The sequence below is a fragment of the Aquarana catesbeiana genome, linkage group LG02 (genome assembly GCF_042186555.1).
Source record: "Aquarana catesbeiana isolate 2022-GZ linkage group LG02, ASM4218655v1, whole genome shotgun sequence".
Classification (NCBI taxonomy): domain Eukaryota; kingdom Metazoa; phylum Chordata; class Amphibia; order Anura; family Ranidae; genus Aquarana; species Aquarana catesbeiana.
This window is the reverse complement of record NC_133325.1, coordinates 741593949-741738127: the sequence shown is the minus strand read 5'-3', so window position 1 is coordinate 741738127 and position 144179 is coordinate 741593949. Positions and strand designations below refer to the sequence as shown.

The following is a 144179-nucleotide window of genomic DNA, read 5'->3' as shown; positions in this document are numbered from 1 at the left end:
GGGCAGAGGGAGATGATGTAATCTCTGCTCGCCAGCCCGCTTCTCTCACCTGCCCTCCTGCTTGCCTCCCTGATCCACCGTGCTCTTTCACCCACCTGCCGCCTGCCTTGCTCTCTCAAGCGGCCCGGCTGCAGAGGCGCTACGGCCTGGTGGTTGGAGACCCCCAATCTAGAGTATATACACTCCTTTGCTTACTCTAGCTCTCGCTTACTTGCAGAACTCTAACTGTGTCACCTTGTTGCAATTTGGTAGCAAAGGTCCAATACAGTCAGGGACTTGCAGCCTCTATACTTGAATATAGGGTGACACAGCTCACACTTTCCCAGAAATTCCTCTCTGTGGTCACTGATCCCAGCACCACCTCTTCAGGCACTGTTAACCTGCCTGGCTGCAGCTGCCCCTTCCACTATTCCTTCTGGCTAGCTACTCTACAGTCCTCCCAGACTAACACTCTCTCCACAGTCCTCCCAGGCTGAACACTCACTAGCCCCCCCGGCTGACTCCTTAGGACGTGCTGATCTGCTCCTGCTGTCCTCTCTCTTGCTCCCATACCTCCAGAAAGGGCTTCCTTCATGTGTTGTGGGGGATCCTTCCAGCACCCGAGCCCCAGGCCCGAAGTCACTCCCCCTCAGACTACACTGAAGGGCCACCGACAGCCTCCTCAGCACCTCTCCATCTTCCACCCAACTGCCCCTTCCTGCATGACTCATACCTATTTATGAGGTGGCCTGCCCCCTGCCAGCCAATCTACTGGTGATTGGCTGGGGCCCTCATAAATATGCCAAGCAGCTCCTCCCTGCCTTCACCCACTACATCTGGAAGCTTCACCAAGGTTCCAGAAAACAGGGGGAGGCACCAGAGATGTTGCTTGCTGAGTCATTCAGTCTCCCTGAGTCACTCAACCCTGACCTAGATTCAACCCATGCCTGCCTCTTGGCCAAACCCATTTACCTACCTACTGTAGCTAACTACAGTATATACAACTGGCTAGAGGGTGCTACACTAAGAATTAGGAACAATAATCCGATTGTTGAAAAAGTGAAATCCAGGAGCACAAAAGCTGCTTTAGAGTTTGAAGTTAAAATGAGATATTATTTACATAGGGGCATATTTATTACATAATGTGGAGCTCAGGCCCATTACCATTGCAGCTGACCTTCTAATGGGCTTCTAGTGGTGTAGATGTGGGGTTGTTTAATAGTCCATTTGCTGTTTTAGTGCTTTCATAAGGTGACCATACTGCAGGATCCTGTTTTAGCTTACTATCGGCTTCCACTTCATAAAACCGTAACGATCGCCCTGCTGAGTTTAATCTTTGGCCCGTGTTCATATTCCGACAAGCTGCACGTTCCTGACACAAGGCTACATTCTGTTTAATCGGAATTAAACTTTGCCTGGTAACTGATCAGTAAATCAGTGAAAAGGTAATAAAGTGATTGAATTCATTTACATAAATTGCCGACTTCCGAATGCAAGGTTTGTAAGCACCAGAGTTACCATGGGAACTTGGACAAGTTTTAGAATAAAATATATACCGAGCCCGGGCAATAAAATGAAATGCTTACTTTCCTAATCTCTTGCGCCACATTTGCTGGCTTATAAAGAACTCCCAAAAAATTTAAGTAAAGAGATCACTGGGAACAGTAGAATTAAACAAATACTTGGCAAGGTAGCGAGAATTAATCTTGAAATAGTGCAGTATATGAAAAGTACATTCACGTTAAAATTCTAAATGTATTCTGTGTACACCGCCTAAATGCTCAGGACCAGTGGTGGCTTGTCCATAGGGGGCACAAGGGTTTTTTTTTTTTTTTTTTAGAAGCACATGATTAGAGCCAGAGGCTCTAATAGGCTTCAGAAAAGGGTGGGTTCGGGGCTCAGTGCCACCCAGTTGGGTGACAATAGCAAATTAATATTCGCTATTGTCTTCCTGATTCTCCTTCTGGCCAATCAGGAAGCGGGTCCTGGGACCTGTCACCTGATTGGCCCAGAGGAGAAGTGATCCTATTGGCCGCCGAGGAGGAGAAGGGAGGAGACGCAGGGGAAGCCACCGTGAAGCACCAGGAGGAAGAGGTGCAGGATGAAGCCGCCGCCCATCGCTGCCCACCACCTAGATGGGGTAAGTGCAGGGCTGGTGATCGACTGACTGGAGGGTTGGCAGCAGGTGGATTGTTTGCCGCCCCCCAAAAAATATACCACTAGCCGCCACTGCTCAGGACTATGGGCACATTCACACTATGTGTTGTGGTATTGTGTTACTGTATGGTAACATTGAACTCAAGGGTGATATAAATGGCACACATTAATGCAGCTCTAAAATGCAATTTCTTTTTTTATTTCAAGCATTTTTAAGTGCCTGAAGTTGACTTGGTAGAGACTTCTTCCAGTTACTGTACTGCAGAGCTCAGATTATGAGACGGAGGGGCAACAGCAAGCCACTTAAAGTGGTTCTAAACCCAAAACCAAGAATGTTTTCTCCTTATCTGTACCCTTCAGCTAACCAAACAGACCCTGTGCCTTAAAGTGGTATTAAACCCAAAACCAAAAATGTAATATATTGTAGCTTACCAACAATGGTGCTCACCCACCTGGTGATCTGGCCATTAACACTCCTCCTGTATTAGAGTGCACCCACTCTGGATTAAAGAGCACAGGGAGCACCTTTGGACAGCAGCATTGTTAATCTGGGGGTGGGGGGGAGTTTAGATGTACTACCAGATTGAAATATTTAAAGCAGTCCTAAAGTCTAAACATTTTTTACCTTAATGCATTCCTTGAATTAAAAGGGTTGTAAACCCTTTTTTTTTTTTTTTTTTTACATAAAAATAACAGACATGCCTATACTTACCTGCTCTGTGCAATCATTTTGCACAGAGCAGCCCCGATCCTCTCTTTCCCTCCTCTTCATCAGGTGCCCCTATGGAAAGCCGCTTTCCATGGGGGCACCCGTGCAGGCTTGCTCCCGTGTCCTGCATGTCACTGGATTTGAGTGACAGCAGCGGGAACCAATGGCTCCTGCTATCAATCTGTCCAATGAGGAGAGACACAGCGGCTGGAGCCGCTGTGCTATTGCACATCGCTGGATCGGACCGGGCTCAGAGTGGGTCTGGGGGGAGCTGCAGCAGAGAAGGTTTCTCATCTTAATGCATAGAATGCATTAAGGTGAATAACCTTGAGGATTTACAACCACTTTAAGGTAAAAATGTTTAGGCATCAGTGTCTCCACTCGCTCCCCCTTTTACTTACCTGAGCCGTTCATTCAATCCAGCACTGTGCACATCTGCAGCTCTTCTCTCCCCTCACTTCCAGGTCTCACGGGCTTTGCTTGGCACCGGGAGCCATTGGCTTAAAGCCAGTGATGAGAGAGCCGGAGGCAGGGCCGAGTCCTGCTGTCTGTGTCAATGGACGCAGCAGCGGGGCTCGGGAGCGAGCATGCACAAGTGCCCCTCCATAGGAAACGGCTTCCCATGGGGGCACTGGACATAGAGGAGGAGCCAGGAGCGCCGGCGGGGGACCCAAAAAGAGGAGGTTCGGGGCCACTCTGTGCATTTCCATTGCACAGAACAGGTAAGTATAACGATGTTTATTATTTAAAAAAAAAAAAAACCTTTACAACCACTTCAGATACACTAACAAATGGAAGCTAAACTCCACCTAATACTTTATAAGCAGTTATAGCAAACAGTTTTTTGTTCCTTTTAGGATAAAGGTTTTACACATTGTAAGCACTTCTGTCAGCAGTAAATGGTTTGTCTCAACCGTCTAACTGCTATCTGCAGGGAAGCTTGGTCTGTTGAAAAACAACAGACCTACTGACCACATCACCAGGTGAAAATAAAGTAAAAAAATAGCCTAAAAAAACAATGCAGCCATCACATCTAAGAATTGGTAATTTGCTAAATAATAAATGTTTGCTTTTGGGTTTAATACCGATGTAATGTGTTGACAAGAAGCAAGCTAATAGAAGGAGAGAGTGGAGTGAGAATTAAGCTCATCAGTCTGCTGCTTGTCCTTCCCTGTCCAATCACAGTCTGGGGGAGGGACAAGACCTGTAACTGTTACTTAAACTGTTACTAAACCCAGTAATATGAAAATAGTTCATATGCCCCCCACAGCGCCCACAGCTTATAAATCTTCTTTTTACAATAAAATACTGCCACTATATACCTATTTGGATGATCTGTATACCACGATACATGATAAACTGCACAGTTTCTCCAGTGCTGAGAGTTCAGGTAGGAGGAGATTTCCACTACAGCCTGTATACACGCCAAACATGTGTGATGTCAATATCATGTGACCTGACTAGCTCTGAGAACAAGTACATGTTCTCTCCAGCATAAAAGACACAACTGAGCATGTGCAGGTTGGCTATAGCCTGTGTGTCAGCTGGCCTTCCCCAGATAGACATTGCAGGGAGGGTAGGATATATGCATGCAGGATAAAACAGCCTTTTTACACAATACAGAGGATTAACCCCTAAAGTTTCACAGTGAGTATAACAAGCATGCTATTCTGCATATACAGACTGATTTTACTGTTGTGGGTTTAGTAACACTTTAACTGAAGCAGAAAAAATGAGGTCTCCTCCCTTGACAGACAGGGCTGTGTGGTACGGCATAACTGTATAAATATCAGGACTGGATGGTCACAAATATGAATCCTTGGCAGGTATCAATAGCACCCATATACATTATGTATTTAATTTTAAAGCCACCTCCAGCAATACGCTTTCCATCATGTGTTTAGTTGTCCATGATTATGACACCTTATTTTAGCAACCCTAAGCATGACAGCTAGACCACTAGCACTAGTAGCATTGCAGTAGTAGGTCAGAAATGACAGCAATGTTTATCTTCATACAAGTTTCCTTTAAAGCCTGACTTTAGCCAAAACGTGAGGAGATTGAGAGCTCAGTGAGGAGCGCTCTAAGAGCTGATTGGATGGAAGGGGCACACTCCCCTCCACACAGAAACAAAGCTGAGGCTGTCAATTAGCTGGAGATCCCTCCCCTGTCACCTTTTATTGTTTTGGTGTCAGAAGTGATTCATACAGTTACTGTAGTAGAGGAATGAAGCAGCAGAAAGAAATGACACTTAGGGGTCAATTCACTAAAGATTACGTGATTCACATAAGTTATCACATGCAGCAAAAAATGTCCAATTCACAAAAGAAAAATTATTCTACAGTATTTAACACAAAATGAAAAATGAGCTAGTAAATATCACAAAAAAAAAAAACATGTGGTAAGCTGTTAAGGTCAATTCACAAATGGAACAGAAAGCAAAAAAAAATATTTATCACAAGGTTTTGCTGGCGGTATCACATGCAATATTTTTCAGATGCAACGTGGGGTCCCCCCCAATAGCTGACAACCAAAGAGTCATCAGCTGTCAGTGGGCTTCCCAGCCCGTTCCTTAACAACCAGCTACCATGCGATAAACTATCATATGAAAATATGCGGTAATATTCGCATTTCATTTTTTCAGCCGTTATTTAACTCTTACGCCGCGTACACACGGTGGACTTTTCGTCTACAAAAGTCCGACAGCCTGTCCGACAGACTTTCGACGGACTTTCGACGGACTTTTGGCGGACTTTTGGCAGACTTGCGGCGGACTTGCGGCAGACTTTCTTACGAACGGACTTGCCTACATACGATCACACAAAAGTCTGACGGATTCGTACGTGATGACGTATACCGGACTAAAATAAGGAAGTTGATAGCCAGTAGCCAATAGCTGCCCTAGCGTGGGTTTTTGTCCGTCGGACTAGCACACAGATGAGCAGATTTCTGGGTCCGGCGTAGTTACGACGTAAAGATTTGAAGCATGTTTCAAATCTAAAGTCCGTCAGATTTGGGGCTGTGAAAGTCCGCTGAAAGTCCGGGGAAGCCCACACACGATCGGATTGTCAGCTCGCTTTAGTTCATCGGCGTCCGTCGGACTTTTGTAGACGAAAAGTCCGACCGTGTGTACGCGGCATTAGTGACTTGCCCCCTTAGTGCTCTTAATAGAGACAAGTACACACTATAAAGGGATAGGTTTTGTTCATATTTCACATCTGAGGTTTACAACCACTGTAACATGTCTAGTAGTGCATCAGGTTTTAACTAATTTTCTTCACCTTCGGCAATTTATTTTTCTATTATTCTTCTGGGTTCAACTACGTGCCAACTGCTCTCTTTTCCTATTTCATCTTACCAAAGAAAATTCAAAAGCCAAAAGGTGTCACTCCTTGATAACCTATTGATGGTAGTAAGTATAAAGTAGTAAGTATAAACCATTTATATTGTCAGTTGTGGCAGACTTTATGAAGAATTATCACAACAATCTATATCCTAGCATCCAAGTAGTTATTAAATTATCATTAAAAAAATGGTGGCAAGTAAAAAAAGCAGCCCTCACTGCAATACTTGTCTCCTTTCCAGTGCTGTCTCCTCCTTTCCACCACTAGAGGTCTTCAGTTTTCTAGGTTGAATGATACCCAACATCATTCAATTCCCGACTCAACTACGCAAATTCGCTCTACGTAGGACTACCCCAATATCAGCTTGCAACTCATCCAAAACACGGCGGCAAGACTGTTAACAGGAAAAAACCCTGGGAATCCATTTCCCCATCCCTAAAGAGCCTACACTGGCTAACCGTGAAGAATCGGATCACATTCAAGACCCTCTGCCTCACCCACAAATGCATACAAGGAAACGCTCCGCTATATCTCCGGGAGAAAATAAAACACTACACGCCGAATCGCAGTCTTCGATCAGCTAACCAAAACCTCCTCATCATTCCCAAATACCGCTACAAAGCAAAGGGAGAACGAAGATTCGCAGTCCAAGGACCTCGACTATGGAATGCTCTTCCAACCAACATCTGCATGGAAGAAAACCACCAGGCCTTCAGGAAAAAACTAAAGACCTTCCTTTTCTAAGAAACTGACAACAGAGAATGCATCTAGCGCCTTGAGGCGATTCAGTTCGCATTTGCAGCGCTTTACAAATCATTCATTCATTTAACCCAGAAGTCTGAGTACATAGTGTGAGTGCAGGGTGTCATGGACCCGTCCCCTAAGGGGTTGTCACTAAGGCGTGTTGCTCTCACAGTGAAATGATAGAGAGACATGGCTCTTTTCACCACTGAGGATAGCCCAACGCCAGAGACGCAAAGAGCACCAAGTGTGTCATGCGGCCGACCTAAACACTCTAGATAAAGGTCATTTATAAAAAGAAGGAATACTGCCATGGGGCCTCCAGGTGGAGAGGGGTAGAATTTGAGTGATGGGAGGGGAGAAGGAAGGGCAGGAAAGGTGAGCCCAGAATTGAAGCTTTAGGCTGGGTTCACACTGGTGCGACACGACAGCCGTCCTACTTTGGATCCGACTTTGCCCTGCGACTTGGGGCCGGCATGGGTCCGACTTTCAATGAACAGGGATCCAACTTGGATTGAGGGGGAACTCCGCGCCAAATTTTAAATAAAAAAACGGCATGGGTTCCCCCTCCAAGAGCATACCAGACCCTTATCCGAGCACGCAGCCCCCCCCTCCTGAACTGTACCAGGCCGCATGCCCTCAACATGGGGGGGTGGGTGCTTTGGGGCAGGGGGGCGCCCTGCGGGCCCCACCACCGCAAAGCACCTTGTCCCCATGTTAAAGAGGACAAGGGCCTCTTCCCGACAACCCTGGCCGACATCCTTTAATAATGGGACCCCCAGATCCCGGCCCGCCACCCTTTGTGAATGAGTATGGGGTACATTGTACCCCTACCCATTCACCTAGGGAAAAAAGTGTCAATGAAAAAACACAGTTTTTCAACATTACCCGATGACCACGCCCCCTTATGACGGCACAGTCCCAGCATGCCCCGGCACTGTGACCTCATAAGGGGGCGGGGTCACCGCCTATATAAGTCCCTTGCGGAGTGCTCAGAGAGCATTCCAGCTGGAGAGAGCGTCGTGTCAACATCGGAAGAAGAGAAGAGGGAAGAAGACAAGAAGGCAGAAGTCCTGGCCACCGCTAGCAAAAGAGCGGCAGAAGATAGTGGAGGAGCTGGAAGAAGATCAGGACACTGGGAGGAGACGCCGGAGAGACCCCCGAAGTCGTAAGAAGACCCCAAAGTCGTAAGAAGACCCCCAAAGTCGGAAGAAGACCCTGAAGTCGGAAGAAGACCCCGGACCTGCCTAATAAAGTACTTTAAAAACCTGTGTACTGTGTTTTTTCATTGACAATTTTTTCCCTAGGTGAATGGGTAGGGGTACAATGTACCCCATATTCATTCACAAAGGGTGGGGGGCTGGGATAAGGGGGCCCCCAGATTCCGATAAGCCCCCCGCCCGCAGACTCCGACAACCAATGGCCAGGGTTGTCGGGGAGAGGCCCTTGTCCTCATCAACATGGGGACAAGGTGCTTTGGGGTGGGGGGTGCCCCCCTGCCCCAAAGCACCCACCCCCCCATGTTGAGGGCATGCGGCTGGGCTGCGTGCTTGGATAAGGGTCTGGTATGGATTGGGGGGACCCCCACGCTGTTTTTTTATTTAAAATTTGGTGCTGAGTTCCCCCTCAAGATCATCTGAGCACATGCCGAAGTCGGATCATGCAAGACGGCAATCCGACTTTGATCCGATGATAGTCAATGGGCTGAAGTAGGATCAAAGTCAGACCAAAGTAGTACAGGGAGCATTTCTAAAGTCGGAACGACTTGTGTCGGACCAGTTAGGATGGCTCCCATAAGTAAACATTGAATTTCACATGTCATGCGACATGAGCTCCCAATGTCGGAGCGTTTGTTGTACCATATGAACCCAGCCTAACTCTTCCCCATTCTATCCCAAAAATATATTTGCTTGGGGTTTTTAGCTCAACTGTTGGGAAAATTCAAAACGACCCTTTCAGTGTCTCTCCCCAAAAAAAACACTGCAAGGATTAAATGTCCCTTTCTGTCACCATTAAAAATATGTTTTACTTATCTTAACTGTTGCAGGACCACCAACATTTTCTCATGGACCTTCAGTGGTCCACAGGCCACTGGTTGGTGACCACTGCTTCAGAGGGCTACCCCAAGATTAAATGAGTCCTGGGCCAAGGGCCTTTCCATAACCTGGAGTGTTGGAGAGAAGAGGAGAGCACCATCTGCCAGGGTTTCAGGGGGTGAGGTAAGTAAATAAGCTATTTAATGTGACCCTAAACCAGCCTTTATCAACCGTTTTAACATGAGAACCCTTGAAATAATTTTCTATAATTCTATATCCACAGTTCACAGTACATTAGTGTGATGGTCATTGGGAAGAGTTTCCCACTTACAGCTAAAAAGATCATTGGTGTAAGTGGTTACTCATTCAAAAGGCAGAAGTTCCTCATTGCTCATGAACCCCTAGAAAACCTCTTGAACCTTAGGAACCAGGTAACCCTGGTTGAGAAGGGCTGCCCTAGACAAAAATTAGCTTTTAACACTTGCAGTGCATGGGGGAGCCCCACTTCAACGGTGGCTTGGAAATTTCTCTGGAGTTAGGCATTGTCTCTAATGCCCTGTACACACGGTTGGACATTGATCGGACATTCCGACAACAAAATCCATGGATTTTTTCCGACGGATGTTGGCTCAAACTTGTCTTGCATACACACGGTCACACAAATCCGATCTTTCTAAACGCGGTGACGTAAAACACGTACGTACGGACTATAAACGGTCAGTAGCCAATTGCTTTCGTCTCTTAATTTATTCTGAGCATGCGTGGCACTTTGTGCGTCGGATTTGTGTACACACGATTGGAATTTCCGACAACGGATTTTGTTGTTGGAAAATTTTATAGCAAGCTCTCAAACTTTGTGTGTCAGAAATTCCGATGGAAAATGTGTGATGGAACCCACACACGGTCGGAATTTCCGACAGACAAGGTCTTATCACACATTTTCCATCGGAAAATCCGACCCTGTGTACAGGGCATTACTCTGTATAAGTTGGAAGATAAAATGTGACCTCTTTCCTCTGCTTCTACAGTATGCACCATCTGTAAATGAAATACATTCTTGGAGGAATATCTGACCACTCAGCATGTTCTCTATCCTCTACAAAGGAGGTTACTACTCTGGCTCGCTTCAGGCACAACTCATTCAGCATATTAAGTGATTAATTAGAACTTTGGAGCTGATTTGCATTTGTTTCTCTTAGAGGACAGATTTGAAAAACCGTCAGGAAATATGCAAGCAGAACCGTTCCACTTTCCTGGGTTAATTTATATGTATTCAGAACGATGGAGGGCGCCGACACTGCCACTGCTGTCATTTATTCCTGTGCGTTAGCTGAGTCAAAAAGATTTCCCTTACATGTATTGTCGTGTGATCGCTCTCATTTGGTTTTGAAGAGACCATCACTGTCATTCAAGGAGATCATTATCTTTTCTCTGTTTTGCCTACAGAAAGCACAGTAAAGTTTAAAAAAAAAAAAACTTTTTTGCAAATGTGCAGCTCTGTATATATTCCTTAGTACCAGGGAAAATAAAAGTATAACTAATGCCGCATACACATGACTGGACTTTTTGGGAAACTAGGTCCGACGTTCTTCCTGCCGGACTTCCTGGGAACTACCGCCGGACTTTCCGGCAGACTAGGTCCGCCGGTCTTCCCGACGGACTTTCGCCAGAGTCACGGCAGACCTTCAGAATGAACGTGACTCAGGTACGACGGGACTAGAAAAAGAAGTCAATCTTGCGGCTCACCGCAGGGCGCCCCCCCTTCCCCAAAGCACCCACCCCCCATGTTGAGGGCATGCGGCCTGGTACGGTTCGGGGGGGGGGTGCTCGCTCGTCCCCACCCCCTTTCCTTACCAGCGGGGCTGCGTGCTCAGATCGGGGTCTGGTATGGATTTTGGGGGGACCCCACGACATTTTTCGGTGTAGGGGGTTCCCCTTAAAATCCATACCAGACCTAAGGGCCTGGTATGCCCCTGCGCTCGCAGCGAGCGCGAGATGCAGTACCCTGCCCTTGCGTTGCATCTGGTCCATCGGACCAGCATACAGACGAACGGGCTTTCCCTCAGGAACTGAAAAAAGAAAGGAGGACGGCGCCCTCTAAGTGCAGCATGTATGTTAAAAATATTTATTACAATAGATAAAAACACTCACATTTGAGTTGCTAAAAACCAGCATATAAAGTAGCCTGATGAAGGAGCACGCATGCTCCGAACGCGAAGCACAGCCCGCCTCACCCCGCTTCCGGAAGTGAAGACGCATGTCAGCACGGCGCTCCACGGAGGATCCATGACCCACATCCTAGCCGCCCGGAGGCTCTGAGGACCCTTGGCACCACCGGAACAGCTACCAGGACCCAGGTCACAGGACTCACATCCCAGGAACCCCCCCACTGGCCCGTGACACCCACATTCCCCGGGAGCACGCGGATGAAACTACTTTATATGCTGGTTTTTATCAACTCAAATGTGAGTGTTTTTATCTATTGTAATAAATATTTTTAACATACATGCTGCACTTAGAGGGCACCGTCCTCATTTCTTTTTTATTGTTCCAGAGCTTCTTCTAGCTTTTATAGACTGGCTGCCTTCCATTTACTCAGCATCATTTCATCCTTACATGGACTAATACCTGAACTTGTTGTGAGACATTAACTACCACCACCAAGTTCCCCCTCTCAGGAACCCCCAACCCACCCCCTTCCCCCCACCTTTTTTGTTTATGTATACCTGGCTATATCCATTGTGTGCCATATTAACCCCGTCAGGAACGGAGTCCGACGGAGTTACGACGTAAAGATTCAAATCTAAAGTACGCCGGATTTCCGACCGAAACGGTCCGTCGGAAGTCCGATGCCAGCCACACACGGTCGGATTGTCCGCCGGATTCGGTCCGTCAGCGTCCGTCGGACCAGTCACCAGGTGGGCACTGTTGATCTGGCTGCAGATCTCCATGATCGGGACTAATGTCCCTCTCATGGCCGCCGGTGATCGGCTTTTTTTTTTCTCCTCCCGCTGTCAGCGCGAGGAGAAAAAATAGCCGATTACCAGCTCTGTTGACGTCACATGATCAGCTGTCATTGGCTAACAGCTGATCACGTGGTAAGGGGTCGGGATGGAAATTAAAAAAAAAATCATGTTTTTTTATAAAAACAGGTAATTTTTCTCCTTCATTGATATGCACTGATGGGGCGGCACTGGTGGGTACTGATAGGGTGCACTGATAGGCACAGTTAAGGTGGCACTGATAGGCACAGATAAGGTGGCACTGGTGGGGACAGATAAAACGGTACTTATGGGCACAGATAAGGCGGCACTGATGGCCACTGATAAGATGGCACTGGTGGGCCCTGATGGGTGGCACTGATGGGTGGCACTGATAGGTACCACTGATAGATGGCACTGATAGGTGGCACTGATGAGCACTGATGGGCAGCACTGATGGGCACTGGTAGGTGACACTGATGGGCACTGATAGGTGGCACTGATGTGCAGCACTGTTGTTCTGGCACTGATAGGTGGCACTGTGGGCACTGATAGGTGGCACTGTGGGCACTGATGGGTGGCGCTAGTGGGCACTGGTAGGCAGTACTGTTGCCTATTACTAGGGGGCACAGGTGGGCACTGGTGATCTGGCTGCAGATCTCCATGATCGGGACTAATGTCCCTCTCATGGCTGCCGGTGATCGGCTTTTTTTTTTCTCCTCACGCTGTCAGCACAAGGAGAAAAAATAGCCGATTACCAGCTCTGTTGACGTCACATGATCAGTTGTCATTGGCTGACAGCTGATCACGTGGTAAGGGGTCGGGATCGACCCCCTACTCCAATCTGTGATCAAGCGAGTCTCATAGACTAGCTGATCACAGAGTGCGCCCTGCAGGGGGTGCGCAGGCCGCTCGGGCACGGGGCGACGTCAATAGACATAGTCCCGGCAAAGCAGATCCGCGCTGTAGCCGTCATTCGGCTATAGCGGGGATCTCAAGTGGTTAAAATTAGAAGAAAAGAGGTTTAACCTTAAACTACGAGGGTAGAGAGGGTTCTTTGCTGTAAGAGCGGAAAGGATGTGGAATTCCCTGACATATAATCACACACATAGGTTGACTTGATGGACTTGTGTCTTTTTTCAACCTCACCTACTATGTAACTATGTAATGGCAAAACTTTTTTTTCAGTTTTGGATAGAGTGGAGATCGATTAGAACCCCTGTCAGTTTTTATTGCTGTCTGTGTCCCCAATAGGGAGATTCTCCTTCTCTATTTGTCTTCCACTGTCTACCATTATCTTCAAAAGTTAAAGTAAAAATAAATCCCAAATTTTGGGTTGTCCCCAGAATAGTAATAGGGGGAAATCTTCCAATGGAGACACTAGTTCTAGTGACCTGGGGGTCCCCAAGAAATTCCCCTATTTTGCAGAGATTTTCTCTCACTTCCTGTTTGGCTATGAGACAGGAAGTGATAGGAAATCTCCCCAATGGGACACTGATAGCGAAAAAAATCTGACATGCGCTATAACCCTCCCTTACTTTATCCAAAATTTAAAAAAAAGTTTTGCTCATAGCTGAAAGCTTAACTTCAGGAATTAGAAAGAAAGAACCTCTGCTGTGCCACCCTCCCACAACACAAGGGTTAAATCTTGATTAGTCTAGGACAGGGGTCTACGAACTATATAAACAAAGGGCTAGTTTATTATCCTTAAGACCCCTTTCACACTAAAGGCGTTTTTCAAGTGCTTTAGCGCTAAAAATAGCGCCTGAAAAATGCCTCATCTGCAGTCCCAGTGTGAAAACCTGAGTGCTTTCACACTGGAGCGGTGCGCTTGCAGGACATTAGAAAAAATCCTGCAAGCAGCATCTTTGGGGCTGTGAAGGAGCGGTGTATACACCGCTCCTCCACTGCCCCTGCCCAATGGAATGCATACACAGGCACTTTTAACCCCTTCTAGGGGGTTAAAAGCAACACGCTCCCGCCCGAATAGCAGTGCCAAAGTGCAGATATAACAGCGGTAAAGCACCACTAAATCTAGCAGCGTTTTACTGCTAACGACCCCCCCGCCCCTGCGCCCCTGTCCTCTTAGAGGAGCCAGACTGTGGCCTGGAGGAGTAGAAAATGTCTTGGCATTGTTAACACTGCCCTATCATTGGTGTCAGTGGTAGGAATAGTTCATCATTGGTGTCAGTGGTAGGAATAGTTCATCATTGGTGTCAGTGAGAGGAATAGTGCCTCATCATTGGTGTCAGTGAGAGGAATAGTACCTTATCATTGGTGTCAGTGAGAGGAATAGTGCCTCATCATTGGTGTCAGTGAGAGGAATAGTGCCTCATCATTGGTGTCAGTGAGAGGAATAGTGCCTCATCATTGGTGTCAGTGGTGTCAGTGAGAGGAATAGTGCACCATCATTGGTGTCAGTGGAGGAATAGTGCCTCATCATTGGTGTCAGTGAGAGGAATAGTGCCTCATCATTGGTGTCAGTGAGAGGAATAGTGCCTCATCATTGGTGTCAGTGAGAGGAATAGTGCCTCATCATTGGTGTCAGTGGGAGGAATAGTGCCCCACCCATCATTGGAGCACAGGTGTGTCAGGAGGAAGGTGTCTCTGGAGCTGCTGCAGGTGATCTGTGTGAAAGGGGAGTGGTGGTGAAATCTATCCCAGCTCTCCTGGTCCCTTTCTGGGGAAGCCATGGAGGTCAGCCGGCCCTCTCCTGCTGGAAGCTCGCAGCCATCTCCTGGGGCGTCGGGTGACATGCCTTCCTCTGTGCAAGCCGTTCTCTCTACCCCTGGTGAGGATGAAGGTTCCAAAGCCATTCGGGAGCGAGTGGTGGCCGGGATAAAGGTCCTAAATAGGGAGAGGGATAAGCTTTACAAGCTATGAGCGGAGCCAAAGCGTCTGTGAAGGCAGCGTGAGGGCTTGCACAGCCAGAAGTGTGGATCCGGAGATCCAATTGGCCAAAGTCCGTGTAGACCATCAGGAGACCATTGTGGCAATGATGGAAGGCAGAGATGGGCCCTTCAAGGAGGAGTTTGGAAGGATGACAAAGATGGAGGTGGAGGAGGAGACCCCCAGTTCTGACCCCCTGCCCCCTCAGCAGCCCCATGCATTCCCAGGACTCAGGAGGCATGCGGAGGGCCATCCAGATAATGGAGTCCCCTATGCGGGGGGATCAGTTAGTATTTAATGAGGAGGACATTGCGGATGATGTGCCTGATAAGGTAAAGCCTGCCAAGTCCCATGTTGTGGATAAGACTATTTTTTTGCCTTTCACTGATGCTGACAATGTGCCTAGTGACAATCGGGCTGCTGATCCTGTGTGCAGCAGTGTTGTGTCTGCTGATGCTGCAATGCAGCAAGAGTTATGCTTAAAAAATGTCATTTCTGTAGAAGAACTACAGGTGTCAGCAAAGCCCATTAACCCTTCTTTAGCTGAGTCCAAAGCTGTTTGCCCCACTGCTGCTGAGGACTCTACAGTGCAGCATCAGGAGACAGCTGGTATTGTAGCAGTAACTGTGACCATTCCTGATGCGAAATTGAATATTTCTGTGACTGATAACAATCACCCCAGTACCATTGTGATGGACAATCGTCCTGCTACCGATTCAGTTCAAACAGTTGATAATGATAATATTAATAATGTACAGACTAATGTGACTTCAGTGTGGGGCCTTGGCCCTGATAAGCCTACGTTTGCTCGGGTGGTACGCTCTGCTCCTGGTAGCTCCGCTCCCGAGCGGGGTTTTCTCCTACAGGCTACCACTTTGAGCACCCCAGGATGTGGTCTTGGGTCTCTGATTTCTGCTGGGGGTCCCAGACGTAATGTAGTTATTTTGAAATGGGAAGGTGGTGCAATCCCTCCAGTACAGCGTGCAGTGGTGGATTTGATTTTGGAGATGGGTTTTGGGGCAAATTACCTGTATGCCTTTATACATGTAGCTGGGACACGGATTATACGGTTAGCTTCACCAGGCCAGAAGGTCTTGACCTGTTCTGGGAGCGATATGAGGCTCGGTGCAGGTCAAGACCTGAATGTGAAGGTCTGGCCCCAGTTGCTGTTTCTCAGAGGTCAACAGTAACAAAAATCCCAATTATCCTCACTAATGAGAGCGTCCCTGCTCGGGATCTAGAGGTTTGGTTAAGGAACTATGGGGAGGTTATGACCAAGCCCAATAAAATCCTTGATGAGCGTAACATCTGGACTGGGGGATGGTCAGTAACAGTCAGGTTGGCCAGGGATGGGAATGTTGTCCGTGACCTGCCCTCCTCAGCTTTTATAGGGAGGGATAGGATGACTATTTTCTATCCTGGTCAGCCGAAGCTGTGTCACCGCTGTGGAGAAAAGGGGCATTTGAGCTCCTCCTGTTCAGCCTTGATATGTCCAGTGTGTCGGGGTCAGGGTCATATGGCCAAGGACTGCACCAAGATGATCAGGTGCAACCTGTGCCTGCGCCTTGGCCACCCCTATAGCAAATGTCCTGAAGCCTGGCACAATATGGCGAAGGAGTTACTAGATGACTTGTCAAGGCTGGACAGGATGGAGGGTGAGTCCCCTGGTGTACCATCCTCCTCTGCGGTGACCGACTCCCCTGGTCCTGTTCAGGATCCCTCTCCAGTTCCTGTGGCCACCCCTCCTGTTTCTGTAAGTATTCCTTCTGTATCTGTCTCTGTGTCCCCCCCCCAGCCTATGTACCCTCTCCTCTTGTGTCAGAACCTTCCAAGTCTGTGCCCTCCGAGTCAGTTCCCCCCCAGGAGTCTACCCCTCCTAAGTCTGACTCAAACGGAGCACCCCCCCACCAGGAGTGGTGACATGTACTAAAAAGGTTGCTTCTTCCTCTGTAAAGAAGTCTTCTGTAAAGACTTCAAAGACAAAAACAAGAGATCAGGGCATCTCTGAAGCTCACCTGCAGTACCTGGAGGAGAGAAGGAAGGTTGGGATGCGGAAGAAGAAGGCGGTGAGGATGGAACGGGCTCCAGTGCCTGTCTCCAACCGTCATGAGTCCTCTAAGTGGGATATTTCCTCATCTGGAGCTTCTTTGGAGGGAAGTTCCGATTCTGAAATGGAGTTTGAGGCGGCCTCAAGAAAGAGAGAGGCTTCTGGTGATGAGCAGCAGAGGGGAGCTAAGAAGCAATCCACCCAATAACCCAAATGGCGGTTCCCCCTCTGTTAAAAGTGGTGACAATAAATGTCGCCAGCATTAAGTCAGTAAGAGCTCGTTCTATGGCCTTCTTTTTGTTCAGCCAATTAGATGCTGAAATTTTATTTTTGCAAGAGACTAGGCTCACCTCCTTGGCAGATATTCATATGGCCAAGAGGGAGTGGAGGTATGCTCCATCTTACTGGTCTCTTGCGGCCGAGCCTTACAGCGGTGTGGCGGTGTTGTTTAAAACCGGCATGGTAACTGTCTGGCGGGTTATTGAGGTGGAGATTGGGAGACGTATGGTCTTAGACGTCCTTGTGGGAGGGCAGGACCTGTGCCTAATTAATGTTTATGGGCCGCACACAAAGTGGGACAGGAAATGCCTTTTTACAAGGATCAAGCCATTTCTTTTTACATCCCGGCAAGTGGTCTTTGGAGGTGACTTTAATACAGTAACTAGGCCCAAGGACAGGAAGGACTTCAAGGACAGGCTGGGATATGATAGTATTTTTTTTTAAATAGTTATGGTTAGGGATGCTGGTCTTGTGGATGTGCACATTAAGCACCTCCCAGATGACACCAGGTTCACCTTTCATCGAGGTAGTAGTCAGAGTAGAATAGATAGGTTTTTTTTAAGGAGACCTCTGCTTTCTTTGTAGCAGCAAGGCTGAGTGGTGGGAGCTGACCAAAAAGAGGATCGCTGGATTCTTCAGGGGCCTAGCCAATAGAAAACAGTTTAAGAAATACATGACCTACAAACGTTTACGGAGGAAGCTGGATATTCTTGTCTCGAGAGGAGGAGATCCTGGGGCAATCTCCGAAGTGAAACTCCTTCTCAGGAAGTGTCAATATGACCGGCATGCCTCTTTGGTTCTAGAGAGGGACTATGGGAAGTACCACTCGCCTGACCCTTACCAGAACTGCAAACAAGGTGTAGCTGTTAAAAGGGTCATTGGCCTTAAGGACAGTACAGGTTCGTTGACAAAGTCCGGGTCAGGGATTCTGGAGGTCGTGAGGTCCTTTTTATGCTGACCTTCTTGGGAGGAAAGAGCTTGACCGTGACAAGATGGAAAGCCACCTGGACCGGATGGCTTGACGGCTGAGTTTTACAAAGCCTTTGTCTATTCTGGCCCCACATTTGGTAGAGGTTTTTAACAGTTGCCTTGCTGAGGGGGTGCTTTCTCCTTCCATGAGGCATTCGGCTGTGATTCTTCTTTCAAAAGGTAAAGATCCTTCGATAATTGAGAAATGGCGCCCCATCAGCCTTCTTAATGTCAATAGAAAGATACTGGCAAAGATCATTTTCTGGCGCCTATCGTCAGTAGCAGAGTCTTTGCTTTCTCTCCATCAGCACTGTTCGGTTCAGGGTAGGTGCACCTTCACAGCGGTTTTAGCTGTCTGGGAGGCCTTGGAGCAGTGCAGGGCTGCAGGCTGGGCTAAGTATTTGCTGACATTGGATCAGGCAAAGGCTTTTGATCGTGTTAACCATGAGTAAGGTTTGAAACAGGAAAATCTGGATGCCGCACACCGGATAAAGTTGAAAAATCTTCTTTATTGTAAAACTTGGATCATCAAAAATACAGGACAATCAGGCAGATAGTACAGACACAGCTGACGCGTTTCGCACTCTAATTCGAGCGCTTACTCATAGCTCCAAGTTTTACAATAAAGAAGATTTTTCAACTTTATCCGGTGTGCGGCATCCAGATTTTCCTGTTTCAAACCTTGCTTCAATTTGCATTTAGCCAGCACCTGGGACTCCCCTCCTCTGAAGGATTTACTAATACACACCTGGAAGCAGGTCTACCTGAGTGGTGATTAATTTTCTCTGTCTTGTCTTAACCATGAGTACCTGTGGTTGCTCCTTAGTAAGTACGGTCTGCCGGGTGGTTTTGTCGATTGGTTAAAAGTCTTGTATAAGGGGGCAGAAAGCTTTCCTCTTGTTAATGGTTGGGTTGGGCAGTCCTTTGAGGTTGGCTCCGGGGTGCACCAGGGTTGTCCCCTGAGTCCCCTGCTCTATGTGTTTGCAATCGACCCCTTCATCAGGAGGCTAGAGAGCAGCATGTTGTGTGGGGTGCCAGCGGGGCTCCCGGGTGAGCCGCCTTTGAGGGTTGTTGCCTATGCGGACGATGTGTCGGTGATTGTCACCGGGGCAGATGAAGCAGAGGAGGTGGTCTCTCTGACATCACGGTATTCTGAAGCATCAGGCTCCAAGATCAATCAGGAAAAGAGTGAAGTTTTCTGGATGGGAAAGGAAGGTGAGGGGTTTGATCTCCCGGACACCTTTCCAGTGCCCCAGGAAAGAATTAAGATTCTAGGCATTGAATTTGACCCGGCGATTATGACCTCAAAAACTGGGAAGGCAGACTGGAAATTGCCAATACTAAGGTGGTCAGCTGGAAGAGATGGAAGTTATCTATGAGGGAAAGGGTTGATCTGATTAAGACTTACCTGATTCCGATCTTCTTGTATGTCAGCTTTGTCTGCATCTTGCCAGTGTCTCTCTATGCTAGGGTCAGTAGTGTGTTCTTCCAGATGTTGTGGGGGAACAGACTGAACCCCATCAAGAGGAATGTCACCTATCTATCCAGGAGGGAGGGTGGCTTAGGTATGGTCAACCCAGTTCTGTTCTTTTCTTTTCTTTTCTTTTCACTGCTTTTTCTCAAGTTTAACATTGGTAATATGCTTGCACTGGAGCCTCCTGGATGGGTAGGCATATTTAGATCTTGGTTTAGGCCTTTTCTACGACTTTGGGAAGAAGGTGGCCAAGTGAAGAATCTTAGGGGTCATCGTGGTCAGCTACCAGCCTGAAGTGCCTGAAGCGCTCCGTGCCTGAAGTTACTAGGGCAGTGGCGATTGTCAGCTGAAGATCTCAGATCGGTTCCGAGGAAAGTCCTTATGGGTCGAGTCTTGAGCGAAGTCTTTCATGACTCACTGGCCTTAAGGGATTGCCTAGGCCCAGTATTTAAAGGAGGGTTAAGACTTATTAATTTGGACAGAGTACCCCCTAAATTTAGGGATCTGGCCTGGTTGTGCTTCCAGGGAGGCTCTATGTTCGGGGCAATTTGAAATACCGCAGTGGGATGGATTGTAGCTGTCCTCGGGAGGAGTGTGCAGGTGAGGAGGAGACTATGGACCATTTTCTGCTTCATTGCTCTTTTAACATAGAGGTGTACAAACAGGTGGGGCGGGCCCTTGGTGTTCCTTTCCTCTCCAGGCTGGGTTATGCTGAGTGGGTGTACGGAGCATTCAATACTGGTGGTGTTTTTTGTTTGGATACACTTTTTTAGCTAGCCTAGTAGTCCGTTATTTCACTTGGAACGCATGGTGTCAGGTCAGTATTCGGCATAAAATCCTTCCTGTTGAGGTGGTGGTGTATGACATTTTGCATGAGGTGGAGAAGATTCGGGTGCTTGAGAGAGACAAGAGAAGTCAGGGGGCTTGGTTGAAGGCGTGGAGGGGATTCAAGCCTCCCTGACTGCCAGGAGTCTCTTTCCCGGGTGTGGCTGTCTGTCTCTTATCACCCTAGATTTTTTTTTTTTTTTGGATTAATTTTTGATAAATGGCTGCGTACATAGGTGATGGGTTGTGCCTCTTAGGCCCTCTCTGCTGCTTTATCTAAATGGTTTTCTAAAAATGTTTTGGTAATGGATTATGTATATATTGTATATATTCTGAACATGGATGTGTATTCCTTGGATTTCTGTTGAAGTTTTGTACTAAGGTTTTGTTTTTTTACTTTTTTATAAAATTGGTTGCTTGATTCTTTTCAATAAAAGATCAATAGTACCTTATCATTGATGTCAATGGGAGGAATAGTGCCCCAAGGGCCAGATAAAGGCAAGGGAAGTTCTGCAATTTGGAGACCACTGGTCTAAGGTGCAGGGATAATGGTTAATATATACCTTTTTTCTGGCTCTGGCAGGCTCCCTCCATCCATCCATCCATCCATCCATTCTAAGGTGCCTCAGGCCACAGTTGCAAGCTTGTCTCCTCATATACAATGTAGGATTAATAGCACTGCACTGTATGTGATGATGCTGACAGACAGACCACAACCCAGAGCTTCAAGTAGAAGAGAACAGCTCTGGAGCCTGCCGGACCAAAAAATAGGGTAACTCATACATCTTATCCCTAAACTAAATGAGTATTTATTCCTTGCAGTGTGGGGGGCCCTATGGCATGGGTAGAGTTTGCCTTATTTCTGGAATTAAAGTGACACTAAACAATATCCTTATTCTCCAAAAAAATACATACACGTCCACTACATGATGGCCCTGTAATCAATTTTTCATGAAATTGTTTCTCTAGCTTCTTTTAATATCTTCCTTGAGCTCCTGAACCTCTCCATTTCCTCTTCACTCCTGTTTGTTTGGAACTAGCAGTGCACATTAGTGGCAGTCAAGGGCTCTGCTCTATACATACTACAAATTCCATAGTCTATAGTCCCTAGTCCATCTCAGGAGCATTTCTACATACAATGGACCAAGAAGAACAAATGTAGCCACCTAACAGGGAGTCAGGTCACAGCAGAAAAAAAAAAGAAAATGGAGATTTGGAGGAGGCTGAGAACAATAGAATGTACTTTTTATGAGTTTAGTGTCACTTAAAGTCCCATGTGCATGCTTGTGGGAGTTACATCATCCCAGAACGGCTAATAAAGATGGCTGAAGGTGCTGAACTGGGAAGAAGACCAGGCAAAAATTTCAGCTATGGTGATGGAGCAACAAAGGAAATGGTGGCTGTCTCAGGGATGGAGGGGTCCCTTGCATATTATGAGTAAAGCCAGGGCCGAAACAAGGGGTGGGCAGGAGGGGCAGCTGCCCTGGACACAGCAGAGCAAGGGGATAGAGAATGGACACAGGGCACTAAACCCATTCTAAAGCATGCAATAACAATGGGGGAAAGGACGCAGTTCCCCGTCCTTGTCCTGGGCAGTAGATGAACCTGTCCTGAGACTGGGTAAAGCCCACCCACCACACCACATTTAGTTCTAGTCAGGGCAAAGGGAAGAAGCATTTACCCAGCTCACCACTCCATGCTCCCCTTCTACTTCAGCAAACTAAGTGTAAAAAAGGAAAATGTATCGCTACTTACCATAATTTTTCTTTCCTGACGCTGATCCATGGCAGCGTGCATGTGATATAGCTCCGCCCCGATATCCATGCACAAGACTTGTTTAAATCTATAAAAGGAAAGCTAGAGCAACCTACCCAATTCTCCGTGAAAAGAACAGGATCAATAAAGAATGGGTTTGTATGCTGCTATGGATTGGCATCAGGAATGGAGAATTTGGTAAGTATTTTATAATTTTTCAGTTTTCCTGATGCCAACATGGCAGCATACATCTAATAAATAACCAGCTAAACAGGAAGGGCTAAAATGTGTACTCAAACTTTATTACAATGGACATGGAAGCCTGGACCATTATTCCGTCGAGGTCCATTGACGTATGAGCCCCTGGATCTTCCCTGTAGCACCTGAGGCAGGTACACTGCGGCAACCAACCTGCTGCTTTGCAGGTGTCTCCATAGACATTTTGTATGCGCTGCCTCAAATGTAAAGAAGTAAAATGGACCTAGCTGAATGAGCATCTCTCATTTCTGGAGGCTCTTGCCTGGCCACACTGTAAGTTTTATGGATGACTTTGATACTCCAAGATCACAAGGTTTTGCTGTAGCATCCTCCGCTAAACTTGTTTGATGGAAACAGAAACAGCCTCCTGGAGGATTTTCACTAGGAAGTGGCTTAAAGGTAGGCATTTTAGACACTTGGTACATCCAGCTTGTGTAGGTTAGGTACTGTCTCCTGTAGGGGATGAAGGGATTGAAAAAGATCATAGCTTGCATACTTCATAAAGGGGCCCTTGCACACCCTTCCATTCGCTCTTGAAGTTTTCCATTCTGGCAAAAGGACCTTTAGTCCTGGAATGCAGAGTGGGCCAAACTAACAGAGAGAACTCATTGGAGCCTTAACCTCCTATGAGGAGGAAGACCAGACTAACCACTGATTGCTCTTGAAATGGTGCTTAGCGTTGGGATGTACATGTAACTTAATCGGGACCAATAGAGAATGTTCAACATTCCAAGGATATGTACTGCTCTATGAAACTTAAACACTGTTATACGGCAATCAAGAGCAGACTGCGAGCACTATCCATCTGCACAGCAAACTAAGGACATTCAGGGTTGAACAGCGGTGAGTCTCTCGGAATAGTCACAACTTCTGGTCAGAGGGAAAAAACTTGTCATCATACATGCACGTACAACCACCCTGCAAAAAACTTAGCTCTGAGGAAGGGGGTCTGTCCCCCGAAACGTATCATCTATCCAATTGGGTTTGGTCCTATGATGTGCACATCATGATCAGTTGAAGCATTTGATTTAAGCTTATTGATTATCAGTCTGAAAGCAACCATTTGTATTAAATGTCAAAATAAATTTGTTTATGGTAATGCACGATGTGTTTGCACCCTCCTGTGTGTTTTTTTGCAGCTTGTTTAAGATATTCCCCAGTCTGTGAAGGGAGGCACTGCGCATTGAAGCACTGCGAAAGTGGAAACCCCTGGATCTAGCGCTGGAGTGTTTTTTTGGAGACTTACAATCATTCTGCCTGAGGACTGGTATTATTGACCAAGGACTGGGATTTATAGCCCTTTTTATTGTCACTGAATGCAGCACTGTCTTAGGGGAACATTGATGACAACAAATGCTACTTCATCCACAAAATCGAGATTCTGGGTCCCAACTGTGCTGTGCTTGCCATTAAGTCCTGTGATCACTGGCCTACAAGCGCCCCCTGCCTCTTGACATGAATCTCCCAGATATCCGTCAATTTGTCGATCGAGGACACCGCCAATGGAAACTGAATCTTCCCTAGGAAGAATATTACTACTGACAAAATTTGTGTGTGTTCTGACTTCAAAGACAGTCATCTGGATCATCCCAATCCGGGCCTGCTTAGCCACCCTAATGAATGACTAGACCCAAGAGACACTCAAAATCTGCTTAGCCTCTTCAAGAAAGACGATTGACCTTCTTCTACCTTTAGTGTAGCCAGGTGTAAGGCAGGGGTAAATCATTTGGATAAAGGTTCCCCCAGAGCTGAGAATAAAGATGGCTGTGATGGGCTCAGGGCCTCTTTGGTTAGGAAAGCTGTGATGCCCTGGACTCATTTTCAGAGCTGTGTCCTTGACGTTGTGCCTGGAGTCCGGTGACATAAGTGGCTGGAGAACTCAGAGACTCACTAACTACTTGCCCATGAAGGGCCATGCCTTGCTGGCTAACAGCGTCTTTTGCCCTTAGAGAGGTCTCGTGGCAATATCCACAGACATGTTAGTCTGGTAATAGGTCCGCACCGCAGGCCCAACACTTCTCACCCTTTTGTCGCTGTTAGCGCTTGGGGGAGGAAGAATGCCAATGCTCACTGGTAACTTTCTGCGCCTCCTGGGCAAGACCTGCAGGGCTGGATGAGCCACTGTCCAACCTGGCTGACATGACATGATGCTCTTAAGCAAGAACGGGCTAGGTTGCACCAGAAGATGTAGACCATGCTCATGGAAAAGCACTCTTTTTCCTCTTACTTGCCACACTTTTGATCCCTACCTGAGCACATGGAGGTCTTGGTTATGTGGCAGAAAGCTCATATTGGAGCAAGGATGTCAGCACTGCGCAGAAAGTAAAACGAAAGAGACTTGGAGAAAGAAACAAACAGATCGTAGCCAAAATAGCCTTACTCCTCCCATTCACCTGCAGCATAAGCAAGGGAAAACAGAAGATGTTTCCAGTGAAAAACTGCCTCGCGCATGCAACAGCCTGCACATGCCCAAACAAAGATGGCCCTCTGCACAGTGCATGCGTGGATGCCATAGCTGACCTTGAGACTGGAAACAGCCACAAAACCTGGACTGGATCATTCGCGCACGCTGGTCACAGGAAAAGCCACAGGTGAGAGGAAAAATTGCAGACAAAAGAAAAAACCAAATCGCTCCCACAAAGGAAAAATTACAAAGCCTAATGAAGGTTGAGGCAAGGGGGGGGGACAAAAAGGCACAGCACAAACCTGTAGGAGAAAAGAAAAGGCAGCACTAACTCCAGCAGCAGGATTCAGATCAGGTGTGCAGCGAAACACATGCAGCATGGACTCAAGCAACCAAACACCTGATTAGGTGCACCACATGAGGTTCTGACCTCTCTAGTTAAAAAAACTCCTCAGCCCCAAAAGACCACCAGAAGGGTCTCCCCACCTTGTTGGTGCATTTAGCAACCTAAGATGTAGGACCCCGCATGGGAGAGGTTGAACCCAGACGGACTCCGACTCAGTCAGCAGGTAGAGACATATGAGGAGGCAACTAGGAGCATGGCTGCTTATCCCTGACTTTGGATGCAAAGTATTTGCATTTGTAAAGACAATTACTACAAAACCAAGTACTGGTCAGACTACGGACGCAGTTCCTGTTGTACGGCTGAGGATCATCTTTTAAGAAGTCTTTTTAATTTGATGACCTGACACTGAATCCGCCATCTCTGGATACCATTATTAAGTCTGAAGTGACCCCTAGACTGAAAATCTGGGGGTCGTCTTGATCCGGTGAGTGGGGATACATGAGGGGGTGTCGCTGTACACCTGAAAATCTCTGAAGCACTTTGCACTTTCTTCACAGTGGATTTGAGCACTTCAGTCACTTTTTATGGACTTTATGTTTGCTATTTTTCCATAATATATATATATTTTTTTTTTATATGATGTTTGTGAACGCTGTATTTATCTATTTACATTTTTCAAGTGTTTAGCACTTTGTGTATAGCAGTTACATTCACTACCATTTTTTATGTTTCCACACCATTAGCACAAGTGTTTATATTTAGAACATATATTTTTCCAGGTAGGGACTTATTGCAACATCACAGTCTTGCAGGTGTAGATCTTTAGGACAAAAAGGAGAATGGGGGAGGTTGCTCTAGCTTTCCTTTTATAAATGTAAACCTGTCCTGTGGGTGGACATAGGGGCAAAGCTATATCACCTGTATGCTGCCACGTTGGCATCAGGAAATCTATTTCGGATAATGTCAAAGCTTTAACAAAGACAATGATGTCTCTCTTCTTCATTTGACGGTTTTTGGGGCTGAAGGAGGTCTAATAATCCGCTCCATGCCCATATGCACAAGTTTTTGATGGTTCTGATGGAGGAACAGAGTGGCAAGGAAACACGGAACCGGTAGATGTTACCTAATGCAGATTAAACAAATAACCAGATAAAAGAGATGAGCTGGCTGGTTTGAAAAAAACAGATTTTGCTGTCAAAGTTGATTTTTACCAAAATTTCGGGGCAATAAAAACGTTTACTTTTGCTCATCCGTACTGGGCAATCCAGCTGCAGGAAGGAGACATTTTTGTTTTATGTCAGTTGGAAACACCAGCTACTGCAGGGAAATCTCTCCAATGGAATCTCTGAGTGATAGAAGCAGCCAGTGGGTGGGTGATTCATCAGTTTTTGGTGGAGATGACCTTGAGAAGGACTGTTACGATTTGGCCGACCAAACAATAGTTATGATTTATCGCCAAGTGTCAAGATATGTCAGTAAGGCTTTCCAGCTGGCAGGATGCCTTTTAAAAGCTGTGGATATCATTTTAATATTGGCCACAGTGATGTACTCAGCATTAAAAATAAAATTTCCCATCATTCACCACCCAGAGAAGAACATCGAAGTCACTAAGAAACTGTATGAGCTACATGGAAGGATCTCTGTATACCAGCAGTTTCTGACACTACTGCGTCATGGGCGCACCAAATTTATTCCAATATTGATCTCTGTACTCTCTCAGAGGGAGAGTTTTTATTCTGCTGAAATATTTTACTTCATATTTTCCTGTTCAGGACTACAATAGTGACATCATGTGGACAGAAAAGGAACAGCCATTGTGTTATTAAAGTAGAACTTAACACAAAAGCTGTTTTTTCTTTTTGATAGCTTTAAGAAGCTTTATAACCCCTGATTTTTTTTTATTTTTTTTATTTTTTGTCATTGGAGAGATTTCCCTTCACTTCCTATCCCACAGCCAAAACAGGAAGTGAGAGGAAATCCCTCCAAAGTGAGGGAATAGTGTTTCAGAACTGCACCATAGAGCAATGGAAGAGGGTGGCATGGTCTGATAAATTCAAAAATGATTTGAGGAACACAACGAGTTTGAGGTGTTGACTTGGACTTCAAATTCTCCAGATCTCAATCCAATCAAGCATTAGTGGGATGTGCTGGAAAAACTAGTCCGATCCATGAAAGCTTCACCTCGCAACTTACAGGACTTAAAGGATTTGCTTGGTGCCAGATATCACAGCATGCCTTCAAAGGTTTAGTGGAGTCCATGTCTCGATGGGTTATGTTTAGAGATGCACCGAAATTTCGGCAGCCAAAACATATTGGCCGAAAATGGTGTTTGACGTTTGCCTTAAGAGAAAAAGTTTGCCGATAATTGTGCCGAAAGTGCATGCGACTTTGCCATGATTTTACCATGATATCACTGTGCTTATGGTGTGTTTACCATGGGTCATTTGACTAAAAAACTGCATCAAAAATGTAACACGGGTGCATTATTGATGCGTTCTTGCTGCGTTTTCAATGCATTTTAATGGAGAGGTGCATTTTTTTATGGGTTTTTTTTTTTTTTTTTAACTGACCAAAAATGCAGCAAGCAAGATTTTTAACACCACAATGGAAGTGCAACTGACCAGTGTGAAGACATACATAGAATTTAAAGGGAATGCGTTTTTCTTGAGCTTTTCTTGCGCTAAATGTGCTGATAATGGCCAACAATGAATTCATATTCATTTAAATTCATGATATTAATTAAAAAGTCGATTCAATTAATCAATTAATATTATTAAAGGAAATTCCAAGTGTATGGGTACTTGTACAGGGTGACACTGTGGGTACACGGGTAGCAGTGTGCCAACGTCCCAAAAAATGGACATACGAAAACTAAAGACTAAAGGAGTGGACTTTCAAGGCACAAAAGTAGACTGTCTAAAAATAATAAGATTGGTTTATTGGGTACAAAATTAATTGAGTGAAGACAGTTATTACATATAAATACATATAAAATTCATAAGGTTGATATTCTATACCCCACATATAACCTTTGACACCGCTTAATATGATACATAAATGTAGTAGTGTATTCGAACGGACCCGTGATAATGTCCAAATGAGGATGTAGAAAAGCAGGCCTGTGGGTCAGGATGTGGATCCGGGCATATATTCTTTTATTTGCTCGACATGTTGCGCGTAAAGGTACGCTTCCTCAGAAGCCTAAAAGGTTCTATTAGATATATATGGAAGATATATATTTTTTATATGCCCATAAACTGTATATTCACTGTTGTTCTTCCATATATATCTAATATAATATGTATTTATATGTAATAACTGTCTTCACTCAATTAATTTTGTACCCAATAAACCAATCTTATTATTTTTAGACAGTCTACTTGTGTGCCTTTAAAGTCCACTCCTTTAGTCTTTAGTTTTTGTATAATCATTCGTTATATCAATTATATATGAAAAAAAAAACTTGAAGAAAAAACAAATTTTCAGTTGCGGCCAAGTGCATCCTGAATTTTTGGTTTTGGCACCAAAATTTCCATCGGTGCACCTCTAGTTATGGTGGATGATCATAATGTTATGGCTAATGGGGGTATATATATACATTAAACAGTGAAAATAATAATCCTAATAAGTGCGCAGAAAATAAGTGTTAGCAGTCTAATGATAATAATATATACTGCCATTTAAAAAAAGATTGGTTCAATTTCCTTCTTTGGAGGCGTAAGGTGAAAGGAATGTGCTCCATGTCTCTACGTATATGAAGTGAAATGGAAGCATAAACTTGCAAGCATTGTGGCAAAGACTATTTCAAATCACTTTTTAATTTAAAGATACATATGGTTAATCAATTCAACCTTCTTAATTTATCACGGTGCAATCAACTAAGTGCTGAGGCAAGAGTTCAAAGATCCTGTGCTGGCAGCACTTGGAGAGTTGGACCTCTGCTCGCTCTCACACACACACACACACACACACACACACACACACACACACACACACTTGTGTGTGAGAGCAGGGGTCTGACTCTTAGTGCTGCCAGCACAGGGTTTTAAAGCAGATTAATTTAAAAAAGGCATATTCATTATTGTGTATGCATGACTATATTACAATAGAAATTAAGAGCTTTCATTGGTTGTAACCCCTTCAGTACCAACCTGTATATACCCCTTCATTGCCAGGCCATTTTTCTAGTTGTCAGTGCTGTGATCATTTGACTGACAACTACTTCATACCCAAATGAATTTTATATAATTTTATTAAACAGATAATTTTTTTTTAAAATAAATACCTTAGGATAGAGCTTTCTTTTGGTGATATTTAATAACCATTGTGTGTGTTTTTTTTTCTTATTTACTGTAAGTTTTTTTTATTTTTTCTTATTTACTATACGAAAAAAAAAATGTTGGTAATGGTGCAATAATTACATTACATGCACAGGTTGTACACAGAGGGAGGAGAGGGTAAAGCGGTTACTGTGCAGGTTGCATACAATGGGGGGTATGTAGATGACAGGAGTAATATAAAGATGTGCAGGATGAGGGAAGTGAAGGGGTTATAAGCAAGAGGAGGTGGGAGGGAAAGAGTGAAAAAGGTTTCCAAAATCTTGAATACTTCCTGCTGCTGATTCACCTTCTTCCCCTTCTCCTCTGTTGTAATATTGAGGGGTGGGCTCTCCATTTGTGATTGTTGTGATTGACAGTCACTACCATCACAAGGTTCAGAGCCACTCGGATTGGCTCTGTGCCTGTGAACCGAGCCCTTTGATGATAGCTTGGTTCACAGCAATTAATGGGAGCATTGGCATTCTGTAGTGCCATTTAAAAAATGGTACTACAGAAAAGGCATCCAGGCATCCACAACTTCACCATGGTTAAAGGGGTTGTAAACCTACATGTATTTTCACCTTAATGCATCCTATGCATTAAGGTGAAAAAACAACTGTAAAACTGGCCCCCCAGTTTTACTTACCTGAGCCCTCGAACTTCACCCACGGGGACGCGCTGTCTCTTTGCCCGGGGTTCTCGGCTTTTGATTGGATAGATTGATAGCAGCGCAGCCATTGGCTCCCACTGCTGTCAATCAAATCCAATGATGCGGGCGCCGGGGGGCAGGGCCGAGTCCTACATTCGGCGTCTATGGACACCGAATTATGGACTCAGGAGCGCGCCCGCAAGGTAATCCCCCAGGGAGAGCACTTCTCCCAGGGGGTTATCTGATGGAGCGAGGAGCCGCGAGAGCCACCGGGGGACCCCAGAAGAGCAGGATCGGGGCCACTCTGTGCAAAACGAGCTGCACAGTGGAGGTATGACATGTTTGTTTTTTTTTAAATGGCCTTTACAATCACTTTAAAATTTATCTTGTACAGAAGTTAAAGGCTAAGTTCACCTTTTTTTTTTTCCCCTAAAAATCCAACTCCCCAATGTACCAAAAAAACATTAATGTACCGCAGTTGCAGAAAAATAAGAGCTTTATTTTTTTAGAACAAGACCTTACCTTAACCCCTGCTGTGTTCATAGAAAACTAAACTTCATGAATTCCTGGTATGTAGTTTTGGGACGTGAGAGCCAGTAAGACTCAGGAAGCGGTTTACCAGCTCATTAGCACACATCCTGCACCCAATAACTAGGTTTTTGCTGCATCCCCAGCATCTCTCCACATGTGCATTTGCCTGGCTGGTAAATGTAAGCTGCCACAGCTGCTATGTTTGCACAGCATCCCCGGGGTTCCTCCAGACAGATGTGTGTGCAAATGAGGCCAGCTCGTAAACTGCTTCCTATGTCTTACTGGCTCTCACATCCCAATCTATATACCAGGAACTGAGGAATTTTTTATGAACACAGCAAGGACTAAGGTAAGGCCTTGTTCTAAAAATCAAAGAAAGCTTTTATTTTTCTGCAACTGAAAAAAAGTGAACTTAGCCTTTAAAACAGCATACTTAAAGCGGAGTTCCACCCAAAAATGGAACTTCCACTTTAAGTGATGGTGATCCCCTGACATGCCATATTTTTTGGGGTGAGCGAATACCCAGTTTTTATGGGCACCCAGCTCCCACTTCCGCCCCGGGCTCCGTGGCGCCGGAAGGAAGTTCACCTCTCCCCCCTCCCTCCCTGCAATCTTCTGGGACACGTCACAGGTTGCAGAAGATTGCCCGATCATTCACAGCACAGCTCGCGCCCAGCTGTGAAGCCACAGCCGGGCGCCCACAGTTAGAACATCGGCACCACGGAGAGGAGGGGGAGGGGAGCATCGCTGGACCGTGGGACAGGTGAGTGTCTGATTATTAAAAGTCGGCAGCTACACTTTTTGTAGCTGCTGACTTTTAAATGGGTGGAACTCTGCTTTTAACAATAACAGCAAATGACAGACAATACTATTGGGCAAAGCATTACAAAGCAATACTATGTGCAGCATCCTCTAGTGTGCTAGGTGTAAGATAGTTTTTTGTTTTTTTTTGCCAGTGTAGGCAAATGTATGCAGGCTTGGCTGGCTGCCAGGCCTACTTGTTTTTGTTTTCTGGGTTGGCAGAAATCCAGGGAGAGCTGGATGACTCACAGGCAGCATCACTGAGACCTCACACTTTTTTTCAGAATGTGCTGGAACTGACTAATCCCCAGTTTGGATTGGCAGGGGGCAGGCCTCCTCAAATACTCAGGATTGTTCAGGTGCAAGCTGGATATTGAGAGTTAGGCTGTCGGTGGCCTTTGAGGGAGCTCCCCCAGTCTGGGGAGGGGGTGACCTTGGGGCCTGGGCTTGGGTGCGAATGGGAACTTCCTACAATCAACGGAAGTGTCCTGGACAGGAGGCATAGGAGCAAGGAGAGGACAGCATTAGAACACTGCCAGGCAAGTCTCCAGGAGGAACAACAAGTTGCAGCCAAGAGGGCTGGTGAGTGACACACAGTCAGGAGGACTGGGAGGCACGCCTGGGAGATTGCAGTCTGGGATGGGTGCAAAGCCAGTGGAGAGGACTGTGGTGGCACGGGCAGTGGAAAGAGACAGCTGCAGCCAGGAGGGGTGGCAGGGCCTGAAGAGGTGGTACTGGGATCAGTACCCACATGGGACAGCTAGCACCAAGACTTCCAATTTTGCTACACCATAGGGGCCCACGGTCCCTGCCTGCAAAGGGCAATTTCTGCTTTGAGCCTGGCTGAGCCAGTGTCAGGCCTGCAATTCAGTGCTAGCTGGTCCTAGGAGTTCTAGTTCTATACCAGAGGTGTATATAGTTCTAAGTCTCTTTTACAGTCAACTGGGCATCCCGTATCTACCCCATCCCCATCCAAGTTACAATCCCCTAAATAAAAAAAAAAGTACAAGGACTGCTTCTTTACTAATGAGTGTCTGAAGATTTGTGTGCCTGACTGTGCAGGGTGAGAGGCAGACCACATCTACCAGCAGCCCCTATGGGGGTACCACTACATATGTAATATGGGGACCTACCTAATCTATCCAATCAATTTGTATTCAATCAGGTAGGCCCTTGTACTACACAGTTGGTAGATTGTATAGATTGTAGGGATGAGCCGAACACCCCCTGTTCGGTTCACACCAGAACTTGCGAACAGGCAAAAAATTTGTTCAAACATGCGAACACCGGTAAAGTCTATGAGACTCGAACATGAATAATCAAAAGTGCTAATTTTAAAGGCTTATATGCAAGTTATTGTCATAAAAAGTGTTTGGGGACCTGGGTCCTGCCCCAGGGGACAAGGATCAACGCAAAAAAAAGTTTTAAAAACAGCCGTTTTTTCGGGAGCAGTGATTTTAATAATGCTTAAAGTGAAACAATAAAAGTGTAATATTCCTTTAAATTTCGTACCTGGGGGGTGTCTATAGTACTGTATGCCTGTAAAGGGGCACATGTTTCCCGTGTTTAGAACAGTCTGACAGCAAAATTACATTTCAAAGGAAAAAAAGTCATTTAAAACTACTCGCGGCTATTAATGAATTGCCGGTCCGACAATACACATAAAGCCACACTGATAAAAATGGCATGGGAATTCCCCACAGGGAAACCTCGAACCAAAATTTTTTAAAAAAAATGACGTGGGGGGTCCCCCTAAATTCCATACCAGGCCCTTCAGATCTGGTATGGATATTAAGGGGAACCCCGGCCAAAATGTAAAAAAAAAAATGGGGTGGGGGGCCCCCCTCAAAATTTTTTAAAAAAATGGCGTGGGGTCCCTCCAAAAATCCATCCATCCAGACCCTTATCCGAGCACGCAACCTGGCAGGCCGCAGGAAAAGAGGGGGGGACGAGAGAGCGCCCCCCCTCCTGAACCGTACCAGGCCACATGCCCTCAACATTGGGAGGGTGCTTTGGGGTAGCCCCCCAAAACACCTTGTCCCCATGTTGATGGGGACAAGGGCCTCATCCCCACAACCCTTGCCCGGTGGTTGTGGGGGTCTGCGGGCGGGGGGCTTATCGGAATCTGGAAGCCCCCTTTAACAAGGGGACCCCCAGATCCCGGCCCTCCCCCCTGTGTAAAATGGTAAGGGAGTACCCCTACCATTTCACAAAAAAACTGTCAAAAATACTAAAAATGACAAGAGATAGTTTTTGACAATTCCTTTATTTAAATGCTTCTTCTTTCTTCTATCTTCCTTCGGTTTCTTCCTCCATCTTCTTCTTCTGGTTCTTCCTCCGGTGATCTTGTTCGGCATCTTCCTCCGCAGCGTCTTCTTCCCTTCTTCTCCTCGGGCCGCTCCGCATCCATGATGGCATGAAGGGAGGCTCCCGCTGTGTGACGCTTCTCCTCTTCTGACGGTTCTTAAATAACGGGGGGCGGAGCCACCCGGTGACCCCGCCCCCTCTGATGCACGGGGACTTGACAGGGACTTCTCTGTGGCATTCCCTGTGACGTCAGAAGGGGGCGGGGTTACGTAATGTGTAACCCCGCCCCCCTCTGACATCACGGGGAATGCCACAGGGAAGTCCCCATGCATCAGAGGGGGGCAGGGTCACTGGGTAGCCCGCCCCCCCCGTTATTTAAGAACCGTCAGAAGAGGAGAAGTGTCACACAGCAGGAGCCTCCCTCCATGCCATCATGCGGAGCAGCCCGAGGAGAAGAAGGGAAGAAGACGCCGCGGAGGAAGATGCCGGACGAGAACACCGGAGGAAGAACCAGAAGAAGAAGATGGAGGAAGAAACCGAAGGATGATAGAAGATGCATTTAAAAAAAAAAAGGAATTGTCAAAAACCGTCTCTTGTCATTTTTAACATTTTTGACAGTTTTTTTGTGAAATGGTAGGGGTACTTTTCTACCCCCTTACCATTTCACACAGGGGGGAGGGACGGGATCTGGGGGTCCCCTTGTTAAAGGGGGCTTCCAGATTCCGATAAGCCCCCCGCCTGTAGACCCCCACAACCACCGGGCAAGGGTTGTGGGGATGAGGCCCTTGTCAAGGTGTTTTGGGGGGCTACCGCAAAGCACCCTCCCAATGTTGAGGGCATGTGGCCTGGTATGGTTCGGGGGGGGCGCTCTCTCATCTCCCCTCTTTTCCTGCGGCCTGCCAGGTTGCGTGCTCGGATAAGGGTCTGGTATGGATTTTTGGGGGACCCCACGCTATATTTTTTAAAAATTTTGGCGCGGGGTTCCCCTTAAAATCCATACCAGACCTGAAGGGTCTGGTATGGATTTTGAGGGGGACCCCACGCCATTTTTAAAAAAAAATTTTGGCCGGGATTCCCCTTAATATCCATACCAGACCTGAAGGGCCTGGTATGGAATTTAGGGGGACTGTTCTAAACACGGGAAACATGCGCCCCTTTACAGGCTTACTATAGACACCCCCCAGGTACGAAATTTAAAGGAATATTACACTTTTATTGTTTCACTTTAAGCATTATTAAAATCACTGCTCCTGAAAAAACAGCTGTTTTTAAATTTTTTTTTTGCATTGATCCATGTCCCCTGGGGCAGGACCCAGGTCCCCAAACACTTTTTATGACAATACCATGAATATAAGCCTTTAAAATTAGCACTTTTGATTTCTCCCATAGACTTTTAAAGGGTGTTCCGCGGCTTTCGAATTTGCCGCAAACACCCCAAATTGTTCGCTGTTCGGTGAACTGCCGATGTTCGAGCCAAACATGAGTTCGACTCGAACTCGAAGCTCATCCCTAATAGATTGTAACATGTATGGCAAGATGTGTTACAACTCCCAGCACTCCAGCCAGTTGTTCCAAAGACTGGGGTGAAATGTACACTTAGGCTGTTAGTACATCATTGTTCCCGACTCTCTCAGACAAAAGTGAATCTTGCTGAACTGCGCATATTACAATCATATGACGGCATCTTGTTAATTATATGGAGTTGCTAAGCCATGTTACTGCCTACTGCATGTTCCTAATTACGCAGTGATTTAATACACAGTCAGATCATCGGTGGAGACATTTATCTATAATTAGGGACTGTGAGCAATCATAAACATGACTAATGACTTTGAAGAATTTTATATATTTGGAAAATATCACTGAAGCAATTCAAATAATTATAGAAACAGTTCACCTGGGGGGAAAGCAGCTGTAATGTGCGGGATCTGCAGTCTGCAAATTGTGTTACGAATAAATGAAAGATTATGGAATTGTATCTAATGACCGTGCAACGAGTTTACAGCTTGTTATTAATGCAGACTATTACTTATTACTATCACAGATACACCAGAGCCTTGTCTCCTAGGATGCGGAGTGTTGGTGACCAGATTGCTTACAGTGGGAGGATAAGCAGACGATCGTTTATGTTCTGTAGGGCCCACTTCTCTGCAGTGCATTATGTAGCACATGACTTCAAGTATGTTAAATTCCTGCAGCAATAAGTGTATTATTTTTCCAGTACAGCTAAAACAAAAAGAATAAAATGGATGGCTCATTAAAAGAAAATATAATAAAACCAGCAATTGCTTTCATTTTCAGCTTTAATCCAGAGATTTTTGCTGCATTACTTTTTTTCTTCCACTAGATGTCCTCAGTTTGATGGTCAACCTCATTTCACCCACTTTCTCTGAGCCGAGGTCATCCTGGACTTGTCTTAGCTTAGCCTATTACTGGTTAGGGAAAAGAGAGGAAGAAGTAAGGTGGGGGAACGCACATCTCTTTCACTCTGCTTTCTTTTCCTGTCAGCATGCTTCTTGTCGACACATCAACTGATTGGCTCCTCGGGCTGCTACTTATTAGCTGGTATTAGTCACAGCACAAGCCAATCCACGGGTGCCAGCCAATGATTGACCACTGGCACCTGCTGGTCGGTGAAAAGGACAACAGAACAGAGCTCTGTGAATGTAAACAACACAGAACTCTGTCCTGTCAGTGGGCATGTGCCAGTGTTTTGTTTCCCTGCGCAGAGAATAAAAACCGGCACCTCCCTTAGTGTAATTTAAAAAAAAAAAAAAAAAAAAAACCAGCACCAATCGCTGTTCAGCACACATTTAACCTTTTGATCGCCCTAGATGTTAACCCCTTCCTAGCCAATGTCATTAGGATAGTGTATATTATTAGCACCGATCACTGTATTGGTGTCACTGGTACCCACAAAGTGTCAAAAGCATCAGTTAATGTCAGATTGTCCACCATACTATCACAATAAGTCGCTGATTGTTGCAATTACTAAAATAAAAATTCCAGTATATACACTACAGGCTGTAGACCCTACAACATTCATGCAACCCAATTAATATATGCTCATTGGGGATTTTTTTTTTTTACCAAAAATATGTAGCAGAATATATATTGGCCTTAATTTACAAAGAAATTTGTTTTTTCTTAAATTATTGGCTATGTTTTATAGCAGAAAGTAAAAAATATTAAAAAAAAAAAAGAATTGGTCTTTTTTTTAATTTATCGCTCAAAAAAAAAAAAAAAAAAAAAAAAAAAAAAAACAAGTGGTGAACAAATATCACCAAAAGAAAGCTCTATTTGTGAGGGGATATAAATGTCAATTGTGTACAGCGTTGCAGGACTGTGCAATTGTCAGTTAAAGGAACAGTGCCAAACTGCAAAAAATGGTCTGGTCATAAATCTTCCAGGAGGTCAAGGGGTTAATGAGACACCATTGATCTAAAAGACTTCTGATTTCTCACCTGTCTTCCAATGAAGCTGATGGAATGCACATCACATTCCATTTTCTACTTGTGAAATCCTTTCCTTGGAGCCTTTTGAACCACTTTAACTTGGTCAGGTTGTCCCTCACCTTAGATTCACACGAGAATGCAGTGCGGGGAAACCAGCAATCCGAGGGAGTTTCCGGTGCTGCAATCAAATCGCACTGCTCTTGCGATTTCCAGCAAGTATAAGTACAATCTTAACAACCCAAACGCAGTGCATTTGTCTGCACCAGATCGCATGGTACAAAACAACTCTGTAATCCAGTTGCAGCGCAGATCCAAAATGGGTGCATGCTTGACTTTGGTGCAATGCTGTGCGATTTGAGCCCATTCAAAATGGAGGGGCTCAAACCACAACGAACTGAATCAAATGTGCAGGTCACAGTGTGACCTGGTGGTCTCCCTTAAAATACCTGAGCTATAAAGAATCCCTAGAATAGAAGGGACACATTAATCTAATGCTCTTGCAATTTTTAAAGCAGAACTCGAGGAGATATCTATTTTTGTTTTTTTGAGTCACACCACCAATCGCACAATTTATCTCTAATAAAATCATAGCCCACCCCCCCCCCAGGTTTAGCTGGTTATTGTAAAAATCCTCCCTCTAGTGATACTGAATACTCCCAACAGCAACGATGTTTCAGCACTGCATGAGTTAAGAGCAGCTGCTGCAACTGTGAAGGAATGAGCCACTTGCCCTTTGGTCTCGTCCATTCACAAAACTCCTCGTATTTTTCTCTCAAAATACTAGGTGTTATGTGAAAGGCCCTCACCTGTCCATTCACAGAACACCTTGCACCTGGATAGTACAGCTCCCAATAAACATCAATAGCATATCTATAACAGAGATCTGCGCTTGGCCATTCAAAAACCCGGTCACAGGCTGTTTTATGAATGGCCAAATGGAGATGGGGGAGAGAGGCGACAGCAACAATAATGAGCAGTATACACGCAACACTGATGTTGGTTAACCACTTAAGCCCCGGACCATTTGGCTGGCCAAAGACCAGAGCACTTTTTGAGATTCAGCACTGCGTCCCTTTAACTGACAATTGCGTGGTCGTGCGACGTGACTCCCAAACAAAATTGACATCCTTTTTTTTCTCCACAAATAGGAGATTTCTTTTGGTGGTATTCGATCACCTCTGGGTGTTTTTTTTTTTTTTGCGCTATAAACAAAAATAAGCGACAATTTTGACAGTTTAGGCCGATACATATTCTTCTACATATTTTTTGTAAAAAAAAAAATCCCAATAAGCGTTTGATTGGTTTGCGCAAAAGTTATAGCGTTTACAAAATAGGGGATAGTTTTATGGCATTTTTATTAATAATTTTTTATTAGTAATGGCGGCGATCAGCGATTTTCATCATGACTGCGACATTATGGCGGACAGATCGGACACTTTTGGCACAATTTTGGGACCATTCACATTCATACAGCGATCAGTGCGATTAAAAATGCATTGATTAATGTGTAAATGTGACTGGCAGTGAAGGGGTTAACCACTATGTGGCACTGTAGGGGTTAAGTGTGTCCTAGGGAGTGATTCTAACTTGGGGGGGGGGGGGGCTGTGTGTGACACGACACTGATCACCGCTCCCGATTACAGAGATCGGTGATCAGTGTCACTAGGCAGAACAGGGAAATGCTTGTTTACATCAGCTCTCCGTGAGACAATCGCAGGTATCCCCGTGGACATAGAGTCCACGGGACCCGCAATCACGCTCACGAAGCTCTCGGCGCCCGAAAGCCGCCTCTTAAAAGGCAACATACAGGTACGTGATTCTGCCTGTACTTGTCCTTCTGCCTCAGTATATCTGCGTGAGGCGGTTGGGAAGCGGTTAAGAACTGAGAGTACAGACACATCTGTATTATTTGGGGAACTAAAAAGGGAAGTTTTAAGCTGTTGGGAGAAAGCAAGCTTAAAGTGGAGTTCCACCCACTTTTACAACTCTTCAGCATCCCTCACTAAACTGTGCACTGTAAACAAATTGGATATTTTTTAATTTTTTTTTTCTCAGCACTTACTGTATATCAGCTGTATTCATTTTTCACTTCCTCCTCCCTGGCCGCGGCCCATCGCATCATTTCCTGTTTGCAATGCCTTCTGGGAAGGGGCGGCAACTTCCTCTGACACTGCCGTTGCTATGGAAACCTGACCTGAAACCTATTACACTGCTTGTGCTGCACTGAGCATGTGCGAGATCTGCAAGGATGAGATCCAGGAAGAAATACAGTCTGGTTTCAGATGCCCACACTTAAGATGGCCACGGCCTGCTGTAAGTTTATAAAATAACAAACTACTGCTATAAACTAACAAAACGGACCTTAGTTTACAGACTAACTTTACTAGAATACATTAAGCTTGTGTATTATAGGGGTATTTTTATTTAAAAAGTATAATTTCGGCCGGAACACCACTTTAACATTATCACAAAGAGGTAACTAGCTACTAAGCACTGTAAAATCCTGAAAAGTAAAGTGCCCAGGGTTCAGCTTTAATTTAAAAAGCATGCCTATCATAGCTTGACCCCTTCTGAACATACCAGTTGCCTGGCTGTATCTGGCTTCAGTAGTTCTAAATCCCCACCCTCAAAATCATCAATGCTGTACCTGTGCTGGACCTACTTATCAAATGGTAGTGTAGGCAAAGCAGCAGCAAAAAAGGCAAGCAATTTTTTTTAGGTTTTTTTTTTTTTAATTGCACAACTTAAGTGGAATTAAACTGTATCTGAGAACCACAAACTTAAACAGTTTTAGTATTCAACACAAACTAACCCATCCATGGCTCCATGCGTTATTTTGTTGAGAAACCACTTTAAAAAAAATAAATAAATAAAAAACACCCAATAGCATTTCTACCCACAGTAAGGGCAGATAATTAATGGAGCATTTACTTCCTGGAATCCATCCGCCCTTAAGCCCTCGTACACATCAGCACAATTTGACATGCCAAATCGCAGTCTATCGTCAGCAACAGCACTGTCCCAATTGGTGCGACGCAGACTTTGCGGTGATGCACCCATTTCCAAAAATAGTTCCTGCACTACTTTTGGAGACTGGGGGGGGGGGGGGGGCACGATTTCAAGACATCTGTGCATGAACCCGGACAGATGTCTATCAAATCGTCCCCAAACGTGCACTGAAATGCGGGTTTCAAATTGTGCAAGTTCAGCTGAACTCAAGCTTAACCACTTGCTGACCAGCCACCGTCATTATACGGCGGCAGGTCGGCACGATCTTGCGAACCGTCGTAGCTATACATCGGTCCCTTTAAGCGGGATAGCAGGCACGAAGGCCCCATAGCGGGGGTGCCGGTGCTCGTGACCGGCGGTCGCAATGACCACCAGCTCTGAGCAATCGCAGGCATGAGAACACACACATCCCAGTTCTGAGGAGAGATAGTGGTTCCCAGCTCGTAGGAACTAGTAGATGATAGGCTCAGCAATGGCATGCAATGCCAAGCTACTGCTAATAAAGCAAACAGAATATTGGCATGCATTAAAAGGGGGATCAACTCCGGAGATAAAACAATAATTCTCCCGCTCTACAAGACTCTGGTCCGGCCGCACCTGGAGTATGCTGTCCAGTTCTGGGCACCAGTCCTCAGGAGGGATGTACTGGAAATGGAGCGAGTACAAAGAAGGGCAACAAAGCTAATAAAGGGTCTGGAGGATCTTAGTTATGTGGAAAGGTTGCGAGCACTGAACTTATTCTCTCTGGAGAAGAGACGCTTGAGAGGGGATATGATTTCAATTTACAAATACTGTACTGGTGACCCCACAATAGGGATAAAACTTTTTTGCAGAAGAGAGTTTAATAAGACTCGTGGCCACTCATTACAATTAGAAGAAAAGAGGTTTAACCTTGAACTACGTAGAGGGTTCTTTACTGTAAGAGTGGCAAGGATGTAGAATTCCCTTCTACAGGCGGTGGTCTCAGCGGGGAGCATTGATAGCTTCAAGAAACTATTAGATAATCACCTGAATGACCGCAATATACAGGGATATACAATGTAATACTGACACATAATCACACACATAGGTTGGACTTGATGGACTTGTGTCTTTTTTCAACCTCACCTACTATGTAACTATGGAACTCACACTCTCATCTCCTATAATCAGTCCCATCCCCCACAGTTAGAACATACACACAGGAAACAGTTAACCCCTTCCCTGCCAGTGACATTTATACAGTAATCAGTGCATTTTTATAGCACTGATTGCTGTATAATTACCAATCGACCCAAAAATGTGTCCAAAGTGTCCGAGGTGTCCACCACAATGTGTGCAGTCTTGATAAAAATTGCAGACTGCCACCATTACTAGTAAAATAAATAAAAATGCCATAAATCTATCCCCTACTTTGTAGACACTATAACTTTTGAGCAAACCAATCAATAAATGCTTTTTTGCGATTTTTATTATCAAAAACATGTAGAAGAATACATATCGGCCTAAATTGAGGGAAAAAAAATGTATTTTAAAAAAAAAAAATTGGAGCTATTTATTGCAGCAAAAAGTACAATAGTTTATTTATTTATTTTTTTTTAATTGTCGCTTTTTTTTGTTTATAGCGCAAAAAATAAAAAAACGCAGAAGATGATCAAATAGCACTAAAAGAAAGCTCTATTTGTGGGGAAAAAAGGACGTCAATTTTGTTTGGGTACATCGTCGCACGATCGCGCAATTGTCAGCTAAAGCGACGCAGTGCCGTATCGCAAAAAATGGCCTGGTCATTCAGCAGCCAATTCTTCCCAGGGCTGAAAAAGTAGCAAGGTCATTTCAGGTGCTACTTGATAGACATCTGTGTGACTTCATACACAGATGTCTATTGAAGTCGCACCTGAAATCAGCAAAAGTAGCGCAGGAACTACTTTTGCAAATCAGTGCAGCACCGCAAAATCAGTGTCGCACCGACTGGAACGGTGTCATTGCCGGCAATAGGCTGCGACTTGATCTCTCAAATCGATCCAATGTGAACCAAGGCTAAAGCAGAGTTCCACCCAGAAATGGAACTTCTGCAGATCGGATTCCTCCCCCCTCCAGTGCCACATTTTGGCACCTTACAGGGGGAGGGAGTGTATACCTGTCAAATCCAGGTATCTGCTCCCACTTAAGGGGAAAGAACACCACATCATTTGTGCGGCAAACTATGCAATGTCCAGTAGTTAACCTGTCCAGTCTGTGGACAGCCCCACTGCATGGGAAACCACTTGTTTTCCTGGAGTTGGACTTTAGGCTCCGACATGCAGGCAGGAGGGTGTGCTTAGCTGAAAAAGCCCATCAACCAAATAAAAGGAAAAGACTCCTGGAATGTGCAACATCATTTTGGTCTAGAATGCAAAACCAGAATGCATCTAAAGTGTTAAAAAAAAAAAAAATTAAAAAAACAAACAGCTTAAAACAATATATGATATACCTTACCATTTACTAAGGCCTCAGCATACTGTTACTGTTGATTGAGGGAGTTTACTTCCACTTTTAAAGTATGTAAGTGAAAAACCAAAACATGGTTATGGGGACAAACTAATCCTTTAATATAAAAGATCACAGTAAGAAGCAAAAAGGCCACATTGTAAAACATCTGTAGCACATTTGCTTCAAAATGTTGTTTTCCATCAAGCTCTACATGTACAAGAGGCTGCCATTTTGTACTATTTGAAAGCAACTTTAAATAAGAGAAAATAATATGAATGCTTTCAACATTTCTAGTGAGCCGAAGGGCCAGGTGGGCTCAGCCCACAAAATAGCTACCTCTATTGTCTTGAGGTAAAGGGGCACTTCAGATGCACCAGTCATTTACTGTCCAAGGATATGGAGAGAGAAAGTAGCATGTCTATTATCTATAATATTAGATGCATGGTTTACGTGTAAAAGGAAAAGCCTTCGTGAGGGGGGCAAAAAAAAAAAAAAAAAAAGGAAGAACACCTATGCTTTAAGCTGCTCTCCAGCAAGTTAGCATGTTAAATCCTTTCTGCCAGCAGGAGGCAGCCCTATCAGGGATTTTAGCACTGGAGGTTGATAAGCAGGCCCCTGATCAAGTGATCACTGCGATTGCTTGGACAAGATCCCAATTGTAAACACTGACTCAGAGCTGTCAGCAACAGCATAGCATAAAAGACCACTGACATAAATGCATAACAATGGCAGGAAGGGGTTAAGATAACAGCACTGGATAAAAATTTGTGGGGGGGGGGGGGGGACGTCTGAACTTTCTCATTCAGCAAGGTCATGGCATATGCATTTCAACTGGACTTGTTCTGGAATGATTAAGACATGTCACAGGTTATCCAGGCCACTTCTTCAGTTCTAATTTAAGTCAATCTTAACTCGAACACCATAGAATGTATATCAAGACAGATGCTGATTGTCCAAGAACAGCATTGGAGATGTGTAACAACCCTGTTGCGAATGCATAATCTTATTCTTTGATAAAAAAAATCCCTTGATTAAACTAGAACGTCTTTACAAACTTTGATACCTCCCCTCCCATTCTGTTCATGGACAATCAATATCTTCAAAACATTCCATGGTGGTAGTATGGAGAGGTCTGTGCTACCTACACTATTGTCAAAAGCATGGGGACACCTGCCTTTACACACATTAACCACTTCAGCCCCGGAAGGATTTACCCCCTTCCTGACCAGGCCTTTATTCAATACGGCACTGCATTGCTTTAACTGACAATTGCGCAGTCGTGCAACATTGTACCCTAACAAAATGTACATCTTTTTTTCCCCACAAATAGAGCTTTCCTTTAGTATTATTTGATCACCTCTGCGTTTTTTTATTTTTTGCGCTATAAAACAAAGAAAAAAACAGGAATATATATATATATATATATATATATATATATATATATATATATATATATATATATATATATATTTATTTATTTAGGCAGATATGTATTCTTCTACATATTTTTGGTGAAAAAAAACCCCCCCAAAAAACTAATATTGATTAGTTTGCGCAAAAGTTATCGCATCTACAAAATAGGGGATTTATGGCATTTTTATTATTAAATTTTTTTCTTTTGATGATGGTGGCGATTTGCGATTTTTATCGTGACTGCGGGACAGATTGGACACTTGACACCATTTTGCAACGATCAATGCTATAAAAATGCACAGATTACTGTGTAAATGTCACTGGCAGGGAAGGGGTTAAACACTATGGGGCAATAAAGGGGTTAAGTGTGTCCCCTGAGCGTGTTCTAACTGTAGGGGGGGATGGGCTCACTAGAACATAATAGAGATCACTGCTCCTGATCACTGGGAGCAGTAGATCTGTGTCAGGATCCCGGGCCATGCGCTTACTAGCCGCCGATGATGCAGCAACATGCGGGTACATAGTTTTGCGCACGCGTGCCACTTTGCTGACGTATATCAGCCTGAGACGGTCGGCAAGTGGTTAACTTTAATGGCACCTTAGTCCGTAGGGTTCAATATTGAGTTGGCACACCCTTTGCAGCTATAACAGCTTCAACTCTTCTGGGAAGGCTGTCCACAAGATTTAGGAGTGTGTCTATGGGAATGTTTGACCATTCTTCCAGAAGTGCATTTGTGAGGTCAGGCACTGATGTTGGACAAGAAGGCCTGACTCGCAGTCTCCGCTCCAATTCACCCTAAAGGTGTTCTAACAGGTTGATGTCAGGACTCTGTGCAGGCCAGTCAAGTTCCTCCACCCCAAACTCACTCATCCATGTCTTTATGGACCTTGCTCGTTGTGCACTGGTGTGCAGTCATGTGAGAACAGGAAAACAGGAAGGGGTCATCCCTAAACTGTTCCCACAATGTTGGGAGCATGAAATTGTCCAAAATGTCTTGTATGCTGATGCCTTAAGCGTTCCCTTCACTGGAACTAAGGGGCCAAGCCCAACCCCTGAAAAACAACCCCACACCATAATCCCCCCTCCAAAATGATATGGACCAGTGCACAAAGCAAGGTCCATAAAGACATGGATGAGCGAGTTTGGGGTGGAGGGACTTGACTGGCCTGCAGAGAGTCCAGTCCGCAACCCAATAGAAAACCTTTGGGATGCATTATAGCGGAGACTGCGAGCCAGGCCTTCTCCGCTAAATCAGTGCCTGACCTCACAAATGCTCTTCTGGAAGAAGAAGAGTCAAACATTCCCTTAGACACCTTCCTAAACCTTGTGGACAGCCTTCCCAGAAGAGTTGAAGCTGTTATAGCTGCAAAGGGTGGACCAACTCAATATTGAACCCTACAGACTAAATCCCCACACTATTAGGATTTTCTTCAGATTTACCAAAACCATATACTATGGATGTCAAACCTTAAGAGTTTCAATTTGTATGCAATCAGACCCTTGCACTACATGGTTTTGGCAAATCTGAAGACAAAAATCTGCAGAAAATCTGACAGTGTGTATAGGGCTTAAGACTGGGATTCCATTAAAGTTCATGTGCATGTAAAAGGTAGGCACCCCAATACTTTTGACAATATAGTGTATAATGCTGCATTATACATCACTCAGAGCTGAAGCAGTTTGGATGAGCTGTGAAACACTTTAACAGTACAAAAAGGAGTCCAGCTGAACATGAACAACTACAGGCAATCTGTGTAAGAGTTGGAAGGAAGTATGGCCAAAGCTCTTTTTAGCCATGCTTGCCTATGGGGTAAACAGGAGTGCATTTAGTTCTGCACTACTGTGACAGATTGTAGCCCGCTGTTGGATGAAGTCACAGAGCCGGTCTAAGTTGGCAGGGATTCTGACAATATTGGGAGAGCCCAGATGCCTGACCAGCAGTTGGCTTAGGCTCTTGGCACACCATAAGAACCTAAGCCAGCCGCTCCTGCCCCCTCCACAGCCCATGTTCGAGTGAGCACCAGAGGGGTAGAGCAGAGGAGCCAGTGACTAACAGTCACCGCTCAGTGAAGACCAAGAACTGAGCGATCAGGAGCCATGGAATTGCTCTGTTCTCGGTCTTCGCACCAGCAAGGGACAGCTGCAGCATCAGATAAATGTTGAAGCCATATAGCGAGCGATTTTTTTTTTTTTTTTTTTAAAGATCTTTTCAATCTGGTACAAGAGGAGGTGGAGAAGTACCAGGTTTATCACCTGTATTGAATTCTACCACCAGTAATCTTGATGAGGCTCATTTATCCTACCCTTCAGAATCTTTGATCAATAAAACTCATCACTACCCTAACCGCTTCAAGATGCTATAGTAACACGCTTACAAAAAGTAGATGTAAACCCTAACTAGAGAACATTTAGTTTGCTTAACCTAACAGATCCAGTACTTTCAGACTTCTGAGCACTGTAGTGACACTGATCCCCCCCAAGTCTATCACAACCATTTCCCATTTAGGTGGGCTTGAGGGCAAAGCCTGAAACAGGATCACAAATGCGGGGCAGGGTTAACCCTTTGACAAAAGTGCCCGAACAAGGACATTCATGGCAGGATTGCAAGGGATTATTTAAATGAAAGTGATCGGTCCATTTTAATATGTAATGCTCGGTTATCCTTCTAGACCAAGCTTATAAATGGAGGAAAACACTTACAGAACTTTAACAAATCATACCTGTGTGAAGAATTGAAGATAAAGGCTTATATTTCCACACTCTTGGACTGCATGCTAGGGGCAATGCCAGTCAATTGTAGTGAATTTAAATGGGTTCACTGCTGCCATGAAAAAAATTATATAACAGTAAGCTACAGCTTGCAGCTGAAAGTAATTGTAATTTTTGTTTTTGCACAGAGCAGCCCCGATCCTCCTCCCCGCTGCGGAGTGCCCACCATAGCAAGCCGCTTGCTATGGGGGCACTGGTGCAGGCTCGCTACTGAGTCGGCTCTGTGTGTCCACTGACACACACGCAAGTGGCTTGGCCCTGACAGTTGTTCCCTCCTCAATGGCTGCAACTAGGCTCCCGCTGCTGTCTGAGCCTATGAGGGAGAGAGCACCTCTGCTTTCATGCACAGTGCTTGATTGAGATCAGGCAAGTACAAGGCAGGGCTGGGTGTGGGAAGCTGAGCATTGACAGTTTTTTTACCTTAATACAGAGAATACGTTAAGGTAAAAAAATCTTCAGCCTTTACAACCCACTTGAAGCTCACACTGTTTTTCTTTCATCAGGTTAAAATAAAGGCTAGTGCCATATCGTTTGCTGCACATCAAGTTACCTTATTTTCAAATGTTAAAAAGGGCATTGGATTAAAAAGCGCAGAATGAAAGTTTAAATAAAAAAAACAGAATATGAAAACAATACTTTTTATAGTGTTAAAGCAGAGGGGAAAATGCTGCAATTGATATCTTAAAAAAAATAAAAATAATAATAAATGTCAAGGACCAGCAGATTAAGCAAAAAAAAAAAAAAAAAAAAAAAAATTAAATGGCTGAGGGAAGTCATTCTAGCTGAGATGACAAATGTTCATCATGGGAAGGGAACGACAACCTGACTAAAAAGTGTAAATCACTGGTAAGTTCATATTCAAAATATATAAAATATATCATGCTCCCTTAAATTAAGGGCTCTTGCAAAGAAACTTGTAATACGAAAAGTAACAAGTTCCAAATTTGTTAAAGTCCTCTGTAGAAAATCATGCCGAACACTGTACAGTCTGAAAATAAAGGGTCTTCGGGGCTCTGGAGAGGCAGGGGTCTCACAATAGAAGTCTGGCCCGCCAAGTGCTCAGTTGTCTTTCTCCGACTGCAGTGATGCGGTGGCCAAGGCTAGGGCTGTGACTGGCTGTGCAATGCCATGTAACTGCAGCTTGGCCATTTTCTTTTGCTCACACTCAGACACTAAGCGGCTCAGCTCGGCTGCACTGTAACCAATCAGAGTCTTCAGATCGCACACAAATTTGTAGACAAATCTCTTCCCTTGAACTTTACAGATCATGTCACCGTCATAGTAATATCTGGGAAGAGGTAAACAAAATTAAAAAGAAAGTTTTCATAATTATATACATATTCAACATATATATTATATATTTTTTTATAAAACTGCTACACAAATGATATTGTAATTTTAAAACATTAAACATTTCCTTTCCAATTTGCAATGCTGCAAGTTTCTCTAAAATTAACACTATATGGCAACCTGGAGACATTCTGTACACATTTTTATGGAACACCCCTCAGAAATGTAATTTCCTGCTTGTGGAACTGGTTCACAGATTTCTGCACTAAGATCAGGCCAGATTTTAAGCATCCTCTGCAGAAAACATTTAATTTTTGGCGAGGGTCAAACACATCTGAAGAGACTCAGACACTGCAACTTTCCTCAAACGTTAACAAAATCATGCACAGAAAAATAAGGCAGGGCGCCACATAAGTGTGAGAATAAAGCAGCTAAGTCTCCACTTATATTAAAAAAAAAAAACCTGTGTACAGCTCCTGGGACAGTGTGGCATTCACAGAAACCGCTCTCTGATCTGGGTGAACCAGCATCTGCTGCTAGGCATAGGGGAGGACCCACTCATGGAAGACAATTGGCGGTGTTCTATTGCCTCACTCCCGCCAAGAGATTGTAACAGGTGGTAGAGAATGACAGATGGGTGGGCAGCAACACGTTTGAGGACCCGCCTCCTTTGTCAAGCTCAACATCCTGCTTTATTCTTCTTTGCATGTTCTACAAAGATATAACAAATCTTTTTGCAAGGAGCTGCCGGGACTAGTGTGTTCCAAAGGAGACGTACCCCAGCTGATCACTCAACCAGCATTGTGCTAATCACAAATTAAACATTACTGACTTGATTGTATACTCCACTATTATTTATGTGCGATGTTTTACTTGTTTATTCACAAAGTTGGTTTATATTTGTAACAGGATCAGCCAACAATGAAAAGGTCACTCCCATTCACTGTGCACATTGACAGCTTTTCCTCAAGAGCAACTGGGTAAGAATCTGCTAAAAAGTTCATTAGAATCCTTGCGATGTACATTGATGACCCAGAGGGAATGGTTTTTTCCTCAAAAGTGGAGTTACTCTCCAGGCTTTTTTACAAATAAAAATCTGCATTTTTTTTGCAAGAAAATACATTATATATTTAACCACTTCAATACTGAGCACTTTCACCCTCTTCCTGATCAGGCCAATTTTCAGCGCTGACACATTTTGAATGACAATTGCGGTCATGCAGCACTATATCCAAATAATTCTTATCTTTTTTTCACAAAGAGTTTTCTTTTGGTGGTATTTGAGCGCCACTGGGTTTAATTTGCTAAACAAACAAAAAAAAAGCCTGAAAATTTTGAAATAAAATAAAAAAAGTTCACTTGTTATAAAATTTTGTAAATAAGTAATTTTTCTCCTTTGATGGACACAGATAGGCATTACTGATGGGCATGGGTTGACATCCTTGATGGGTCTGCACCGCCAGGAGAGCCACTGATCGTCTCTCCTCTACTCGTGCCTCGTCAGAGCGAAGAGGAAAAGGTCGATAAACGTCACTTCCCGGTTACAATGTGACCAGCTGTGATTGGACACAGCTGATCACATGGTAAAGAGTCTATGTCATAGGCTCTTTACCAAAATCAGAGATGCGGCGTGTCAGAGCAACCCACCACAGATCGCCGCTCTGCGCGCCCGCGTCTTATCCTCCTGGATGTCAACTGACGCCCATTCAGTATAACACAACCACCCTGCAGCTGTCATTTTGCCTGCAGCGAGCGGGAAATGGTAAAGCAGAGGCCCTAGAGAATAACTTGGTGGCTGTCGCATTTTTTTGTCATGGTATTTTTCAAGCACAATTTTTTTTTTTTTAATATACACTTTTTTGCATTTTAATGTAAAAAAATAAAAAAAACCCAAACAAAAAACCTCAACACAACCCAATTCTTCGTAAAATTTAGGAGGTTACACCAAGTAAAATGGATATCAAACATGTCACACTTTAAAAATACGCACACCTGTACAACTGCGTCAAGGACATAAATTTTACTATTCATGGGCGACGCGTTAAAAGCCTTTGCAGGTTAAGTTAGATTTACAGAGGAGGCCTAGGGCTAGACTTACTGCCCATAATATGACATTTGTGGTGATCCCTCACGTGTGGGACAAATGCTGTTTGAGTGCGTGTGGGACCGCCAAACACCTACAGTGATTGTAAGCTGCTGACTTAGGCTGCTGAGGCACAGATCTGGGGAAGGGTATAAAAAAAAAAAAAAAAAAATTTCTGCAGCACTGAAGGTCACAATGAGCTCAGTGGCCTCCATCATCCATAAATGGTAGTCTGGAACCACCAGAACTCTTCCTAGAGTGGGCCGCCTGGCCAAACTGAGGGAGAAGGTCAGGGAAGTGATCAAGAACCCGATGGTAACTGATAGAGCTCCAGCATTTCTCTGGAAAGAGGAGAACCTTCCAGAAGAACCACCATCTCTGCAGCACTCCACCAATCAGGCCTGTATGGTAGAGTGGCCGGACGGAAGCCACTCCTCAATAAAAGGTACATGACAGCCCACCTGGAGTTTGCCAAAAGGCACCTGAAGGACTCAGACCATGAGAAACAAAATTCTCTGGTCTGATAAAACAAAGATTGAACTCTTTGGCCTGAATGGCAAGGGTCATGTCTGGGGGAAACCAGGCACCGCTCATCACCTGGCCAATACCATCCCTACAGTGAAGCAGGGTGGCGGCAGCATCATGCTGCGGGGGAAGGTATTTCAGTGGCAGGAACTGAGAGTCTAGTCAGGATCGAGGGACAGATGAATGCAGCAGTGGACAGAGACATCCTTGATGAAAACATGCTCAAGAGCGCTCGGGAACTCAGACTGGGGCCAAGGTTCATCTTCCAACAAGACAACAACCCTAAAAAAACACAGCCAAGGAGTGGCTACGGGACAACGCTTAATGTCCTTGAGTCGCCCAGACTTGAACCCGATTGAACATCTCTGGAGAGATCTGAAAATGGCTGTGCACAGACACTCCCCATTCAACCTGATAGAGCTTGAGAGGTCCTGCAAAGAAGAAATGGGAGAAACCACCCAAAAATAGGTGTGCCAAGCTTGCAGCATCACACTCAAAGACTTGAGGCTGTAATTGGTGCATCCACAAAGTATTGAGCAAAGGCTGTGAATACTTTTGTACATAGGAATTTGTTTTGTTTTTTATTTTTAATAAATGAATAAATGTTTCAAACAAACTTCTTTCATGTTGTCATTATGGGGTATTTGCAGAATTTTGAGGAAAATAATGAATTTTGGAATAAGGGTGTAACCTAACAAAATGTGGAAAAAGTGAAGCGCTGTGAATACTTTCCGGATGCACTGTATACCGACACCAACCTACATACAAAGTTCTTTAACTGAAAAAGTTGCTCCTGCCCTCTGCTACCTTCTTTGCAGCTGGCCACGATGGTCATCAGCATCCTAGATGTCTGTATGGATTCTCCTAACTGCTGGTACTGGGGACTGAATTTTACAGCTAAATATCTTTTCTCTAAGGCAAATGGTGGCATGAAAAAAAAAAAAAAAGTGAACCCTTTGGAATTAACTGGTTTTATGCAGTAATTTGCCATAAAATGTGATCTGATCCTCATCTACGTAATGCAACAGAATGTCCTTAACCACTTAAAGACCAGCCTCGTTTTGGATTTTAGGTGTTTACAAGTTTAAAACAGGTTTTTTTGCTAGAAAATTACTTAGAACCCCCAAACATTATATATTGTTTTTTTTCTAACATCCTAGAGAATACAATAGCGGTCATTGCAATACTTTTTTTTGCACCGTATTTGCGCAGCGGTCTTCTAAGCGCACTTTTTTTGGAAAAAATTCACTTTTTTGAAAAAAAAAATAAGAACAGTAAAGTTAGCCCAATTTTTTTTTATATTGTGAAATATAATGTTACGCCAAGTAAATTGATACCCAACATGTCACGCTTCAAAATTGCGCCCGCTCGTGGAATAGCGTCAAACTTTTACCCTTAAAAATCTCCATAGGCGACGTTTAAAGAATTCTACAGATTGCATGTTTTGCGTTACAGAGGAGGTCTAGGGCTAGAATTATTGCTCTCACTCTACCGGTCGCGGCGATACCTCACATGTGTGGTTTGACCACCGTTTTCATATGCGGGCGCTACTCACGTATGCGTTCGCTTCTGCGTGCGAGCTCGTCGGGACAGGGCGCTTTAAAAATTTTTTTTTTTTTTTTTTATTATTTATTTTATTTTATTTATTTTTTCACTGTTTTTTAAAAAAAAAAAAATTTGGATCACTTTTATTCCTATTACAAGGAATGTAAACATCCCTTGTAATAGAAAAAAGCATGACAGGTCCTCTTAAATATGAGATCTGGGGTCAAAAAGTCCTCAGATCTCATATTTAGACTAAAATGCAAAAAAAAAAAAAAAAAAAAAAAAAAAAAGTTGTTTAAAAAAATGACACTAAAAAAATTTGTGCCTTTAAGAGAGTGGGCGGAGCCGTCGTAATGACGTCGCTCCGGCCGTCACATGGTATGGAGACAGGTAGGCGCCATCTTGGCCTCACTTGTCTCCATACCTCAGCAGGGAAAGGACCCGATCGCCTCCGCCGCTACCGACGGCTCCGGTAAGCGGCGGAGGGTGCGGGAGAGCGGCGGGAGGGGGGGGTGGCACCTCTCCCGCCGCCAACGGTGATCTCGCGGCGAACCCGCCGCTGAGACCACCATTATCGCGTACAGAATCGCTCACTGAAAAGATGGATATCTCGGTTGTGGCAGCAGCTGCTGCCGTTACCGAGATATCCATCTTCAAAAAAATGACGTATATATACAGTGAGCGGGGCTGAAGTGGTTAAGCTGATAATACACACAGTTGGAATTTGTGCCTTTATTGAACATAGCATTAAACATTCAGCGCTGGAGGAAAAATAAGTAAACCCTTAGTGTTAATAGCTGCTCAAACCTTTTTTTGGCAGCACTTTCACTAGCTCTGGATCAGACGGACCTGCATAATGTTCAGGAGGAATTTGACCATTACCCACTGCTTCAGTTCAGACACTTGTAGGACATCTGGTGTGCACAGTTCCACAGCACCTCTATGGGGTTAAGGTCTTGGCTCAGACTGGATCACGCTAACCCATGGCATGGGGGGGGGGGCCCCATCAACTTTGGGTAAACACTGCTTGCGGCTATAAAAGCTACTAGCAATAACTGCATGTTAAAATCAGACATGCTGGTTGGTCAAACCAACTTGAGTATATTCAGCCTGCTCATACATAGATCGATTCTTGCTGAGCTAGCAAAGATTCAAACCGTCTATGGCCAGCTTAAGGTGAGGATCACATGGCAAATAACTGCAGAAAACCAGTTACCCCCAAAAGGGTCACATACTTTTTTCTTGCCACTGTAAGGCACATCATATCTCCAGACATGCTACAACCCTGTAGTTCATTAAGTATTTCAGCTAAATTCCAATTTTCAACATAATATTTAGCTCTGGAAAGATGAGGTAAATAAAAATTCTTACCGAAGTGCACGGCTCAACTTCTCGTAGTTCATGGTGGGCTTATTTTTGCGCTGGCCCCATTTTTGAGCAACAAGCTCTGGCTGGTTCAATTTGAACTCTCCTTCATCTCCTACCCATGAGATACAGTCTCTGGCATCTTTGTCAGTGAGAAGCTCCAGCAGGAACTGCCATAGCTGGATCTGACCGTTGTTACCTACAGACAGAAAGCCATGAGGTGGGATCAATGATGACACACTAGCCATTCACTCTAGGTAAATATCTCTACACAAGCAAGGTTTCTAGCCATTTCTGTGCCATCTATAACCCCTTTGGTTCTTGCCCATGTTGGAAGCAGGGCATGCAAAATCTATAAAACATACGGATAAGGTGAACCGACACTTGCATTTAGATTGATAGGCTCCACTGAAGGCGTATCTCCATAAATGGAGCAAAGAAACCACTTTGAGCAAAAGCAATGTTCCTTCATCAGCTGATCAATATAGGACACTTGAAAATAATGAAATAAGCTGCTGTTCACATAAAATGTGTTTGTGATACACAGAAGCACATTTGTAATACCCACTAGCAATGTAAATCAGCACAAGAGATTTTATGTACCTGTCCTGTTACCAGGAGAACTTCTGTCTTCTCCAGATATGCGAGGTGCCCGCTGTACTTTAGCCACTTTGGTTTGAGTGTTTATGACTTTAATAGTTGTTGTGGGAGTTGAATTTGCGAGGGATCCTGGGATTATCTGTACAGCTGTAAGAAAAAACATGATTGTTAAAAAGAGCCAACTGTCTAGTATATGAGCAAATACTAACTTGTTACTGTAGAAACCCTTCCATTTCTCATGTTATGAAATAAAAATGTCAGTTTCTAGATTAAAGTGATGCTAAAGTTTTTTTTTTTCTCTTTTTAACATGTCATGCTTACCTGCTTTGTGCAATGGATCATCCTCTTCTCCCCCCCCCCACCCCCCCAAGTGCCCACCAATAGCACTCTGCTTGCTATGGAGCGCACTCACTTCAGAGCCACCTCTGTATTAATTAGACACATGAGTGCAGCTCTGCTTTACCCCCTTCCTCACTGGCTGTGACTTACAGCAGTCTAAGCCAGTGGTCGCAAACCTGTTGGACCTCACAAACCACTAAACTCACTATTTTGAATCCCACAGACCAGAACATGAATTTTACATGCCTTACACACAGCTCTGGCCCCCTGCCTGGATCACGCTGCTCCCTTAGAGACACAATGCTCCGAAGGGGAAAGCTGTGCTCAGGTTATTCATGAAGGTAAAAAGCCTTCTGCTTTTGCAAATACTAAGAAAAAAAAAAAAAAAAAAAAAAGTGTAACAATATTTGTGGTCTAAAAACACAGCACTGAAATAAAGACCAAAAACACAAATGGACTTACGTTGATCAATAGTAACTGTTGCAATTTCTCCATGTTCTTGGCTAGCCAACACATCTGGAGAACAAAATATAAAAAACAAACTGATTATATGCAGCAATCCTTATACTAGGTATTAAAAAAAAAAAAAAAAAAAGCAGCCGATAGATCAGTAAAATTTACCAAGAGCAAATCAGTTCTATGGAAAATCTAACTAGTGTGTGGCCATCTTTGGAAATCTAACCACTGGAAGAGGCCTTTAACTGCAGCTCTTGATTTAAATAAAACTTATGTTGACAAAAACAGAGAACTGCAATTGATTGTAAAGGTAAATGTAGTGCGATTGTTTCAGGCAAAATTACTCAAAGTAAAAAAAGCCAATAGAATGGAATAGCAACTAGCACAACTTAAAGTGACCCTGTCAGGCTCTAAAACAATTCTAATCAGGGGCTTAATGCTGTAGTTCAGTTATTATACTCACCTTTCCAGTGGCCTCTTACTCTCTCTCCATTCCAGCACTGCAGCCTACGCCAGACGCTACAGCAGTCAATACTTCCTGTGGCCCTCAGCCTCCAACTTGTATCACTACAGGACAAAGTAATAAATGTAGGGACAGAGGAGGGAGCCACAGATATTTGAAAACTTCTGGAAATGTTGCATGCAGAAGTCTGTTGGAGGCTGCAGTGCCAGAATGGAGAAAAGGTAGGACACGAGCTGTCAGAAAAGAGAGTATAACAGTAGTTCTTCTACAATATACTGATTTTTAAATGTAATTTTTGTAAGTGAAGTTATGCTGCTACATTCTTTTTTATTGTAGGCCTTGGATACACAGCAGCCTTTTAGTTACAGGTCTTTAACCACTTAAAGCGGAGTTCCACCCAATAGTGGAACTTCCACTACTCTGCTTCCTCCCGGTGTTGACAGGTACCTTGTCCCCACTTCCGTCAGACCTTGTCGCGGCGAGGTCCATCAGAAGTCAGGCCCCTTCTCTCTCTGCCGCTGGACCAGTAAGAGCGCAGCATGGACCCGCTTCACTGCCGGATTCCCTAACTGGCAATGGTGACGGCAGCACCCGACAAACATCGGCTGGGGTGCCAACATTGCTGGACTCCAGGACAGGCAAGTGTCCCAATATTAAGTCAGCAGCTACAGTATGCATAGCTGTAGACCTAATTTGGAAGGGGTGAACGGAACTCCGCTTTAACAACCAGTATGCCGCTGGACTTTTGGTGGTTATGCCGAGATTGATGCCCGCGGCACATCCGCCAGCTGGCTGGACGGGCCAAGCAAACTTGGGTTTGGCTTTAAATGGCTGTTTGTGATAACCCAGATGACATCACTTCCGGCTTACCTGGATGTCAACCACACAAAAAAAAACAAAAAAAAACAAAAAAAAAACAAAAACACAAACAAACACATCTTGGGGTTTTGAATGCTTGCAGAGGAGGGATTTGTGGTCTTATATAGACCCCAGATCTTTCATTAAAGAGGATCTGTCACAGGGATGTTCACATTCCTTGTGACAGCAATAAAAGTAAAAAAAAAAAAAAAAAAAAAAAAAGATTATTTTTTGTTATTAACCACTTAGGGACCGAGCCTCTTTCTGAGATTTGTTTAGAAGTTAAAAACTTTTTTTTGCTAGAAAATTACTCAGAACCCCCTAACATACATTTTTTCCTCTAACACCCTAGAGAATAAATCGGCGGTTGTTGCAATAGTTTGTCACACCATATTTGCGCAGCGGTCTTACAAGCGCAATTCTTATGAGGGAAAAAAAAAAACAAAAACAAAAAAAAAAAACCCACACTTTTTTGAATTAAAAAAAAATAAACAGTAAAGTTAGTCCAATTTTTTTTATATTGTGAAAGATAATGTTACACCGAGTAAATTGATACCCAACATGTCACGCTTCAAAATTGTGCCCGCTCGTGGAATGGCGACAAACTTTTACCCTTAAAAATTAAATCTTAAAAAAAAAAAAAAAAAAAAAAAAAAACACTGAATAAAAAAAGTGAGCCGGTCCGGAAGTGCTTAAAGTGCCCCCCGTCCCCCTGTACTAGCGTGCAAAGGTGAACGCACACATTAGTGCACACAAACTGCAATTGTCCCACATATTTGGGATTTTTTTTTTTTTTAATTATAAAACAAGGGTTATGGATTGTGTTTTTTGCATTAAAAAAGAAAAAACAAAAAAAACTGCGTTTGAAAAACTGCTGCACAAATACCACATGACAAAAAAATTGCAACACCCACCAATGTATTATCAAGGGCCTCTGCTATAAAACTTTTTTTTTTTTGTTTTTTTTGGTTGAACTAGATGGACTTGTGTCTTTTCAACATGACTATGTAACTATAACTATGTTTGAAGGTTTTAATAACTTTTCTAGCAAAAAAAACCCCAAAAACTTATTTTTACATGTAAACAAGTGTCAAAAAGGCCTGGAGCTGAAGTGGTCAAAGTGGAGTTCAGCTCGTAACAGTCAACAGCTGCAAAAAAGGTGTAGCTGTGCCGGCTTCACAGCCGGGCGTGCACTTTGCTTGCGCGAGCCACGCTGCGAATGGCCGAGCAATCTTCTGGTATCTGTGACGTGTCCCAGAAGATTGGAGGGGGGATCACCAGTACTTAAAGCGAAGTTCCTTTTTGGGTGGAACTTAGCTTTAATCTACACTGACTTTCCTGACGGTCTCTTAATCATAGGAGGTGGTAGAAATATTTTTTTCAGCATATTCAGTAAGCTTTGTTAGGCGATTAGGAGTACACAAACAAGAGGAACAGTACCCGCAATAAGGAAAATATACAAAATACTGAATTGAAAGCATCCTTCAGGTTAAGAATAAATAGCGGTGTGGCCAGTTTTTATACGCTAGTTTTCCATCTACTCATATACAGTAACAAAATTTGTAAGACTTTTGGAAGGGTTTCTTACATTTTCTGAGCAGCTCTAGATGACTCCACAAAATCTCTCCTCTGGGGACTCTCTGGAAAAAATCTTCCTGGCTAATTTGACACAAATCCCTCCCTGGAATACTAAGGGCGTTCACATTGATATCCGATATACCAAATTCCTTCAATACCCATAGGACCCAATGCAGGACCTGGTCTGTAGACCACTGAATGGGATCTGTAAAAAATTGAACAAGAAAGGTCAATACTGAGGTTAAAGCAGAACTATATCCAATCATTTCCCAAAAGTAATCGCAAGTAATAAAAAAGTTATTAAATCTTTAATCATACAAATGTTTTTGTTTTTTTGCAGGGTTCTTATTTACATTCTGCCAACTAGCGTGTGCACAGTGTATGCTACATTCAAGGCATGCCTCTGGCATTAAAGGCAGTCATAGTTGCCAGTGTGCTCTGTTCAATCCCTTGAATGGCTCTGGTCATAGCTGCTCTGAGGACTCTTGACAGCGTGTCAAAGGTGAAATAAGTACCATATTAGTATACACACAGCTATTCTCAGACCTTACAGAAAGCAGCAAGGTTACAACTGGCAATATGAGTTTATATGCCCACTGCCTAGCACTGACTTGTATGTCATGTGAATGTAAGGAAGGTGCTAACCAGGCCAGTCTATTCTGACATAAAAGAGTGGAGTCAAAAGACAGGACAGGATAGGATATCAGTCTGCAGTTAATGGCTTTTCACAGTATATTTTTGCAGCTAGCAATGGAAAGATAGGTTAAAAATCCATTATTTTTAAAAAAAAAAAATACCTTTCCTTGTATATGAACATATTGCAGACATTCAACAGCATCTGAAAGTCAAACTACTGCATGCAACATCCACTACAGTACTTGCCATAGGGTATGCCCAAGCGTTCTTGTTCCTTTCTGTAGCCCTCCAACGCTGCTGCCCATCGTGTCACCTGTTCAGAGGTCTCATCAGAGACAGTGACATGCTTTGTATCATCCAGAGTGATCACCTGACCTTCCTCTACAATCTGAGCTTCAACTGCACCATGATGGGCATCAGGATCAATCACCACCTCCACAGTTTCCACTGGCTTTACAATCTCAAGTATGTTCAGCCTTGGCTCCAGTCCTGAAACAGCCACAAAGAAGAAACATGACTAAAAAGCAAAACAATTGTAAATTCTAAAAATAGTCTGATACCAATACACATGAAAAAATAAATCAGTGCAGCAATCAAATGCATTCAAAGTTGGTCTCAAAAATGCCAATTTGCTACAGTATGAAGTGAGACGATCAAACGTGAAGCAAGATCAGACACTTATGCATGCAAAGTCACATTTGCTGTATTCCTAAACATGTGAAAAGCTCTATTGTGCCATGTATGCCTGCACAAATACAATCTGACCTTAAAGCGGAGTTCCACCCAAAAATGGAACTTCCGCTTTAAGTACTCCTCGCCCCTGACATGCCACAAATGAGGAGAGGCTGGGTACCTGGTTTGGAGTGGGACTTCCGGTCCCACTTCCTCCTTCCAGGCCTCTAACCGCCTAGGCAATTGCTAGGCGGCTCCTCCCTCCTGGCAATGTTCTGGGACACGTGACAGGCCCCAGATCATTGCCTGGCCATTGACGGAGCCCGGTTCGCGCATGCGCGCCTGGCTGTGAAGCCGCAAACTGTCACAGCCGGGCGCCCACACACACAGAATGTCAGCGCCGGCGGAGAGGAGGGGGAGAGAACAGAGGCTTCAGGCGGCCGCTTTGCTGGACCGTGGGACAGGTGAGTGTGTGTGTTTATTAAAACAGTGGCACTCCGCTATAAAGTGGCCGTAAAGGCTTTTTACATGAATACATTCTCTGCATGAAGGTTAAAAAAAAAAAAAAATCCCATGCTTAGCTGAGCCTGATCTCGATCCAGTGCTGTACTGGAAGCGTAGCAGAGCTGCTGTCTCTCGTTCTCACTTGCTCAGAGACAGCAGCAGAGCCACTGGCTCCTGCTGCCATCAATCACAGCCTGTTATGAGGAAGCAGGGCCAAGCCTGGCTGTCTATAGACACAGGCAGCACAGCTCAAGATCTTATTGTGGCACATCTGTGGCTTAGAAGTGACTTCCTATAGTGGCACACCGAGAAGAGCAGCCAGGAGCACTGGCAAGGGACCTGGAAGAGGGGGATTGGGTAAACCATTGCACAGAGCAGGGAATTATAAACCTGTAAAATTATAGTTACATAGTCAGGTTAAAAAAAAAAAACAAAAAAAAAAAAAAAAAAAGACAAGTCCATTTAGTTCAACCAAGAAAAGGGAAGATAACTAAGGTGTTGCAAGACTTAGCGCAAAGTGCAGATGCACTTACAGTTTTCCCTTAGTCACCCTGCAAAGTCCCAGAAATACCCGCTGATCCTTACAAGAAAAAGAAAAGACTGGGCATGATCAGAAACTGTATTAAAAAAAAAAAAAAAAAAAAAAAAAAAAAAGTCTTCTTCGCTTGCGACGTGCTGCGAAATGAAAACTCAGGACAAATATTTTCCCGATTTTCTTATAGTGTGTACCCTGCTTGAGGGTTATATTCCCTGTCGCTCTATCCCCTGCTCTTAAAAAAAAAGAACATAAAACCCCACTAGTGTAGAAGAGAATACATTACTATAATCTTAGAACGAATACTAACCTTGCTGGGATATAACCTGCACACTAAGCTGTACAGACCCATCTGTTTTAACTCCTTGATCAAATAAACTTCTGTCCGGATCAAGCTGAAACAGAACAGTTTTAACATAAACAAGCAGTTTATAATGTACTCATCACAAAAAATGCTCTGTATACATACCTAGAACAAACAGGTGAATTATTTGTATATAACAATAATCACCAAGCAACCATCATTGTCAGTATCTTCTAACTAACCTTATGCTATTAAGGTCTCTTAAAATGGAATTAAACCCTGCTGTCTTTTACAGCCAAGCAAACTGACATCTTAGCCTCTCTCTGATCTGCAGTTGCAATTTGATGGCTTGACAGGTCAGTTGAGGGCACAAGCACTTATCAATCACAGCATGCCTTGAATGTAACGGTTTTGGAAAAGTGATAAATTGACGAGTTTAGTTCTGCTATTAAATCACTTTATGAAAATTAAATACAGTATAACAGCTCTTTAAAGTGTTATTAAACCCAAAAGCAAATCCTATATACAGCTTACCAGTGCTTAGATGCAAGTGTAGCTTACAATGGTGTTATACATTTATGCAAAACATTTATTCCAAAAGGGAAAAGGTATGCTGCAACTTAGAGCTGCACGATTCTGGAAAAAAAATGAGAATCACGATTTTTTGCTTCCAATACAGATCATCATTCTCAGTGTAACATCTTTCACATTATACACACAAATAAAAAAAAAAATAAAAAATGTGCTAACTTTATGGTTAAAAAAAAAAAAAAAAAAAAAAAAAGACTTCATTAAAGCGGAGGTTCACACAAAATTTGAACCTCCACTTTTTGGAACCCTCCCCCCCCCCGGTGTCACATTTGGCACCTTTCAGGGGGGGGGGGGGGGGGTGTTGCAGATACCTGTCTAATACAGGTATTTGCACCCACAGGAGTCTACGCCACTTCCCGTCCCCCCACGCTGTCTGCTGGGACCGTTCTGATTGCGCAGCGCGACTCGCTCAGTAGGGAACCGGGAAGTGAAGCCGCAAGGCTTCATTTCCTGATTCCCTTACAGAAGATGGCAGCACCCGAGAGCCGAGCGACGGTTTGGCCTCGGGTGCCGGCATCGCTGGACCCTGAGACAGGTAAGTGTCCTTATTTTAAAAGTCAGCAGCTGCAGTATTTGTAGCTGCTGACATTTAAATTTTTTTTTCGCGGGACTCCCTCTTTAAAGTGCATTTTTTCCCAAAAAAAAATAGCGTTTGAAAGACCGCTGTGCAAATAGTGAGACCTAATATATTGCAACAACCCCATTTTATTCTCTATTCTCATTGTATTCTATGCATTAAAATAAGCCTTCGGTGTGCAGCAGCCCCCCTCGGCCCACGCATGTTTGAGCCGTCCAAGATTGTCGCTCCTGAGTAGCTGAGACAGCAGCATCGCTATTGGCTGCTGTCAAAGTCAGCTAGCCAATTAGGGGAGGGGGGGGGGGGGGGTGCCAGGGCTCCATGTCTGAATGGACACAGGGAGCTGGGACTCGGCTTGGGTACCCCCATAGCAAGCTGCTTGCTGTGGGGGCACTTGACAGGGGGGAGGGGCCAGGAGCACAGAAGAGGGACTCAAAAGGAGGATCTGGGCTGCTCTGTGCAAATCCACTACACAGAGCAGGTAAGTATAACATGTTTGTTATTTTTAAAAAGGAAATGAAGATTGGTTTCAATTTGTTAATGAAACTAAGTTTGCTAGTCCATCTAACACTCTCCTCCCTCCAGGCAATTCTGTTGTCCAAAAGGTGCCCCTTTGTTCTGAGTGGGGACCTGCCAACACAGGAGGTATTTTGTACTTACTGGAAAAATTCAATATAAGAAAACTAATGCATTCACCACATCTATGAGCTGGTAAGCTGCAAAATTCTATAATATTGAGTATGAATACATACACTTTTTTGCTCCTGGAATTAAATATGCCAGACACTTTGCACATCTTTCATTGAAGTACTATAATTCCAAGATGAAACTGACCTAGAGATACAAAGATTTTGACTTAGACTATACCTGGATGTCTTGCAGGAAGATTTCATGGGCTTCAAGTGAACATTGAAGTCTGGGCTCTAAAAGCTTCTTAAGGTTTCCAACTGGTTCATTTATATCAATAGACTGGCTCACAAACTCTGCTGTGGTATATGTCTGCTCTATAATGCTAAAAGAATTAGGACAAGAACATGAATTTAGAATTAAAAATTTCAACACTGGCATAGGAACAGAGAAAAGCTAGAGGAGACATTCAATATTATTTTTAGTACTGACTGCACTTTACTATAGCTAAAGAGGCTTGAATAGTTAATGGTGATTTATTGGAATTGTACATAATTATATTAAAGTGATTGTAAAGGCTCTTTTGTAAAAATATTTGTCATACTTACCTCCACTGTGCAGCTCGTTTTGCACAGAGTGGCCCCGATCCTCGACTTCTGGGGCCCCCCAGCGGCTCCTCCTCACTTCAGATAAAATCCCCTAGGAGAAGCACTCTCCCAAGGGGTTACCTTGCGGGCGCGCTCCCGAGTCCAGCATTTGGCGTCCATAGACACGAATGCCTTACTTAGCTCCGCTCCCCACATCATTGGATTTGACAGCAGCGGGAGCCAATGGCTGTGCTGCTATCAATCTATCCAATCAAGAGCTGGAACTCCATGTAGAGAGGGAGAGCACGTCTCCAGCGTGGGAATTTCGGGGCTCAGGTAAGTAAAACGGGGGGGGGGGGGTACTGAAGTTTTTTTACCTTAATTGGCATTAAGGTGAAAAAAACATGAGAGTTTACAACCCCTTTAAGCAACCCCAAACAAAGAACATTACCAGGGTGCAGTCTTGTTGCTGGACTCAACAAGGCTCACTGGGTCTGAAAAACTGAAACATGAGAAAAGGAGCAAGGCAACAATCCTTTTTGGATACCCAACAGGGATTTATTAAAAAAAATAAAATAAAATAAAAAATATCAGTGCATAGGTAAGTTTTGTGACCCAAGACTTCAGCTTTAAGTTTTGGATTAAGCAAGGAAAGGGTAAAACCACTGCTTTTTTTATTTACTGCCTGCGTACAAATGAGGACATTTCCCTTTACTCCGCTTCCCAGAGACAACAGAGGAAGCTAGAAGGAAATCTCTCCCCTCTTATACAGCAGTCTACTAGAACAGGTGTCCTCATACTCTTGTTCCAGAGAAGACTCTAAACTTTTGGATTGTACGTCAGTCTTCCTTTGGTAATTGCACCAGCTTTGATTTTCCAATCGTCACCAGAACAAAGGAAAGTTATCCCCAGCACAGACAGACAATACATTCTAAGTTTAAACCTTTCTGTTCAAAGAAAGAAAAATACAGAAACAACTTTAAAGAGGAGCTTGAGGCTCCTTCAGATAATTAAAAGTCAGCAGCTACAAATACTGTAGCGGCAGACTTATTAGGGCACATGCCTATCCAGGCATCCAGCAGTGTCCTCACCTGAGCAGATTCTTTAATCAGCTTTTAGGGTGCTTGTGCCGCCATCTTGACTATGGAAACCGGGAGTGAAGCCTCGCAGTGCATACTAGTCCAAAATGACAAAGCTAAACTCCAGCTTTTGATATATTTTACATGGTATGGCTCCAGCTTGGCCCAAACGAGCTATGTCCGCTGGATGTGCAGTATAAACTGTATGTAGCCGAGGCTGCATACAGCACTGTGTTCCGGGTTCGAGCCAAGCCTTCCAATCTCATACCTGGACCACAACGGAGTCTGATTGGCACTCAGCCAGAGAAAGCGAAGTATTCTAGCAATGAATACAAAGCTTCCTCTGATTAGCCAAGGCGGGCTGATGTCACAATCTCTGACTCAGCCAGAGGAAGCTTTGTATTAATTGCTAGAATAAATCACTCTGAATGGCTGAGTGCCACATCAGTTACTGTGTTCTTGGTATGATCCAGGAAGGTCTAGGCTTGCACCCAGAGCACAGTGCTGTATGCAGCCTCAGCTACATACAGTTTATACAGCACATTCAGCCACCTCACGTTCGTGAGGGACACACAGTAGTTCGTTTGGCCCAAAGCTGGCCCAAACTATGAACTCTATCTTTTGATATACTTAAGTTTTAAACCTTCAGGGGGCCACATTTTTTTTTCAATTTATTGCATAGACTATTACTGCATTAAATAAGCATAATCAGGGCCGGTGTGATTTGAGCACATACCTTTCCTCTGCGCACTCTGTCTTGTCTGAGCCATCTATTTCTATCTCTATCAACTCCTCAGCCTCCCTCTTCGTCATGGCTGAAATGTCACAAAGGCAAGCCTAGTACATAAAGAATTAGATTAGCAAAATTGAGACATTTCCACAAAAATACATGCAATACATTACAAAAATTTTATTAATTCATACTGTTTACTGAAGGAGTTTGTCAACACAATGCTAAGGAAAAGACAAATACATGAGCAGTCACAACATACAAAGAGGTAATGCTCACTTACAGGTATAGTACCAGAGATTCTAGCAGTGACCAGCAAATTCAAGATACGATCATTAATCCCTTAGTGAGTATATAGGCAAGTATCATTTCTTTTAAACTTTTTTTCCCCTGTTTCTTCTTGGATTGCAGGCTTTGGGAAACAATGACATACATCCCATGAGTTCTCATCTGAGCACACCCTCCTGCCGGAATGCCTGAGCTAAGAGCAGGATTCCAGCAAGTAAATGCCACATGACTCATTTGCCCATACCGAAGATGGGCCCAACCAGAAATGCTAACTGGGTGTTTTTCAAAGTGATTTCCCAGCAAAATAAAGCATGAAGACATGGATGGAGGGGTAAAATTTCCTGGAACAATAAAAAATGAAATGCATTTTTGGTGCTTAGACACAGTAGTAATGCTGCAAACAATTTTGTGGAACTCTAAAAATGCCATGTTAATGCCCCGTCCACTACTCAAGCATTTAACCAGTTGTCGACCGCCCCACATATACTACGGGGCGGCGGCTCTTCTGCATGAAATCACATATAGGGACGTGACCTTGCACATCCGGGTCTGCAGCACGCATGCGCGCCGTCCTGCTGTGATTGGACACAGCGGGAGCAAAACGGGTCCAGCTGTCATTCTGTGACAAGGGAAGACGGAGATCCTGTGTTTATGCCAAGCAGAACACAGATCTGTCTTCCCTCAGATAAAGCATCTCCCAGTTACAAAGCACTCCCTAGGGACACCCTTTGATCGCCCCTGATGTTAATGTCTTCCCATCCAGTGTCATTAGTACAGCGACAGTGCAATTTTTTTAGCACTGATCACTGTATTGGTGTCACTGGTTACCAAAAAAAAAAAAAAAAAAAAAGTATCAAAAGTAGGGTTTGCACCAATACCGTATCGGTACTTTTACTCCTGCAAATGCTCCAATGCTTAATCCAATATCTTTAGGAACGAGGAGGCGTCACTCCCGGAAGTCAGTGGGTGGAGAGAAGACAAAGGGAGTCAACACGCTGGCAGGTAAGCTGAACGGGGCAGGGGCGCAGCAGCTATGTTCCAAAGACAAATGCCGGGTGTTCTGTCAGAATCAGTGACATGTCAGATTCGGTAAGAGAAAGGAAATTCCGACAGAACACAGACGCCCATTTTGGTACACCCTGCACTTGGCCACAGTAAGCCTGCAGAAATCTTGTTACACCCAGCCCATATAGTGAAATGTCACTATATGGGCTGGGTGTAACAAGATGTTCGTTGCCGCCTTCTGAACGCAGGCTTAATGCAGTCAAGTACATGGTGTACCAAGCTGGGCGATGGTGTTCTGACGGAACTTCCCTTCCGTTACCGAATCTGACAGGTCGACGATTCTGATGGAACACCCGGCATTTGTTTTGGAAAAACATAAAAATTATTATAAGTTGCAGTGAGGCCAATCCGTGCCCATTAGTTATCAAGTATGCCAATCCGTGCCACCTATCAGTGCCGCATAAGATGATATCATTAGCCCGTATTGTGATTTGAAAACTCACACAAAAAAAAAAAAATGTATCAGTAATCGGCGAGTACTTGGAAAAAAGTATTGGTACTTGTGGTATAGGTGCAATCCAAAAGTGTCGCTTAGTGTTCGATTTGTCAACCGCAATGTCGAAGTCCAGCTAGTAGACACTGATCGCTGCCATTACTAGTAAAAAAACAATAAAAATTACATAAAAGCAAACCATAGTTTGTAGACACCAACTTTTGCGCAAACCAATATACGCTTATTGAGCTATTTTTTTTTTTACCAAAAATATGTAGCAGAATACATATTGGCCTTAGGCCCCTTTCACACGGGACAGATCCCCGTTGATCCGCCCCGTGAACATCCGCTGCTCAGCGGGGATTGCTCCGTTTTCCCCAGCTGAGCCGGCGGATGACAGGGCGGGACCCGCACACTGTGCAGGGACCGCCCGGTCAGATCTCCGCTCTCCCCTATGGGGGATCGGAGGAACACGGACCGTCTGTCCGTGTTCCTCCGATCCGCTCTGCAGACGGATAGAAAAATAGGATTTTCTTCCGTCCGCAGAATTGGACGAGAGCGGAGCCAGATGACATCGGGTGTTTGCGGATGTACATCCGCTGACACCCGCTATATCCCATAGGGATGCCTGTATGTCCGTATTTCATCCGAAAACGGATGGATGAAATACGGACATACGGTCCGCATGTGTGAAAGGGGCCTAAAACTGATGAAGAAAATAGTTTTAAATTTTTTTTGGGGATATGTTTTCTAGCAGAAAGTAAAAAGGTATTTTTTCAAATATTGGTCTTTGTTTATAGCGCAAAAATTTGAAACTGCAGCAGTTATCAAATACCACCAAAAGAAAGCCATTTGTGTGAAAAAACAAAACAAAATTTGGGTACAGTGCCACACAACCGCACAATTGTCAAAGTAAAGCAGTGCCATATCGCAAAAAAACAGTCTGGTCTTGAAGGGGTAAACATTGTGGAGCTGATGTGGTTAAAATACTTGGACAAAAAACTTTCCCCACCCCCCAATTTTCAACGGGGTGTTGTGTGTGTCTGGACGTGGGGAACGGAAGGGTATACCTGAAAAAGGTTAGTATTAGTATAGATAACACAGATTGGGAATATAGAAAGGAATAAATCCCTTAAATACAATTAGGTACCATTAGCTCGTTACAGGTCCGGGATAACATTTGGTATAAAAGTAGTATATAAGAGTATAGAGATAAATTAGTTTTTTTTTTTTTTAATATAGAACAAAGAGTATATTCTTTAACCGCTTCCGGACCGCCCCATGTACATTTACTGCGGAAGGGCAGCCCGGGTGCGCAAAATCACATACCCGTATGCGATTTCGTGTATGCTCCCACTGTGACTGGACACAGCTGGAGCAAACCAGCAAGTCTGGTGGCTGCGAGCCGCCATCTGGCTGTGTAAACAAGGCAAATGGTGGATCGGTCAGGAACGGAAAGATCTTGTGATTCAGCTAAGCTGAATCACAGATCTTTTCCTTCAGTGTGACTCTGCCCCCACAGTTAGTAAGCACTTTGTAGCACTGATCACTGTATTGGCGTCACTGGTCCCCAAAAAAGTGTCAAATTTGTCCACTTCAATGTCGCAGTCCAGTTAAAAACAAACCGCCATTACCAGTAAAATAAAAAAAAATTAAAGTCCCTAAATCTATCCCATAGTTTGTAGACACTATAACTTTTGCGCAAACCAATCAATACACGCTTTTTGGGATTTTTGTTACCAAAAATATGTAGAATACATATTGGCCTAAATTAATAAAGAAATTAGTTTTTACATTTTTTTTTACATGTATAATAGTAGAAACGAAATAAATATTTTTTCTTCAAAAATTTTGTTTGTAGCACAAAAAATAAAAAGCGCAGAGGCGATCAAATACCAAACAAAAGAAAGCTCTGTGTGGGAGAAAAAAGGACATCAATTCAATTTGGGCACATCCTTGCACGACCGCGCAATTGTCAGTTAAAGAGACAATGCAGTATGGCCTGGTCAGGAAGTGGATAAAACCTTCCGGAGCTGAAGTGGTTAATAACCCATGTCAGGTTTTTAGTCCTTTGTCATACTAGGGAGATTTTCCCTTCATTTCCTGTCCCATAACCAAAACAGGAAGTGAGAAAATCCCTCCAAAGTGACTGAATCCCTTGCCGTCACCAGGTTCCCCAGAACTGGTGCCCCCACCCCCGCCCATTTGAAGATTCCCTGTCTAATCCTGTTTTGGCAACTAGAGTTACACTGATTTTTTTTTTTTTTTTTTTTTTTAAATCGGCGAGTAACGATACATTTGGTCAGGTACTCGCCGATATCGAGACTGTTGCCATTTGCGTCAATACAATTTTTTTCCCCCCGAAAATCGCACTGCAAAGAATCACATGCAATTTGAACAGGAATGTGGTGCTAACTCACAGTACATATCTGGCCACATGCAGAATAATCTACATAGGTATCCCGGTCCGCCAATGGTAGCAAGTCAGGGCTGCTGGAGGTGTGCACAGGGCTGGAGAAGTTTCAGGACCCCGTGGGTATAGGGCGGAAGTAATGTGAGCTTGGGGGCGGACTGCCTCTACATCTCCTCCAGCCCTGCAAGCACCTCAAGCGGCCCTGATTTGCTACCATCGGTGGACCAGGACACCTATGTAGATTAATTTGCATGTGGCCAGATTTGTGCTGTGCCAACATTCAACACTGCCCACTAGATGGCACTTAAAACCCTTTCTATACATATACGAGTATAGACCAGACATGTTAGGGGAAGTGGGCTCTTGCCTACTTCTAGCCCTCTTCAAAATTAAGGTCTGGGGAGTTTTCTGGCCATGGACCAAAGCCACTTAGTGATCACTTTTGCCTTATGGCAAGGTGCTCCATCATTCTGGAAAAGGCATTGTTCCTCACTAAACTGTTCTTTGATGGTTGGGAGAAGTTGCTCTCGGAGGATGTTTTTGTACCATTCCTTATTGATGGTGGTGTTCGCAGGCACAATTGTGAGTGAGCCCACTTTTCCCCTTGACTGAGAAGCAACCCATACATAAACAGATCTCAGGATGCTCTACTGTTGGCAGCGCTCACCTTTTCTTCCCTGGACAATTTTTTTCCGGATGCCTCAAACAATCGGGGGATCAGAAAAAATGACTTTACCCCAGTCTAATCCCTGTAACCTTTTGCAGAAAATTCTCTCCCTGATGTATTTTCTGGAGAAAAGTGGCTTCTTTGCTGCCCTTGACACCAGGCCATCCTCCAAAAGTCTTCTCACTGTGCGTGCCGATGCCCTCACACCTGCCTGCTGCCGTTCCTCAGCAAGCCCTGCACTGGTGGTGCCCCAATCCCGCAGCTGAATCAGCTGTAGGAGACGGTCCTGGCGCTTGCTGGACTTTCTTGGGCACCCTGAAGCCTTTACAAAATGAAGTGTAAATATTTATGGGGATAAGTTCTTTGACATGGCAAAGAGGGACCTTGCAATTAAATGCAATTCATCTGATCAATCTACTTAACACTGGAGTATATGCAAAATTGCCATCATAAAAACTGAGGCAGCAGACTTTGAAAATTAATATCTGCATCACTCAAAACTTTTGGCCATAGCTGTATTGTAGCGCTGGGTAAACATCTGTACGTCACAGGCATTTTGTAGCCCAAGCTTTCCTCACAGGTCATGAAGCATCAATAGCAAACCTTTTCCTACCCAGAATTCTTCCTTTAAAAAAGGAAGTGGTGTAGTAATGAACTTAATAATCCCAAATTTAGGAGTGGCAAAAAAACCATCTGAATTCTGAGGAATCTTACCAAAACTTACTGTTTAATAAACTTGTGCAAGTCTACAAAATACAAGTGAAAACAGACATCCACACGTGCTTCCGGAAGAAGCTTACAGGAAGTGAACGCAGACTAAATGCTACACAGGAAACAGATTTAAAAAGGAGTTAAGAAAAACAAACAAGGAAACCAGCCTAACTGCACAAAGTACGTAACCCGTGTGGAGGGGGATCTCTGAACAAAGATTAAAAGTAAAACACGAATTATATAAAAGATAAAAAGTAATATTCTAGTATAGACTGTACACCAGTAAATCATAGACACCCTAAAGCGGGCCACACAGATTATTTTGTTATTTACCCTGCAGGCTGAATAGGTAAAGAAAAAAAAAAAAAAAAAAAAAAAACCAGACTGTAAAGTTTGAATGAACAAATCTCTCACTTCTTGATATTTTACAGCCGGCACTGTTAGCTATGAAATTATCCAAATATCTGCATGCAAGCGATGTTTGACAACGTTCCACACGTAGCCCTTGACTTCTATTAATTGAATTGGCCCATTAAAGTCAATGGAACGGTGCCTCAAACCTGTCAGAGGCAGCTATGGTGGTTGTAGGTTGGTGTTTCAATGTAAAATTCCTCTTGGGATCGAAAGACAGCTGCTCAGGAAGTGGCAGTATTGCATCCTGAACACTTGTAAACCAGCTGTAAATGCCATCTGAAAAGCAATCCACTGTGGACCGCTTTTCAGAGCTGCTACCCGTGTAAAAAAATTTTTATTTTTTTTTTTCCCCCACACTACACATTTCATAGTCCCATCTTGAGAATGCCAAAAAAAGGTATGCTCTTATTACAGTGGGGCCATAAAGAAGGAATATCCGACACCCTCTAACTGGAAGTTGGATCACAGCAGTGGAAAAACTGCAGATAACCGCTGTGTGCGACTACATGCCAACATAAATAAACACATGGTGACATTTTACCACACCAAGAGATGGGTGTATCCCACAACAATTTGCCAGGCAACATACTTATTCCTTGGACAGCTTATATGCATACAAAAGGAACGCTCACAAAATTAAACCATATCCAACCAGACAATGTCACAGAGGAGAAGTAACCCACTTCAACATTTCCAAATCTAGAAGTAATTTACCATCTTCTGTCTGATATAGGTGACCTACAATATATGATGCCCTTGAATGAAAAGTTAGAAAAATGCCCATAACTGTACAAAGATATAAAAAGATGCACTTAACAGATTACCAGTGCCAATTACCCATTAGTGGACAATGTATGTACTACAAAGACTAAGTACACAAGGCATGTCTGCCTTTCCAATTCCCGACTGTCAAAAACAGATACTGCTGTTTATCAGTTTTTTTTGTTTTTGTTTTTTTACTACACACATTGTTCAGACACAAGATAGAGATACAAAGTAACCTTTTTATTTTTGGATCTACTTTGTTTCCTTTATCAAAGGGGTGTGTGCCGTCCCTCTGCCCGGGATTCTCGGCTCTTGATCGGATTGATAGCAGCGCAGCCATTGGCTCCCGCTACTGTCAATTAGATCCAATGACGCGGGCGCGTCATACATTTGCCGGCCATGGACACCGAATGATTGACAGGGGAGCGTGCCCGCAAGGTAACACCCCCCCCCCCTCCGGGAGAGCGCTTCTCCTAGGGGGATGTGGGGAGAAGCCGCCGGGGGACCCTAGAAGAGAATGTTTGGGGCCACTCTGTGCAAAACGAACTGCACAGTGGAGGTAAGAATGACATGTTTTTTTTCTTAAATAAACAAAGCTTTACAATCACTTTGAGAGCCCTTTCACACTGGGGCGGTTTGCAGGCGCTATTGCGCTAATAATAGCACCTGCCGACCCGAAAGTGCCACTGCTTGCATTTCAGTGTGAAAGCCCCGAGGGCTTTCACACTGGAGCGATGCTCTGGCAGGACGGTAAAAAAAGTCCTGCCAGCAGCATCTTCGGAGCGGTGTGTAATCAATGGGACGGCGCAGCTATACTGCCGGCAAAGCGCCTCTGCAGAGGCGCTTTGCGGTGGTATTTAACCCTTTCTCGGCCGCTAGCGGGGGGTAAAACCGCCCAGCTAGCGGCCGCATACCGACGGTAAAACGCCGCTAATATCGGCGTTTTACCGCCGACGCCGCCCCCGCCCCAGTGTGAAAGGGCTCTAAGGCTTTGAAGAGAGATAAGAAAAAACACTACAGATATACAGTTGTGCTCATAAGTTTACATACCCTGGCAGAACGTATGATTTCCTGGCCATTTTTCAGAGACTATGAATGATAACACAAACTTTTTTTTACTTATGGTGAGTGTTTGGCTTCAGCCATTTATTATCAACTGTGTTTACTCTTCTTAAATCATAATCACAACAGAAACTACCCAAATGACCCTCAAGTTCACATACCTCAGTTCTTAATACCATGTATTGTCCCCTTTAACATCAATGACAGCTTGAAGTCTTTTGTGGTATTTGTGGATGAGGCTCTTTATCTTCTCAGATGGTAAAGCTGCCCATTCCTCTTGGCAAAAAGGCTCCAGTTCCTGTAAATTCTTGGGCTGTCTTGCATGAAGTGCACGTCTGAGATCTCCCCAGAGTGGCTCAATGATATTGAGGTCAGGAGAGTGTGATGGCCACTCCAGAACCTTCACTTTATTCTGCTGTAGCCAATGACAGGTCGACTTGGCCTTGTGTTTTGGATCATTGTCATGTTGGAATGTCCAAGTACGTCCCATGCGCAGCTTCCTGGCTGATGAATGCAAATGTTCCTTCAGTATTTTTTGATAACATACTGCATTCATCTTGCCATCAATTTTGACCAAATTTCCTGTGCCTCTGTAGAACACACATCCCCAAAACATCAGCGATCCACCTCCGTGTTTCACAGTAGGAATGGCGTACCTTTCATCATAGGCCTTGTTGACTCCTCCAAATGCAGCGTTTATGGTTGTGGCCAAAAAGCTCAATTTTGGTCTCATCACTCCAAATGACTTTGTGCCAGAAGGTTTGAGGCTTGTCTCTGGTGTTTGGCGTATTGTAAGCGGGATACTTTGTGGCATTTGCGCAGTAATAACTTTCTTCTCGACTCGACCATGCAGCCCATCTTTCTTCAAGTGCCTCCTTATTATGCATCTTAAAACAGCCATACCACATTTTCAGAGAGTCCTGTATTTCACCTGAAGTTATTTGTGGGTTTTTCTTTGCATCCCGAACAATTATCCTGGCAGTTGTGGCTGAAATTTTAGTTGGTCTACCTGACCGTGGTTTGGTTTCAACAGAACCCCTCATTTCCTACTTCTTGATTAGAGTTTGAACACAGCTGATTGGCATTCTCAATTCCTTGGATATCTTTATATCCTTTTTCCTGTTTTGTACAGTTCAACTACCTTTTCCCGCAGATCCTTTGACAATTCTTTTGCCTTCCCCGTGACTCAGAATCCAGAAACATCAGTGCAGCACTGGATGAAAGATGCAAAGGTCTGTCAGGAGTTCAGAAACTCATTGACCTTTTATACACACACACACACACTAATTACAAGCAAGCAGATCACAGGTGAGTAAGCTTACCTTTAATAGCCATTCAAACCCCTTTGTGTCAACTTGTGTGCATTTTATCAGGCCAAAATAACCAGGGTATGTAAACTTTTGATCAGGGTCATTTGGGTAGTTTGTTGGGATTATGATTTAAAAAGAGTAAACACAGTTGATTGATAATAAATGGATTCAGCCAAACACTAACCATGAGTGACAGAAAAGTTTGCTATTCATATTCTCTGAAAAATGGCCAAGAAATCATAAATTCTGCCAGGGTATGTAAACTTATGAGCACAACTGTATGTGCCCAGGGTCAGATTACATGAATTGGGTTTACACCCACTTCTTAAATTAACCTGGCAAGATTTGTTTTTGCCCTTTAAATAAAAGGTGTACCTATGTACCCCTTAAAATTAAATGAATTGCACCAATTTAACCATTTAAAAAAAAAAAAAAAAAAAAAAAAAAAAGTTACATTTCCAGCACATGCCGGGAACGTAACCAACATTGGTTGTACTCCCAACTCAACTGTCAAACATCAAATGGCTGGAGTCATAACGGATCACATGTGCAACATCATGGCAGTTGCAGATCTAACAGAGGGCAAGATGAGCAGCTTCCTTGGCTGAAAATGATAAAAAGGGTTTAGTTCCGCTTTAACTGTTTAAAATAACAGTTATATCCTCAGCACTCAGGGAAGGCTAACTGTCGCATTTGGTTGTGTTTTTAAACAAACTGTCAGACCATCAAATGGCTGGTATAAGGAAACTTTCACACTGGGGAGATGCTGGCGTTAGCGGTAAAGTGCTGCTAGTTTTAGCGACGCTCTTCAGCCGCTAGCGAGGCACTTTTAACCCCCGCTATGGTTAAAAGCGTCAGTGTTGCAGCGCTTCAGCAGCGATGCCCATTCATTTCAATGGGCAGGGCATTTTGGGAGTGGTGTATACACCACTTCCACATCGCCCCAAAGATGCTGCTTGCAGGACTTTTATTTCCCGTCCTGCAAGTGCACCGCCCCAGTGGGAAAGTACTCAGGGTTTCACACTGGGGAGGCATAAGAGGCGCTTTTTAGTGCTAGTTTTAGTGCTAAAGCACCTGAAAAGCGCCCCGGTGTGGAAGGGGTCTTAACGATCACATGTGTAGCACCATGGCAGTTGCAGATCAAACAGAAGCTAAGATGGCAACTTCTTTGGTTGAAAACAATACTAGGGTTTAGCGCCGCTTTAAGTTACTCTAATTAATTCCTTAAAGTGGAACTTCAGTCAGAAAATGAAGTCCTGATACATCACTCCAAGCTGGCCCCTTTTGCAGATATAGCTATGTAAAACATCTGACCTATACGGTTTCAAATTCAGTAATACATAGTCTCACCCTGCTGTACATATGCTCAGTTGTGATTTTCAAGCACTGCCGAATTTGTAGAGGCCAATCTGCTTACAGCCCCTATCCTTTACAGCCAAGGAAGCTGCTTCTGTTTGATCTGCAACTGCCATGGTTCTTGCACATGTGATCAGTTATGACACCAATCGTTTGACAGTTTGGTTGAGAGCACAAGCAAACGTGACCGTTCGCAATCCCAGCATTCCAAGAATGTAAGCGTTTTTTGAAACCATTAAACTGACAGGTTTAGTTCCACTTTGAGTTACTGCGGTTTAGGGACGCTGGACTTCAGCAAAATGGCGGCCTCCAGCAAGAAGAAATTGGAACTATGCTGGAGGCAATTTACAGCATACACCAATTTTGGTAGCATAATTATTAATGTGGAACGTATATACTTTGCTAACAATTCAATTTTTATTCAGTTCTTAAGGGTAATGCTCCACCATCATTTTCATGGAGGATATGGTCCCCCCTTTTCATGGACACAGGTCCCCCTCCCCCCAGTCCCGCTGACCTGAACTGCCACAATCTCCGGTTCTAAGGCCCGGTATATCCACGCCAGGTGTCCAGGGCTTAGACATCCTCCTGAGCTGCATGTCCAAAACGTCCCTGGTCAGGGGGACGTTTTGGAGCATTCTAATTGGTCAGCGCCATCACATGGGCAGCGCTGACCAATCAGTCGCATAGCCCGTCCTGTCAGCTATGCAGAAGACACAAGGGTGGAGAGAGGATTTCTAAGCCCCGGGCGCGGATATACCGGGGCTTAGAACCGGAGATTGCGGCGGTCCAGGTCAGCAGGACTGGGGGGGGGCAAGGAGGGGGACCTGTGTATGTAAACCTTACAAAGTATTCCGTAAAGGTGACCTTACACTTTAATGAGCTGTAGGCTGCTTATGGTGACCAAACAATCTCTTCATTTACATTTATCAAAACTTATAAAATCCAATCAATTTCTATCATGGTAGACCTAAAGCAGATTGTATATGATCAGCTTTACACAAACCGTATTTTCCAGGTAAACCCAATCAGAAGCTTTATACTGAACTGACTGTACATATTACAGTCTGATTGTACAGTCTCCTACAGATCTAACAACTATGTAGAGCAAAAGCCTGTGATTAGATTGGATAAGAGATTGCTCCTGTCACCTTTTTTCTCTTGGTGTCAGGAAATGTTGCCAGAAGAAGTGACTCATACTGATAGAGGAAGGAAGCAGAAATGACACTTAGTGCTCTGGACTGACACAAGTACACACTATACAGGGATATATCTTTGTTCATATTTCATATATAAAGTTTACAACCATTTTAAAGGACAAGTCACTGTTCTCATGAACTGATGTTGTAATATAAAGAAAGGTGACCTGATAATGGGGTGTACACAATGCTGCGCCCCCCACCACCCAGAGCCGTGTCCATACTTCTGTACCCGGATGTTGTGGTGTCTGCTGATCACATGAATGGGGGGGAAGTGACCCCCAATACCAATGTACAAGGCAGAGCCCGGGCTCACCAGAGAAGGACACATGAAGAAGAGGACATAAAGCCTGAGAGGACAAGACTCCAGAACACAGGACTGAGGACACCATCAATGACAGGACATGCTCGGCCCATTAGAAGGGCACAGATCAGAGTAGAGGCCGGTATGAGGACATCACATGGACTCCCAGGAGATTAGAAAGCCCCCCCGGTGACAGGTCCTCTTTATCGGCACACAGGCCCCGGCCTCCTGACTCTCCTCTTACCTCCTTTTTCCTCCCCCGCTCCTCCCCGACTCTTCTCGGATAAAATGAACCGTGCCGCCAACACGCAGCGCGGCCGACGGAAACAAAACACAGCCTGGGCGGAAAAGACGAGCGACTGGCTCCCCTCCACCGGATGTTCAATGACGCGCTTCCGCTCGACCTCGCGCAGCCGCTTGGCGGGAAAGGACGCAGGCAGTAAAGAGGCGGGGACTGGGGAAGTGGGCGGGGATGTCGGGAACGCGCTGGTTGTCGTTCGCGTGTTGCGACTGCGTTCGATCTTCCACGTACTTATAATGGGCGGCAGTAGGAGTGCTGGGAGAAGTGTGGGGGAGGGGCGCATCACTGGCTGCAGTTGTAAGATGATAATCATAAAGAGACAGGTAGGGATTTACCCAAACTGGAGCAGCCATGTATAGCAACCAATCAGATTCTAGCTTTAGATTGTTCGGGTAAATTATTACTCAACTAAACACACAGATTTACCCATCCTCTGCTTCTAGCATAGAAACGGGCCGGCTAGTCTTTGACATTGATTGGACCCTGGGCAAGAATTTTATTGGGCCCCCCTCCCTCCCATGCAATTTCACTCCGCATGCTTTGAGACATTCAATAAATAGCAGCTAAACTCAAAATCAGTTTACTGCAGCAGATAAGATTGCAATTGTTTGCCAAAAGTTACGGCATATCATTACAGCTCACTGATTGCTTGCTAGAGGTTACAGCACATCATTACCTCTGACCCATTGTTTGCCAGAGGTTACAGCACATCATTGCCGCTCACCCATTGGTTGCCAGAGGTTACTGCACATCATTACCTCTCACCCATTGGTTGCCAGAGGTTACTGCACATCATTACCTCTCACCCATTGGTTGCCAGAGGTTACTGCACATCATTGCCGCTCACCCATTGGTTGCCAGAGGTTACGGCACATCATTACCTCTCACCCATTGGTTGCCAGAGGTTACGGCACATCATTACCTCTCACCCATTGGTTGCCAGAGGTTACTGCACATCATTACCTCTCACCCATTGGTTGCCAGAGGTTACGGCACATCATTACCACTCACTGACTGGTTGCCAGAGGTTATTGAAGATCCTTACCGCTCCCTGATTGTTAGAGGTTACTGCACATAATTATCGCTCACTGATTGGTTGTTAGAGGTTACTGCACATCATTACGGCAAACTGATTGGTTGATGGAGATTACTGCACATTATTACCACTTACTGATTGCTTGCTAGAGGTTACTGCACATAATTACCGCTCACCCATTGGTTGCTAGAGGTTACTGCACATCATTACCGCTCACCCATTGGTTGCTAGAGGTTACTGCACATCATTACCGCTCACCCATTGGTTGCTACAGGTTACTGCACATTATTACTGCTGACTGGCTGCTAGAAGTTACTGTACATCATTACGGCTAACTTATTAGTTGCTACAGGTTACTGCACTTTATTACTGCTAACTGATTGGTTGCTAGATAGATTATACTTCAAAAACACAACAGTCCTATTTTCGGAGTGGAAGTGCTCTCTTGCAGCAGAATTTAACATGTGGCAGAAAAGATGGGGTTAATGAAGCCGACCAGGATTGCATTCAAAACAGTACTGTCAATGAGCAGAGGGGCAGAGATCAGTGGTAATTTAGTGGCTAAAGCAGTAAAAGTTCAATACAGGAGGGCAAACTAGCTCATTCGGATTGTTAATCACACCAGCTGTCCGCTCATTTGTGCCGACCGGCGTTATGTACATGCAGGGCTGGTAATGTTAACAGCAAGCAGAGGGGCAGAGAAAGGTGATGAAAAGTCAAGCACACGTTCTCATTCAGATGTAACTCCTGCCGCCCACCGGCTTTCTGCTCATCCATGCCGCCTATGTCATTGCCACCTCAGTGCAATCCTCCCTCATTCCTCTGGCCCCTGCCACCGCTTGTCAGTGTGTCTCTCCACTCTGCCAGCTCTGCTGTCAGGCACGGACACCGCCGCTTACTGACTCCCTTTTCCTACAGCTGCACTATGTGAAAGGGATGGATTGTTAGGATGTTGGGCCCCTCAACATTGACAGAACCCTGGGCAGGTACCCCTTTTGCCCTGCCTTAAAGATGGCCCTGGAAACAGTGTCAGTTGAAGTGGGGAGAGGGTGGGTTACACATGCTCCCAGCGGCCCGCCTCCCCCCTTGTTTACCTGCTTCAGCTCCGGAAGGTTTTAGGCTACGTTCACACCTGTACAGAAATGCAGGACCCCCCACAAATACCAGCAGCCGCACCCACCCGTACAGAAATGCGGGGCCCCTCACAAATACCTGCAGCCGCACCCACCCGTACAGAAATGCGGGGCCCCCCACAAATACCGGCAGCCGCACCTACCCGCGCAGAGATATGCGGGAGCTGCACAAATACTGGCAGCCGCAACCACCCACACAGAGAAATTCGGGACCCGCGGGAGGCCGCCAATAATCCTAATGGCACTCCGCCCCCACTGAAAATTGCACCCGTACTGGGAACCTCGAAAATAGTGCAGGGACTTCTTTCCTGCCTGTGACGGGCACAGCAGCCCATTCAAATGAATGGGCTCTCATGCCCATGCGAACCGCAGCCTGCATGGCCACACAGGTGTGAACCTAGCCTTAGCCCCTACATGATTAGGCAATTTTTTGGTATTTATCACTGCGCTACTTTGACTGGCGATTGTGCAGTCATACAACGCTGTACCCAAATGAAAATTATATTTTTTTTCACACAAATAGAGCTTTCTTCAAATTTTGGCCAAAATGTATTCTGGTACATGTTTTTAATAAAAAAATCCAAATAAGTGTATATTGATTGGTTTGTGTGAAAGTAATAGCGACTACAAACTATGGGATATATATTGGAATTTTTATTTTATACAACTAATGGCGGCGATCAAAGACTTATAATGGGACTGTCACTGTACTAATGACACTGGCTGGGAAGGGGTTAACATCTAGGGCAAGTAAGGGGTTAAATATGTGCCTAACTATGTGTAATGTGTGTACAGTGTGCTGCTTTTACTAGTTTATCTCTAGTTTCTCATTCCTGCTTTGCAAGGATGAGAATCATAGAGATCGTTCCCTCTGTACAGTGCTCTGTGTTGAATGTCTGGGCTGTGATTGGACACAGCTGATCAGCAGGTCTTGGCCATGAATCACTCTCCGGGACTTGCTGACAGGCTCTCGCTGTGTACAATCACAGCAGGTGCCAGAAGTAGGCAGTGACATACGGGTATGCTACTATGCCTACAACGGCTGCTCATCCACAGTACAATGCGGGTCTTCGCTAAGTGGATAGGTGAAAACAGCCACCCTCCATCCTCGTCTTGCCATGGACTACAAATCTACGTGCCAACCTATTAAGCGCCAGCATGGAAAAAACACTAGGGCCCTTCCCTATCTCTGCCCACATTCCTCCTTCTCCAGGCTCTGGATTGAGATATAAAGTCAAACACAACATACACTATATTGTCAAAAGTATTGGGACACTTGCCTTTACACTCACATGCTCCTTAATGGCATCCCAGTCTTAGTCCGTAGGGTTCAATATTGAGTTGGCTCACCCTTTGCAGTAATAACAGCTTCAACTCTTCTGGGAAGGCTGTCCACAAGGTTTAGGAGTGTATCTATGGAAATGTTTGACCATTCTTCCAGAAATGCATCTGTGAGGTCAGGCACTGATGTGGATGAGAAGGCCTGGCTCGCATTCTCCGCTCTAATTCATCCCAAAGGTGTTCTATCAGGTTGAGATCAGGACTCTGTGCAGGCCAGTCAAGTTGTTTTTTAGGGGTTGGGCTTGGCCACTTAGTTACAGTCCCAGCTTCCCCCGGGGCTGTGATGTCATAAGGGGGCAGGATCACCGGATGACATCACCCGGTGAACATGCACCATGCCTATATAAGTCATTGCGCAGCGCTCACACAGCATTGCAGCAGGAAAGAGCGTTGTGCCAACATCGGAAGAAGAGGGAAGAAGACGATGCAGAAGACCGGGCCACCGCTAGCAAAAGAGCGGCAAAAGAGCAGAACATAGCGGAGAAGCCCGGCAGAAGAACTGGAGAGTGGGAGAAGAGGCCGGAGAGCGGGAGAAGAACCGGACACTGGGAGAAGAGGCCGGAGAGAGTGGAGAAGTCGGAAGAAGACCCCCAGAGCTGCCTAATAAATTACTTTAAAAACCTGTCTAGTTTGTTTTTTTATTGACACTTTTTTCCCTAGGTGAATGGGTAGGGGTACGATGTACCCCATACTCATTCACACAAGGTGGGGGGCCGGGATCTGGGGGCCCCCTTATTAAAGGAGGCTCCTGGATTCCGATAAGCCCCCCGCCCGCACACCCCGACAACCAACGGCCAGGGTTGTCGGGAAGAGGCCCTTGTCCTCATCAACATGGGGACAAGGTGCTTTGGGGGAGGGGGGGCCGCAGGGGGCCCCCCTCCCCCAAAGCACCCACCCCCCCACGTTGAGGGCCTGGTACGGTTCAGGAGGGGGGGTGCTCGCTCATCCCCACCCCCTTTCCTGACCGGCTGGGCTGCGTGCTCGGATAAGGGTCTGGAATGGATTTTGGGCGGACCCCACGCCGTTTTTTTCAGTGTAGGGGGTTCCCCTTAAGATCCATACCAGACCTAAGGGCCTAGTATGCTCTGCGACGGGGCCCGCAAGGTGTCAATCTCGCCGATAAAAGTGGCGAGATTGACTTCCTTTTCTAGTCCCGTCGTACCCGAGTCACATTCAAAATGAACGGACTTGTCCATGTGTCGGCAAGTCCATTCATTCGGAAAGTCCACCGTAAGTCCGTCGGACCTAGTCTGCCTGAAAGTCCGGTCGTGTGTACGGGGCATTACAGTAAAGAACCCTCTATGCAGTTTAAGGTTAAACCGCTTTTCTTCTAATTTTAGTGAATGGCGTGTCTTATTAAATTCCCTTTCGCAGAAAAGTTTTATCCCTATTGTGGGGTCACCAGTACGGTATTTGTAAATTGAAATCATATCCCCTCTCAAGCGTCTCTTCTCCAGAGAGAACAAGTTCAGTGCTCGCAATCTTTCCTCATAACTAATATTCTCCAGACCCTTAGCTTTGTTGCCCTTCTCTGGACCCTTTTCAGTACATCCTTCCTGAGGACTGGTGCCCAGAACTGGACAGCATACTCCAGGTGCGGCTGGACCAGAGTCCTGTAGAGTGGGAGAATTATCGTTTTATCTCTGGAGTTGCCAATATTCAGTTTGCTTTGTTAGCAGCAGATTGGTATTGCATGCCATTGCTGAGCCTATCATCTACTAGGACCACCAGGTCCTTTTTCATCCTAGATTCCCCCAGAGGTTCTCCCCCAGTGAGTAGATTGCATTCATATTTTTGCCACCCAAATGCATTATTTTACATTTTTCTACATTAAAGCTAATTTGCCATGTAGTTTCCCACCCCATTAATTTGTTCAGATCTTCTTGCTAGGTTTCCACATCCTGCTGAGAAGTTATTGCCCTGCTTAGCTTAGTAACGTCCGCAAATACTGAGATTGAACTGTTTCCCCCATCCTCCAAGTCGTTTATGAATAAATTAAATAGGATTGGTCCCGTGAAGGGAACTCTTAAGGCAGGGGTCGGCAACCTATGGCCTGCAGGCCGCACCCAACCCACTGCCGCTAAATGTCTGGGCCGTCAGTGCAGATGATGAATTCACATGCACCCGACCCGCAGACATTTTAACCGCAGTCAGTCTTTCTTGGGATAACCGATGCGACTAAGAAGCCGCTCGGTTGTTATCACAAGCAGCGGGAGCCCCTCCTGCCACCTTCCGCGGCTCGCATGACCGCCAGCTGGCTGGAGACCCGAACAAAGCCGGAATCGGCTTCGATCAGGTCACAGATCTAGTAACCTGGAAGCGATGTCATAACATCACTTCTGGTTTACAGTAGACTTAAAGGCGCCAAATAAAGAAAAAAAATTACAGCATTTAAAACATGAAATCTTGGTGTTTTGAATACTTTTAAGTGCAGAGGAGGGGTTTGGGGTCTTATAGACCACAGATCTCTCCATAAAGAGAGTACCTGTCACTGCCTATTACTGTCACAAGGGATGTTTACATTCCTTCTGACAGCAGTAAAAGTAATCAGATTTTTTTTTTTAAAGGGACAGTGTAAAAATGAAATAAAATAAAAAAAAAAAAAAGTAACCACTTCTCGACCACCGCGCAGATATACGTCGGCAGAATGGCACGGGTGCATATAGGGGCGTACCCGTACGTCCCTTTGTCATCGCGGGATAGTGGACACACGCGCCCGCTGCACACCGGGTCCTGCAGACTAGATGTCCGCGATCGTGGCGAGGAGAGGCAGAACTATGTAAACAAGGCATTTTACCATTTTGCTTAGTGACAGGACAGAGATCTTCTGTTCCCTGTCATCGGGAAGAGTGATCTCTGTCATGTCCTAAGTAGCCCATCCCCCCTACAGTTAGAACACACTGAGGGAACATACATGTAATCCCTTGATCGCCCCCTAGTGTTTAACCCCTTCCCTGCCAGTGACATTTATACAGTAATCAGTGGCTTTTTTTTAGCTCTGATCGCTGTTTAAATGTCAATGGTCCCAAAATAGTGTCAAAAGTGTCCGATCTCCCTGCCGCAATGTCGCAGTCCCGATAAAAATCGCATATCACCGCCATTACTAATAAAAAAAAAGAAAAAGAAATAAAAATTACATAAATCTATCCCCTATTTTGTAGACGCTATAACCAATCAATATACATTTATTGCGTTTTTTTTAACCAAAAATATGTAAAAGAATACATATCGGCCTAAACTGAGGAAGAAATTAGTTTTTTTATATATTTTTTGGGGGATATTTATTATAGCAAAAAGTAAAAGATAATGCTTTTTTTGTTTATAGCACAACAAATAAAAACCACAGAGGTGACCAAATACCATCAAAAGAAACCTCTATTTGTGGGGGAAAAGAAGACATCAATTTTGTTTGGGTACAGCGTCACACGACCGCGCAATTGTCAGTTAAAGTGACGCAGTGCCGAATCGCAAAAAATGCTCTGGTCATTAAGGGCGTAAAACCTTCCGGGGCTGAAGTGGTTAAATCGCCCCATCCTTCCGTGCTCGCGCACAGAAGCAAACGCATGCGTTTGTCACGCCCGCAAACGTAAACAGTGTTCAAACCACACATGAGGTATCGCCACGATCGTTAGAGCGAGAGCAATAATTCTAGCACAATACCACCTCTACCTCTAAACTGGTAACCTGTAGAAATTTTTAAATCATCGCCTATGGAGATGTTTAGGTACCGTAGTTTGTCGCTATTCCACGAGTGTGCACAATTTTAAAGCATAACATGGGGGAGGGGCTGTGTAATAATATGCAGGGGGGGCTGGGTAGGGGCTGTGTGATGTGCAGCAGGGACTGTGTAATATGCATGTTTAATGTAAAGGGGTCCAGATGTGCGGGGCTGTGTAATGTAAAGGGGTCCAGATTATTATCTTCATTTATTAGCAGGCGAATGTGGCCCTCCATGTATTCACATACATTGAATCCGGCCCTTAAGTGGAAAAAGGTTGCTGACCCTTGCCTTAAGGCATCAGCATACCAAGACATTTTGGACAATTTCATGCTCCCAACTTTGTGGGAACAGTTTGGGGATGGCCCCTTCCTGTTCCAACGTGACTGCGCACCAGTGCACAAAGCAAGGTCCATAAAGACATGGATGAGCGAGTTTGGGGTGAAGGAACTTGACTGGCCTGCATAGAGTCCTGACCTCAACCCGATGGAACACTTTTGGGATGAATTAGAGCAGAGACTGTGATCCAGGCCTTCTCGTCCCCATCAGGACCTGACCTCACAAATGCGCTTCTGGAAGAATGGTCAAACATTCCCATAGACACACTCCTAAACCTCGTGGACAGCCTTCCCAGAAGAGTTGAAGCTGTTATAGCTGCAAAGGGTGGGCCAACTCAATATTGAACCCTACAGACTAAGACTGGGATGTCATTAAAGTTCATGTGCGTGCAAAGGCAGGTGTCCCAATACTTTTGACAATATAGTGTATGTCCAATTCATCTACACCGCACTGCTAGGGATGAGCTCAAGGTTCGGAACAAACACCAGTTTGGGTCAAACTTTGGTTGTGTAGATGAATGTTCAAACTTTTATTCATTTGGCGGGAACCAAACATCGCGTATAATAGCTCTATTCCACTATTACCTGTGACAGCTTCCTACTGTTAATGGTTGTTAGGGACACCAGCAGGTGCAGTCACAGCCGAATCCATAAAGCCGTATTAAACCCAAAACCAAAAAAGTAATATATTGCAGCTTACCAACTGTTAGATGTGGTGACTGCATTCTTTTTCTTTTTTTTAGTGCCCATTCACACCAGAGTCCAGTGCAAGAAACCTGCGTCCCTTGCACATCTCCTGTCATTTCCTGTCAATGTTAACAGCACCCCAAACTCAGATCACAAACACATTGCGTTTGCCTGCACTGGATCACCGATCCGGTTGCAGTACGTTTTTTAAAATTGAGCATGCCCTACTTTTGGTGCGGTCCAATGCGATTCACCCTTTTCAAAGTTCCTGGCGGGAACCGGCGCTTAGACTTTTCTCTCTGGTTTCATCTGGTGATCTGGCCAGTAACACACCTCCTGCATTATAGTGCTCCCACTCTGGATGAAGGAGCACAGGGGGCACAGCAAAACTGCCATTCTGGGGGAAGAGGAGTGCTAGATGTACTTGCAGATTTAGACTCAATAACAAATTGAAGCCAAACACTAGCTCACACATTATAATCAGTTACAGTTATCAGTAATTTTTGGTATAAAGGTTTTACATATAAATATAAATGAAAACTAGTCATTGTAAGCACCCCGATCTTTTGAAAAACAACAAACTTACTGGACAGATCACCAGATAAAAATAAAATTAAAAAATTACCTCTCTCTCTCTCTCTCTCTCTCTCCCTCTCTCTCTCTCCTCTCTCCTCTCTCTCTCTCCTCTCTCTCTCTCTCTCGTTTGCTTTTGGGTTTAATACTGCTATAACAACTAGTGATATCCATCATCCTCATTCTCTTACATGGTCAGGAATCTCCGCCCATGTAAGCAAAGGGGCGGGGATAGTTTAATTTAAAACATATATATATTTAGTTCCTTCCCTTATTCATACAATTTCCTTTAAATCTGATATGGATTTTAAGGGGGGTTTTTTGTTAAGCCCGAGCTTCCCCTTTATAAATACCTGTTATACAAATTTAAAGTCAAAGTCCATCATTTGGAAAAAATAAAATAAATGTACCCACACTATGAAATAAAATGACGTGTATTTGTAAAATTTTTACGTTGAAGCCTGCAGAACATTGCAATTGTTATCAGCGCATCAAGCACCTACATTGTCTATATCTAGGTCCAGGGCCGCCATTTAAGGGGTACTACCGGTCCTCCTGTAGGTGGCCAGGGCACACAGGGGGGCCCCGACAACAGGGGGTTCCGTAGAGCGGAGGTAATCACAGGACTAATGCTCTGTGTAGCTCTCTGCAGCAGCTGAAAGCTGGTTTCTCCCCCTCTCCCTCCCGCCGGCTTTCAGCTGCTGGAGGGAGAGACACACACATGGCTGGATTTAGGGGGGTGTTGGGGTGGGGTGGCCACCCAGATCTCACTTCTGCCCAGCCATCCCTTGGATGTTGTGCCTGGCTCATGGCCCTCTGAGCTGCATCCTCCACCCCCCCACCCCCCCCCCCCCCGCACTCAGGGCCGGGACAAGGGGACAGCAGCCTGGAGGTTGGAACAGTGATAGAAGAGGCAGAGAGAAAAGAGCCAGGAGGAGGTGCATTGTGTTGTGCTCGCCCCTCCTGTCAGTATAGCACTCATCTATACAGCACTAGACAGGATCGCTCTTAGATCGCATTGGACTGTAGACAAACACAGTTTGATTACCACCCCCCTATCTCCTCCAAGAGCTGCTCACCTCCCGGCAGCAGGAAATGTGGATAGGGAGTGGTAATCAAACTGTGTGTACAGTTCAATGCTATCTAAGAGCAATCCTGTCTCATGCTGTATAGAGGGCTTGGGATGTTTTTGGAGGAGGGGAGATGGGCGGCTATCTGTGCTAGGAAGTGTAATGGGGATTTGTGGGGGGATATGTGGTAGAAGAATGGGAGGGATATGTGCTAGAAGGAGGGTTTGGGGGCATTTGAGCCAGGAGACAGGATTGGGGGGGAATGTTTGTGCTAGGAGGGGGATGGGGGATTTGTGCTGGGGGGGGGGATTTAAATAGGGAGGAAAAATTTGTACTGAAAAGGGTAATTTTGGAGTTGTGGGGAGGTCTAGGAGAAGGCAGGGATTGGAAAAATACAATTTGGGGGGGATTTGGGCTAATACGAGGATTTGGGCTAGGATAGAAAGTTTGAGAAGAAAGAGAATGTGTGTTAGGTGGGTGATTTTTTTGGGATGAGGGAGATTTGTACTATGTTCCTAGAAGAAGACTCAACAAAAAGTCTGAGGATTCCTCCCAGGGACGAGGTACTGTACTGTATTCTATGCTAATGGGGGCTCTGTACTGATGGGGTATTCTATACTAATGGGGGGCTCTGCACTGAGGGGGATTCTATACTAATGGGGTCTCTGCACTGAGGGGGATTCTATACTAATGGGGGCTCTGCACTGAGGGGGGATTCTATACTAATGGGGGTTGGCACTGAGGGGGGATTTTATACTGATGGGGGTTTGCACTGAGGGGGGTTCTATACTAATGGGGGTTGGCACTGAGGGGGGGGGATTTTATACTGATGGGGGCCTGCACTGAGGGGGGATTCTATACTGATGGGGAAGTCTGCACTGAGGGGGGATTCTATACTAATGGGGGGGTCTGCACTGAGAGGGGGATTCCATACTGATGGGGGTCAGCACTGAAGGGGGGTGTATGTACTGATGGGGGGGTCTGCACTGAGGTGGGAGGTTGATACTGATGGAGGGGGGTCTGCAGACTCTGCACTGAGGGAGGGTGTCTGTACTGATGGGGGGTCTGCAATAAGGGAGGGGAGTCTGTACTGAGGGAGGGGGTCAGTACTTAGTGGGGGGTCCATACTGAGGAAGGGGGGTCTGTACTGATGGAGGGGGGTCTGCACTGAGCGGGGGTCTGTACTGATGGAGGGGGGTCTGTACTGAGGGAGGGGAGTCTGTACTTAGTGGGGGAGTCTATCGTGATGGAAGGGGGTCTGTACTGAGGGAGGGGGGCTATATTGATGGAGTGGGGTCTGTAGTTAGTGGAGGGGGGTCTGTACTGAGGTAGTTGGTGGAGGAGGGGGTGACACCAATTTTTTCGGCACCGGGTGACACCAACCCTAGTGACGCCACTGGACAGCGGGCTGGCCCGGCGGCTCAGTTGGTGAGATGTGCCACTCGATGTGTTTGTGGGCTGCTGGCCAATCAGGGAGCCGGCAGGCGGGGGAGCAGAGAGATGACATCATCTCTCACCGCCCGGCGCCCGCCCTGCATCCCTGCAGTTCCCCCCTCACCATGCAGGCAGCTGCGGCAGCAGAGAGATTACATCATCTCTCTGCTGCCTGTCTCTGGGACACAAGAGACGACCTTAGCAGGTGGCAAGTGACAATCTTCATCTGGTGACAGGCGACGTGGCAAGTGACACACTCGGGGCTCCCACTGATACTGCATTATGGTGAGTTAAACGATTTAATTCTTTATAATGTAATAATAGTAATAATGCGCTTCAATCATCCTGACAACATAACAACCATGGTGCCGTGATGATTGAAGTGCCAACACCAGCCATTTCCCCGATAGATGTACCCCAAAAAAATATATTTTCTGGCAGTGCCCCTCCCGAGACTAGACTCTGGATCCGCCCCCTGATTTGGATAAACAAGACAATTGGCTGTTCCTAGAAGAAGACTCAACACAAAGTCTGAGGAACCCTCCCAGGAACTAGGTACAGCTGTACCAACACAGGTTCCTACACTGGTGGCGGCTGCCACTCCAGTAACCAGAGGGTCTTCCCATCACCCCTCTATTTCCCTTTCTGCAGCTTCTGAATCACCAGGAGCAGGAGCTTAGGGAGCTTAACAAGTGGCTGAGGAACGGGTGCAGGGAGGAGGGGTTTGGCCTCATGGCGAACTGTGCTGACTTTTCAGTCGGTTACCGTCTCTATAGCAGTGATGGACTGCACTTAAATGGGAGGGGTGCAGCTTTTTTGGGAGTGAAGATTGGCAAAAAGTTGGAAGAAATTTTAAACTAGGTGGTAAGGGGGAGATATCAGAGGATGATTTACTAGTGAACATAAGGGAGAGGATCTTCAAGTCAAGCCATCATCACCGGATAGTACACTACGTCATCACTCTCTTGAAAGATTCTCATCTCGTCTCCAAGAGAGCAATACTACCAGCTCATTTTATCAACAGGAGCGCCTCAGTATCTTTTCTGCATAGCCCAAGTTGTGTGTGTGGGGATAGTGTTATGGAATATCTACTCTCAGGAGGTATCCTCCCCGATACGATAAATACTAGAACCCAAAAATGTCAATCATAATCACCTGTAAAAAAAGCGCCTGAGATGTTGGTGGTAAACAGCCTGCAGCTGTTATCCAGCTGTTAACAGCTCATATCCAAGAGTCGCCAAGAGTGTAAATGTAGACATTAAGATTTAAGGTTCATTAAATATTACAATCTAAAGGGAAAGGTAGAACAAGTTGGGGGGGGGGGGGGAGAGGAAGGGAGGGAGGCAGGGAAGGAGGAAAAAAAGGGGGGGGGGAGAAGGGAAGGTTGGAGGGTTAGAAGGGGGGTGAGGGTAGGGGGGCTTTCTCTGCTGGGGAAATGAGAACTCTTCCCACCAGTGAGGTCCTTCATTGAGAAGTCCAAGGTCTCACTCACACAGGGTGTGTGAATCTGTACCGTGTGGGTGCTGCGTTTACCCCAAAAAGGACATCCATGTGGGTGTAGCTGTGCGGACGCACCCTGGGTGCGTTCAGGGACGTGCCCCGGAACCCACACAGATGTCACATTGGGTACAGCCGCTGCACCCTGTTGACAGCAATGGGACTGCCTACATGGGATGCTGGTTACACCTGTGCATCCTTGTTCCGGTAATCACGGCCCTCCCATGGGGTATGGATTCATACCCCCTGTGTGAATGAGGCCTAAGTGTGAACGGAATATTTAGCTCCATTGTGTTGCTAATTTGGGGACCACTGTACCCCTCTTCTTTGTTATTTGGATGTGTTTTATTATAGGAGTGTTATATATTGTAGATTAGGATAAGTGTGTATATGTTGTGGAGGTGTGTGTTTTGGAGTGTTTTATATATATAGATTGTAGTTTAGGTTAAGTTTGGATTTCTTCTGTAAGCACTTTTAGTGGACATAACTGATGTACTCTGCTCTGTGGGGGCGGGTCTTAGAGAACAGAGGCCGCATATGGGCAACACAGAGGCTTAGTGGTTAGCCTTGCAGCACTGGAGTCCTTGGTTCAAATCCTGACCAGGACACTATCTGCATGGAGTTTGCATGTTCTCCCTGTGTTTGCATGGGTTTCCTCCGGGTACTCCTGTTTCCTCCCACACTACAAAGACATGCTACCATGCGTTGGTGGTGCAGTGGTGAGCATAGCTGCCTTCTCAGCAGGTGACCTGGGTTTGATACCTGGCCAACGCCATCTCAAAATATTTGGAGTCCCCAGAGAGAAAAGCGCTATACAAGGTCAATGCTGAGTATATATTAGCGGTGGAATAAAGAATGAAGCGAATGCGTGGAATGTTTGAGAAATGAAATGAAAACATTCCCCCAGAATCTATAGCGCGTGAACCCAGCAACTGATAGAAGATGCTTAGGCTGTGATCACACCTAGGCATTCCGGATCGCGGGTGGAATTACTGCGATTACCCAATCGCTGCAAAACGCGGGACACGCTTGTGATCCCGTTACTTTCCCCCAATCACGGGACAAGATTGTCGCCTGACAAATCATGCAAACAAAAATTGTTTCCCAAAAGCAGTCCTGCGATTTGTTGGGCGACAATCACGGCAAAATCGCAAGTGTGTCCCGCGTTTTGCAGTGATTCGGGAATCCGGAACACCTAGGTGTGAACAGAGCCTTCCCGTGTCCATCGTATGACAAGAACTTTCTGCACAGATGTCCCCCCCCAGAGGGAATATTACACCAATTCCCCCCAACAGGAATATTACACCCTTATTCCCCCCTTTCCAGCACAGAAAAATTACACCAATACTCCCTATGCATGGCGTCACGGTCATGTGGCAATCCCTGATGAAGTCACGTGACCGTGACGCCACGTGTAGGGACACAAAGGCACCAGAATAGACGCTGGCAAACAAGCTCGTCGCTCGTAGGAGTTCTGCCTGTTACTATTTACCTAATGTGAGTACCTCATTGTTGATTATATAATAAAGGCTATTGTTTTCACATACTACACAATCCGGAATCCCCCTTTTTTCTTTCCATCTCTGTATCCATGCAACCACTGAGAGACAAAGACAGTATTTAGATCCATATTCACTGGCCCAGGAGTTTGGTGTAAGGAGGAAGCATATCATACAGTTATTTATACATATGTGGTTACCTCATTACCGCAAGGTAAGAGGCCATTCCCACTAGTGTGTGTGGTGTACATGAAGAGGAGTCATTTGCTCTACGGCACCTGTTGCACTTTTGTCATTTTTGCACAAGAAGACAATATTGCTGTTTGCACAAATTTTTGCACTTTGCACCAAGAGACTATACTACCTGTCTTGCACAGTTTATTTGCATTTTTGCACATTTTTTTTGGAATTTGCACCAAGAGACTTTACTGCTTGTTTTGCACAGTTCATTTGCATTTTTTTGCAGATTTTATTGTATCTGCACAGAGCTTTTATTTACAGAATTACTTTATTGTTCAGCACTTATTTAATAATTTGCACTTAGCACTTTGGAATCAGTCACTTTATAAGTATATTGTGGAGACGTTTTGTTTATTTATCTATTCATTTGCATTGGTACCACTACCTTTAGCAACTCTTTTGCTCCTTGTTAGAATACCGTGTATACTTGGGTTACTTTTCTTTAACAGCGCAGCACCAACCCCCATTCTTTAACAGTTCAGTATATGGGTATGGATTGACCCTTATTCGGTGCTTGCAGCAGTTTGCTATCTATTTTGTAATACTCACATGGTAGCGCAGGAATATTTATACATCGCAATATTTATAAATGATAGAAATTATTTGTGTAATGAGGATAAATAATAATTAATCCTCAGTGTGGAGATCAGATAATGATGATGATTGATGATAATAATTGGGGTAGAGGAATACATGAATATCAATATCAGATAATAATAAACAATCTCTGATCACCATGGCAATGGATATAATCAGAGCCCTGCCCCCTCTCCCTGGAGCTCCTCCCCGTATCTCCTCTCTGCTGGCCACCCAGGGGCGGAGCTTCCCCATCATCACCCCGCCTACCGGAACCCGCTGTATACACCCCCCCTCACCCTGTCACTTCTGGTACCGTCCGGAGCGCTATGCTAATTACCGGAAGGACTGTATAGTGATCGCACAGTATAGGAAGTGATGGCCTCTAGTGGCACCGGGGATCAGTACAGTCACTGAAATGTCACCAGAGACCTACAGAGAGACATCTCATTATACTAACATTATCATTAATTGTATATATATTTACAATAATTATTATTCTTTTAAATATTACTAAAATTAATAATATCACTAATAATATTACATTAAAATAAACTAAAAATAAAACATATTACTACATTGTATGACTATTATATTACTATAAAATATAGTATCTCCTATGAATGACAATAATGAATTACAATACATGAAATAATATATAATAATAAAACTAAAAATAATAATAAATAGTGATCTGATATAAAAATGCACAAGAGCGCATCTAAACACATGACTTGGCAGTTAAAGGGTTAAAAATGGAGAAATAATTGGTGTAATAATGATAAAATAAAAGAAATGAAAAGATTTGATGTGCAGGGAGCATTTATAAGGCTCCATTCACATCATAGGAATACACATCTTTATTTCAGTCATGGGACTATAATGCCCCGTATACACGGTCGGATTTTCCGACGAAAAATGTGCGATTGGAGCGTGTTGTCAGAAATTTCGACCGTGTGTGGGCTCCATCGGACTTTTTCCATCGGATTTTCCGACACACAAAGTTTGAGAGCCTGCTATAAAATTTTCTGACAACAAAATCCGTTGTCGGAATTTCCGATCGTGTGTACACAAATCCGACGCACAAAGTGCCACGCATGCTCAGAATAAATAAAGAGATGAAAGCTATTGGCTACTGCCCCGTTTATAGTCCTGATGTACGTGTTTTACGTCACCGCGTTCAGAATGATGGGATTTTCCAACAACTTTGTGTGACCGTGTGTATGCAAGACAAGTTTGAGCCAACATCCGTCGGAAAAAATCCTAGGATTTTGTTGTTGGAATGTCCGATCAATGTCCGACCGTGTGTACGGGGCATAAGGGTTAAATCTCATTCACAATAACATGTTCTAACAGGTGCCGTATCCCTATTAGATCCGTATACTGAGCCTACAGGCTGAATTCACAAAGCTCACAAATAAGGACATGGCTCCTTTAAGAAAAATCGGCAGTCATCATGAGATTTAAAAAAATAAAATAAAAAAGTCTGCACTGTGATGTCATCGGCTGAGCCAATATAAAGAGTGGCAGGGAAGGCAGGCAGCAGAAGCTGAGTGTTCGTTCGCTGACCAGTGAAGACCTGTTTCTTATCTCTCCTGAGATTTTTTTTGCGATTTAATCGGATTTGATGTAATGCGATTCAATTTTATTGCGATATCTATTCTCGTACATTTAAAGCGTGTTTCTTTATTCTTAATAATGAACCGATTTAAATGTAATAAGCTTCTTTCTCTGAAAAACACCAAAGAGAAACCCAACAAAAGAAGGGCAGCTATTGAAGGAGGTATCAGTGATCAGCCTGCAGATACCCCAATCAAGAAGCCCCCCAAAATAAAGAGGACTCTGGCGTTTTTGCGTGGCTGTTTCAGAGCTGTTGTTGGATGTTTCGGTTCGGGCTGTAAAGCCAATGGATATCACTGGGATACCGACACGACATTGGTAAGTATTGTGGATATTGATAGATACAAAATAACTGAAACCCTTTCATTGGATCCTTTTTTCCCATTGATGAGGGGTCACCACCCCCCCATATGTACACATGTATAGGGATTGCCATGGACATTGATGAGGGGTGATCCCCCCTATTGTACACATGTATAGGGATGGCCATGGATATTGATGAGGGGTCCCCCCATATGTATACATGTATAGGGATGGCAATGGACATTGCTGACTCTTATCCTGTAAAGAGCAATCTGCTGATTTTTAAAGCAAACAGTAATTCTTGGCGCTGTATACAGGGAGCTAAGTCCCCCCTGTCCCCCCCCCCCCCCCCACCTGTCAGCTGCCAACCAAATTTTTTTTTAACAAGCTTTGCACTCCCCTTATTACAGGTTGGGATTGTTTAATGCCTTTAAGGTGCAGGTAGCGTAATCTGCAAAGCTGCATTCCCCAACAATTACAGTCCTGGCCTGTCCCTGATTGGTTGATATAGAAGAGGCCAGAACTTACATTTAATTATTGGGAACTGCCCCACAGGCATGAAATAGACCCTTTATGCCCCCCTGCTGAACAAATGGTAAGTTGCTGCAGGGCTGTGCTGTAAAGCAGCTCCCACAGACAGTATCTATTTCATCATTTGCCTGGAAATCTGCCTTAGACCCCGCCCACACTTGGCGATTTGGAATGACCGGCAGAAGTGCTGTGATTTTGCCTGTGATTCCAAATACAAATCATGAGAAAATGTGCAGCAAGCATTCACATTACATTTTTCTTAACCACTTACGGACAGTTTTACGTCAGTACTTTGAAGAGGAATATCGTTGTAATGGCAGCAGCTAGCTGCCATAACCCCAGTATCCTCTTCTTCAGCAGGCGGTATGCTTTCAGATAAAAGTGGTCTCTGCGGTGGATTCCTGGCAAGATCACTTTTATTGGTGGTAGGAGACGAGTCCCCCCCTCCCACCGCGCTCCAGTGCCTTCCACCGCTAACCGGAACCGTCGGCAGCGACGGAGGCGATCGGATGTTTTCCCTAGCCTGACATGGAGATGAGTGAGGGGAAGATGGCCCCCACTGTCTCCATATCACTGTAGGGCGGAAGCGACGTCAAAACATCACTTCCGCCCATAGCTCTTAAAGGGCCATTTTTTTGTATTTTTTTTAAATGACAAATTTTTTTATTGCATTTTTGTGTAAATATGAGATCTGAGGTCTTTTTGACCCCAGATCTCATATTTAAGAGGTCCTGTCATGCTTTTATTCTATTACAAGGGATGTTTACATTCCTTGTAATAGGAATAAAAGTGACACAATTAAAAAAAAAAAAAACACAGTGTAAAAATAAAAAATAAAAGGTAAAATAAATAAGAAAAAATGCCCATTTTTTTAAACGCGCCCCGTCCCGACGAGCATGCGTGCAGAAGCGAACGCATACGTGAGTAGCGCTCGCATATGAAAACAGAGTTCAAACCACACATGTGAGGTATCGCCGTGATCGGTAGAGCGAGAGCAATAATTCTAGTCCTAGACCTCCTCTGTAAATTAAAATATGCAACCTGCAGAATTTTTACAACGTCGCCTATGGAAATTATTAAGGGTAAAAGTTTGTCGCCATTCCACGAGCAGGCGCAATTTTGAAGCGTGACATGCTGGCTATCGGTTTAGTCTGTGTAACATTATCTTTCACAATATAAAAAATTGGGCTAACTTTACTGTTGTCTTATTTTTTAAATCAAAAAAGTGTATTTTTTCCAAAAAAAGTGCGATTATCAGACCGCTGCGCAAATACAGTGTGACAGAAAGTATTGCAACGACCCCAATTTTATTCTCTAGGGTGTTAGAAAAAAATGTATAATGTTTGGGGGTTCTAAGTAATTTTCTAGAAAAAAAAAACAGTTTTTACTTGTAAACAACAAATCTCTGAAAGTGCCTCGGCCCTTAAGTGGTTAATGACACCCCAAACATGGCAAGATCTTGTTACGATTGTCACATGACAGAATTGCATGGCAATCAATCCAAAATGTGCAGGGGACTATTTCTTTACTTTAGGGTGTGGCGGAGTAATCTGCAATGCAGTGGTTCCCGGTCCCGGCCTCTTCTATATCAATCCACTGCAACAATTCGAGGGATTCCAATAAAAGAGCCCTTGTGTTTAATAATAAAAAACAGAAGCACTGCAGATTACTCCCCCGCTACCGGAAGTGAACAATCAGTCCCCTTTCTGACTCTCATTCATTTTATCTCGGTGTTTATGTCATCTGGGTTGGCGTAACTGCCATGCAACCAGAATTTTTATATGAAGGGCAACATTAGTCATCCCTGTGTCCCTGTAATGTTGGGTTTATTTATTGTCCCTGACACTGGAATTTTGAACTTTTCTCTCCATAATTTGATGTTGTATAAAAAATATATGAAATGTAGGTGAAGGTGCTAAATCTGATTCTTCTTTTTTATTGCAGGTGTATGTGGTATTTACTGTAGACACAGCTCACAAGGCAGGTCTGCCCCAGTGAGCAAGACAGAATGTGATAACTACATTGAGACTCCACTAGCATGTGACGTTCTCACAGAGACTCCACCAGCATGTAACGTTCACACGCAGGCTCCACCAGCATATGACGTTCACACAGAGACTCCACCAGCATGTGACGTTCACACATAGGCTCCACAAGCATGCGACATTCACATGGAGACTCCACCAGCATGTGATGTTCCCATGGCAACTCCACCAGCATGTGACATTTACACGGAGGCTCCACAAACATGTGACGTTCACACAGAGACTCCAACTGCATGTGACATTCACATGGAGATTCCACCAGCATGTGAAGTTCACACGGAGACGCCACCAGCATGTGACATTCACATTGAGTCTCCTCCAGCATGTGACATTCATAATGGGACTCCTCCAGAATGCAATGTTCACAATGAGATTCCTCCAGAATGTGACGTTTACCTACAGAATACACCAGAATGTAAAATTCATGTTGAGACACCACCTGAATGTGACATTTATGCTGAGACTCCAGCACAATGAGCCACTCATGTTGTGAACCCACGAAAATACCAGGGCAGCCATAGGTATAGCTCATCCCATGGAGATGAGGGAAAGCTTACAGAAAAGGATAGTCAGAGCCTGGTGGTAGGGGATTCAGTTATTAGAGGGACAGAGAGGGCAATCTGTCAGAATGATTGCGATCGACAAACAGTATATTGTTTCCCGGGTCCGGGACATTTCAGATCGGATGGACAGATTGTTGGGTGGGGCTGGGGAGGACCCAGCTGTCATAGTACATATTGGCACCAACAACTTTAGAAGAAAATGGAATGCCCTACTAAATGATTTCAGGGACTTAGGGGCTATATTGAAGAAAAGGACCACCAAGGTAGTATTTTCAGAAATACTGCCTGTACAATGAGCCACACCAAGGAGGCGGCAGGAGCTTAGGGAGCTTAGCAAGTGGCTGAAGAACTGGTGCAAGAAGGAGGGGTTTGGCTTCATGGAGACCTGGACTGACTTTTCAATTGATAACTTACTCTACAGCAAGGACGGCTTGCACTTAAATGAGCAGGGTGCAGTTCTGTTGGGAAAGAAAATAACCAAAAAGTTGAAAAAAATGGGCAGAGAGGGAGACTTTAGCTTGTAGCCCCTGGACACCACATCTCTGGTGGTAGTGGCTGCCACTCCAGTAACCAGAGGGTCTTACTATAAGCCTTCTATTTCCCTTTTTGCAGCTTATGAATCACCAACTATCAATAGTTGGACAAACAAGACAATTGGCTGTTCTTAGAAGACTCATCAAAAAGACTGAGGAACCCTCGCAGGGACCAGGTACGGCTGTACCAGCAATGGTTCCTACACCGGTGGCGGCTGCCACTCCAGTAACCGGAGGGTCTTGCCATCAGCCCTCTATTTCCCTTTCTGCAGCTTCTGAATCGCCAACTATCAATGTAGTTGGACAAACAAGACAATTGGCTGTTTCTACAAGAAGACTCAACAAAAAGTCTGAGGAGCCCTCCCAGGGACCTGGTATGACTGTACCAACACAGGTTCTTACACTGGTGGCGGTTGCCACTCCAGTAACCGGAGGGTCCTCCCATCAGCCCTCTATTTTCCTTTCTGCAGCTTTTGAATCACCAACTATCAATATAGTTGGACAAACAAAACAATTGGGTGTTCTTAGAAGACTCATCAAAAAGACTGAGGAACACTCCCAGGGACCAGGTACGGCTGTACCAACACAGGTTCCTACACTGGTGGTGGCTGCCACTCCAGTAACCGGAGGGTCCTCCCATCAGCCCTCTATTTTCCTTTCTGTAGCTTCTGAATAACCAGGAGCAGGAGATTAGAGAGCTTAACAAGTGGCTAAGGAACTGGTGCAGGGAGGAGGGGATTGGCTTCATGGCGAACTGCGCTGACTTTTCAGTTGGTTACTGTCTCTATAGCAGTGACGGACTGCACTTAAATGGGAGACATGTAGCTTTTTTGGGAGTGAAGATGGCGAAAAAGTTGCAAGAAATTTTAAACTAGGTGGTGAGGAGGAGAGATCAGAGGATGATTTGCTAGTGAACATGAGGGAGAGGATCTTCAAGTCAAGCCATCATCACCAGAGAGTACACTACGTCATCACTCTCTTGAAAGATTCTCATCTCGTCTCCAAGGGTGCAATACCACCAGCTCTCTTCACCAACAGGAGTGCCGCAGTATCTTTTCTGCACAGCCCAAGTTTTGTGTGTGGGGATAGTGTTATGGAAAATCTACCCTCAGGATGTACCCTCCCCAATATGATAAATATTAGAACCTAAAAATGTCCATCATAATCAATGACCTGTAAAAAAGTGCCTGAGATGTTGGTGGTAAACAGCTTGCCAGGCCCAGGGGGGAACCGAACCAAGTCCTCCAAAAGCTACCTCATATCCAAGAGTCGCCAAGAGTGTAAATGTAGACATTAAGATTTAAGGTTCATCAAAAATATTACATTCTAAAGGGAAAGGTAGAACAAGTGGGAGGGGGAGAGGAGGAGGGGAAGGGAAGCAGGGAAGGAGGAAAAGAAGGGGGGGAAGAAGGGGAGGTTGGAGGAAAGAAGGGGGTGAGGGTTGGGGATTAACCCCCACACCCCTTCCTTTCCCCAACCCCACCCCTACCCCCCTACACCCCCCTTGTTCTGCCTTTCCATTCCCAATGTGATATTTTTGATTAACCTTAAATCATAATATCTACATTTATACTCTTGGCAACTCTTGAATATAAGGCAACTTTTGTAGGCCTTGGTTTGGTTCCCCTGGGCCTAGAAGGCTGTTTACCACCAACATCTCAGGCACTTTTTTATAGGTGATTATATTTGATTGATGTATTGTCGATCGACATTAAGTAGTTGATTATGTTGTGAAGTTTGGAGTCCAGTAGGTTTTTTGGGCATGTGTTGGACCGGCCATAAGAAGAGGTTGGAGGCTGGTATGTTTTTGAGGCGTGTGTTGGACCAGCTATGAGTGGAGGTTGGAGGCCAGTGTGTTTTTGAGGTGTGTGTTGGACCAGCTATGGGGGGAGGTTGGAGGTCTGTATTTTTTTGAGGCGTGTGTTGGACTGGCTATGAGGGGAGGTTGGAGGCCAGTATGTTTTTCAGGCGTGTGTTGGACCGGCTATGAGGGGAGGTTGGAACTCTTTTTGTCTTCAGAGGTGGGAGGAGTCTTTCAAGCTTTCTTTGCTGGGGAAATGAGAACTCTTCTCACTAGTGAGGTCCTTCATGGAGAAGTCCAAGGCCTCACTCACATGTGTATGAATCTGTACCCTGTGTGGGGGCTGCGTCTACCCCAAAAAAGGTTTAGTTGCGTGGACGCACCCTGGGTGCGTTCGGGGTCGTGCACTGGCACCCACACAGATGTCACATTGGGTACAGCCGCTGCACCCCAGTTAACAGCAATGGGGCTGCCTACATGGGATGCTAGCAACACCTGTGCATCCCTGTTCCAGTAATCAAGGCCCTCCCATGGGGTACCGATTCATACCCCCTGTGTGAATGAGGCCTAAGTGTGAACGGAATATTTAGCTCCATTATGTTGCTAATTTGGGGACCACTGTACCCCTCTTCATTGTTATTTGGATGTGTTTTATTATAGGAGTGTTATATATTGTAGATTAGGATAAGTGTGTATATGTTGTGGAGGTGTGCGTTATTCTTTGAGTGTGTTTTGGAGTGTTATATATATAGATCGTAATTTAGGTTAGGTTTGGATTTCTTCTGTAGGCGCTTTGAGTGGACATAACTGATGTACCCCGCTCTGCGGGGGGCGGGCCTTAGAGAAGAGAGGCCGCATATGGGCAGGACAGAGGCTTAGTGGTTAGCCTTGCAGTACTGGAGTCCTTGGTTCAAATCCCGACCAGGACACCATCTGCATGGAGTTTGCATGTTCTCCCTGTGTTTGCGTGGGTTTTCGCCGGGTACTCCGGTTTCCTCCCACACTATAAAGACATGCTACCTTGCGTTGGTGGTGCAGTGGTGAGCATAGTGATGACCCGGGTTCGATTCCCAGCCAAAGCCATCTCCAAGTACTTGGAGTCCCCAGAGAAAAAAGCACTATACAAGGTCAATGCTGAGTATATATTAGTGGTGGAATAAAGAATGAAGTGAAAGTGTGGAATGTTTGAGAAATGAAATGAAAACGTTCCCCCGGAATCTATAGAGCCTGAACCCAGCAACTGATAGAAGACACTTAGGCTACAATCACACCTAGACGCTCCGGATTGCGGGTGGAATTACGGCAATTCCCGCGTTTTTTGCATTCAAGAAGTGTCTGGCACCCAATAACTATAACTACTTTGCACCCACCATGCCTCACAACCCACTACATACAGAAGGATGTCAGATATCCCTGGCCCTGGAGGTTCTTAGTTGATCAAAGGAGACCTGAGACCTTGCTACATTTGGCGCTCAACATGGGGCTAAGGTGTTATCTCTGCAGCCGTCGCCCTTAGCAACCAGCATCAGCTTCATCTGGATTTCATCTGGCTTCGTGGGAAGGTGGCAAGTAGCCTTTACACTTCTAATGAACCATGAACTGTGTTGTCGTGTGTACTATCAACATGGGGAAGAACCAACAATTCTCACTGCTCAGGGGAGAGAGAGGATCAGCCTGGTCTTTAGACACTTCCTGCCAGTGCTGTGAGAGTTAATACAGACTCCAAAACGGAATCCAGTACAGTTTTGGCATGCCGAAGCACAAAGACAGTTCTCAGAGAACATTTGCACCAATCCGTTGGCAGGGGGAGGAGTTCCCGCTCTGCAGAGGAGGATAAGGAAGTGCTGCCACGTGTGTCTGACTGTGGGTTGAAGAGAAAGATGGCGTAGTTCGTAGGAGACATGGCAGATTGGAGAAAGTATGCTCCGACTGTTTGTTTTTCGGTCCGAGCGATACAAAACCTGTCCTAACTGACACCGGAGAGTGGTGCACACTTAACGGTAAGCTTGTTCTTTATATGGCTGGAAGCTATGAGGCTCTGGGATTGATCTGTGAAAAAAGTTCTGGCCTGACCAAGCAGTTGAGGCCTTGGATTGTCTGTGGAGGCTGTGGAGAGCATCTGTTCGAGGTTGTCCCTCCAACTCTACCTCTGCAGATCCTACATGTGGACTGAGATAAGAATGTCGCTATCCCATCGGGAAATGATGTCCCAAGCCGCTGGTTATCACCAGAGTCGTGTAGAAAGCTGCTACCCTTGCCTCAATGACTACCCCAGGACCCATCGCACTGATCGCTCCTTGAGGCCATGATTGGGCCCAACTGCTCGTTCTAACGTCTGAGCCACCTGGGAAGAAATTGCCGGAGCCAGGTAAGCCAGCGAGAAGTGAGAGTGGTGTGCCTGTGGGGGAAGTGATGCCAGTTGCCGTTAAAAGGGGATGCCATAGTTGTGCCAGTCAAGGCGCGTGCCAAGAGCAACTACATCCCGGCCAAAGAGTGCTCGACCATTTCAGATTCAGACATTCCGTCTGATGGTCTATTGGACACTTTGTCTTACTCTGGAAAGTGGAGTGAGAGTGATGAAGAGTTAACAAGTAATGTGCAGGAGGATGAAGCATCTGCTACTACTACCGCAAGTGTGCAAATTACTCTGTCAGCCAGTTTAACTCCGCTGATCAGCATCGCCAGGTCCTTTGAGGAGGACCATGGGGCTCAATGGGTCCCCAAAGCCCTTCCTATTATGCCCACGCCTAACCTCAAAGCAGATCTTAAGCCGGATATGGTTGGTGGGTGCTCAGTTCAGCATGCCTCAGACGCACGGGTTCTACCCGGGTACAGAGACCCCAAGACCTAGTCTCGGCTGTCAAAAATACAGGTGATAATTATAAAGAAAGTGGCAGAAGACTACGGTACTTATACCCCTACATTCTCCCTCATCTGGAGGAGATTTCCGAGAAGGAAATGCAATGGGTGGATGAAGCCGTACGTGGATGTCTCCAGATCCCTCTCAAAGACAGATTTTCTTACGTTGTCACCTAGGATGTTCGGGAAATACCTGTCCGTGCTAAATACCTGGGGTTACGGCAGGAAGAGTAACCTAGATGGTGTAGTCATCCGCTGACCAGACAAAAAGGATCTAAAGCGATTTGTCACCACAGTGAATGTACGCGGAGAGACTGTAATTCTACCCGACCCCGGTTACTACTGGTGAAACATCATCGAAATGGTACCATTACCACTTGGATTACAAATATGTGTTGTGTGACGTGAAGGACGCTATGCTGACAGCCAATTCACACACACATTTAAATTGTTGCTAGCGGAGAACATTCCAGAGAGCTGTACTGCCTGGACTATGCTGGACTGAATGCTGCTGGCAGATACATGGAGTGCCCATCTGAGCCATGTTGGTTAAAGTTTGAAGTTGTTGGGGTGATCCACCCTGAAGGGCGACCTGTGATCTTCAGCAGGTTGTTGCTTCCTAAGTGCAAAAGGTATATATATCTTCTGTCTGGCTGGCTGGACAGACTGAGGACATCTTTGAAAGGGGATCTATGTCCTGAAGTTCGGTCCCTTGCACTAAGGCCTGGCTGATTGTTGCCTAAGATGCAGCTGTGCCTTTTTGCCCCCGAAGTTATCTCTAGAGAAGAAGGGAAACTGCTGGGAAATATAGTCCACCCAGTGGGAAATTAATGGACTGTAATATGCATTGGACTCTAAGTGTTAGTCAGTTAGACTAGGCTGTAATAGAGGGGTAAGCCCCCACCATACATGTGAATAATGGACTAAATCATACAGTTGAACTGTTCTAGTGTGGTCACCAGGTGGCGTGAGCGGTGCTGACCTGAGTGAACCTTATTCATATTATGCGCTAAGTGTAAGTTTGCTGATTGATGGGAAGGAGGTGGCATTCTCCGTTGTGGATGGGACCTGCTTTCAATAATATAAATAATTTAACATTCCATGGGGTGTATTTACACTGCTATGCTGTCTTTGGCTGAGGACAATTAAAACCTGTTTAATCACGTATGTATATACTACACCATGTTACCTTAGGACAGGATGCATTTGAATTGCTGTTGTTTCTCTCTTTCAGGTGCTGCTGTGTCGGTGCGTCTTCCTTGGCTAAGTATAGACAGGGATCTAACCTGCCATCAACACTAACCTATTTCCATATTAGCACTGTACATATATTCAGAGGCATAACTAGAATCTTCAGGGCCCCGGTGCAAGAAACCATAAAGGGCCCCCACCAGGGGCGTTGCTAGGTCTACAAAAGATCTCGGGCTAGAGCCCATAGCAGCGAAGTAAAGAAAGTCGTACGCTTGGGCGGGCATACACATGTATATAATATACATATGTGTATGTGTGAGTATATATATATATATATATATATATATATATATATATAAAATATTGTCACATAGTGCGGATCCCCCCTAACATCAGGATCCTCAGAGAGCCTCCCTACATACATTAGGATCCCCAGAGAGTCCTCCCCTTTTACAACAGGGTCCCCAGAGAGCCCCCCATATATCAGAGTCCTCAGAGAGCTCCCCCTTACATCAGGGTGCCCAGAGAGCCTGTCTTTGCATCAGGGTCCCCAGAGAGCCCCCCTTTTACATCAGGGTCCCCAGAGAGCCCCTTCTTTACATCAGGGTCCCCAGAGAGCCCCTCCTTACATCAGGGTCCCCAGAGAGCCCCTTCCTTACATCAGGGTCCCCAGAGAGCCTGCCTTTTACATCAGGGTCCCCAGAGAGCCCCTTCCTTACATCAGGGTCCCTCACAACCCACTATATACAGAAGGATGTCAGGTATCTCTAGCCCTGGAGGTTCTCATTAGACCAAAGGAGGCCTGGGACTTTGCTTCATTTGGTGCCCAACATGGGGCTAAGGCATTATCTCTACAGCAGTTGCCTTTTAACAACAGGCCTCAGCTTCATCAGGATTTCATCTGGCTCCTTGGGAAGGTGGCAAGTAGCATCTATACTTCTAATAGACTGTGTTGTCGTGTGTACTACCAACGTGGGAGAGAACCAAGTCTCATTGCTCGTGGCAGAGGATCAGCCTGGTCTTTTGACACTTCCTGCCAGCGCTGTGAGGGTTAATACAGACTCCAAAATGGACTCCAGTACAGTTTTGATGAGCTGCAGCATGAAGAAGGCGGGCACCACAGTTCCCAGAGAACTTTTGCTCCAATCCGTTGGCAGGGAGGAGTTCCCGCTCTGCAGAGAAGGACGCATTACTGTTTGGGTCGCCATTTTGGGTTCACATACTGAGACCTTGTGGCCTGAAAGGAAACATGGAGCACCTGGGAGCCCCAGGATTTGAAGTCCCTCAGCCCATGTCTCATCCTCCCTCCCCTTTCCAGTTCACTTTCTTGTGTTTCTGCTCTCCACTCACATAAATCTACACTTCCACCCAGGCTTACTTTTTGACCCCTTTCACACTGGAGGTGTTTTTCAGGCGCTTTAAAAAATACTGCCTGTAAAATGCCTGAAAAACGCCTCCCCTGCAGCTCCAGTGTGAGAGCCTGAGTGCTTTCACACTGGAGCGGTGCGCTTGTGAGACGTTAGAAAAAGTCCTGCAAGCAGCATCTTTGGAGCAGTTTAGGAGCGGTGCGCAGAGCTGCATAGGTATGAACCTAGGCTAACGGACCACTGGGTTAAGAAAAAATATGGTTATGTGATGTTCTGGATCCCGAGTCTTTGGACTGCTGGGGGGGGGGATTGTTTTTTTTTCTTCATGTGTGCACATTGATACCTTGTGAAGTGTACACTTCCTATTGGCTGTCCATTAGTGGGGTTCTCTCAGGGTCCAGAAGATGTCACAATAAGGGGCAGCAACAAGTCTGGTAGGTTGTGGGAACAGACTGCAATGCCGGATCATTAGTCTCCAGTCCCAGAAGTGGCACCGTTACAGGGACATACTAAAAGGAATGACAGAATGGAATGCCCATAGACTTTAACAAGGCCGTGGAATGCCCATAGAGAATAATGGAAACAATATATTTCAATTAGGTGGGATTATCATTGTTTTTAAGGAATGACAAGGGTGAATGAAAGGGGAATAAAAAAAGAGAGGGGAAATTTGGGACTTAAAATGAAGCACATGGCTATGCAGTGATGAATACATTCAATATATAATATCATGTTTATTGGTACATATACACGTGTTGAGTCATAACAAAATACAGTGAATAAATAGTACTGCTCATTAGTAACACATGATACACACACACACACACACATATATACATACAAATCTCTGCACCACAAGGTGTGGGTGGTGTTAGTTGGTAACCGAGTAGCAGATAGGAAAATTAACATTATAGCTGTTTTCTATGGAATGACAAGTGATTGACAGAAGGGAATGCCCATAGAATATAATGGGAAGCAAAATATATACTCATTTGTAGGCATATTTTAGAAACAGAGCAATCTAACCTTTACTACAGGTGTTCCACAAGTAGAGTAGCAGATTGTATAATTTAAAGTTCCTCGAATTATAGTTTTTCTTCTATGACATTACAAAAGGCAAATGACAGAATTGAATGCCTATGTATAGAGCATAATAGGAAGCAAAATGTGACTTGGAGAGAATGTCTGCTAAAGATTTATTTGATATTTCCAATGGTTCTGACTCCAAGTAAAGTGGTGGTGGTTGTATCCACCACTTTATTATCGTTATCTATGGATTGACAAAAATTGATGACAGAAGGGAATGCCCAAAGAATATAATGGGAAGCGAAGAATTGAACTCATTTGCAGGCATATTTGAGAGACAGAAATTTAGCCTTTACCACATAGATGTTCCCCAGGTAGATTAGCAGATTGTAATTTGAAATTATTTGGGATTATAGCTGTTTTCTATGGAATGACACAACGGCATGTCCATATTGTATACTGGAAGCAAAATGTGACTTGGAGTCACAACCATTCAACATACCAAATAAATCCTTACCCCACATACTCTCCAAGTTCAGTGGGGATCTTTAAATCGAGAGGAATTGGATTATAATTGTTTTCTAAGGAATAAAAGAATGAAATGTCCATAGAGAATAATGTATATCAACTTTTTTGCAGGCAAACCTAAAAGATATAGCAAGTTAAAGGGACAGGTATCCCTTCTGAGACAATTACCTCATTCAAAGGCTTTGCCTTTAAATAAGACAGTTGTTTCATGCTGCAGTAAAAAAAAATACATATATTTATATTTGTATATACTGTACATATTTTCATACTTACCTATTTTTTCTCAGCGGAATGCATGGAAAAAGCATTGCACTGTATATGACAAACAGCATTAGCCCTGGTTCACACTGGTGCGATTTGACATGTCAAATCGGTGGCAATTGCCGGCAATGGCACCGTCCTAATCGGTGCGACACTGCATTTGCGGCAAAATACAAATAAATAAATACTAAAGCGCTTATGGATTGTAATATGTAGTCATGTGCATATATGCAGTGTATGTATAATTGGTGGAAAAGTACAAAGTGGTTGTAAAATATATGTGTTACTCCTCTATTCACATGTGCTTCCACATACACCCTCTATTTAAAATAAATTAAATTATAATAAAAAAATAAAATAAAATGAAATCCACAAGCACTAAATAAAAAAATTATGTGTAGAAGCTGCACCTTTGGTAAGTGCTCTGATATCACTTCCTAAAAAAATTATACATATAGGGTTAAAGGTGCGCTAAGTACTCTATAAAAATATAGACCCAAGGAACAATCTTGCAGTGTTCTTAGAAAATGGCAGGTCCACTTGCTAGGTATGCATATAGGTATGGGGTACAATCAACTGAAACTCGGATTGAATAAATACCCCCTTTGCAGATGGAGTTCCACATGTAATGCAATTGCACTCTCAATCAGCTCCCTTTTATACTGGAGATCCGCTGTTTGTTGCCTCCGATATTGTGTCTCAATCATGCAATATAAACAGGAAAACATTCATTGCGCAATATGCTTTAAACCATTATTTGGAAGAAACTGAGTGCACTCACATTTAAATCAAGCCAGTATTGGCGCATAGAGCAGTCAGCTATTCCACCGATAATCTCCTCCTCGCGCTGTACTGCGAGTGACACTTTAGCACTATGGATGACGTCACTAGGCTCCTCCCGACGCGTTGCGTCACATGTCACGTGACTTTATCAAGTGTAGCCATGTGACGGTCGGGTTGCATACTTATAGCGTCCTAGTTGCCATAGCGACTACGGTGGTGAACATCATACTAATTTTGCGCTCATATTTTATTACATTAAAACCAACTCTTATTCACAAAAACATTAAAATTATCAAATTAAAACACTAGTTCAAGATAGAATTAAAATTTCTCTCCAGTACACAATTACTTTGTTCCGCATACATTTCCATATCCCATAACTCCCTCTAGTGGTCAAACTTGTAATTGCCATTAACTCCATACATAAATGCCGTCTAATTTGGCTAATCAACTTTATGCATACATGATAGAGCTGCTAATACGTGTTGCTACATGTTATGACTCCTGATGTATACACACATCAACATTTGTAGCCTAGAAGGTAATGAATCAATGAGTGATTGAGTTTTAAATCCTAGTGTGAACATACAAATATTTGCACTCTAAATGATACATTAATTAATAGGTGATTGGGGTACAAATAATTAAAATAGGTAAAAATAAAATAGGTAAAAATAAAATTCCAACAGTCTCCCTTTATACATTATCTAGATTTGCCATGTAATATTAGCAATATACTTTATATTGTGAAATGTTGCACTGTTGCACTGTTAATATACTAATAATGGAGGTTTATAAAAATATAAAATATTATATCAAAAATAATTATATTAAAAATCCGAAAAAAAACAATTAAGATCAAACTCAATATTTAGGCCTTTAGGCGTGAAAGTATCTGCCTCATGTATCGATTTTGACTCACTCTTGCTCAGTTCTTTAATTTTGTTGCTTCCTCTCCAATGGGGCTTATATTTTTCTATGGCCCAAAATTTGAGTGACCTGGGATCTTTTTTGTGATGGGAGGCAAAAAGTTTTTAGAGGAAACTTTTAGTGAAAGCCATTTACTCAGATACACCTACAGATTTAGTCCTATACCGGAGATTTATGGATGACTGCGTAGTAATTTGGAAGGGGAATAAGAGCAGTCTGATTGGATTTTTTGAAAGGCTAAACAATAACCAAAATAATATTAAATTAACCTATGAGATCAGTGACAAAAAGATACACTTCTTAGACCTGACAATAGAAGTGGAGGAAAATTCCATAAATACAAAAACTTTTTTCAAAACGGTGGAACGAAACAGCTATATCCCAGTGGACAGTTGTCACTATGACCCTTGGTTAATAAATATACCGAAAGGCCAAATGGTACGCCTCAGGAGAAACTGCTCGGAAGATAGCACTTACTGGGAACAGGCAAAGGTACTAGGAGAAAGATTTGTAATGAAAGGCTACAATGAAGAGTTTATAGAAGAAAAAATTAAGGAAGTATCCCAAATTCCAAGCGAAACATTGCTGCAGGATAAAGATAAGAACACATCCAAACTCGGCACAGTGCCTCTTATATTTAATTACAACACCCAGCATAAAGATGTGGAAAGGATCATTGCAAAACATTGGCCACTTCTTAAGGCAGATAAACAACTGAATAATATATTACCTGAAAAGCCACTCATAGTTTACAGAAGGGCACCCACATTAAGGGACAAGAGAGCAAAAAGCATTATGGATCCCCCTAAGAGAACCACTGAATTATCCTTCTTCCAAGGAAAGGGATTTTATCCCTGCAAAAGATGCTTTGCGTGTCAAAACACCAATATGGGAGGGCAAAAAGGCACAAGTTTTAGGTCAAGTAGTACAAACAAAGAGTACAAAATTCATGATTTTATTTCTTGTAGAACAGAAGGGGTAGTCTACATGTTACAATGTTCATGTCCCCTTCAATATATAGGAAGGACTAAGCGCCCCATGTGGAAGAGGTTAAGGGAACATATACAGAACATCAAAAGTGGGTTCCCCAAACACAGCGTATCACGCCATTTTGCCTCCCATCACAATAAAGATCCCAGGTCACTCAAATTTTGGGCCATAGAAAAATATAAGCCCCATTGGAGAGGAAGCAACAAAATTAAAGAACTGAGCAAGAGTGAGTCGAGATGGATATATGAGGCAGATACTTTCACGCCTAAAGGCCTAAATATTGAGTTTGATCTTAATTGTTTTATTTCGGATTTTTAATATAATTATTTTTGATATAATATTTTATATTTTTATAAACCTCCATTATTAATATATTAACAGTGCAACATTTCACAATATAAAATATATTGCTAATATTACATGGCAAATCTAGATAACGTGTAAAGGGTGGAGACTGTTGGAATTTTATTTTTACCTATTTTATTTTTATTTTTACCTATTTTAATTATTTGTACCCCAATCATCTATTAATTAATGTATCATTTAGAGTGCAAATGTTTGTATGTACACACTAGGATTTAAAACTCAATCACTCATTAATTCATTACCTTCTAGGCTACAAATGTTGATGTGTGTATACATCAGGAGTCATAACATGTAGCAACACGTATTAGCAGCTCTATCATGTATGCATAAAGTTGATTAGCCAAATTAGACGGCATTTATGTATGGAGTTAATGGCAATTACAAGTTTGACCACTAGAGGGAGTTATGGGATATGGAAATATATGCGGAACGAAGTAATTGTGTACTGGAGAGAAATTTTAATTCTATCTTGAACTAGTGTTTTAATTTGATAATTTTAATATGTTTTTGTGAATAAGAGTTGGTTTTAATGTAATAAAATATGAGCGCAAATTCAGTATGATGTTCACCACCGTAGTCGCTATGGCAACTAGGACGCTATAAGTATGGAACCCGACCGTCACATGGCTACCCTTGATAAAGTCACATGACATGTGACGCAACGCGTCGGGAGGAGCCTAGTGACGTCATCCATAGTGCTAAAGTGTCACTCGCAGTACAGCGCGAGGAGGAGATTATCGGTGGAATAGCTGACTGCTCTATGCACCAATACTGGCTTGATTTAAATGTGAGTGCACTCAGTTTCTTCCAAATAATGGCTTAAAGCATATTGCGCAATGAATGTTTTCCTGTTTATATTGCATGATTGAGACACAATATCGGAGGCAACAAACAGCGGATCTCCAGTATAAAAGGGAGCTGACTGAGAGTGCAATTGCATTACATGTGGAAGTCCATCTGCAAAGGGTGTATTTAATCAATCCGAGTTTCAGTTGATTGTATCCCATACCTATATGCATACCTAGCAAGTGGACCTGTCATTTTCTAAGAACACTGCAAGATTGTTCCTTGGGCCTATATTTGCTACAATTTAAGCAACTGAAGTTTATGTATGTATTTATTCATCTTAACCTCCCTGGCGGTATGATTATTTCGGATTTTAGGTGCTGAAAGCGGTACAATTATTTTGCATGGAAATTTGGCGTTTTATATTGTAGGTCTGTAAATCTTAACAATAACACACTTAAATCTGTCCAAACAAGAGTCTAGTAGATATCCCGGGTATGATAAAGTTTGAAACACAAAAACATAAATTATAATATAATAAATAAAAATAAATAATAAAAAAAAAAAAAAAAAATAGTAATAAAATAAATTTCCCCACAATTCACTATCGCTCAATTCTGCAAGTGTTCTAATTTACTATCGCTGTTTTCTAGCTGGTCTAAAGCCACTTTTGATGTAAAGGGACACTTTTTGGTTGCTATGGACAATCTCCAGTTTCCAGGCAGAAAGAACAGTGTATATCATGTAAAACTGCATGCAGGGCATGGGCCAGAGCACTGGGGACAAAAGGGATGTGAAATCATTTCATACAGTACTGTAATCTGTAAGATTACAGTACTGTATGTGTTATGATTTTTACTTTTTTTTTAATTTGCCGCCAGGCTCCGCCCCCGTGCGTCGCGCCGCTCGCAGGGAACGGAGCCTGGCACAGAGAGGCTTCGGAGGAGGACGGAGCCCTCGGACACTGCGGGTGACATCGCAGGATCCCAGGGACAAGGTAAGTAAAGCCGCCCCAGGATCCTGCAATGCGATCCCGAGTGTGGCTCGGGGTTACCGCTAATGGTACTGAATTTTAACCCCGAGCCACACTCGGGAATACCGCCAGGGAGGCTACGCACGTTATAATTTGTTCACTTATCACTTTTAATTATTCAATTATTCAACTATTTATACTTCAGCACGAGATTTATAGAGTATTTAGTGCACCTTTAACCCTATATGTATAACTGCATTTGCGGCGCTGCATCGATTTCAAAAAGTAGTTTCTGTACTACTTTTTGTGATTTCCTGGTGTGATTTCTATTGACATATTGTTCACACTGGTACAACATGACTGTGGTACTACTATCAGGCCGGGTTCACACTTGTAAGACAAATGCTCCGACATTGGGAGCTCCTGTCGCATGACGTGTGCAAATCAATGGTTCCGTATGATAGCCGTCTTAACTGGTCTGACACAAGTCGTTCTGACTTTGAAAAAGGTTCCTGCACTACTTTGGTCCGACTTTGATCCTACTTCAGCCCATTGAATATCACTGAAGTCGGATCAAAGTCAGAAAATCGTCTTAACTGATCCGACTTTGGTATGCGCCTTGTGTTCTGAGGATCTTGAAGGGTAACTCCACGCCAAATTTAAAAAAAAAAAGGCATGGGGTTCCCCCTCCAAGACCATACCTGGCCCTTTGGTCTGGTAAGGATTTTAAGGGGGACCCCCTTAAAATCATGGGGGCCCCCCAAAATCTATACCAAACCCTTATCCGAGCACGCAGCCCGGTAGGTCAGGAAAGGGGGTGGGGAGGAGTGAGTGCCCCCCTCCGTCATGAACCATACCAGGCCACAAGCCCACAACATGGGGGTGTGGGTGCTTTGGGCAGGGGGCCCTGCGCCCCCAACCCCAAAGCACCTTGTCCCCATGTTGATGGGGACAAGGGCCTCTTCCCGACAACCCTGGCCGTTGGTTGTCAGGGTCTGTGGGCAGGGGGCTTATTGGAATCTGGAAGCCCCCTTTACCAAGGGAGCCCCCAGATCCTGGCTCTCCACCCTTTTGTACATTGTACCCCTACCCATTTACCTAAAAAAAAGTGTCAAAAATAAAAGCAGCACACAGGTTTTTGACAAAGTAATTTATTAAAGCAGCTCCGGTGTCTCTTCGTATGATTTCTTCTCCCTCTGGCAATGTAGTCATCCTTCCGGTTCTTCTCCCTCCGCTGATGACATCTTCCTCCGGTTCTTCTCCTGCTGCCGGGTCTCCTCCCTCCGCTGTCTTCTCCCTCTGTCGGGTTTCCTCTCCGCTTTCTCCCTCACCTTCACCTCATCCCTCAGCTGGTGACGTCATCCGGAGGCCCCGCCCCCTTGTCACATCACCGCCCAGGGGAAATTTGGGGTAGTTATGTCACAGGGGGTGGGGCCTCAGAATGATGTTACCGGGTAGCCCTGCCCCATAGTTATATAAGTAATGTCATGTGGCGGCTCTAGCATTACAGGGAGAGAGAGCGTAGAAAGAACATCGGAGGAAGAACAGAGGGAGAAGACAGCAGAGAGAGGAGACCTGGCAGAGGGAGAAGACAGCGGAGAGAGGAGAACTGGCAGCGGGAGGAGAACTGGCAGCGGGAGGAGAACCAGAGGAAAATGTCATCAGCAGATGGAGAACAACCGTAAGGATGAATACAGCGCCGGTGGGAGAAGAAAATCGGAAGAAGAGACATCGGAGCTGCTTTAATAAATTACTTTGTCAAAAACCTGTGTGCTGTTTTTATTTTTGACACTTTTTTTTTTAGGTGAAAGGGTAGGGGTACAATGTACCCCATACTCATTCACATAGGGTGGGGGCTGGGATCTGGGGGCCCCCTTGTTAAAAGGGGGCTTCCAGATGCCGATAAGCCCCCCGCCTGCAGACCCCGGCCAGGGTTGTCAGGAAGAGGCTTTTGTTCCCATTAACATGGGAACAAGGTGCTTTGTGGTTGGGGGCACAGGGCCCCCCTGCCCCAAACCACCCACCCCCCCATGTTGAGGGCATGTGGCCTAGTATGGGTCAGGGGGGGCACTCGCTCAGCCCACCCCCTTTCCTGACCTGCCGGTCTGCCTGCTCGGATAAGGGTCTGGTATGGTCTTGGAGGGGGACTCTATGTTGTTTTTTTTTTTTTACATGTGGCGTGGGGTTCCCCTTCAAGATCCTTAGAACACAAGTCGCATGCCATAGTTGGATCATTTGAGACGATGATCCGACTTCAATAATATTCAATGGGCTGAAGTAGGATCAAAGTCAGAACCAAAGTAGTACAGGAACCTTTTTCAAAGTCGGACCAGTTAAGACGGCTCTCATAGGGAACCATGGATTTATACACGTCATGCAGCATGTGCTCCCAAAGTCAGAGCGTTTGTCTTACCAGTGTGAACCCAGCCTAACACAAGTTTAACCGAATCTGAATGCGCATCTCCAATATACAGTATATATATATCTAATATATGCAATATTTTATCTAACATTATTGTGATTATTATTATAATTCTATATTGATGCACAGGATAAATGTCACTATTTTTTCTATTACTCTTAGCACCTTTCAGCTGTTTATAGCAATTAGTGGGCATGTGTACGGCCCAATAATATGGTTCGTACAAAAAAAAAAAAATTCATAGAGCCTCTGAATCAAAAACTGCAAGTCTTCATTGCATTAGCGACCATACTGGATGGCACGTTCATGCGTATGTGCAGCGCCATGATGCTGAGACATCACAAGTGCGCATGTGCATCCCATCTCAGATAGCAGCACGCAAGTCCACATGACAAGTATTCCCACACAAAAGAAATTAACCAAGTGGTTTATTTCTTTTGTGATTCGGGCAAAATTTTGTGGAATATTGTTAATTCAGATTTGAATAAACCTGCTGAATCCACAAGTTTTGTGGACTCTGAAGGTTTGTCCGAATCCAAATGCACATGTCTAGTAAATAGACCCAGTATACAGAATAATATGTTGAGGAAAATCCTAGGACTAACTACCCCTATCACACCAGTTATCAGCAGAGGCATATTCTTTAGGCATTTTGTAGTGTTTACAGAAAACTCATTTCAGTACACGTACAAATAAATATGTAGGTGATTTAACCGACTGATGATACCAACTCCATTTTTTAAAAGGTGTAATATGATTTTGTGCTCATATTAGGAAACTTAGCTATATATTGTATACATAAATTAAAGAAAAATTGGATTACAAAAATAAGCAAAATACACTTTTGCCATTACAAACATTCAATATCATTTGTATTTAACACTCAGACAAAAAAGGTGTGTCGAAGTGTCGAACACACAAAACTTAAAATTCAGAAACATTAATTATAAACAGCTTCACTATTGATTTGCATAGAACTTTTTTCAAGATCTCATATTGAAAATATGAAATTACTTTGGACCAGTGGCGGCCGCTCCCCCTATCCATGCGTCCAGCCCCCTAATCTACATGCAGAGTGCCGGACGCATGGATTCCAATTGGGAGGGGGGGTTGAAGCACATGATCAGAGCAAGAGGCTCTAATAGGCTTCAAAAAAGAGTGGGCTCGGGGCGCAGAGCACTGTGCTCCGAGCCCACCCAGTTGTGTGACAATAACGAATGGATATTCGCTATTGTCACAATGATTCTCCTCTCAGCCAATCAGGAAGTGGGTTGGTTGGGGTGACGTTGGTTTGCCACCCCCCTCCCCCCAAATTATTAAGCACCAGTCTCCACTGCTTTGGACCCTATTTTTCTTCTTGGAAATGACAAATTTAATATGGAAGTGTCCTTTACCCTGAGAACTGCTGACATACATAATACATTGGGAGCTTTGAAGCTTTTTGTAACAGGCAAGATGCAGGATACAATTTGCGACAATTGCAATATAAAACCATGCATTCATTAGGGGTGACTGTCCCAGGGCATGTATCCTGTGCACACATGGATCATCTGCTGCTGTCCTTATGTACAAGAGATGTTATGTAGTTAACCAATGGTTTCTCAAGGACAATGGCATTCATCTTCATCTGTAGAAGTGCTTTGTGTTTTTTGCTATATGAGCCTTTGTTGCATCTCTTTTCTCTTCTGTCTTTTGCAGTTACACGGTCTGTGATGTGCTACGTTAAGGCTACTTTTACACTGGGGCGTTGGGGGCGCCGGCGGTAAAGCACCGTCGTTTTTGCAGAGGTTTTCGCCCGCTAGCGGGGCGCTTTTAACCCCCGCTAGTGGCCAAAAAAGGGTTAAAACTGCCCACAAGGCACCGCTGCAGCGGCGCTTTGCTGCCGGTTCGGCGGCACTGCCCATTGATTTCAATGGGCAGGGGTGCTTTAAGAACGGTGTATATACCGCTCCTACAAAGCTGCAAAGATGCGGCTTGCAGGACTTTTTTTTTTTTACCGTCCTGCAATCACACCGCTCCAGTGTGAAAGCACTTGGGCTTTCACACCGGAGTGAGAGCAGAGGCTCTTTAGAGGCGCTATAGCCCCTGTAAAGCGCCTCAGTGTGAAAGCAGCCTTAATGCAATCCATTTGCTAACATTAGGATATTGATCTCCCCAAAAAATAGAATAAGCGTTCAATACAGGGCCCTCTGATTCCTCCTGTATTGAATTGTATTGTAACCGTACTGTCTGCCCTCACGCTGTAAATCGCTGCGCAAACTGTTGGCGATATATAAATCCTGTAGAATAATGATACTACAGTGTAGACTCCACAGGAAAAATGGTTGTTTTTCCTCTATGGCAAAATATATGCTAACTGATAACATGCAGCAGCAATTGATAAAACAATGTCAGCACATTCTTTTATTTTCTTTGATGGAATCTAAAATAATTCAAAATGATGACAGAAAGGCACCGGTGTTGCCTGGGGGCCCAAGCATCTGTGTTGAAAGGAAGCAAGAGAGCATCATTTTTTTTTAAGGGAAGAGGTTTCCTCAGAAAACTGTAAAAAAAATGTCTACTGCGCCTCTAACCATATTCTGGTAAGTGAAGGTGGGACACAGCAAAATGTTTCTGTGAGATTTCTATGACACAATTCTTTATGGCTTCTTCTGTAAGTTCATCACAAAGCCACTCTCCAGGAACCAGTGTATAAGAATATTTTTTTCAAATGTATCGAACAGTCTGCTATCCAAATCTGCTGCTGGCACATCCCGTGGAATCAATTCATTGGATACATCCGTTTCATTTCCCTGAGTCTTTGCCTGGTGTTCAATGCCAATGTCAAAAATATCAAAATCGGGTTCTACATTGAATTGAGATATCTGATCTCCAGAACTTCTCTGTTGTAAATGTCCCTTCCCGGGTGTACAGTAATGAATTAAATCGGGTGCTGGCTCAACATCATAATCCCCTTTGCTTGGTTTCTTCCTAAATTTTTGATTGACATAATTTTTTTTTTTTTGCAAAGCATAAATAATGAGCAAGTTTGCTTGTCCACCACCTCCTTCCATCCAAGCGATATTTGAGCTGCTATAATATGAAAGAACAGCCTTGTGCTGGGACAAGAACAGCAGGTTCAGGAAGAGGTTTTTCTGCACGCATTCTAAAAAAATACCACGTACAACAAATGTTGAGGACTGTGGACAAGAGATCAACACCACCAGAACCAATGCAATAGTTTGCCAAAGATCTTTGGGTCATTCGATAATATTTCCCCTTTTCCAATCCTTTCACTGGCTCAAGATCTGAACTTTTAAACTTATCAGTTATGCTCTCAAGTGGGTAAAAGGCAAAGAATGTTACACTCTTCTTTTCAGATGTGAAAACTTTTTTTTCACGTCACAGTTTCCAAGTTCACAAAGCACTCGTTCAATTTCATGCAGGTAACGCTGAATATAAAACATTGCCAAAATGAGCACATCAACAGGCAATTCTTTCCATTCATTTTGGTTCTTTATAACTTTATTGAAACTTTTGCTGATATTGTTTAATGCATTTCTTATCCTTTACGAAGGCAACACATTTTGAAGTTAGGAACTTTGCAGAATAATTTGAGATGCAATCCTTTAGATCTCTATCAAAATTTTTTTGCTCAATTTCAGTCTGAACAAACTGTAAAGATGGTCAAACATTGGAAGTGATTCTGCATCAATCAGCAGTTTTATGTTGTCCTTTAGCACTTTTGAAATCATCTTTGCTTCCACTATGTTTCCTTATCCAGGTATCCACGTCTCTCAAAGTATGGTTTGCACAGTATAAATGAGGTATGTTAGGAAAATAAATCTGGAGAGGTTCAGCAATACCGCTTACTCTATCAGTAACAAAGGGAATGCATTTATTCATGTTCCCATCCAGTTTAGAAGGTCACATACAAATTCTTTGTATGACATGCGTTGAATTTTCTTTCCTGTAGAAAATAAGCAACAAGGAAAATCGGGTCACCAATTAAAGTGACGTTTCTCTACGCAAATGTTGAGAGGTAAAAGTCACCAACTTTAAATATGGTATCCTAGGATAAAAGCTGTGGCAATGAAGCATCTTGATTTGATATACAAATAAGCTTCTGAGTTTTACTGAACATGTCTGGGTGGCCAAATGAAACTACAAGATCTGACGTTACCTTTTTTATGTAATCATCAAGGTGGACTGCCAGCTTAAGGAGACTAAATATCTCATTGCAGAAATTTTACACCTGCTTTAAGTTTCTGGGCCAGTCAACACTCATGTGCATGTTACATCCATGGTACGAATATTGGCGTAGTAAATGTTTGTAAGTGTTCACTGGCTCTTTCTGTAGCACAGACTACTTAATTTCTGTGATGGCACTTTTCATTGTGAAAACAAAGGGTTTTTTGGAGAGTTTACTGTTCCCATGGCATACTGCACAATGTAAAAACTTTCATCACCCAAGTAATGTAGAAGATAAATCTTTCTTGATTTTTTACTTTCTCGTAAGCAGTATACAGGTTTGCGAAAACCATGCAGGGAATCTTTTTTCCATTTGGATCCTTTAAGTAGTACTACCCTTTAAGTAATTCTGGAAGATACTTGCGTTTACCATGAAAGTTTGATCCTTTGGATATCCATCTGTACTGATCCTATCGGTAGTCAAGAACATGACCAGCATTTGTATCTGGGGAGCAATTAATAAACACCTCACCTCCTCTCTCGCCCCATGACTAAGCTCTGGGGGACGGAGTGAAAGGTGTTGGAGGCATGGCCTGTTCTGAGTCCCGGCTGAGGTTGCCACTTCATTCATTCATTGCAGCAGGACACCATAGATGTGCGGCTTCCAGGGGTCACCCTTCCCTTCTTGAACCTCACCTCCTCTTGGTAGTACAGGTGGCAGAAAAATCAGTTTGTTTTCATAAAATTCTGTGTTATACAGGATTTTGTAGACTTCTTCTAATGATAGGTCATCATTACTGCCACACATCTATGCCTTGTTGCAGGAAGGCATTGCAGCATGTCTTTGACTTCAGCTGGCAACGGCTAGTCGGTCTTGTGTGTTACATTGGGGCTGATTTACGTAAGGCAACTCCACTCTGCACTACAAGTGCACTTGGAAGTGCAGACGCTGTAGATCTGAAGGGAAGATCTGAAATGAGGGGAAGCTCTGCTGATTTTATCATCTAATCATGTACAAGCAAAAATGCTGTTTTTTATTTTCCTTGCATGTACCCCTCAGATCTACAGCGATTGCACTTCCAAGTGCACTTGTAGTGCAAAGTGAATTTGCCTTTAGTAAATAACCCCCATAGTTCCTAAAGCAGGATTAAACCCAAAAGCAAACAATTATTGTATTTCAGATTACCAATTCCTAGATGCAATGGCTGCATTCGGTTTCTTTTTTAAGCTTTCTTTCTTCTATTTTCATCTGGTGATCCAGTCAGCAAGTCTGTTTTTCACAGAGCAAACGCTCTGGCAGAATGTATCAAATTACATGGAGGAGAAAAACCACTTAACAGTGAAAGGGGTGATTACAATGAACAGCTTTTATTTATTCATGCAAAACCTTTATCCCAAAAAGGAAAACTTTGAAGACAAACTTGATATGTCTAACGCTTCTGATGCCAAGTCACATCTTGCTTCCCATTATACTCTATGGGCATTCCTTTCTGTCATTCACCCTTGTCATTCCATAGAAAACATCTATAATCCCACTTCATCTCAATATTATACATCACCACTGAATTTGGAGAGTATGTCTATTAAGGATATATTTGGTATGGTGAAAGATTCTGACTCTGGGTCACATCTTGCTTCCTATTATACTCTATGGGCATTCCTTTCTATCATTTATCGGTCATTCCATAGAAAACAGCTATAATCCCAATCTTACAATCTGCTACTTTACTTGGGGAACATCTGTGGGAAAGGATAAACTTCTGTGTCTCTCAGATTTGCCTGCAAATGAGTTTATATTTTGCAAACCGTTATAATCTATGGGCATTTCTTTTCTGTCGTTTATTTGTTACTCCATAGAAAACGGCTCCCAAATTCCCAAATCATTTTAATCTTACAATCTTCTACTCAACACCTGTGGGAAAGGGTAAACTGCACACCCAGCCCTCCTATATACTGTAAGTGTGACATGTTTGTTGTTTAAAAAAATAAATCAACTTTACAATCACTTTAAACTTTGAGTAACAGGCCACTTTAGAACATGCAATTGTGATATGCTTTGAGTAACTTAGAACATAAATCAATTTACTTCAGAATATTTTTAATGTATAGAACAGTAGAAGAATGAAAGCCATCACTGTTATTCTTATATACATGATTAAATCATTATTCACAAATAAATATGTTGCTGATTGACTTTAAAGAGGAAGGAAAGTCAAAACCTAACCAAGCTTAAGTCTACTCTCATCTCCGTTCTAAGCATATTCTATCTACCCTGTAAAAGGAAGGTTGCCTATACTTACCTATTCTGAGGACACTCTGGTCTGGTCACATGATCTCTCCAGCGGTGTCTTCAGTGTAGATCGGGGTCTCAAATCTTTCTCAACAAAGGGTCAGTTTATTGTCCTTCAGGCTTTAGAGGGGGTCATACAATTGTCTGGCCAGTGGGGGTAGAAAATGCCCCAGTGTTAGTGGAAGTAAACAACGCCTCATCAATGGTTTTATTTGGAGGGATAGTGACCCACTGTATCAGTGGGAGGAATAGTGCCCCATCATTGGTGTCAGTGAGAGGAATGGTTTCCATCATTGGTGTCCGTGGATGGAAGTTGCCCCATCATTGATGTCAATGGATGGAATGGTGCCCTAAGGGCCTGATAAAGGCAAGCAAAGGGCCAACCGGCCCACGAGCCGCAGTTTGGAAACACTGTTGTAGAGCCTGAGCAGTACCGTCACCCATAGGCTTACTATGGAGCAGCCATCGTTATTTGTTCCTCCTCTACACTGAAGCCGATGCTGGGACCCGATCATGTGATTTCAGAATAGGTAAGTATAGACATCTTTCCTTCCACGGGGTAGATAGAATAGGCTTAGAATAGGGGTGGAAGTAGATTTAAAAGTGGTTGTAAACCCTCCAATACAACTTGTGCTTTTTCAAATCTAGATAGCACAGGCAGCTGATCGCTGCCTGTGAAAGTGTACTCACTGTTGTAGTTTCCATGGCAATCGCCCTGCAAGCGTGGGTGACGTCAGGCGCAATTGCGCAGTAGGTTTATTCTTTAACGGCACACTGTGGGTGCCGTTTCTGTCCCCCTCTGCATGTCGGTCATTATCATTCATGAACGGCACAGGGGGAAGTCTCGCGATACCGCCTTGCAAGTTATGTAGTTTCAGCTATGGTTTAGCTCGGTTGCCGTAGTAACGGCACTCGAGATAGAGGCTTGGTTTAGGCAATACGGCGCATCGCAAGATTTGTATAGGGAAACCTAGTAAGGGCGGAAATGAAATCAATACTAGATTCAAGAAACAGCAGTACACATGGCACGGCCAATACCCTGAAGTGAAGAGGTACAAAATATGATAAAAAAGGTATTTTCCTGACTTGTTTTTTGACAATTTTGCTGTATTTAAAGTTGCAATAATATATAGTATATAAAACTGGAAAAAAAAAAATAGGAAAATCGTCCGGGGTTTACTTCCTCTTTAAGCTTAGTTAGCTTTTGACTTGCCTGCCACTTTAACAAAGAACAAAATGTATTCACCCAGTTTTGTGACTTTTATATTACAGTGTTCATATCACACTTCTCCGCGTATCCAATATGCTGGACACACGGCTTTTTTTTTTTTTGTTCGAAAAACCAACATACTTAAATTATCTATTTTTTTTCATTTGGAACATCCAATACAAAACACAATAAATGATAATCTATCATGAAAATAATTCAGTGCATTATCACTGGATATGAGTGTCATTAACACACGCATGCTCAGGTTATGTCACAGATGTCATGTTATGACATTCCTCTTCTACAACATGGGAGGGGGGGATGGAAGAAGCAGAGAGAATGGCTTGTTGTCAGGATGTTCTATCTGAAAAGGGTTCACTTCTACTTTTGGAGTGTAAATATAAAGTAGGACTTTATATTGAAAGAGTGGAGGCCAGCAAGGCTTGACTCCCTGATTTTGCCTTTACTGCTATCTGTGACCACAGTGACATTTTTTCCCCATCTTCTAAGGCTACAGCTGGCTTTACACCCTTGTTATTTATTTTTATTTTTTTCCCCATTTAGCATGTGGGCTGAACAAAAAAAAACACTTTAGATTCCGCTGAATCTCCCGCTACACCTACCTGATTGGGTGCAACCGTTGTTTAAAATTTTCCATCCAGCAACTTTAATTATTCAATTGAAAAACATCGGGAGGGAGAGTGGTGACCAAGCCACCCATGGAGTGAATTTCATTGGGTTTATCGGACAAAGCATTTGCATCTTGTATGGCCAGCAATACTGTGATAGCCAGGACCTGAGTGAATTTTATAATCCTCTATGGCAGTGTTCATCAACTCCTATCCTCAGGGCCCACTAACAGGCCACATTTTATGTATTACCTTGGGGAGATGCAGACTAGAATATTGCAATCACTGCGCAGCAAATGATATCACCTGTCATGTATTTCAGTTATCTTGCATACCTGGCCTGTTGGTGGGCCCTGAGGACAGGGTTGATGACCACTGCTCTATGGGATGTCCTTTGCACATATACCTACACCCCATTGACTAGAGGGCCAGGAACACTTCTATACACAGCATAGCCTGTGGTTGTATGATTACATTGGGGTGGGAAAATATCTCCTTACTAGCAACTGATATTGCCACCAATGAATGATTCCCAGGAAGAATAAAGTACATAGAGTCATGGGGTTAGAGTCCCAGTGGTTCTCAACTCCAGTCCTCAAGGTGCCCCAACAGGTCATGTTTTCAGGATTTCCCTCAGATGAAATGGATGTGGTAATTACTAAAGCAGTGAAACTGATCAAATCACCTGTGAAAAATAATGGAAATCCTGAAAACATGACCTGTTGGGGCGCCTTGAGAACTGGAGTTGAGAAACAGTGGGTTAGACTTTGAGATGATATGGATTCACAGATAACAGTGAAGACTGGAAGTACATGACCATGTAGGTTGCTGCATTAGAACTCATTATATGACTTTGGTACTTAGCATTGAGTTTGTGTTTTCCTACAGCAAATGTAGGCAATTGAGGTAAACTAACAATACTTAAATATACAGAAGTAGATGAGTTCTAAATCCCATTTTGTATACATTAGCAGTAGGAGGTCAGATTAGGAAAGCATTAAAAGAGACGTATGGGGTATTTGCAGATTTATACTTTCCTAGGTGGATGCAGCATCGTTCCCTCGCTGGCTCGAACGCTGAGAACAGAACGATCAAACACCGCATAGCTCAGTTCTCACAGCTCCCCGAGCAGAGAGCTAGTGACTGTCAGTCGCAGCTCTCTGCTCTGCCCCCCCCCCACTCACTGGAGAGCTGAGCTGTGGAGGGGGCGGGAGTGGCCGCCTCAGGCTCTCAGCGGCTTGTTGAGAGGCTGAGCCGGGTGTCGGTCCAGGCATGTGGGCGGATCCTGACTTCGTTATCGCAATCTTGCCCAAGCCTGCATCGGCTCTGTGACGATTTCACCCCGCTGTCTGCTGAAAACGGATCATAGGAGTGCAGAACAGACTGCACTCCTGTGATCCATGGAATAAGTACAGCTAAATGAGCTTTGTCTGTACTTCTCCTTTAAATGATAACTGCATTTAAATTAGAATCCCAAAGACATTCTCCTATCAGTAACAATATCCTACAGGACCTCATACCTTGTGACTGGCTAGAATCAACCTTTAAGCTGACCATACGAAGCACGAAGTTCAGCCAATTCCTGCTGAATCGGACAAAATTCGAGCTGTGAGTGTCCCTGTTGCCACCACTAAGCTTGATAAACATCAACTGAAAAATGATAAATACTGTTGTCTGAACAGTGACTGCATCCTATCAGATGCAGTCCCAGTTCAGGTATTCAGACAACCACAGGTCCTGCCAGGTGCCAAATACAAAAGCCAGGCTAAAGATAGGTGCACACTACAGTAATACCTCGGATTGCGAGTAACGCGGTTAACGAGCGTTTCGCAATATGAGCTTTTTTTTTTTTTTTTAAATCCTCCACTGTTTGCAAGTGTTGTCTGAGGAAGGAAGAGTTAAAAGCACACTTAATTCTCTTTCTCTCAACCTAACATCCTACTGCTTACATGTATGCAGGATGGGACTGAGGCTGGGTACACACTATTGCGAACTGGATGCAGGATTCTCCACATCCAATTCACATATCAGGAGACTGTGACTGGCTCTCTATGGAGCCGGTTCACACATCTTCGTTGCGAATTGCACAGGCGTCCCGTGTGTCTTTTGGTCCGTTTCAGGTCCAAATGCAGCCCAAAAAAATCAGGCCGAAATCGGACCTGAAACACAGAACGAGGACGCACCGGACCGCTGCTGTGAGCCGCTCCATGCTGCGGTGTGAACCCAGCCTAAGGACCAGCTTACACCATATGCAGTCCAGTGCGTTTTTTTTTTTCTGCATCAAAAACGCATGGAAAGTAGGGTATATGGTTTTTAATGGCATAGTTCACACCAGTGCTTGCAGTTCCAGTGTGTTCCAGTTCCTGAAAAAAAAGTGGAACATGCTGCATTTTTCCTGCACTGGACTGTAATGGAACACTGTAAAAAGCATCAAAAAACGCACTGGAACACACATGTCCTTGTTTAAGGTTAAGAAAAAAAGAGGGGGGAAATGCACTGGACTGCATCAAAAACGCACTGGAATGCATAAAAACCGCGTTCCACCTTTTTTGGCCATACTTCTCCTACAGATGCAGTTTGTGCACTCCTGAGACCCGTTTTCAGCTAACAGCTGCCACTCAGCCGGACTGGGCTCGGGGAAAGATCCTGACCATATGGTTGGTATCCACCCAGAAACCTGGCCAGCACCTAGCCCAGCCTCTCAGCGATCTGATGAGCTGGCCCCTCCCACCCCCTCCACAGCCCAGCACTCCAATGAGTGCTGGAGGGGAAAGCAGAGAGCCACTGACTGTCAGTCACCAGCTCTCTGCTTAGAGTGGAGGGGAAGAACGGTGTCTGATCACTCAGTTCTCACTGCAGAGTCAGTGGCGGGCAGATGCAGCATCAGATCGATGCTGTATCCACCTAGGTGAGTATAATTGTTTTTTTTTAATCCCAAACTTCTCTTTTAACCACTTAAGGACCGCCTAACGCCGATTTACGTCGGCAAGGCGGCACGGGCAGGCAAAATCACGTACATGTACGTGATTTGCCTCTCGCGGGTGGGGGGTCCGATCGGACCCCCCCCCGGTGCCCGAAGCGGTCCCGTTCTGTTCCCCGGCGATCCGAGATGAGGGGGAGGCCATCCGTTCGTGGCCCCCCCCTCGCGATCGCCGCCGGCCAATGGGAACACTCCTTTGCTGCTGTATGCTAAACAGCAGCAAAGGAAATGATGTCATCTCCCCTCGGCTCGGTATTTTCCGTTCCAGCGCCGAGGGGAGAAGACATCAATGTGAGTGCACAACACACACACACACAGTAGAACATGCCAGGCATACAAAACACCCCGATCCCCCCCCCGATCGCCCCCTGATCCCCCCCCAATCACCCCCCCCCCCCCTGTCACAAACTGACACCAGCAGGTTTTTTTTTTTTTTTTTTTTTTTTTTTTTCTGATTACTGCATAGTGTCAGTTTGTGACAGTTACAGTGTTGGGACAGTGAGTATTACCCCCCTTTAGGTCTAGGGTACCCCCCTAACCCCCCCTAATAAAGTTTTAACCCCTTGATCACCCCCTGTCACCAGTGTTGCTAAGCGATCATTTTTCTGATCGCTGTATTAGTGTCGCTGGTGACGCTAGTTAGTGAGGTAAATATTTAGGTTCGCCGTCAGCGTTTTATAGTGACAGGGACCCCCATATACTACCTAATAAATGTTTTAACCCCTTGATTGCCCCCTAGTTAACCCTTTCACCACTGATCACCGTATAACCGTTACGGGTGACGCAGGTTAGTTCGTTTATTTTTTATAGTGTCAGGGCACCCGCCGTTTATTACCTAATAAAGGTTTAGCCCCCTGATCGCCCGGCGGTGATATGCGTCGCCCCAGGCAGCGTCAGATTAGCGCCAGTACCGCTAACACCCACGCACGCAGCATGCGCCTCCCTTAGTGGTATAGTATCTGAACGGATCGATATCTGATCTGATCAGATCTATACTAGCGTCCCCAGCAGTTTAGGGTTCCCAAAAACACAGTGTTAGCGGGATCAGCCCAGATACCCGCTAGCACCTGCGTTTTGCCCCTCCGCCCAGCCCACCCAAGTGCAGTATCGATCGATCACTGTCACTTACAAAACACTAAACGCATAACTGCAGCGTTCGCAGAGTCAGGCCTGATCCCTGCGATCGCTAACAGTTTTTTTGGTAGCATTTTGGTGAACTGGCAAGCAAGCACCAGGCAGCGTCAGGTTAGCGCCAGTACCGCTAACACCCACGCACGCACCGTACACCTCCCTTAGTGGTATAGTATCTGATCGGATCAATATCTGATCCGATCAGATCTATACTAGCGTCCCCAGCAGTTTAGGGTTCCCAAAAACGCAGTGTTAGCGGGATCAGCCCAGATACCTGCTAGCACCTGCGTTGTGCCCCTCCGCCCGGCCCAGCCCAGCCCACCCAAGTGCAGTATCGATCGATCACTGACACTTACAAGGCACTAAACGCATAACTGCAGCGTTCGCAGAGTCAGGCCTGATCCCTGCGATCGCTAACAGTTTTTTTGGTAGCATTTTGGTGAACTAGCAAGCACCGGCCCCAGGCAGCGTCAGGTTAGCGCCAGTACCGCTAACACCCACGCACGCAGCATACGCCTCCTTTAGTGGTATAGTATCTGAACGGATCAATATCTGATCCGATCAGATCAGATCTATACTAGCGTCCCCAGCAGTTTAGGGTTCCCAAAAACGCAGTGTTAGCGGGATCAACCCAGATACCTGCTAGCACCTGCGTTTTGCCCCTCCGCCCGGCCCAGTCCAGCCCACCCAAGTGCAGTATCGATCGATCACTGTCACTTACAAAACACTAAACGCATAACTGCAGCGTTCGCAGAGTCAGGCCTGATCCCTGCGATCGCTAACAGTTTTTTTGGAAGCTTTTTATTGAACTGGCAAGCACCAGCGGCCTAGTACACCCCGGTCGTAGTCAAACCAGCACTGCAGTAACACTTGGTGACGTGGCGAGTCCCATAAGTGCAGTTCAAGCTGGTGAGGTGACAAGCACAAGTAGTGTCCCGCTGCCACCAAAAAGACAAACACAGGCCCGTCGTGCCCATAGTGCCCTTCCTGCTGCATTCGCCAATCCTAATTGGGAACCCACCACTTCTGCAGCGCCCGTACTTCCCCCATTCACATCCCCCAACGAAATGCAGTCGGCTGCATGAGAGGCATTTTTATGTGCTCCCGAGTACCCCTACCCAACGAACCCCCCCCAAAAAGATGTTGTGTCTGCAGCAAACGCAGATATAGGCGTGACACCCGCTATTATTGTCCCTCCTGTCCTGACAATCCTGGTCTTTGCATTGGTGAATGTTTTGAACGCTACCATACACTAGTTGAGTATTAGCGTAGGGTACAGCATTGCACAGACTAGGCACACTTTCACAGGGTCTCCCAAGATGCCATCGCATTTTGAGAGACCCGAACCTGGAACCGGTTACAGTTATAAAAGTTAGTTACAAAAAAAGTGTAAAAAAAAAAAATATATATATAAAATAAAAAAAAATAGTTGTCGTTTTATTGTTCTCTCTCTCTATTCTCTCTCTCTATTGTTCTGCTCTTTTTTTACTGTATTCTATTCTGCAGTGTTTTATTGTTATTGTTATTGTTATTGTTATTATGTTTTATCATGTTTGTTTTTCAGGTATGTAATTATTTATACTTTATTGTTTACTGTGCTTTATTGTTAACCATTTTTTTGTCTTCAGGTACGCCATTCACAACTTTGAGTGGTTATACCAGAATGATGCCTGCAGGTTTAGGTATCATCTTGGTATCATTCTTTTCAGCCAGCGGTCGGCTTTCATGTAAAAGCAATCCTAGCGGCTAATTAGCCTCTAGACTGCCTTTACAAGCCGTGGGAGGGAATGCCCCCCCCCCCCCCACCGTCTTCCGTGTTTTTCTCTGGCTCTCCTGTCTCAACAGGGAACCTGAGAATGCAGCCGGTGATTCAGCCAGCTGACCATAGAGCTGATCAGAGACAAGAGTGGCTCCAAACATCTCTATGGCCTAAGAAACCGGAAGCTACGAGCATTTTATGACTTAGATTTCGCCGGATGTAAATAGCGCCATTGGGAAATTGGGGAAGCATTTTATCACACCGATCTTGGTGTGGTCAGATGCTTTGAGGGCAGAGGAGAGATCTAGGGTCTAATAGACCCCAATTTTTTCAAAAAAGAGTACCTGTCACTACCTATTGCTATCATAGGGGATATTTACATTCCCCGAGATAACAATAAAAATGATTTAAAAAAAAAAAAAATGAAAGGAACAGTTTAAAAATAAGATAAAAAAGCAAAAAAATAATAAAGAAAAAAAAAAAAAAAAAAAAAAGCACCCCTGTCGCCCCCTGCTCTTGCGCTAAGGCGAACGCAAGCGGCGGTCTGTCGTCAAACGTAAACAGCAATTGCACCATGCATGTGAGGTATCGCCGCGAAGGTCAGATCGAGGGCAGTAATTTTTGCAGTAGACCTCCTCTGTAGATCTAAAGTGGTAACCTGTAAAGGCTTTTAAAGGCTTTTAAAAATGTATTTATTTTGTTGCCACTGCACGTTTGTGCGCAATTGTAAAGCATGTCATGTTTGGTATCCATGTACTCGGTCTAAGATCATCTTTTTTATTTCATCAAACATTTGGGCAATATAGTGTGTTTTAGTGCATTAAAATTTAAAAAAGTGTGTTTTTTCCCCAAAAAATGCGTTTGAAAAATCGCTGCGCAAATACTGTGTGAAAAAAAAAAATGAAACACCCACCATTTTAATCTGTAGGGCATTTGCTTTAAAAAAATATATAATGTTTGGGGGTTCAAAGTAATTTTCTTGCAAAAAAAAAAAAACTTTTTCATGTAAAAAATAAGTGTCAGAAAGGGCTTTGTCTTCAAGTGGTTAGAAGAGTGAGTGATGTGTGACATAAGCTTCTAAATGTTGTGCATAAAATGCCAGGACAGTTCAAAACCCCCCCAAATGACCCCATTTTGGAAAGTAGACACCCCAAGCTATTTGCTGAGAGGCATGTCGAGTCCATGGAATATTTTATATTGCGACACAAGTTGCGGGAAAGAGACAAATTTTTTTTTTTTTTTTTTTTTTTTTGCACAAAGTTGTCACTAAATGATATATTGCTCAAACATGCCATGGGAATATGTGAAATTACACCCCAAAATACATTCTGCTGCTTCTCCTGAGTACGGGGATACCACATGTGTGAGACTTTTTGGGAGCCTAGCCGTGTACGGGACCCCGAAAACCAAGCACCGCCTTCAGGCTTTCTAAGGGGCGTGAATTTTTGATTTCACTCTTCACTGCCTATCACAGTTTCGGAGGCCATGGAATGCCCAGGTGGCACAAAACCCCCCCAAATGACCCCATTTTGGAAAGTAGACACCCCAAGCTATTTGCTGAGAGGTATAGTGAGTATTTTGCAGACCTCACTTTTTGTCACAAAGTTTTGAAATTTGAAAAAAGAAAAAAAAAAAAAGTTTTTTCTTGTCTTTCTTCATTTTCAAAAACAAATGAGAGCTTCAAAATACTCACCATGCCTCTCAGCAAATAGCTTGGGGTGTCTACTTTCCAAAATGGGGTCATTTGGGGGGGGTTTGTGCCACCTGGGCATTCCATGGCCTCCGAAACGGTGTTAGGCAGTGAAGAGTAAAATCAAAAATTCACGCCCTTAAAAACGCTGAAGGCGGTGATTGGATTTCGGGGCCCCGTACGCGGCTAGGCTCCCAAAAAGTCCCACACATGTGGTATCCCCATACTCAGGAGAAGCAGCTAAATGTATTTTGGGGTGCAATTCCACATAGGCCCATGGCCTGTGTGAGCAATATATCATTTAGTGACAACTTTGTGCAAAAAAAAAAAAAAAAAAAAAAAAAGTGTCACTTTCCCGCAACTTGTGTCAAAATATAAAATATTCCATGGACTCAATATGCCTCTCAGCAAATAGCTTGGGGTGTCTACTTTCCAAAATGGGGTCATTTGGGGGGGGGTTGTGCCACCTGGGCATTCCATGGCCTCCGAAACTGTGATAGGCAGTGAAGAGTGAAATCAAAAAGTTACACCCTTAGAAATCCTGAAGGCGGTGATTGGTTTTCGGGGTCCCATACGCGGCTAGGCTCCCAAAAAGTCCCACACATGTGGTATCCCCGTACTCAGGAGAAGTAGCTGAATATATTTTGGGGTGCAATTCCACATAGGCCCATGGCCTGTGTGAGCAATATATCATTTAGTGACAACTTTTTGTAAATATTTTTTTTTTTTTTTTTTTTTGTCATTATTCAATCACTTGGGACAAAAAAAATAAATATTCAATGGGTTCAACATGCCTATCAGCAATTTCCTTGGGGTGTCTACTTTCCAAAATGGGGTCATTTGGGGGGGTTTTGTACTGCCCTGCCATTTTAGCACCTCAAGAAATGACATAGGCAGTCATAAACTAAAAGCTGTGTAAATTCCAGAAAATGTACCCTAGTTTGTAGACGCTATAACTTTTGCGCAAACCAATAAATATACGCTTATTGACATTTTTTTTACCAAAGACATGTGGCCGAATACATTTTGGCCTAAATGTATGACTAAAATTGAGTTTATTGGATTTTTTTTATAACAAAAAGTAGAAAATATCATTTTTTTTCAAAATTTTCGGTCTTTTTCCGTTTATAGCGCAAAAAATAAAAACTGCAGAAGTGATCAAATACCATCAAAAGAAAGCTCTATTTGTGGGAAGAAAAGGACGCAAATTTCGTTTGGGTACAGCATTGCATAACCGCGCAATTAGCAGTTAAAGCGACGCAGTGCCAAATTGGAAAAAGACCTCTGGTCCTTAGGCAGCATAATGGTCCGGGGCTCAAGTGGTTAAAGCTGAATTTCAGATATGTCTTTTTCTTTTTTGTTAAGTAGGTTCAGCTTGGATCATTGCAAATATACATGTGCAATAACCGTGGAAATGGAGAATCATTGTAGTAGTTCCTGTTACTACAGTGATCGTCGCCATCTTCCGGGTCCCATGCCGAGCAGATTTACTGCTGCATAGTGATTACAGGGGGTCACTTGCTCAGCATGTGCACCATTCACAAAATGCCTTTCTGCTCTTCATAAAGGCAAAAATGTTTTTTGATTGAACGAGGTGGCGATCATGATGTCACCTCCCTGCCTCTCCACCAGCAAAATGCTCTTTAAAAATGGTACCCATGGTATAGAACCTGGAACAACAATCAGTGTAGTGGCAGAGACTGCTACAGTGATTCTCCACTTGCACAGGGATCCCACAGGTATGGCATATGTGTACTTACATTGGTCCAACCTGGACCAATGTAACTATAGAAAAAATCCATACCTGGATTCAGAGTGTCACGATTAATCAATAAGAATCGAGATCGCGATTCTTTCCCCTCGCGATCTTAACAAAGCATTTTCCCCGATTCTAAGCAGAGTTCTCTGCTCAAGCCGACAGCTGTCAAAGAAAAAAAAAACAAAAACAAAAAAAACAAACATATCAGGCAGTCTGACAAGTTTCACAACATTCCTCAGCCCCTGAGCAAACTATAAACATTGTAACATTTTGTTCTTTAGATCAAAGGAATGAACTTTGGTCTGTAAATAAGGGAAGTTTAATCACTTAAAGACTAAACCTTTTTCTGCCACTTGTTGGTTTCAATTTAAAATAATTTTTTAAATATATATATAATTTTATCGGAGACCCTAGAGAATAAAATGGTGGTTGTTGCAAAATTTTATGTCACACTGTATTTGCACAGCGGTCTTTCAAATGCAATTTTTGGGGAAAAAAAAACACTTTTATGAATTAAAAAAAAAACTAAACAGTAAAGTTAGCCCAATTTTTTTGTATAATGTGAAAGATGATGTTACGCCGCGAGAATAGTGATTCTTTATTCCAAGCAAATAAAATAGTGGATTCTCATTTTTCCCAGAATCCTGCAGCTCTACCTGAAATTCAGCTTTAATGCTCCCCAAGGTGCAATATGTGACCACAACTTCCTGACCTGGCTCCTCCCACCCTTTACACTAGCCTATTGGCCATCAAATGGGATAGAAAACCTCAATGACCAACTGGAAAGAGCAAAGGGGAGCCCATGGTTGCTATTCGCACTCCAAGTTTTGGCATTAAATTCTGTGTTTTTTCCTCTCAGCATTATACTATAATATACTAAGTCTGCTTGTAAAGGCGACTTCATTATACAATTTCCCCACAGATGGCTTTCCAGCAACTAAGAGCAAGACATCTGATTTTAGCAGCTTTCACCTACAAGTGAGGTGAATATTGGGACAAATCGGGGCCTGGGGCATAGATATACTGTATGTTTTTGAGACGTCTGCACTGAGGAAAATATGAAGTGGCCATTGCTGACCTTCTTAAAAATAAAGGTTTCCTGGCTGTCTGCCTTCAGTACTGAGATGATAAAATGGAACAAGCATGCAGACTGGAAAGTCAAAAGTGACCTCAAACCTACTGAAACCATTGGATTAGCATGACAACACAACAATCTGAATTTTCAGGAGAGGTCACCAATGATGGCTTTGATATTCTCTCATTAAAGGAAATGTGTACTGCAGAACTGCCATTGCTGAGCTTCCATCCTGAAAATACCAGATGCCTGGCTGTCATGCTGATTCTTTGGCTTCATTACTCTGAGTCACTGCCCAGAACAAGCATTCAGATTAGAAGTTATGACTTCATTCTGAGGCCCCCGTTCACACATGGGCGTTTGTGATCGCGGGTAGAATCGCTGTGATTCTGCCCGCGATCCCAAAGCGCTCTGCAAAACTGACAAATTGCACCACATTTGTTCAGGTGCCATTCATTTGTAATGGAACCTAAATGCAGGTGCAACTGTCATGCAATAAATCACACTGCAATCGCAGCAAACTGCACTGCGCAAGGCTTATCGCCCAAAAAAAGAGCTCCTACTTGAACGGCGCACTCCACACGATGTGATTTGCTACAATATATCACACCACAATTGCAGCAGAACTGCACCCATGTTTAGGTGCCATTGAAAATGAATGGCGCCTGAACGGGCAAGGTGCGATTTGTCCATTTTGCAGAGCATTTTGGGAACACGGGAAGAATCGCAGTGATTCTGCTCGTGATCGCAAACGCCCAGGTGTAAACAGGGCCTGACTGTATGCTTGTTCCAGGTCAGAGGGTAAAATAGCCAGAGACAACCCACTAACATTTTCAGGAACGCCAAGAACAGCAGCCTTTATAGAGCCATCACACAAGCCTTGATCATCCCTCATAACAATAATGGATCAGGAAGCCATGAAATACCTGTAGGGCTCATTCACACAGGCGCAGAGAGCCATGCACCATAAAAAAAAATAAGTGCCTTGACCAGGATTGTCAGCTTTATGCTGGTAACAGCACATCCAGGCATTTATTTTCATACGGTGGGGGGAACAGATAGAGAAGACCCCCCCGGGATGTAGACAGTTTGCATCCAAAGCCACTTATTCGCCCATATCATATGTGCATCTATCACCTCTCGGTGCAGAGAGACGCTCATTTCTTTTTACAGCGTACAGCTCTCTCTGTCTATGTGAATGAGCCATTATGGAAGAAAATGCTGCACCCAGGCTGCCATGGAGGCTTGTCACATGACTAAATGTTGGCATCTGAAGCAGTTTGGTAGACCAAAGCTGTGTTTTTTCAGGTTTTTCTGGCATTCTTTCTCCATTTCTGTGCCCTACTGAGTAGTGTAGTTGGATGGGGGAGGTATACTGTGACATAGGTCTACGTTATGGTAAGAACCCCATTCAATAGTAATGTTCATTATTTGGCATATGAACATGTGATTACTCTCTACTTCATTACACTATTTGCACAATAAACTCGGCAGATGTCAATCATATCTAATTAACCATTACTTGACAAGTCCAACCATAACTTCACTTATATCCCAGAGTTTTCTAGCCACTAAGTCATCCGTAGCTTTTGGCAGAAGTTCTTCCTCTTTGCAATCACCAAAATATTTCCCAGACACCCCCTCTACGTCTGGTGAGGTGGCCAAATACACAGATGTTTGCGCTCCTTCCTCTGGAGTTTTAAAGAAAGCCCAGGAGACGGCATGAAATACGGGTTTTATCAGAGTGGGGATATTGATGTGTCTTCCTAGATTTGTCCGGACTATTCCAGGGTGGAGAGAATTTACAGTGACTCCAGTGCCCTCCAAACGCCTCGCCAGCTCTCTAGTGTACAAGATGTTGGCCAGCTTGCTGCGACTGTAGCCAAAGCTTCGGCTGTAGCTCTTCTCGCTGTTCAAGTCATCAAAGTTAATTTCCCCGTATTTATAAAGCTTGGAAGAGACGACCACAATCCTACTTGGGGCAGAGCTTTTCAGAAGGCCAAGAAGCAAATGAGTGAGGAGAAAGTGACCTAGATGGTTGACCCCAAATTGCATTTCAAAGCCATCTTCAGTCTTCATGTAAGGACACTGAAAGATCCCAGCATTGTTGATAAGGACATCAAGACGAGGTTCTTCCTGGAAAATAATAATAATAATAATAATAAAAAAAAAAAAAAAAAAAAAAACTTAGATACATCACTTTTCATACGTTACAACAGAACACCAACGTAAGAGTTACTGTAGCTTCTAAAAACAGAACTTATTGGATCTCCAACCTACTAATAATTTTCAACTCATTTTTGGAACTGAAAGGGATGTATAATATCTAAATGGTCTAATACTCTACTTTATTCATGGTCGTTAGAGGCTGTTCTGCTTTAGCCACTTCAGCTCTGGAAGATTTTACCTCCTCACAGCGCTATTTTAACTGGTAATTGCGCAGTCATGCAACGCTGTACCCAAACTAAATTTATATCATTTTTATCACACAAATAGAGCTTTATTTTTGTGGTATTTGATCACCACTGGGTTTTTTTTCCTTGCCATATAAACAGAAAATTTAGCACAAAAAAAAAAAAAAAAAACAATATTTTTTACTTTTTGCCATAAAACAGCTCCAATAATAAAAAAATAAAATTTCTTCACAAATTTTGGACAAAATGTATTCTGCTACATGTTTTTGATTTAAAAAAATCCCAATAAGTGTATATTGATTGCTTTGCGTGAAAGTTACAGCACCAACAAACTATGGTATATGGCAACTTATAATGGGACTGCGATAATGCGGCAGTCAATCTGACAATAACATCACCAGTGACATTAACCACTTCGCATCCAGGCCAATTCTGACACTTCGTTCCTACATGTAAAAATCATAATTTTTTTGCTAGAAAATTACATAGAACCCCCAAACATTATATATATATATATTTTTTTAGCAAAGACCCTGGAGAATACAATGGCAGTCATTGTAACTTTTTATCTCGCACGGTATTTGCGCAGCAATTTTTCAAACGCATTTTTTTGGGAAAAAAAAACAGTTTCATGCTTTAAAAAAAAAAAAACAGTAAAGTTAGCCCAATTTTTTTGCATAATGTGAAAGATGAAGTTGCGCCGAGTAAATAAATACCAAACATGTCACGCTTCAAAATTGCACACGCTCGTGGAATGGCGCCAAATTTCTGTACTTAAAAATCCCCATAGGCGACGCTTTAAAAATTTTTACTGGTTACATGTTTTGTGTTACAGAGGAGGTCTAGGGCTAGAATTATTGCTCTTGCTCTGACGTTTGCGGCGACACCTCACATGTATGGCTTGAACACCGTTTTCACATGTGGGCGGGACTTACGTATGTGTTTGCTTCTGTGTGCGAGCACACGGGAACAGGGGCGCTTTATTTTTTTTTTATATTGTTAATTTTACTTATTTTAAAAAAAAAAATTTTTGATCACTTTTATTCCTATTACAAGAAATAGGAATATGACATGACAGGACCTCTTTACAGTGAGATATTGGGGCAATAAGACCCCACATCTCACCTCTAGGCTGGGAAGGCTAAAATAAAATAAAATAAAATAAAAAAAAATGATCACAGCTTCCCAGCCGAGGCTGCACTGTTGTTTTGAATGCAGAGGCCGGGCGTGACGTCATAACATCGCGCCCCGCCTCCGACGATCATAGAGACTCTGACAACCATCTGGTCTGCCGGAAATCTCTATGCCCAACATCAGGGGCCAGCGGATCCGTTCTCCGACTCGCTGATCGCAGCGGTGAGTCGGTAAAAGCAACGGAGGGCGGCGGGAGGGGGGGGTGTCCCCTTCCGCCGCCCGTAAGAACAATCAAGCGGTGGAACAGCCGCTATGATCATTCTTATGGTGTAGGGAATCGAAGGCTGAAAATGCTGATATCTGAATGATGCCTGTAGCTGCACCCATCATTCAGATATACCACCACAAAGCCGAGGACATCCTATGACGGCCTGCCGACGGCAAGTGGTTAATACAGTGATCAGAGATAATAATATAAACTGTCACTGTACTAATGACACTGGCTGGGAAGGGGCTAACATCTAGGGCGATCAAGGGGTTAAAAGTATGTGTCCAACTATGTGTAATATGTGTACAGTATGCTGCTTTTATCTCTAAGTTTCTAAGGAAAGCAGGGATGAGAAACACAGAGATCCTTCCCTGTGTACAGAGCTCTGTGTTGAATGTGAACACAGAGCTCTGGGCGGTGATTGTACACAGCCAATCAACATGTCCTGGCCATGAATCATTGGCCAGGACTTGCTGACAGGCTTCTGCTGTGTACAACCACAGCAGGAGCCGGGCGGAAGTAGGAAGCAACGTATGAGCACGTCGCTTTGCCTACAGACGCCGCTCGTCTGCAGTACATTGCACGCGCGAGGGGGGGGGGGGGGGGAGTGATTAAAGTCAGTCTATACACTGCCGATTTATAGACTAACTCTGGGCAAAAACTTCTTCCTAAGCCATCCCGCAAAGTGGATCACAATCACAGCTTCCCCTACGTGCAAAGTTAATTTCCTTCCCTGGGGTCCAAACATTTTTCCTCGCTCCCCTATGAGTTCTCTTGCCTCTAGAGCCTACGAGATGGGATCTGGTGTTCTGTCGAGAAGTGCCCCTCATCGAATAGTGCCCAGTATGTACTGCGCATGCGCAGGATGAAGCTGCACTTCAGCTGATTTGCCGATTAGCTGGAGTGACGTGACCAGGGTGCAAGTGCGCATCGTAGGAGGCATCTCTCGATGGGAGATACCATTTAACGGCCACAATTTAAACCTATTCAAACAGTGGGGGAGACCGTAGTTCTCACACTGTGCATCGCTGCTGCTGGAGGGCGACTAGTGGTTGTGTTGAAGAGCTGGTTTTGTCTGTGTTGCAACCCTCCATTTCACATGGCAAAACCGGCCGTTCAACACAGTAAACCCGCCCTGCAACCCAGACAAAACCGGACCATCAGCACACTGTAAAGCACACTATCAAGGATATTCATATATGTTTTTTATTTGTATATTTTGTTTCATATTTTAGGAGTGGTAATATAATTTAGAGTAGTTAGCGCAATCCATCTATTACATACAGCATATTGATTGGTTTGCACAAAAGTTATAGCGTCTACAAACTATGGGATATTTTTATGGATTTTTATTTATTTATTTTTTTACTAGTAATAGTGGCGATCAGCAACTTATGGCGGGACAGCGACATTGCGGCAGACAAGTCGAACACTAAGTGAAACCTTTTACAGTTTTTGGGGACCAGTGACACCAATACAGTGATCAGCGCTAAAAAATATGCACGGTCACTGTATTAATGACACTGGCTGAGAAGGGGATAACATCGGGGGAAATCAAAGGGTTAAATGTATTCCCTAGGGAGAGCTTGCTAACTGTGTGGGGGAGGTGCTTTAACTGTGGGAAGACAGAGATTTGTGTTCCTGCTAAGCAGAAACACAGGATTTCCATCTTCTCCGCTAACAGAACGGCAATCTGCTTTGTTTACATAGGCAGACCTCTGTTCTGCCTCTGTCGGGAACGATCACCGGGTCCTGGCGGACAGCAGGTCTGCAGGATCCGCTGATTGGCTCCCGTTGTGTCCAATCATAGCGGGAGGGGTTGCCGGCCAGGTGCGTGTGCACCCCAGACTCCGAAGTACAGAATCAAGTAACTGTACGTGATTCTGCGCAGAGAGGCTGCCTTGCTGTGGTATATGTACTGTATACGGTCAACAAGCAGTTAAAATAATTACAGTGCCATCAATAATGTATAGGAATAGAAGGGATGATGTAAATTACACAGTGTGTGTGTTTAGAACAGCAGAGTGGTCAGGAGCCGATCAGAAACTAAATCACCGCAGTCCCACTCCGATCATGTGACTGGTTGTAAAGAGGAAGCTGAAATATTGCACAAGCTGAATATGTACACTGACCCCGGGATCTCATCTCACTAGAGGATGTATTATTTCTACACATAATCTCCATTATATAGCAAGAAATCAGAACCTGTTAGACTGCAATTTTATGCATAGTCCAGCAGAAAACACTTGTCATGTTTGTGGTGCTATTCATTGTTGATGGCGCCCCAAAACATGAGGCTCTTACTGTTCACTTTCCACCATCAAAGGAGTGAGATCTTTCTCTAACTCAACCCCCCACGTGCGTTTCCTCTCCTCTGATGCATTAGCTGAGCTCAGCATTTGAAAGCTCGCTTCTGTGATGATGGAGGTGAACAATACCAGCTGGGAGTCTCTTAGCAACATCCTAGCAACAAGGCAGGTTGATGCCATCTCTGGGAGTTTAACAGTCAGACTTCAGGAGGTATGTAAACTGCCTACACCTATAGCAAGGGCATTATTCAGCTTCAGTCAAAGCTACATAGTTGCGCAGGGAGGCGGGGTCCTGTATACACCGGGACCGGGGGGACGGGGTCCTGTATACACCGGGACCGGGGGGACGGGGTCCTGTATACACCGGGACCGGGGGGACGGGGTCCTGTATACACCGGGACCGGGGGGGGGTCCTGTATACACCGGGACCGGGGGGACGGGGTCCTGTATACACCGGGACCGGGGGGACCGGGTCCTGTATACACCGGGACCGGGGGGTGGGGGGGGTCCTGTATACACCTGGACCGGGAGGGGCGGGGTCCTGTATACACCAGTACCGGGGGAGCGGGGTCCTGTATACACCTGGACTGGGGGAGCGGGGTCCTGTATACACCAGTACCGGGGGAGCGGGGTCCTGTATACACCTGGACTGGGGGAGCGGGGTCCTGTATACACCAGTACCAGGGGGGGGGGGCAGGGTCCTCCTGTATACACTGGTACAGGGTCCTGTATACACCTGTGGGGGGGGTCCTGTATACTTCGGTACGGGGGGGGGCGGGGTCCTGTATACACTGGTACTGGGGGGGGGGGTGGGCTCCTGTATACACCAGTACCGGGGGGGCGGGCTCCTGTATAAACCGGTACCGGGGGGGCGGGGTCCTGTATACACCGGTACCGGGGGGGGCGGGGTCCTGAATACACCGCTACTGGGGGGGGGGGCGGTGTCCTGAATACACCGGTACCGGAGGTCCCAAGGCTCCTCCTACCTTCAGCACCTCCTGGCAGAAGCGGCGGACGGATCGGAGGGAGCTCAGGTCCAGCTCCTTCACTACGACCTCTCCGGTGTTGCCGGCCTCCAGCCGGAGCTCCCGGGCCGCCTCCTCGGCCCTCCCCCGGTCTCTGCAGGCCAGGATTACCCGGGCCTGTCTCCGGAGAAGCTCGGCCGCCGTCGCCTTGCCGATGCCGCAGTTAGCCCCGGTGACGATCACCGTCTTCCCCCGCATCAGGGCGGACGCGGCGGCCCGTACGTTGCTGCTCATTAGGCGGCGAAGTACCAGGATGATCCCGCCGCCCAGAGCCGCCGCCAGCAGCAGCGAGGAGGAGCTGAGCGCCATGTCAGGTGTGGGCAGAGGCCGGGCAACGAAGAGCACTCCCCGGGGACGGGAGGTGACATAACTCCTGGACTGGAAGATCAGCGCTGAGGACTTCAGGAGAATGTGTGACCTCATATCCCGGGGGAGTGTAACATGTCATCACTAGGGAGTTCATCAGGGCCATCCTTATTATTGAATGGACCCTGGGCAAACATATTCCTGCCCCCCCTCCTCATAATGCAATATTGTGCTCTATCCGAAAAAACAAAGTCTCAAAAAACTTTAACAATGTGTACATAAAGAACTGGTCCACGCACACTGGTTGCTAGAGGTTACTGCACTCACCGATTGGTTGCTAGAGGTAACTTCATAACTTTACCACTCAGTGATTGGTTGCTAGAAGTTACTGCACATGCTTACCACTCACTGGTTGCTGGAAGTTACTGCACATCATTACCATTCACTGATTGTTTGCTAGAGGTTACTGCTCATCATTACCGCTCAGCCATTGGTTGCTAGGGGTTACTGCACATCATTATGGCTCACTGATTGGTTGTTAGAGGTTACTACACATCATTACCACTCACCATTTGTTGCTATAGGTTACTGCATGTCATTATTACTTACTGATTATTTACCAGAGGTTACTGCACATCATTACTGCTCACTATTAGTTGCTAGTGGTTACTACACATCATTACAGCTCACTGATTAGTTGCTAGAGGTTACTGCACATCTTTACTGCTCACAATTGGTTGCTATAGGTTACTGCACATTATTATTACTCACTGATTAGTTGCAAGAGGTTACTGCACATCATTAGTTGCTAGAGGTTACTGCACATCATTACCGCTCACCCATTAGTTGCTAGAGGTTACTGCACATCATTACTGCTCACCATTGGTTGCTATAGGTTACTGCACATTATTATTACTCACTGATTAGTTGCTAGAGGTTACTGCACATCATTAGTGCTTACCCATTAGTTGCTAGAGGTTACTGCACATCATTACCGCTCACCCATTAGTTGCCAGAGGTTACTGCACATCATTACCGCTCACCCATTAGTTGCCAGAGGTTACTGCACATCATTATTGGTCACTGATTGGTTGTTAGAGGTTAATATACATAATTACAGCTCACTGATTGGTTGCTAAAGGTTACAGCACAGCATTGCTGCTCACCATTGGCTGTATACAGTTCACCCCACTGTGAGCTGCTCCAGTCCTGCCCCTGCTTTATTACCCCCCCCCCACTGCTTACAGGAGAAGGGTGTGGGAGAAAAATCAACGCACAGCCCACTCTGTCTGTTTCATCTCTGCACCGCTTACAGGGGAAGGAGGGGCACCTGCTGCGGTAATGACAGAGGGAGACACAGGCTTTAGCGCATACAGCCCTCGGCTGTACCTCTCCCCTGTCACAGTTTGCTTGTATCATCGTGGCAGGGAGAGCAAGCGGGGGGGCGGGCAATCAGCTACGCCCACTACACTGGGAAAAATAAATGCAAGCAGTGCGGGGCTCAAGGGGCAGCTGCTATGGGCCCTACAACAATGACTGGGCCCAGGGCAGCTGCCCCACGTTAAAGTGATTGTGTACAGCTTGCCGTTTTTTTTCCTGCAAGGTAAAGTCGCAATGTGCTAGAATGCATCACATACTACCACATTATGTGAAATTTACATTAAAACAAAGCTGTCACAATGTCAGCGCTGCAGCCGCTTCCATCTTCACCCGTCTTGCTTCCGGGTTCGTGGGCTCTGGCCTAAACTGTGATGACGACACTCCCGAGCATGCTGTTCACGGCACAAGGCTCGGAAGGAAGGGCATGGGTGGCTGTTCCTTCAGAGCGCATGCTCCAGTGATGTCTCTGGCTGCATGTAATGTAAATATCTCCTAAACGGTGCATGTTTAGGAGATATATACACTGCCTATAAGTAAGCCTTATTATAGGCTCAGTGGCATAACTAGAACCTTCAGGGCCCCAATGCAGGAAACCATGAAGGGCCCCACTGACCCCCGGACAGGGCCCTTTCCTCCGAGCCCGGTGGCAGAACAACAGGGCCCAATCACAAGTGGGTGGCTGCATATAAAGGAACCAGTTTTTCCATTTCCCCCCGCTTCTCCTCCTCTCCCTCCCGCAGGCATTCAGCGGCTGCAGGAGGAAAATGGAGAGATCAGTTCCTCTATGCCGGTGTTTCTCAATCTTTTTCCAGTCAGGGAACGCTTGAAGTATATCCCTAGGTGAATGGGGCTGCACTGCAACCACCCTGCAACTGTGTGCATTGCATGCAGTTGCAGCATAGTAAAGATGCATTTAAGGGGTTAAAGCAGGCGGTCAGGAGGCAACTTATTGCCTCTTTACCGGCTGTCAAATGCCTCTGAAAAGCGATCTGAGCATGGATCGCTTTTCAGAGGAACAGCATTTTTTTTTTGCTGATACTATGAACAAGCAAGAAAAAAAATCAGTTCTGATTTTTACACATATAGGGGGTCAGGATTAAACACGCATACATAAAATGTGCATACATATATGTAAAACACACACACACATATATATAAAACACACACGTGTATATATATATATATATATATATATATATATATATATATATATATATAAATGCACTTTGCACACACATATAAACACATACTCACACACCTACATACATACATGTACACACACACACACACACACACACACACATACATACAGATAGCTTTTTAAAAAACGGCAGTGCTTTACCTTACTGTACCTCTTCCTGCCGGGTACTGCACTGTAGGGGGAGACAAAGAGCACAGCACACACTGTACTTTCATTTTAGGTCTAATCAATGTGACGAGCTCCCTGCAGTACCGATTACAATTCGGCTGAGGATCGGGGAGCTCGGTCTCAGTCGCCCTTGTCGCTCCTCCTATCGAGGCATACAGGGGGCCCTCGAGGACCCCCTGCAGCATGGGGCCCGGTCGCCATGGCAACCTCAGCCACCCCTATACTTCCACCACTGTATAGGCTTACTTATAGGTAAAAGGCAGTAAAGGAAGTTTATTTCCTCTTTAACCACTTCAGCCCCAGAAGAATTTACCCTCTTCCTGACTGGAGCACTTTTTGCGATTCGGCACTGCGTCACTTTAACTGACAATTGCGCGGTCATGTGACGTTGTACCCAAACAAAATTGATGTCCTTTTTTTTCCCACAAATAGAGCTTACTTTTGGTGGTATTTGATCGCCTCTGTGGTTTTTATTTTTTGCGCTATAAATAAAGAAAAATCGACAATTTTGAAAAAAATGCATTATTTTGTACTTTTTGCTATAATAAATATGCCCATTTTTTTTTTTTAAAAGCACATTTTTCTCCATATTCTTCTATTACATATGGTAAAAAAAAAAATCGCAATAAGCGTATATTGATTGGTTTGCACAAAAGTTATAGCGTCTACAAAATAGGGGATAGATTTATAGCATTTTTATTATTATTTATTTTTTTTACTAGTAATGGCGGCGATCTGCGATTTTCATCAGGACTGCGACATTATGGCGGACACATTGGACAATTTTGACACATTTTTGGGACCATTGTCATCTATACAGCGATCAGTGCTATAAAAATGCATTGATTACTGTAAAAATGCCACTGGCAGTGAAGGGGTTAACACTAGGGGGCGATCAAGGGGTTACCTGTGTTCCCTGGGAGGTAATTCTAACTGAAGGGGGAGGGGACTTACTAGAGGAAGTGACGGATCGTGATTCCTAGCTAATAGGAACACACAAGCATTTGCACTGCTTTCAGCAAGTATTGTTGAGGCTTTTAAAGTTGTGAACACAAATTCTAATGGGAGTGCTTGTGGCGAACGCGGTTTTAAATCCCTGCCCTTCTCACCAACTCGTGATAAAGGACTGGCCAA

The 144179-nt window shown here is 44.4% G+C and overlaps 1 protein-coding gene across 3 annotated transcripts; it reads right to left on the bottom strand.

The window, feature by feature from the left end:
* Positions 1-47476: 47476 nt before the first annotated feature.
* On the bottom strand, positions 47477-140390 carry GABPA (GA binding protein transcription factor subunit alpha). Of its 3 annotated transcripts, none has more exons than XM_073617080.1 (10): positions 139952-140360; positions 64846-64946; positions 62684-62828; positions 60655-60739; positions 58880-59122; positions 58008-58202; positions 55105-55158; positions 54307-54450; positions 53710-53902; positions 47477-48183 (listed from the first exon to the last, which is right to left on the bottom strand). In XM_073617080.1, exons 1-10 carry the CDS (start codon positions 140297-140299, stop codon positions 47955-47957), a joined length of 1737 nt encoding a protein of 578 aa, XP_073473181.1. In that variant the 5' UTR covers positions 140300-140360; the 3' UTR covers positions 47477-47954. The 3 variants fall into 3 exon arrangements, with proteins under 3 accessions (XP_073473181.1, XP_073473182.1, XP_073473183.1); XM_073617081.1 differs by lacking the exon at positions 139952-140360 and adding an exon at positions 77071-77231; XM_073617082.1 differs by lacking the exons at positions 47477-48183; positions 53710-53902; positions 54307-54450; ... (4 more) ...; positions 62684-62828; positions 64846-64946 and adding an exon at positions 131330-134976 and having other exon boundaries at positions 139952-140390.
* Positions 140391-144179: the final 3789 nt, after the last annotated feature.

What these genes read in the sequence shown, in the direction of transcription:
- GABPA (XM_073617080.1), bottom strand. Translation starts at nt 140,299, where the DNA reads ATGGCGCTCAGCTCCTCCTCGCTGCTGCTGGCGGCGGCTCTGGGCGGC. An exon ending in TCTAGAGCTGCTCAGAAAAT is followed by an intron (nt 55,159 to 58,007) that starts GTAAGAAACCCT and finishes TTTGTTCTCCAG; the next exon opens with ATGTGTTGGCTAGCCAAGAA. An exon ending in AACAGTTACTATTGATCAAC is followed by an intron (nt 54,451 to 55,104) that starts GTAAGTCCATTT and finishes TTTTTCTTACAG; the next exon opens with CTGTACAGATAATCCCAGGA.